A 132,168-nucleotide genomic window follows, 5' to 3' on the forward strand; every position below is an offset into this window, starting at 1 on the left:
CTGATCAATGGCTTTCAGCTCCTCCCTGGGCATGGCATTAAGAGTAGTGGTGGGAAGGCAAGCACCCTCTTGTGCCAGCACCCTGCCATCTAATGGCCAGGCTTCAGGTTCACAGGTGAATGAAGTTTTACCTTTCTGCCTCCACCTTTCTAGATCCTAGAGATAGAAGAGTCTGTTTAAACTACCTTAGGTCACATCTTGCCAGCACAGAAGTATTCCTACTGGTTTACTTTGAAATGTTTTGTCATACATCTTAATAACAGGGTTAATACTTCACCTAAAAGTACCTTTTGTTATAGTTAGTCCATTCTGCCTTACTAAGTCAGCCTAAATAATTCCTTTCTTTGTTTGGCAAATTCACACCATTTAAATACTTGCAGGCTTCAGACTGTCTCTCTCACTCAGCCATGAGTTAGCATCATCTTCCCTTCTGTAAATGAATTCCCATGTTCTCCTCTCTATTTCCTTCTCACAACACCTCTCCAACAAAGATATGTCCAGAGCTGGACACAATGTTGCTGCTCCAGCCACATAAAAAATCACGAAGAGCAGGTCTGCTACCTTGTCGTTTTGTTCCATGATATATTTGCACACATAAAAACTGCACAGAGCTTTGCTTGAGCCACTTGAATACCACAAACTTGTCATACTTGTTGTCCATTTCCATTCCTACATGTCTTTGTTTTTTCTTGCTACTGCCTTCCAAGTACAATATATTAATTTCAGGTTATTAAATGTATTTGTTTTCATTTGGCAGTTTGTTGAAGCTCTGAGCAACTGCTCATGAGATGAAATGGCTTCAAGCTTCAGGCTTTCTTGCATTTCAAACAGCATGCAATTGGAAATACTACAGTCATTAGGCCTTCAAAACATGTTTTTCTGAGTCCTAACTCAGACACAGTGTTGCTTTGCAGCCAAATCTTCAATACAGTGCGTCCAAGCACCTTCTGGTTTTCTTATTCCAAGTAACCCTTTCCCATTCTATAGAATCAAAAAGCCCCTCTGTCATAGTAATTATTGCAGTTCTTCATTTAAAGTTTAAAGTTAACTTCCTTAGCAGCTCTACTACTGGGGAAAAAACCCAATACAGACAATTCAGACTGAGAATAGCTGGAGTTAAATTATAAGGTCATCTCCTAGCTATACTGGAAACTTAGTATATAACGGGTTTAGCTGCACCAGAAACCCTGCCAGTACATAGCTAGATAAAATCTTCATGAATAGTAGCATAGAGCTCGATCTACATCTGTAGCTTGTACCAGATGCTCTTCACCCTTCCACTCTTTTGTGTCCTGATAATCTCAACTAAGGCATTAACTGTAATAGATTTAATTTTGTGTCTTCCTGAACCCCCTGTGCTGATCATGATGTTTAAAAAACACCCCAAAACTTAGATAAATATGAATGTAATATGTACTCCTTTAAGCATGCTTTTTGGGTTTTTGTTTGGGGGTTTTTTGGCCTTTTTTTTTAATTCATCAGAAAAATTCCTTATTACCATCTAACCACTGGGTGGCACCTCTACATAGATGCCAGGTGTGACCCAACAAACCTATATTGCCTGTGATAAACACTCCATTCCTCTCACAGCCAAGTGTTGACATTACATCAGCTTCGTTTATGCAGCCATGTTTGGGAGACAGCTAAAGTTGGTTACTAAAAAATGGCTTTGAAAAATATTCCTGAAATTTTCTACCGTAATTTTTCAACTTCTAATTGTGGGGGAAAATGAAGCAGTATAGAAGAAACCTGTCAGGGGAGACCTGATTCTTTGAATATATTTAAGTATCGTCAACTTTTCAAGCATCTGAAATTGATTTGATAGATGTGCTAGAGAAGATACATAAAAAACTTTGTTGCTTTGTAGTAATATAAAAAAAATCATGTCTAATACTGTAGCAGCATCCAGCAAGCCCAAAGGGTTAAATTCCACTTTTGGTGGGCAATGAATGTACATGCTAGTAACATCCTTGCACCCTAAGGTCAGTTTTAACTGTGTTGCACTGGACTGTCTCATGTGAGTGAAAAGCTCATCTTGATATGTATACTCTGGCCTAGCTTTAAAGCACTGTATAAACAATAATCATCATACTGACTTACCTAATAAAGGTAGTATCTCATTTTATATAGTAAGAAGCTCAAAGAACCAGATGAAGCTGTTTGACTGAGGAGACAGAAAGCCAGCACCAGTCATTTCTTTAAACACATGATGCTTGTCTTCCTTTGTTCATATTGACTCACCATGATTTGAGGAACAGAAACATCATGTTACAGCATAATTTTCCACCTTTCTATAGCTATATGGAGAGATACAGAAGGACGTTTACAAATTCAGGCACATGAAAATACTTCTGAATATACAGAGTCACAGTTGCACCACTCCCCCCACCCACTCTTTTATGTGAGTTTTAGCATTTTGGTTCAAAGTGACAATTGGAAAAAAAATAGCAAAGTTTGTGCTCTTCACTCTAAAAAGTTTGCTGTGAGCATCTAGTAATCTGCCTTAGACTACAGTTCTACTTCAAATAAGCCCAATTCACCTGGACATTTCTAAACACAGTGCAATTCCAGTAACAACCAGGAAAGCCTTTAATTCTTAGAAAAAAGAAGATTCCACCCAGAAGAAGGGATAAAACACGTTTGCATACACCAAAACAAGCCCCTCAAGCTCCCACTGGCCAAATGCAGGAAAGCCTGTGCAGGATGGGTACAGAGGCAGCAGGGAAGGATGCACTGCTACACACACCTGACCTCTAGGTCCGGCGGCAGGGACACAACTTGTTACATGGGAATAAATGACCACAGCGCCAGACTGCGGCTGGGGACTGCAGCTTACAGGAAGATCCCTTTCAGCATAGGATCCCAGAAGATTACATAGCCTTTCAGCAGCCTAACGTGCTCCCCTGCTCCAGCCTCTCCTGCACCCTTTGGGCCGGTGAGGGCTCCCCGTGCAGGCCACACAAGCCCAGCGGCACGCAGAGGCCCCAGCAGCACAGCCTGAGAGAGTGAGGAAAGGGCCAAATGAATGAGATGCAACCAGGACTTGTGAGGTTTGGCTGGTGCTGCATAAACTCATTCATTTATCTATTCATCAAAATCTTCATAAACCCCACCCTGCAATTACAGCAAAGGAATTTGCCTCAAATGAGTTGATTTCATGAGCTAAATTAGCCCACTGCCTAGAACAAAGACAACCAACTAGTGTGGTGCCAGCCATTCTACATTTGCATCAATTACGCTGATCCCAGTTGAAATTCTGACTTTTGGCAACAAGGCACTGGCCCACCTTTTGCTCAGAAAATAACACAGTGGCTTATATTCAAGAGAGATTTGTGATTACAAATTGCATTAATGTAAGTTTTTATTATGTCACTTCTGAATATCAACAGCCTAAACACATAGGCAACCTACAGTTACAAACATGCTGCCGGAAAAAGCAAATATATTTTTTTAAAGGTGGCACTACAGAGATGGAAAATTGAATTAAAATTATATATTCAGTACCATGTATAACATGTAGTTATACTTAGATAAGTCAGCTTATGTAATACAAGATGTTTTGTTGTTTCCAGACTTCATTATGAACTTTTTGATTTCAGGTTTCAAATAATAATTTTTTTTTAGAAAAATGATCACTATGGATTTTCTCATTTGTCTGAAAAATTGCATCTGCAGAGATTTTAATAAACATTTTACTATTTTGGTTTAACAAACCACTAACTACTTTCATTCAAATTCCCTGCATATTTCAATGCGGAGCACCTGCATGAAGTTTGAATGCCTTAAAAGATGACAATACTCAAACACAATTTATGAGAGTGTTTAACGGGCCAGGTCTATGACTGTCATGTCTTAGAGCAAACAATCTTCATCTTACAGGCATATTTACAGTTATATTCATGACAACAATTTACAAATGCTTTAACACAGACATATTTTTAGATGCAACTTTTAAAAATCTACTCTTGTATTTTTTATGGTTTTTCAAGTCCAGCAGTAGTAGTAGTTCAGGGTATTCTTGAATTCTTGAAAATTATTACACCTTCCAACAGGACAACAACAGAGAAGGTGAAATGGCAACTCAAAAACATGTATCAATTTCAGTCAGAGATGCACCATAAAAAGCGATTTTGTCACAAACACTAGCAGAGCACCTACATAAGATACTATTTAACAGTACATACCACAGTCCTACAGATTATCATCAGCACCCTTCACTCCACATTCCTTTAAAAGCAATTAATAAAGCTATTTAAATTGTCAAAAGTTATACATCAAAATAAATACATGGATGTGGATGGGTTTTCTACATACCTCCACAGAGGTCAGGCTTTCTGCCAGCTCAAACAGACATCTTAACGTGGATTTACCCTATGAAGTGCTTCTTTGAAGTCATACTGGCTTTCTCAGAAGGACTAGCTTACCAAGTAAGTAGCAGCAGAACTCAGGATTCCTTCTGGATACAAGCTCACTGAAGGCAGCCTACCTGCATCTCTGCATCTTTACAGAGCCAGAAGATCTCAGGCTTCGCTCTCAGAGTTTGTTTTGCTTCACCTTTTGAGGAATGAGAAGTTGTCTCCTGACAGTGCTTTTGCCTCTTGTCAAACCCATTTATTACTCCCCTCTTTCACCTCCTTCTCTTTTCCACAGCTACCAAAAGTGATCTTGCAGGCAGTGAGAGAAGATAAAAGAAAGGATGTAAAAACAGAAGAGAGGGGGAAATTAAAAATGAAAATGGGAGGCTCCTGGGAAAGGAGGTGCAGACAAACTAGAGAGAATATTTTTTAACTGGGACACTGACAGCCCAGTTAATTTTGTGTAAGGCTTTGTTATTTAAAATGATGAGCATTTTGTTACAATTCAGTACACTTACTTAATGCTGCTTCCACTCTGGTCATTAACAGGTCTCTTCTGGATTACTAATCTACAAGGCCTTCAACTATTGGTTATGAACAGCTCATTTTCCAGCCTCAATGCTTGATCATCCTAGGATGCTCAAATACCTCCTGAGCAGGAAACACCTTCACGTTAATTATATTAAATGTCTGGGATGGAGCCTGACAAGCAGTCCTGAACACAGCAAAGCAGGCAGAGACTCTTCGTGACGAGTTAAAACAATGTGCCCCAATAATGGGATCATTACATGCAAAGAAAAAAAAACTAAGCAAGTTTTTAACTTTGAGGAAGCTGGTTAAAACAAACTACTTCTATCCCTTGCACTGATCAGTGGTCACATCTCTATAAAAGAAATAAGTTTATCTTGTCTCTTAGATTTAACAAACAGCCAGAGCAGATGTGGCTAATCTCAATGCACATGCTCTTCTGAGTGAAAACAAGTTTGATTTGTCCACTGCAAGCGTTAACATTCGGCCACACCTACTCTTCCGATTGGGTTAAGTCTACACGTGACAAGCAAATTTCAATATCAACCTCCTTATCTTCGATTAAATATGCCATATATAAAATTATAAGATTACTGTGGTTGTGTTTGAAGCTGATTTAAGACGAAAAACTTAGGGACTGAACTTGCTCTTACTAGCCTACAGCTATATAGCACTGCATATTCTGATGTCTACCTGACCTGGTCTGTACCCAGCAGGAGTAACCTCCACGGTGTTTGCTGAAGGAAGTAATTTTCATTGTAGTAAATGTCATGCTTCAGCTCTTCGTCATCAAGAAATGAATTATTTCGGTAGAGCACTAAGTGACAAACTATATTGTTCAAGTGTGCGTGCACACTATCTCAGTGATTCTGATGCTTTATGTGCTTTCAGTGCGTAAGCTGCTGAAGGCTTCAAGTCTGAAAATGTTCACGTGACCGTTTAAAAACCAACAAAGAAAGCAGAAGCACCACATACAAAGTTTTCTGGTGTTCCTTCAGAGCCAAAGGCGTTTGTACCATCCCAGTGTCTCAGCAGGTTATGTAGCTCGGTCTGGCTCTGGGCCTTACGCAAGACGTCTAATTGCCAGTTGAGTACAAAGAGTAATTAAGTAAACACCTCGAATCACACAAAATAATTCTACCACCATTTCAATCGCATTTTAATTTTAAAACAGTTCACACATTAAACTTTATCCTAAAGCATCATGTGGCACAAATGTATTATGAGTCTTGGACTTTACACATTAAACGCAAGTCGTTCTGGAGCCTGTTCAAAGACTGACTTAAGTCATCTAGGATGTCCTATTTACTATAGCTGACTACAAAGTCATCTGCCAGCAACTCTGTAGTTACCTCCTAAACCTTCTATTTTCATTTGTGCATTTGCCTACTTTCAACCCTCTAAGGGCTAGAACCAGTTTAACAAGGCATTTATCTCATCATTTGTGACCCAGATGGGGCAACTCGTTCATAAGGGACAAGAAATTAGAATCTCCCACAGATAAATCCTCAGGATCTGGGGGTAAAACATTTTTGGTACTCAGTTTTAGACAGCAGACTATTTTGTCTTGATGATTTTTCAATGTATAATATAAATCCCTTCTTTCTTAAAAACCTTCTCCCAGTTAAAAGAGCCACAGATTCCTTTACAACCTCCAAAAGACAGCACTAGTAAACAACTGAAGTAATCAACACTCTCTTACTAGAATCAGTTATGCAAGGGAAAAGAAAGCAAGCAGTCATGTTTTCGTTGTATTACATACACAGTGAAACAAGTGACAATTTTAAAATCTTTGGACCCAGTCTCCAAACCCAGATCTTCAAGCATTCTAAAAGCCCCCTTGAGGCTGCTGTGTGCAGTAAATGCACATTTGAAGACACAGTTAACCTACAGCAGACCTTCTTCCTGCAAAGATACAGACTATGAAATGTCTGTCAAGAGATATTCATTATCCATAATGCAGAACTGTATTTTTTTATATCTTCTTATGCAATACTACTCACTTCAAAGAACTTAAGGATCAGGAAGAGGTAACTAAGGATGACAAATAATCTCTAAGTTTATTTTTGAGACAGATTCTTCTATTAGTTTAAATGTTTTAAATTGCTAAATGATAGATGTAAAAATAAAATGGCATGATTTCGCTGAAGCATCATAAAGCAACGGCCTTACTGAAAGACTTCAGCTGAACTGCTTCCATCAGAAGGCAGCATTGTAGCCTGGTCTGTAAGTCTGTTCATTAAAAATCTTTCACATAAAAAAAGTAAATGAAACATACCATTTTCTATTAATGGTTCCATTAATTAACAGGAAAAAAAACAGGAGGTACAGAAACAAGAGGACACTGAAGTCTTGGCTTCCATAATGAAAGTTCAGCAAAAATTTAATAACTCAGGTCTCACTAATTAACACACATGCAATAACATTTCTAGGAACTTCAGAACAACGTTGGCTTGACCTGTAAGCAAGACCCTATATCATTCCTAGAGAATGATCTCTGAGGTAAGTCCAGCTGTACAAAATACCTTACACAAGCATCCCATACTCCTCTCCCTTAAAGACGTGTCAGAAGACTGATAAAAATGGAGGAAATTAACACAAATCAGACTTTACAAATTTCAGCATAAAAACCTAGAATTAACAACCTGCATTTTACACACCCATCTCACCATGCATGTAAACCAGCTAGTTCATTAGAAGTTTATTTTCTTACCACAAAAGTCTGCATAATATAAGTGTTACCCCAAATCCCTTTTTATCCTCCCAGTATTGATCAGAAGTCACAAAATAGATTAAAAGGAATTGTCAGTCTCCTAACATAAAAGTTCCAGCCAAAGTATAGCTGGTATAGCCAAACACCTCCCTATGTTAATTAGCGTAATACAAATTAATAAAAGCAGTTAGGGTCAGCAATGCAAAAGAAAATATAGAAACCTTCAACAAATACAGGAAGGGGCAAACAAAACTGATTTTTTTTTGCTGGATTCTATGTCCTTAGTCATTCTTTTTTAATGCTCTACTAGGCAAATATTCAAGGAGTTGGCTCAAAAAGCAGTTTTGCTATAGAAACTTTGGCAGGCGCTTAGAAAACTATTTCTGTTAAAAGGCTTTTCTCATCCCCAGTAAAAAGGCACACAGTTTTCATTAAAGAAAATCTTCAGTTCCCCTTTGGTTTTGTAAGCCATACACAGTGGTATTTCTGCACCTCACTCACTCTGTACCAAGGAGCAAGAAAACAAAGAAGTGTCCTGTAAAGCCTAGCAGACTGAACTGTGGACTGCAATACCAAAAGATGCAAGATGACTGAAGGGTTTTGTTTTACAGCTAACTTTTTGAACTAGAACTGCCTCTGCTTCTCAACTCTCATCTTCATTATTAAATTGTAATTTGGGCTAGATTAAAGGATAGTGGAGCAGCATAAAAGGAAGGGTGCAAAACTAACCAAAATAAACACATTTATAAAGGGACAGATTACTGAGCAGATGAAAATAATGAGACTGTTTCAGGATAGGAGACATAAAGAAATCAGAGTGAAAGAAGTAAAACACTTTTGAAAGTATGACAGAGGAAAGACTGTGAGGGCTTCCTCAAGCCATTTTTTTAAGCATGTATTTCTTCCTCTTGGAGGAAATGGAAACGACTTGTAGGAAAAATGAATTTGCATAAACATTAAAAAATTGTCTATCCTGATTCAAGCTTTTGCAATTTGTTATTTTCTGTTGCGTATGTTACGTGTAGGAGCCATACAAAAACTCAGACCCAAATATTAAGCAATACAATGTAATCAACACATAAACTATATTAAAGGCAAAAAAAAAGGATGTAAGAAGTAAAATCTAGTACTATTTGTACTGCAGTTATGCTGAGAATCCTTTGAGTCTCACTGTGGTATGCCCAGTAAGTGGGAAGGGAGGAGACACAATTATGCTGACACATCTGCAATTATCCTAACAGTTTCAGACCAGCAGCTCCTTCATCAGATTTATCACTATCAAGACCCAACAGCTGACAGGGAAGACTTGTGGCAGGAGACATCAACCCCAAATAACAGCTGGTGTGAACATCAAAGCCAACTGATACAACACGAACAAGCTCCTGGGAGTCATCCAGGATATACACAACATATGTACCTCTATGGTCTTTCAAATCAAGATCATGGAACAACAGTGATAGTCACACAAATTTGAGGGCATTTCTGGTAACCTCCACGATAACAGATGTATCACTTCTTATCATTTATCACATAAATGATATCACTTCATTGCTAGCTGACTACTTATGCAGGACAAAAGGGACACACCACGGTAAGATATGTTCAGTTCTTCGCTTGGACATGGATTTGTGTTCAAATTCATGTATACCTGTTTGTATTTGTTAATCCATGTAAGTTCAACAACAACTATTTAAAAAAAAAAGTCTACAGAGTATACAAGGAAGAGAGAAAAATTGCATAACAAAAACTTAAAAGAGAATGAAATAATGTTAGATATGCAAACCTGTATTTCATTAAAGCTTTAAAAAGACCATATCTAATTTATTTTGTAAATAAAGCAGGGCAATTTTTTCTCTAATTGTGTGATAAAGCACACTAGGCAAAAATCGCCTTTCTTGTCTTCCCTAGGCAACCTTATTAAGTTCCAAAGTCTAGGACTTATTTTTTCTTTCTCTAAGCTTACTAACTACAGATGTTCTAATTTGTAAAAATTATCAAGGACTTTTCTAAAACTAAGCTGCTCATGTGCACCCCAGGCAGTTCATCTCAAGAGCTTTCAAAATACAATGTAACTTTTTTTCTTCCTTTCAAAATTAAAAAATCAGCCTTAAATCTCCTCTAATAACTTCTATATGCATTTTAAACATATATAAAAAATATTGTTTACCACTTCAAGAAGATATTAAATTTTCACCTTTTTTTGGCAACCTGGGTTATTTCACAGTGACTTTTCTGATCTTCCAAGTCACAACTGCTTTTTTTTTGCTCAGTTTTCCAAAGTATTTATGGACATAAAACAACAAACCATGAACTGCGGATAAGCACCTAATAGCATGCACTGGGTCCAGCTGCAATGGAGTTAATTTTCTTCATAGCAACCCATACGATTCTGTATTTTAGATCTGTGACCAAAACTGAAAACGCATCAAAGTTTCAGCCATTACTGAGCAGTACTTGTACAGCCCCGAGGCTTTATCGATTTCTCATACTGCCTCCCCAGCAAGTAGGCTGTGAGGGAACAGCTGACCCAAACTGATCAAAGGGATGGATATTCCACAGCATGTAACATCACGCTCAGCAATATAAACTCTGTTTCTGTGATGGGGGGGTGTCTTTCCGAAGTAGCTGCTGCTCAGACACTGGTTGGACCCATGTCTGCTGGTGTGAGTTGGTGAGTGAGTGACTGTGCATCACTTGGGATTTTTTTTTCTTGCTTATTAATCTATCCTTATCTTGACCCATGAATTTGTTCTCACTTTTGCTCTTATGATTCTCTCCCTCATCCCACTGACTGGGATGAGTGAGCAAGGGGCTGGTGGATGCTTAACTGCTGGCCAGGGTCAACCCATCACAGAGTGAAATCCTTCTCATGGGGCTGGGATTAGGATTCCTTCACAACATGCTGTCCTAGGGAGACTACATATCTTCAGAGGCCTATTTGTGAAATGTGTACCGTTTTTTGGTTATGCACAAAAATGTACAAAAAATGTATTATGTAAAATAATTTTAAAAATAATTGTACAAAAATGTACACTGATCTGTTTTTATTTTACTATGTGATCATGTTGCACTATTTCTTTCAGTTAAAGCAAAAAGATTGTTTTAATTCAATTCTGTGTGAGTGTTCTAAACAGAAAAAAAAAGGAAGCTATGCAGTTAGATCAGTACTGGCCATATGACTTACACATACTTGATAAGCTTCTTGTAGCAGTACTTAGCAGTACATCTGCATCTGATGTTTTTCATACATAGCTTAATGTTCTTCTTCCATTTGTGGTTGTCCACAGGCACACACATGAATAATAACAAAGGAATAATCAGCTAACTCAGAAGTGGAAGGGAGACTTCAAGGTGTTTTGCTGAATATACCATCAAATTTGGATGCCCCCAGAAATTGTGTAGTATTTTATGAATGTGAATCTTTGAAAGTGTCCTCTGGACCTATTAAATAAGACAAATATAGTTTCTGACCATGCTGGAGATGTTACTTCCCCAGCAACCTTGGTCAGTTTAGCAAATCCATCACCCAGAGGACACTTTTTTATAGGCACAGACACTGTTCCCAAGGCTTTTTGCTGAACTACCAACAATACTGGTAGGTTTTCTGATGTGGTTATATGTTGCCAGTCCATCATATCTTAGACCTTGACTCTCTGAAATCTTCTGTAGAGTGCTCATCTACAACCACTTCATCTTGAAAGTATGAGCTGGGAACAAGATCTCCAACCCCTATGAACTCAATTACTGCCTTCCAAACACTTTCTTGCCATGGGGACTGCTCCTGGGTAGATGCGGGGCTGAACAGTCTCTAATTGGGCCACTCTGTCCACCACAAATGCCTTGTATCCCTAGACTGTCTCAGAAACCATCTTTTCTTTCCAGGACCCACTCATATTGTCAAAGACTGAGAATATTTACACACGTCACATCCTCCTAGAGTCCTGCAAATGGTGAGGAGTCATAGAGAAAGGCAACACCCTTCATCCACAGTGCTAACCTTAGTGCCAAATGCCATCAGCAACACCATTTTAAGTCCTGGAGCATTAGTCAGCACTACCTGCTGCTCAGATGCCCTGACATACCCTGGGTGCTCTGTCACATATAATCTGGCGTCCTGGTTTGTGCCAGCAATGGTACTGAACACCACAGGGGTAAGTAACAAGGATCAGATAACAAGATACCATAGGGAAGATCAGCACCCAAATTGTTTCCTTATTGTCATTTGATTGGGATTTGACCCTAGGAGAGATGCAGAAGGCACTGGCAGTAACACCACACCTGTCCCTCACCCAGGCACTTTGGAAGCAGGTCATCAACATCAGAAGCTGCATGAGCACCAGTGGAAAATATTCATGCTCCCAGTTTTGGGAGGTGCTCACTAGTCCTCCAAATGCCCTGATCACTGCCTTGTTTCTTCATATGTCCTTCTTCAGCTCTCTGAACTCTGTGACAAAGGACCTAAAGCAATGAACCCCAGCTTATAAAAAGTATTGGAAAATGAAGTTAAAAGCTCCCCAAGAATAAGAAACTTGCACTCAGGCTAAGGAGTGACTGAAACACATATAGAAGTCTAGTCCTTTGTTCCTCTGACAGGAGGCACAAATGGCAGCAACAAATTTATGGGTATCTGTGCACATTGCTATATTAGAAGTCCTCATGTTTGAGCACAGTAACCACACACACAAGAACACTTGGACATGAATGAGGACCACTGCTCAAAAGCAAAACAGATTATTTAGAATACCTAGGCAGAGAAAAAGTTTCAGCCAAAGCCTTTCTATGATGAGCTGTTTATGGTGATCACTTCTCTATTTTCAACCAATTTCTAACAATTCCTGTAAAAACCTGACCCTGAAGTTTGGAAAATGGCATAATCAAAAAATTCTCAAAATTTTCAGTGTTCACAGGCTAAAATTACAAAGAAAGGAGAGGCAAGCAAGGGCAACCTATAGAAGACATAAAAAATGCTAAATTAAGTACGTCTGTCCACATTTCAGTACTCACTTTTCATTTCAGTATTCACTTAGATAGTATTTATTTTCATGACCTTAACTCTCAATATCCTTTATTTCACATCTGTTTTCCCTGACACTTTTAATGTGATTGGAGAGGGAAATGCAACTGCATTTGTTCTTCCCACAGAGTAAGAGGCAACTTGGAAGAGGATTCAGAACTTCTTTCAAAAGTAGAAACGACTCAACCACTAGATGGAATATTACACACACACAGAAAAAAAAAAAGGCACCAAAAAGCACCAAATAACAACAGCTACCCTTAGAGAAGAACCCTGATTGCTTTTGAAAGTAAAAAGAAGGAAGCACGTGTATCTCATACACACCATGGCCTGCTGCTGCCAACACCTGGCTGGGTCACACCTGCTTCATTAAATGAACACCTAATTTGTCATCAGCAGCAAAATTTATTTATAATCATCTTCATGTCTAATGAACATCCTGCTAGTAAGAAAACTCAAGTCAGTAAACCCAATGGACATGTTAGAATGAAAACAAGTATTATGTCTTGTATATAAAATTAATTTTTTTAAAATTTATATCAAATAAATCTACTCTACACACCTATGCTACAATACAGGCTGTAAATCATTACTCTGGAAGTAAATTAAAATATGTTACAGACTTATGAGAGAAACAGATCAGATGGTAGATAGCCTGGGGAATATTATATCCAGAAAAAGAACTGAAGGAATTGCATGTTTATTAAAAATAAGCACTATTACTGGTGAGAGAGAAATCCACCCATCTTAGTTACAGAGTCAGGACCAGGAAATAATTGTTAAACTTTTATCAACTCCTATGTTATGTGAAACAAAGTCAGAACTGTGGGAAGAAATGAATACATAATAGCACATTGCTTTGGCAGCTGTCCCAGGAACAACTGGAGAGTCCAACTGCAACTGGAAAAGCCTAGCCAGTCCATCACTAGGGGAAAAGGAACTCCACGGACCATAACAAGGAACAGTGAGAACACAGAAATTTCTGGACTTTGATAAACCTTAGCCCCAAAGACACAGATTGTCAAAATGTGGAATCTTCAGAGCATAAAAGATTTGCTTTAAGGAGGATACAGAAGATGCACTACTTCTGCAGAAAACAGCAGGGAGGGGGGAAACACTGCTTAGCAGAATTACACTAAGTAAATATGCCAAAGGTTGGCAAGTAACTCAGACGGAAGAGATTAGACATGTACAAACAAGTATATAGAGCCTTCTTTTCTTTTAAAACCAAACAAAATGAAGCAAAACTGCAGAGTGTGGCAAGTTAGTCACAACTGTGGTGATATTAAGGAATTGCCCTGATCATATTAAGCAAAATCACCAAAAAACCCACAAAGAAACAAACAAAAACCCCAAACCAAAACAAATAAACAAAAAAAACCAAAGAAAAAACACACACGAAAAAAAATTTTCCAAAGAAAACAACTGCTAAATAAACCTTTGTAGACAAGCCAGATAAAGAAAACAGGAATCCAACAGTTAGAAGTGATTCAGATACCTTTCTAACAGTAATAAAACACCTCTCATGAACTTATTTTATTTTGTAGTTTTGGAAGAAACTTGACAGACTATTAGCACTCATCACAAAAATCTCATTACATCAGACAACACTACACTGTCATCAAAAATACCATTGTGCTCAGTATTCAAACTTGCTAGAGCACTTGTAGACATGGAATTTGAGAATTTAAAGGTGCTAAGTTTTTTCAGATTCTTCAGTTCCTCCTCAGCGTCACAGCAAGCACCCCTGTCACATGTAATCCTCACTCAAATACCTCCAGGTAAGCCCTGAACTATTATTACTGCTTCCAATGCTGCCCCACTGGTTTAGCAGCTAGTGGGACATTCCTCCAGCTCCAGCAGCCCACTGGCTCCTGCCAGGCTCATGCACAGCTTCTGAGCACTGCACTCTACAGTGGGGAGAAAAGAGATACAGCCCATTCAAACCAGGCTCATTCAGAATGCAGACAATCCATAAAAATACTCAAGACTGAATTACTACACTTTCACAACATTTATAATTGAGGTCACTCTGTGTTCATGTTTTCCTGTGCAAATCCCACTACCACGCTGCGTTTAGCATTTACAGGGGAAAATGGGGCTTTTCACATAACAGAACAGACTAGTTTATCATCTGACTAGATTTCTGCCAAAAATTTACATTATGAAGTATATGCTGATTTTCTGATTTTTTATGTATTTATAAGATATTCTTAGCTCACTGGCACACGTGTAAAAGTTGTTTGGCATAAGACTCATATTTACTTTTAACTTAAGTTTAGAAAATGGTTTCATTTTTATAAACTTTGATCCAAACACAGTATGTTTTCTCTAACAAATAGTTTTTGGAAGTCAACATGAGAAGTTGGGTCTGTTAACAGAAAAAGCGGCACTTAGGCTTCAGATGATTTTTTTCTTCATTTTCAAATTTTTGTTCATTTTATTAACTGTAGTGAGCCAGCAGACAGAACTGTTGTATCTCTAGTCACTTTTGTCCTTTCATAGTGAACTATAGTGAAAACATGAAATCTCTCATGCACAATTTAGCTTACCCATAAATTTATCTCATACAGAGCACTGAAAATCCTGTGTTAAAATTATTAGCTCTACCTTACCTCAAAGGCTGTATATAGTGAAGTTTTCTATGTCCCAAGTGAGGAAGATATTATCTAGATCTTATTAAAGAACTGGTTAGTTCAATTGCCAGTCGCTCCAAGCCACAGATCCGTGGCCCAAGATAGTGCTAATACGGACTCACGTGAGTAATAGTACAGCTCTGGCTGCCTTTGGATTTCTATTCTATGAACAGAGAGGCCAGAAACCTCCACAATTCAGATTTGTTAGAACTTTAAAGGTGATCATTTTCCTGAAACCACCAGCAGGTTCCAACCCAAATACAGAAGAGCCTCCCCGAAGCCCTGGCTATGCTGAATTTCTGACAAACATGACAGGAATGGGCATTGAGCTGTTCATCAGGAACCAGGCAGCCAACTTCACGTGAATACACTTATCACCTGCAGGACTGTCACCTATATTGTATTTAAAATACATCCCTGTGGAATGTTTGTAGGCCTCTCAGCCTCTTTTTTAATTCTTCACCTCATACACACCCTTTAAATTACACAAGGACTAAAAAGCCTGATGAGTTCCGCTCTGAAATTGCAAATGACATGTACTCATTCAGAGCCTTTGAAAGATGCCAACTTTTTTTTGGTCTTTTGTGCTGTTATTTACTATTTGCATAGTCAAAATCAGACTCCATTATTCTAGACATTTGATAAACACAGGATTCAAGCCACCACAGCCTGGGAGAGATTACTCAGTAAACTAGTAACAAAGACAAAAGGTGTGAGAAAAAAATTTCTTACAGTCTAAACTGAAAACAGACAAGGTTGCCTCCCACGAATAAGTTAAGGAATCCAGACCCAAATCAGAAGAATCCCATGAAGTTAACACAGAATATGTCTACAAAGTGGGGTGAGGCAGACATCTGTGTTCAATGTGTCCAAGCTCAAATGAGACAGGTAAAATGCAGTTCTACTTTGCAAGCCATGTCACTAAGTTAGCTGGGTGCTGTGTCGGCACATTTGTCCTTCCAGGCTGAATATGTGAGCTTATTCTAAGTGCTGTAAAAAAACAATCAAACAGCCCAATCAATCCATCTGCTCTCTACAGAATGTGATAGTGTCAAGCTATTTGTGTCTATGCTAGCTGTATGAGCCCATCTACATTGCTTCCAAACAGCTTGCGACCAAAAAACAGCAGTACCACAGCTGTGGTACCAGTGACAGTTCAAGATACACAGGAGACAATACAGAAGGAGCTTACAAAGATGAAAGTGCAACTATAAAAAGTTGGTTAAAGAATGCACTGGAGCCCCTCTTATCTGCCTGTAGTTCTTAGAGTACTTACGAAGTGACTTTAAACAATACAAGGAGCAATGTAATCAACATAACGTATCCTTAGGAAGGAAAATCAGATTTTTATATTTTCTTTTGTCAAAATGTTACAAAATGTGGAATATGTAAAAATTTTCTTAAGAAAGGATGTTCTTTGATGTTTGATCTTTGCATGCTTCAAAGCCTAATCAACAAGGAGATTTAATCCATGAAACAGACATCAGCTAAGACGGAAGCCCTAAGTGATGTCAGGTGTTAGAAAAACAAATTACTTATTGGTAGAATTGCCTTGTTAATGTTTAGGGCTTGACATATTTCAATGACCTCAGACCTGAGGGGAGTTACCAAAGCTTGGGAACAAGGATGTACCACTGATAGCGAACACAGAGAATGCAGAATTTATGGGCCACAAGGCATTTTGCAGAATCCTCAAGATAAGGAAGAAACTAGTAAATCCAACTCAGCAACTGTGCTGAAATCAGCCCTGAATGGGTAAAAGGTAATTCCGTCAGGGGGAGATCATGACCACCAACTCACAGACCACTGATCCCAGGAACCCAATGACTCAAAAGAAGAGAAAGACTGAGCATGCAGATTAATTTGCAACAGAAGCAAAAGAATCATTAACCAGTAAAATATTTGTATAAATAGTGAAAAGTTTTGGTAGTCAGGCCGGCTTTGTGGATTTTTCACCCAGCATCCCTTTCTGCGCAGAACTGTAAAAAACTCAAATACCTCAACCATGCATGTGGATTGACCTTTTTCACACTGGATGAAAGAACCTATTTTGGGACAACAAAAATAGCAATTGTGCTTCTGGTGTCGGGTTCTGTCTGAAACTCAGGATTTGGGGAATTCATCAAACACGTTTGTTTTAGAAATTTTCATAGTTCAGAACATTCTTTTGAATTTTGGGTTGGTTGATTTACAGATTACATAACTGTAAATTCTAGATGAATAAAAGATAATTTTAATTTCAGAATTTCCAAGTACAGTTCTGGAATAATACAGAAGATTATATCTTTTTTTACTTTAAATACTACATGGTGTGTTTTTTTGGTTTTGGTTGGTTGGTTGGTTGGTTCTTGTTTTTTGGGTGGGGTGTTTTTTTTTTTTCCAGAGGACACTAAAGGAGACCATTATCCTCTTATCTCTTGATCTCTTATCAGTCCTTGCCTATCTTTTCCTTCTTGTCTTGAGGGAGCACCAAATGATGAAATATTTGATGATAGATTGTGTTAGCTCACAGTATGTGGCCACATGAACAAACAGATGTAAGAAGATAAAAGTGTTCATCAGAAAGTTTGCTAGGCTTAAGAAGTGACTAATAAAACAATATATACAAAGATACACTATCAGATACATTAAATACAAGCAAACCACTGATGACTTTTCTGTCTGTTTTGAAAGCTGAAGAAGGGGTTCTTTTTATCTTGTGCAGGAACCTCTGATTACAGAACTGGTCCTCATGGTTTTCATTCTATTTTAAAATGCAAACCGCTTAAGGAAGAACTGTCTAGTGCTAACAGTTCCCCGTCCTTCCTAAGATTTCATTTCTAGCAGCCTTTAACTTCCCTAAATATTACCATTTTGGCTAAACTTCTGCAAATCAGACCCTGTGTCTAGTAACCTCCTCTTTTCTTTCTCCTGCTTCCCCTGTTCTCTCTCTGTAAACACCTGGGAAAAATTTGTTTACCACAAGTTTTCCATGACTTGCCTAGTCTTCCCTAGGAAACACAGAAGTAGAATTCAACCCTACTTCCCTAAAGAAAATTGAAAACCCTTAACCACAACCAGATGAATAACAGAATATACCGAATAACAGCAATCCTGTCGAAAATGAGTCTCTAAAAGTAGGCTGCTCACGAACAAAGAAGGTGCCTTGAAGTTGCACAGGAAAAGCCAGAACAGCTCGTGACTGTTTGATTTTGTACTGTAGCATCTCCTACATGGAAGAATCAGCCTGTGGACTCCCCCATTATCAGGTAACATGGATTGAATTCAGATGCCCAAATTCAGATGTTGGAGGTGTCACCTTCAGGCAGCTTTTAAAGTCAATGAGGAAAAACTGGCACTTCTAAGACACAATTCATTTAGCCTAGTTTAGACACTCACCTTAGGGTGAGATGCATTGCACACCAGACATGCCTATTTGCCCTCCTTGATTATGAAGTGAATAACTATTTCAGATGTAGAGATCTGAAATTAGAGGATATGGGTCCCATCTTGTATACAAAGCAAGTAAAATTAATTATACTGACCATTTTGATAACAGATATTTTTATCTATAAATATTGTCCTGTCTATGCCCTGAGACCACCATAGGTACAATAAGACATCACTCTTCTGTTTGTACCATGCAAGCAGGAACCCACCAGAGTATGAAGGATTAACTGCTTGACATAAATCTTGAGAGGATGTAAAGGGAGGGAAAGATGGGACAGAGTTGTAGGAACAAGGAACATGACAAGGAGCAAAGGAAGAAACAAGAGACAGCACTGTTGAGGAAGAGTAGAGAGTGAAGATTTTCTCTTTCAAATCAGTGGTACTCACTGAATTGGTATACTGAATTGCATTCAGTATTTAATATTGTTTTTAACACTCCATGCATTACTAAGCGCCAATTGTATGTACCTGCATTCAATATGAACCTTTTGTTTGTGCACCTTCCAGGGTGGTTTCTAAAGTGGTGTTTTACAATAGTAAATTCTCAAAACACTGTTCTGTTTTTATCTGTCACTATTTCCAAGTGTGGATCTGACACACTAAAACTAGAGGTGTCAAGACTGGCAGCTAGTTTGAGTAGGCTAGAACCTGTTTCTTACCTACAGTCCTTGTTTCAATAGACATTTAACTATTCAATACAGAACTCCTATCACCTCAATGGTACTCAGAACTACTATGGATCAGATTCAGCTGAATACAGCAGGGTATACCATCTCTCCAAAATAAATATCCAACAAAGGCAGAAGCACACAAAAAAGCAAGGAAAAATTCCTTGACTGTGAATGGCGTGACTCCATTAACTCACTTTATTTTTTAAGATTTTTTTTTTTCTAATTTCTGGGGAAAAAACACAAATAAAGAGAGTCAGCAATTCCTGTGCACCACAGCAACAAGAAATGAGATGCCACTTTCTCTACCAGGATCTACCCTTCCCCTGACATCCAAGCAGGCTTACCAGGAAGGCAACCAGCAGTCTTAGTGGTTTAGATTTTTCAGACTGTCACTTGATTTTTAAAAGGACAAATTGAAAAGGAGAGTGTTCTTCACACTGGTATTTTCACAGCCACCAAATCTGCAGAATCGGCAACTCAGAGACAGCAGCTGATGTTAAACTCTTGCAGGAAAGACAGACTATTACTTTGATGGCACAGATATCATCATGTTTTCACAGGATAGTATTTCTTAACTTCTTCAGAATGCAATCAAATTAAGTGAATGTTTTAGCATGTGATCCCTCTTACCTTAGTATCTTTCTAGAAACATATATTTTTAATAAACACTGATTTCCTCATTACATTACAGTATCCAAAAAATAATGAAAAAACCATTCTGCTTTCAATTATTTGATCATGATAGTTTAAGAGAACTTCTTTCCTATATATAAAAAATAAAATAATGTATCTTTATTCCTAAGGTGTTATGCTTTCATTACAGATTACCAAGAATTATACATCAAACCTATTTTCATTTCCACCTCCTATTACGTAAATGCAACTAGTAACACTTGCAGAAATCCAGTCTTGCACAGAACACTGGTGAATGTTCTCATGTTTTCATTTTTGATGCACAAATGTAAAGTTACAGACACGAAGTACATTGATTCATTGATTTGAGGGTTTGTATTTTATTACACAACAGAGCTGACTACATGACAGTTTTCAACATTTTCTTCTTGTCAATCAATTAAGCTACCAGTGTTCTTTGTTATTATAACCTCTGCTTTTCACAAGGTGAAACATTTGTTCTTCATCTTTTTGCAAAATGCAATGTTATATGTGGGTTCTTCTAACACAGAAGTCAGAGTAACTCAAGAACATGAAAGTAGGGAAGAGACATCAGTCTTGGTCTCACCATCACTTTCTCCACTCACAACATAAGATTTCTTCACATTCAGCATATCTCCTGTTCCTCCACAAGATAAGGTATAATCATTCCCCAATCTGATTTTCCTTGGATGTAGCCTAATGCTGTTATCCTTTCCTTATTCTTATGCTATTACTGAACACTAAATAATTTTTGTTTCCTTGCCAAATGATTGTAGAACAACAGTCACATAGGTTTCTTTGCCTTCACATATTTAGTATGATGAAGGTGAGTTAATTTAATCAGGAGAGAGGAAAGTAATAAAAACAAGGGGTGCTGTTTATGGTAGCATTCCTAACACACTCAATACCAAATTGCAAATGTTTCTTGGAACTAAGGAAGTAATAAGCAGCAAAAATGTCCTCCTTTTTCATGCTGATTACATTGATACATTTGGGAATGAATCTAGCTCCTGTCATTTAAATGTTAGCCAACTCATAACTGGACTGAAGGAACTTGCCTGGTCTTGACCATCAAATACCAAAAGCTCCAGATTCATAGAGCAGCATACATTGAGAGAAACACTGCTAAACAAACACACCCCAAAGATATACAGTTTTCTTTGTCATCCTGCAGTCAACTTCCTACTTCAAGGTTCAAATCCAAGTCATCATCTCAATTTTTTAAGTTGCGCTTGGGTGGAGATCATTCAATGTCCAAGCTGTGACAACTCAGTAAGTCATGACCTGCAAAGGAGGTTATGCTGCAGTTGTCTACATCATGGTGACAACTATAACTCTTTTTCATTCTTTTTCACTGCACCTTCTTCTGTATAGAGGCTCTAGTTTGTAGCTATTATCTATGGGAAAGAGATTCTACAAGGTTTTGCTGGAAAAACAAACCAGGACCTGGCTGCCCTGATTTAACCCCTGTCACCCATGAACAGTGGCAATACTACACAAACTTAATCAAAGCAGGAGACTGCACACTTTTAGTCTTAAGTCTAAAGGAGCTGGGCTGATTGTTTGGGTTTTATGGTAAGATTTTTTTAATGCCAAGATTTTGACATGCCATATTGGGTACTGTTCTTCCAGGTAAGTCACTAACAGCATGGAAAAGTACTGGTTACCTGAAAAAATAACAAAAAAGTAGCAAAACAGCTCATCAGATAATTTTTAAATTGGAGTGTCATATAAATTGGTGTCTTCATACTGACAGCCATCATGCTCGTTATGTGCTAAACCATGTCTCTCTCATAGCAAAACCCATGGCCATTTATTAAGCATCTTATATTTTCAAAATCATCACTGTTAAACATATACTTTACTTGGCCTATATGGGATTTTTGGGACGACATATTACAGCCCACCATTCATGTAATACAAATAAAAGACTTCAAACAATGCGCTTTGAGTAATGTTTCCATAATCTTCAACATAATTTAAAAACGCACTGAGTGGTTTGGGCTGTATACTAAAGGCTTAGTTTATTCAATTTTTTTGAAAAACAAGGGTAACAGAAGGCTACACAAAAAAGAAGTTTGTGCTCTCTGAAGACAACTGAAGGCAGTTAATGATGGTGACATACACATGTACTACCATGTGCTGAAGCACAAACCCAACATGTTATAAACAGTAGAAGGATTGGTTCTCTGTCCAAAATCCCAAAAAACCAGCATTTTGTAACAAGAGTTACAACCCTGTCCTTTCAGAAGCCTTGTAGTTATTAGACTTCTCCTGTAATTTAAGCACAGAACTTGATAACAAATTTATACAGTAAAAATATCCTCTTTTTGTTTTAAGGTATAAGAACTGAATCTCAAATCCCATACAGCATTTCTGGTTTGGTTTGGCAGTGTAGACCCAGCAAGGTATCTGGAACACACCAAGAGTAAAGATTTATGTCACTTATGCCACCATTCATTTGCCCACATCTAGATACTCTCTTCAGTTTTGGGCCCCCTCAATACACTGCAGATGCTGATAAACTGGGATGAGTTGATCACAGGGCCCCATGATGCCAAGGGTGCTCTTGCCCTGAGGAACAGCCGGGGGAGTGGGACTGGTTCAGCCCAGGGAAGAGGTGACCTCAGAGAGAACCCTTCATCTGTTTGCCAACAGCCATGAGAGGGTCACCAAGAGCCATGGGGCTCTTCAGTAATGCATGGCAGGCACAGCAGAGGCTATAAATTGGAAAATGTTCCAGCTTTCTACCGGGAGACACACACAAGGCAGTAACACATCTCACCCAGAGTTGCTGTGCACCCTCTGTTCTCGGAAGATTCTGGAATTACACTGTGATCCCCTTCTGTTTTTATCTGGCTTTTGGAAGGCAGAAGACAGAGCTGTTCCTGGTTGAGGTCACCTGCAGCATTGCCCTGAGCGTGGCCACTAAACAGCATTGTGAAATACATAATTTCCTGGTTTAACAGTTCTGAAAAAGCAGATACCATTTTCTTTCTCCTATAAACATGTAAGCATAAGTACTTTTTTCCTTTTGTAAAAGATGTTAGTATTTATTAAATTTTCAATAATACATTTTGATACCAAATATAAACATCATTAGACAATACTCTTAGTCAAGTTCATACTTCCATGATGTCAATTTTTAGGCAAGTGCTATTTATAGTATTTTTATATACAACCATCTTCTGAAACTTAAGAGTTCTCAATCTGAACCAATCACCCGAGAGACCAACACCTTACAACTCTTCATCCAGATATCCAGGTAGCACTGACATCTCATCATGCAGGTCGTGCTGTTCAAATCTGAGCAGTATTAACCAAACCGATTCCTGACACAGCCCCAAGTTCACCATACGCTACTGTGAATTACCTTCACGTCAGAAGGCTCTATTGCTTGGCAACCCCATTCTCACTGAGGTTCCCCATGCTGCAGCCACAGGCTGTAAACAGCCCCGGGGTAATGCCTGTGTCTTCAAGAACTTACAAGCCAACGTGCACTAGATGGCCATTACTCACGGGAGACCTGGAACCACACCGGAGAGCAACAGCTATGGGAAGTACTGCAGAACAGTGGTGTCAAACCCTTCTCTCTCATCTTCCTCCTTTACTACGTCCAGGGAAAGCGAGCACAGAGCAAGCCCACTGATACAGAAGGAAAAAGCCATTTACGCACACCAGCCGCCTTCAGAAGGCTGGTTTGGGCCAGGAAGCCTCCCTCTGCTTCCCTGTGCTCCGGGCACAAGGGTGACTGTTACTTATTCACACGAGCGCTGCTGTTTGTCAACACGGCTCGGGCGCCGCTCTGACAGCAGGCTGGGGCAGACGCGGGACGGGACGGCGGCTGCGGGACACGCGCTTCCCTCCTCGGGAGACAACCCCCTGCCCCTCCAGCCGTGTCCCCCGCCCCGCCGTACCGCCCTGCGCGGGAAGGGGCCGCGGGTGTCGCGCTTACCGCGGTGCCGAGGGATCGAGGGGCGAGGCGGGCGGCGGGGTCGGGGCAGGCGCGGCATCGCTGCCCCTCCGGGGATGCTGCTCCTTCTTCTTCGGGCGCCAGTGGGGGAACGCGGGGCGCCGCTTGGGCGCGGCGGCAGCGGCGGCGGAGGGGCGGCGGCGGGGAGCGGCGGCCGCCCCTTCGGGCTCCGAGTCCTCCGACTCGCTGCGGCCGAAGAGGCGCTGGAAGCGGCCGCGCCGCGCCATGCCGGGCTGCGCGGGGCTGTGCGCGGCCGCGGGGTCCGCCCGCCGGCAGCCGGGACGGGAGCGGCAGCGGCAGCGGGGGGAGCGCGGCGCTCTCGGGCTCTCCGCGGGCATGGACGGGGCGGCGGTGGCAGCCGCCCTCCCCGGTGTATGCGTTTAATAAGGCGATTCCCTCCCTCCTTCGCTCCCTGCCCACCGCCGGCCGCGTCGGTCCCTCCCCACGGAGCGATCCGCGCCGCGGCAGGCGGGCTCCCCGCCGGTGCACAGGAAGGGAGCGGCCCGCCTGTGATCCGTGCCCAGGGTGCGCATTAGGGGCCATTATCTTGTTGTTGTTTTCTGCTAACCCTTGGGGTGTGCCCCGGACACTTGTGCAAGGCGGGGAGAAAGGCTGCGCGCCCGCCCGCACTGCGCGGGGGCAGCGCCGGCGGCCCCGCATCCCCCCCGGCCCCGCCACCGCTCCCCGGCCCCTCTCAGTTTAAGGGGAAAAACATGAATGAAGAACGTCAGCTGTACAGCCGAGGGGGCTCCTCAGGAGCGAGCGCACCTCAAACCTTGAAGCGCTGCTTTTTGTCTCGGTGCCCGCCACATTAATTAATTAGCTGGTTATCCCTCTCCCTGGGAATAAATTGGCTCCGACTGCCCTGCTGGCTCTTTATCCCGCTGAGGAGGACGAGGAAAGGATTCCGTACGGTGGCAGAGCCGTTTCCGCAGGATAGGTCAGGCTGAAGCACCTTGCAGCGGGACGGTCGTGTCAGGTCGTATCGTGACCAACCCTTGCCAGGACGTGGCGGTCCCATATTCTCCTCAGTGCTTTTAGGAATCGTCTCTTAAATGACCCTGAGGTCTGGCTTTCCTTGGGAGATTTACTGTTGTGATCTGACAGATACTGTTTTAAATTGCATCTAACAAGCACGCATTTGTCTTGTATAAGGAGCTTTTAGGGTGATTGTGGTTTTGGTTCTGATTTTGCTTGCTACTGACAGGACATGGATGTTGTAACTGTCTGCTAAAAATGCTAAGATGAGATAATAAAAATGTTGGAAGTCTGTATTGTGGAAAAACTTCAAATCCACTGGTATGCAATGGTCATAATCAGCCAATAATTGACAAACACTACATAAATTGAAGGAAATAGATTAATGCTGTTTTTTTATGTCAGGGGGACAAGGATGTGAGCAAGGCAGGGGAACACAAAATACAGAAGGGTTGGCTGAGTAGCCAGGTCCTACCTATAATGCTGTTTTACCCAAAACAATATATACACTTGTTTGGGGGGAAAATTCAGTTCTTTTCTGAGTTGTGAGTAATTTACTTGGTTAGTGATTAACTAAGCAGAATAACCTATGAAGAAAGTGATTTTTCCCAAAATTAAATACATGCCATGCCAAAATTGGGCAGAACTGAAAACAAAGACAGTTGTACCCTCAGGAACTGCATAAGTAATTGAGAAAAATGGTCTGTTTCAGTAAAGCAATTTATTTAAGCATGAAAATTGTAGAATCACAGAACCCTTGAGGTGGGAATGGACCTCTCAAGGTTGTCTAGTGCAGCCCCCTGCTCAACCACAGTCAACCAGAGCAAGTTATTAAGGACCATGTCAGTTTGGATTTCAAGTATCTCCAAGGACAGAAACAGCAGAAGTGATGGCAGGTAGCATGCTGTTCTTGATGGGTGGCTAGAAACAAAGCAGGAAGTCCTGTTTCCTGTATATGGATAGGATTTTTGGACACCGGCTAGACACTGTAAAGATTCAAATAGCTGCGTCTCTTCCCTTATTCTAGCCTAAAATTATTCCTTTTTTTTTTTTTTTTTCTTGACCAGAGAACCACAACTGACATAACCATGGCATTTTTCTGACATTCACCATTGCAAAAAGAAGATAAATATATTACTGTGTATGTATGCTGCATTTCCACTTAGCTGTCAGTTATAATCAGTCTTATGTTGTGCTGGAGCAAAGGTGAATTAATTGGTGTTGATGAACCACTTCACCAAAACAGCACTGGGGAGAAGGGAGCCTGCACTACTGCAGTTGTGGTGTCTCTTCTCTCTGCCACTCTACTCCCTAGGTACTCTCAGTTCCTGGCAGATCAGGCAGATGAGGCTATGTTCAACAGACCTGTTCTACTTCATTCCACACCAAAAAAAAAGATATATGTTTGGCCTGAAAACATGCTTTAAATGACAGAAGAGGAAAAAAAAAAAGGAGAACCGCAAGGCATGCATCTTTTCAAATCCTCTTAAATTATCTTGGCAGGGTTTGGGTCAGCATTAGCACCATAGAGTACCTAGAAAACGTGCAGAGTTACATTTCTCTCTGTAGAGACACATGTGAGAAATATGCATTCCACATCAGCCCTGAGGTACCCAGCATTTGTGGTTCAGTGCTAACATATACTACAATATCCTGATACACAAAAGTGAAGGGGTTTGGTTGTTAATATTTGTTTAAACTTTGGCCAAAATTAATGTCTGGTTGTTAACTATGACAGTGTGCGATCTCAATCAAGAGAGATTTGTGGAGGCCCAGTACCTGGCTTATTTAGAAGGTTTGGACCTTTTCTTTCAGGAAAGGCATTTTTAAGGCCATTAGTTAAGGCCATAAGATAGACATTAATTAGAATTAGCCAGTCATTTAGGAAACTTTAAATGATGGTCATGTTTGTGTCAGCAGTCAGTTTATGTCAGTTTAAGCCAGGCACATGCAACAGAACAAGTCAGTCTAGCTTTTATCTGAACCAACACAATTTTGCAACAGTTCGAAGTACTTCATACCATAGAAAGGTATTATGCAACAAATTATCCTTCTCCTGTTTGGTATCATTCCAACATGGTGAAAAAGAAGATGATTGAGTATCTAGATTAGGCTTTATTGTACTCAGTATCCATCTAGCTTGACTACATACTGTGTGTGAGATTTAAAAAAAAAAAAAAAACCCAACCCTGAAACATCCTAATTTTGGGGTTACAAAGAGAATCCAACAAATATGGACTCAAAATCTTTGAAGTTGTTACAGAAATTAACTAACACACAAGCTGAGATATCACAAATAATCGATTCTCCCTTTTTATTATTTCAAAACAGAAACAATTATTGTTCTAAATATAAAACTGTTCCAGTCTATGGCACAATATCTGTGAAAACAAACAAACAAGCAAAATCCCCAATCTTAAGCCCACTAGCAAATGACAGAAAAATAGGAATGGATTATCATCAACTTTGTCACCAAATATTTTGTCTTATTTTCCAATATAATAGAGGTTTGAAATTTCCTCCATAAGCAGTGCATGCATGCATGCAAACATTTGAGATTCAGATAATTCACTGTCAGAATACACGAAGAGTGCTTTGGATTCCCACACTTTGGAGTTGGCGATAAAAGAGCAATAAAGTGCATGGGGGCCAAAATCCTGCCTATGTCCCACATAAAACACATACGTTCCAAACTATGGTCCTGACATCCCACATGCGTCACCTAAGCCTGTGGGCACCTAACAGTAGTATACCTAAGCCTGTGGGCACCTAAATTCCAGGGTTGCCCTGTTTGTCTTGAAAGTGCCCCAGGTACTTAGGGATTCACCTCCCCACACACAGAGTTGCCTCAGTCTTCACAGTACTGAGTGTTGGGTGCCTGCTTCTTGCCTAAGTCTGACAAAGAGCTAAAAACCAGGTATTGCTTGGCCTAAATCTATGCTGGGACTCCCTGTGGTTGCATATTTGGGTCTTGTTTAACTCATGCAGTAATAGCAGGCTCTGTACAAAATGCCATACTAGCTTCCATTTTTTCCAAGAGTTCAAGGTATGGGGCAAAAATGGTGATGGAAATGGTAGCCTGAATTCAGGAATACCTACAAGGTGTTTTCTGTCTTACAGTCATATCACCATTAATATTTTCTTTCTCTCTCAACAAGACCAGAGGTTCCCTGCCTACACCTGAAAAGAGGAGAGAGTCCAATTCCACATCTTGAAAAAAAACCCCTTAAATTAATGTCCTCAGAAAATTGTCAGACATGGCGTGATGTGGGTCTTTAACTCCTGGGGGTTAAAGACAGCCTGGAAAATGCAACTAAATATTATGACCAGGAAAAACCATGGCTAGGAACTCCATTAATTTGGGAATATGCCAACCAGAATTGCATCAACAGCAATATGTGGGAAACCAGGGAAGCGAAGAGACTCTTAAAACAAATAGCAGGGCAAACTCCATAAAGGTAAGCAAGTCCATGTCACGGGGGAGGACTTTGGAAAGATGGCAAGCAGAGATTGAATGAGAATAGGACTAAGGAATCTGGAAGCAAGAGACAGTGATTTCGGCTTCAACCAAGAAGTAAATTTGGAAGTCAAGGATTTCTGGGATTGCCTTATGTACATGGTGGGTGGGGTAAATCTCAAAGGGCAATCTTCGCTTAGTCAACATTATTGGCATGCCAGTTGCCATGACTTACCCTGGTCTGTCAGGTGGCCGTATGGCTGGATTGCCCAGGGAGGCACACAGGTGAGCACACAGGCACTGCAGCTGAAGTAAATGGAGGCACCTCAGGCTCTGAGGGACATTTTGGAGTGGGGATGAATTTACATAAGCTCATGCTCTGAATTTCTTCTTGTGCACACTGCATGATTACTTCAGGCAGTAATTCAGATTTGCACGTTGGATGCTTTTGGTGTCATTTCAAGTTGTCTGGTTCCCATCATGGTCCAATTTAGGATCTTTGGTATTCAGTTTCATCTGTGAGCTGGTAGCTCCATTGAAAGCATGAAGTGCCCATCTCTTAGATGTTAGTTATTGATCAGATCAAGTCATAAATGCACGTGACCCTTATCAGAGTCAAGATTTCGCCCTCATTCTTCTGACAGCCTTAATTTCATTTACAATCCAGTTCTGCCAAACCCATTGATACTCCAAGATTTTTATTCCCTAGACCAAGTATTCCACAGCACATAGGTGTGGGTAGAATTTTTAATTGGAAGTTAGCATATTCAATTAATCAATTCAATATTAGCATGAATTCTTATTTTTGCTGTAGAATGCCAGTGATTTATCTGAGCCTTTGAGTCGCATATGTATTTGCATAGATGAAAAGTGTCATATAGACCTCCCTGCTACCCAGGTACCTCCTGTCATCTACTCAAAGAAGAGTCCTACAACCCATCTTTGGGCCTTTACAGAATATTTTGCATTAGAATCTTATAGCTCAAGGAAAGCAAACAAAATAAGTCGTGTATATAGTTCATGGAGTTGTATAACTTCAGCACTTACCCATTAGAAGTGTCCCACAATGTGGCCAAGGTGCAGCATGTGGTCTTTAACTTTAACATGGAATTTTCTTGTGCTCTCCTCAGCCATTGTAGGTTTTTTTAATGTACAAGTGAACTAGTTCTGCATCAGTTTCTAGCTCCACATAATACTCCCATTGTGACGCTAACAGTGAGAGTGCCCTGTTTCATTTTATTGCCAACGAGGTGCAGCACATAAGTCCAGGCAGATAGCCAAATAGATTTCAGTTATGAAATGTTCAGGAGTTCCCAATGTAGAACATCACTTTTATTCTCACTATTACATAGAATCATAGAATCATAGAATAGATTGGGTTGGAAAAGACCTCCAAGATCATCAAGTCCAACCCCTGATCCAACCCCTGATCCATCTGTGGCAGTAATTTTCATTCCTCCTCCAAACAGTTCACAGGAAAAAAAAGTCCATCTCACAGAAAACATTTCTTTCTAGGGTTTCCTTCTCATTAACTGCCAAGTGCTTTTCTCATTCTGTTAATGACAATCCAATCTTACTTTTCTCTTAATGATAACTAGCTTTCATTCAGCACAAAGCCAAAACAACACCTACAACTCACTTCATTCTTGCTCTGAGCATCCAAGCATTGTGTTCTTCTGCCCCCATAAAAGACGAATGTTCCCTCTGTACATTTTTCAACTTATAGTTTCTTCAAAGCTTTCAATCTTTGTACGTGCCAGTTTGCATAAATAGTTTACATAAAGATTCTGTGCCTAGTCTCAAGCTGAACACTAATATTTGTAAAACACTATATATGTGCTATGTCAACATTGGTTCACTATGGCATTTGTTTGCTGTCTGAGTTTTTTTAAATAAGTAGGTTTTTTTCTCTCCAAAGCTGTAACAGGGGAAGGTAAAATAGCTTTGAGGAAACAGACTATATAACTACTCTGTAACAAATGCTGTGGATGCTACTTAAAGGAAAGGACATTCTGTGTTGTGGCAACTCTCGTTCCCATCCTGGTGGCTGTGTAGACTGATAGAAACTGAGTGTGAAGTGGGATATGCTGCTTCTCATGAGAGTAAGAGGCCATTGATTGGCAGCATTGGGCTACTCTGTGCATCAGGAGCTGTAACCTCCTCTGGAGTTTGATTAAAAGAAAAAAAATAATGTGAATTCTAGCACTCTGTTTTCCTCTAGTGACAATTTAAAGGTATACTGGTAAGACCATAAATCCATTCAATTAAAATCAATTCAATTAAAATCAATTAAATTTATCAATTCAATTAAATTAACAAAATAATGAGGCATTAGAAATATAATACCGATAAATTGTTAATTTACTGCTTAATATCAAGATGTGCTTATGTTTTCCTGAGCAGATATAGCTTTGCCATATTTTATGGCTTTGTTTCTCTTGCTTTCCAGTTTTGCACTAACACTGGTTAGTGTGCATAGCACTGCTACATTTTTATCATTGCCCAAAAGCAAAGCTATAGCTTGTATTCTTCTCTTGCATCATCCTGATCTAAATTTTTGATTATACTCTAGGTTGAAATTACTTTGCAAACCTGTCACCTTAAATTTTTAATTTCTTTGACTAAATCAGCAATGCCATTCTGTTATATTTTCATCATAAATAATGGCCAGTCTTCATGAGTGAAGATCCGGGGAAGGTCTTTACACCTTCCAGCCTGCGCATTGGATTTTTTAGGTGAGACACAGTGTGCGCGGAACTGAGCCCACCCTTTAATCCTAAGGTTCATCTGCCGGGCCAAGCGAGCTTGGCGGTGGCATCGAGGTCTTAGGCGTGGTGGGTTGCCTTTAAGACAACGAAGCCCCACCTGCCCGGGAGTGGCCCTGACCGGGAATCGAACCCGGGTCTCGGAGGTGATAGCGCGGCGCCTTTACCACTAGACCACCAGGGGCTCCAAAAAAAATTCTGGATGTATTACTTAATCAATAGCCCTGAAAATGAAATACATAATTACCAGTTATTTGTTATTATTTATACTGACTAGCAGATGAGCTGGAAAATGGACAACCATGCATGAAGGCAGGTCTCGCTCTACCTTCAGCAATTTACAGTCTAAAGCCAACATGCTAAAGACTGAAACATAGGCACAGCTGATTAAATTGCTATAGGATATGAGCGTCCTGTGTCAAATCCAAGAGCTATCCAGTCTTCTGTAACCTAGTTAGGTTCTAAAGTATCTGCAAGTAAATATTAAGCTGACCAGATGTCATCAAAAGCATAACTGTTCCTATATATCTGCAGATAATAAAGGAGCATTACTAGGAAATTGAAACTGTCTGTTCATAGTTATGTTTACCAGTCACTCCTTCCTCCTGTATGTTACACAGGGTCTACAATATAGATCCTGTGAAAACCATCAGCCTGCACTGCTCTGTGCAGCCATCAGCCCTGTCCGCTTCTCAGGGGAATCTAAACCTTGCTCTGTCCCAGGAAAAGTTATCCAAAGAGGAGGTGTTGAAACAGTCTGATGAAGTAAACCAGTTATTGGGAGTCCCAGGGAGGAGAAGCATGAAGTGGCAGAGCTGTTTGTCAGCATTTGCTTTTCCCAAGATAATCAGCTGCGATCACAGAGAATAAGGATGTAATATTTAAAACAAGCATGGAGAGCGACTGTGAGAATGCGGGTCAGTGAATTTCTACCATCAATAAACAATAATTAGGGAGTTATCTACCAGCTGTTCCACAGAACAGTAGGTGAAGGAGAATGAGTAAGCTGAAATATTATTAAGTCCTTACAAACAAGCGCTTCCCAATAAGTTATCAAGGAAACTATATAATTACAGGTGAAGAGAAAAAGAGACAAGCAGAAAGAGTAAGAATAATGAATATGAAATGAAACAAGGAATGGACTTCCTTAAACTTCTCTAATAATATTGTTCTTATTTAAAATACTTCTTGATGAGCTATAATATGTAGCAAGACAGTGAAATTTATGTGGGATAGAAAGTGTTCATGGGGAGTTCCAGGGTTATCCAATTAAAACCCATAAGTAGCTAGAGCCAACACCATAAGGATGAAGTGGCCAAGGCTGGGTGCCTTAGGGACTAGAGCACCCATCTGCTGGTCATACCTGCTGCCAGGAAGCTAATTGCTTGTCCTGGGCCCTGGTGTGGGACGCCATGGAAGGACCAATGGGGCCTTTGGATTATTATTGTCTATTACTACCTTTTCCCTGTTACTGTGTACTTTTTACCCATCTGGCCACAAGTATTGCTGTCAAAAGAGACAGATAACTGCTGTGCTCTAAGCTGTGGTAAAGGGCCAAGGTGATGTTCCTTTTTCACCCTACCAACTGAGGAAATGGGCTCAATAGGAGAGGATATGTTATGCAGATCAAAGCCTGGTGTCACAGACAGAACCTTTGGATTCTATGCCCATGGATCAGCTTCTAGGAGCAAGGACTGGTAGAAATTAATGGCACCAGAAGAAAGGCAAGAGTATCTTTCTCAACAGTCTTACTTATCTATCGAGAAACGCTTCTGAGCAGGTTCATCAGAGTATAAAGATCAAAGCCTAAAAAGAAGTGGAGAAACAGGCTGAATTTAAGATGCTAAGGGAAGCAAGGAAGGTACACAGCAAAGACCTGGACTTCATGAGAGTAGACTTTAAACTGGCCAAGGAATGGGTAGGCAGGAATGCCTGGGGAGCCAAGAAGGAAAAAAAAAAGAATTAATCTTCAAATAAAACCTCCTTGAAGTACTAGAACAGTCCATTGTGATTGAACAAGAAGATGGGAAGATATAGTGGGAAGCAAGAGTGGCTGAGAAGGGAGGTTCTAGCTGAGCTCAGACATAGAAAAGAAATACGCAGAAAAGTGGAAACAGGGTCAGGCTACCAGGAAATCCAATCACACAAGAGTTGAATTAGGAAAGTCACGCAGCTGTGATCATAACCACCAAGAAACATAGAGAGCAACAAAAAGGGCTTCTACAGATAAACAGCCTTGAAAGAAAGGCGAAGAAAAATGTAAGCTCATGGCCAAATAGTGCAGGCAGGATAGAAAGGATGTAGTGACATATCTGCAGAAAAGTCTGAAGTACTTAATGCCTTCTTTGCCCTGGTTGCTTACTGCAAAAGTCATCTCTGAGCCTAGTAGTAAAATATGGGGACTGAGGCACTCCCCACCATACAGGAGGATAAAGTTAGGAAGAATTTAAGTGTTTGCAGCATAGGACCAGACAAGATGCATCTACAAGAGTTGAGACAGCTGATGTCTTTGTGAGGCTCCTCTTTGTCATCTTTTGAAAGGCTGTGGCAACTGGGGGAACTTCGCAGTTGTTGGTACTACATCAATATTTTAGAAAGCCAGTAAGGGAGATCTACAACATGGTCATCTCCTGGGAAGATGAAGGAACGAGTTCTCCACATTTCAGACACATGAAGGACTGGAATCAGGCAGCAGAGATTTATCAAGGTTAAATCAATCTTGACCAACCTGATTGTTTTCTATGATGAAATGGCTAGCTCTGTGGATGAAAGGAGAGTTATAGATGTAGCTTATCTGAAGCAAGACTTTCAACACAGTCTTTCATAGTGTACTGGTAGCTCAATGAGGAGATGTGGACTGGATGAGTAGAGTGCAAGGTGGATGAAAAACTGGCTGGACTGCTGGGATCAGAGAGTAGTGGTTAATAGTTCAACATGGTATTGGGTTTGTGTGTCAAGTTTTGGTAGGAGGAGTGCTACAGGGTTCTTCTATGGGAAGCTGTTAGAAGCTGCCCTTGTGTCTGACAGAGCCAATGCCAGCTGGCTCCGAGGTGGACTTGCTGCTGGCCAAACCAAGCCCATCGTCAATGTTGGTAGTGCTTCTGGGATAACAGATTTAAGAAGGTGAAACAGCAGTGCAGAGAGGAGTGTGAATATGTGATTTTTTTCCTCCCCACTCAGCACTGGTGAGGCTACTGGCAATTATACTTCCTATGGAATAAGATAGACTTCAGAATTTTTACTTTCTTTCACCCATTCTCCTATTTTATGTGTGTTATGGGCTTACTTTTCTCACTGACAAATCAGAGTGATTTAACAACTAGCTCACATAGCAAATGTTGTACAAATACAACCAAGAGAAAAGAAACCAGAAAAACTCTCATCCAATATTGATTTTAAATTCACTAAAAATTCTTTTTAAATTTAAATCTCCACAGTACACTTCATTGATAGAGGAAAAAAAAGATATATCAGAGGATATATATATATATATTCAGAACTGAGTTATCAACATTTTAGTACTACAAAATAATCAAAGTGAATATGGAATCACTGAGAAATATTCTTTCCTTGGGTAAAAGTACTGAACATTACCCGGTCACACAAAAAAACCAGTTTTGTCTGGAACAGAGAATCCTGTGTTTTATTACAAATCATTACTATTTCTTTCAGAAATCTAAGAATGAAAACTGTGCCCTACATCAGATGTAATAGACACTTAGGTTTACTGAGAATATAAAATTACTTTTCTGAAGCCATGGTCACTTGGATGGGCAGGGAGTCTGTCCTGCTGTCCCTGCCCCAACACTTGCCACTGTGATTATCCATCAACCCCTGTCATATTTGGTATTTTATTGCCATATTGTCAGGTTTCATAATTTAGCCGATTAGACCAGGTTGCAAAGAGTAGCTGTGGATGACTGTGTCTAACTCAGATGCTTGGACTTATGCAATGTAACACAGAAAAAGGAATTAAATCCTTATTTGAAATTATTTTAATATAGAGTTGTACAGTAAGAAATCTTCTTACCAAGGTATAAAAGATTACTTGTCGACAAACAGCAGTTAATTCTGGTTTCAGTTCTGGGAGTTCCCAAGTGCCAGGTGACACACAGGTGCTTAGTGTCTTCTTGTACTGAGGACTGGACTGCTCATGTCTCAGATGCTGACATTTCAATGGTATTAATAGCTCAGATTAATAGTGAAATATCTTCTTGCCGAAAGATAAACAACCTAAGGGCTGTACCAATAGCCAAACAGCACAGGATTGTTGTATTATCTTCCTTCTGCTTTTATTTTACTTTCTGGCTGCGCTGTGATTCAGCACTAAGTTAGTGGTGATCCTTGGTCATAAATGGCTAAATTTGTGTACCAAACATAGATGGAGCCAATACTGAGATAGTACTGACAAAGTCACTAATCTTTCTGTCAGTATTACCAACAGAAAAAACAGAAACATTGGGATTCATCATCCTACTGTCTTTTGAACTCCAGGCACTCTTCTTGGATAATACCTGACAGAATAAGTATTACTTAGTATTAACATGAAGAGGGGTAAAAATGTACCTAAGTGAACAATTGGTTGTTGGCATTGTCAATATATTAAAAAAGAAAGCTTATGATCTGGTTTATGTTCTTAAGAAATCTCCATATGTACATAATGCGAAATTTTTTTAAAAATGGTTATTTCACCTCCTCCTCACTAAGACCAAGATGTCTTAATGGGTCTGTGACAAAGTAGCATAACCAAGAAATTTTGTTCAAGGTAAATAATAAGCAGCAAACCTACAACTAGGATTCCTAATGTCCAGTCACTTGTTATAGCAATACAAATTTTTTTTGATAGTCTGAAATATGACTTAGAAATTTTAAGTTAGAACTAAAATAGGAAATGAGGATTGGGACTAAATGATCTTCAAGGTCCCCTTCCAACCCAAACTGTGAGGGAAAACTAAGGTAGCTGTCAGCACACCTCACTTATTTCGACAAGAAAGAGTTCAAAACCAGTCTAGGATATTTCCAAATATATTTGCTGTTACAGAATACAAATATTAATAGATGAAGAGAGCAAAAAAGGAAAATTATATCCAGGTAAGAGTGATTTTTTTACTTCCACCAACTTATAAATTAGAAATGTATCATGGAAACATTAAGTGCCATCAGACGTGGTACTTAAATCTTGTAATTATTTACAGGAAGTTCTCAGATGAATGAATCAGCTTCTCATGTAATTAATCAAATTAATTCTTCACTGGGAGTATGCAACAATGAACTATTTAGCTAGATATAAATAGCAGCTTTATGAGTTTCATTTGACTCTTACTCACTGTTGCATGTTAAAAGGTGTACAGTAATGATTCTCACAATCCGGTTTTGTTAACACACTCAAAAGACAATAGCTAGGAAATTAAAACAAAATACATTATGCTTTCTATTGAAAACTGTTGGAGAAGCGAAGGGAAAACATCAATAGTGATTGCTATCAGTTTCTAGTTAAAACAACGCTGGAACAAGTTAAGTTTCACATATCTGTGTGTTTTGCCAATGATTTAATGAAGTCAAGGTTTTACACAGAGAGGAGCCAGGGTTCTTTCTTATACATATGTGTATGTATAACTTATGTAAGTAAGTATATACATTATATACTTACAAAGTATCCTTATTTTCTGGTATGTGTAGGTGACACGTGTAGGTGACACATGTAGGTGGCTTTCTATGAAAGCAGCATTAAGTTCTTTCCATGTGATCAAAGCAATGAGTATCAGTTATCCCAGTTCTAGCAAAATACAGAGGAAGATACTTTTTCATGTTTTATGTCAGGTAACTTTTCAGCAACCAAATGTTGGTGTGATTGGCCTTTATCAACATGCTGTAACTTTGTAGCTACTCCTGCTTTGAGAAGGGGTGTTGGCCTAGAGTTCAGGAGAGGACTCCAAGGGTCCCTTCCAACCTAAATTATACACTGATCCTGTTTACAAATCTTCATCTGCACTATCATTACACCAAAACATAACTACCCACAAATATGTAAACCATCTGTTCCATTTCTCTGATTTCTGTTAGAATTAGTGCATCTTTAATTATAATCTTGTTCGTTACAAGCATCTTTAGATTGCATATGTACTCAATAACAGGTGTTTTGATTCAGGTGTCATTAGGCAATGACTAACTGTGTGTTGTCTGATGATGATGGTTAAAATGGGGGAATACTGCTTGAGGATCTTTGGAATTGGAAATATGTTTGTTGAGCTCCCCTTCCAATTTAGAGTGGTCCGTTCCGCCAAGTGATGGTGCAACTTAAAGGATTAGATAACAATGTGGAAAACAACATGCCAAAGGAGGTAATTCCTTTTTTATTGTATCTATTTTTGACATTACATCCTAGCAATTACTTTTAATGTTTGGATTTGGATTCATTATTTGTAGTCATAATAATAGGTAAGTTGTCATTCACCAGGTTTACTTCATTTGTTCAGTAGTCACACTGTATCTTGTGTGTTTACCTACAACCAACTTTGTCTCAGTATCAGAGCCTCATTTGCCTATCAAACTATTGTCTTTATAATCTCAAACAGATTTTTACAATGTATCTTGCTGCATCTGTGTCTGGTAACTACATCAGGAGTTTGCTAGGACATTTAAATACAAAGATACTCTAAATAGCAAGTTATCTCACTGTATAACTTAACTGTGTTTTATTCTCTACTCAGTATCCTGTATCTAGATCCAGCAAAAGACTCGGGCACTCAATGGTGTTTAATTTTCAGCCTATGAAGTGGAATCCATATGCCTGAGTCAGGTGCTCATGTTCCTTATACTATACATGAGAGAATAATGCAAAAATGTGTGTTTAATCTGTTTGGTAGCTGTCATTAGTAATCAAGAGAATGCTGATAGCACAGTCTAGCTGGACAGTGCCACGTTTCAAGAGCTACAGCAGTGGAGGTTAAGACCTTAAGAGGTGAGCACAGGCAGTGTCAAGAAGGGGTCACACACATTCTCAGTACAGTCACACTAACAGTACTATTGGTAATAGCAGTGCTGGCAGAGTCCTTCCTGCCTGTGAGAAAAAATGAGCTGGCATTGTCTCTGTGATGCTGCTACAACAGTCAGCCAAACCCTTCAGCCTACAAACCCCACTAAAACAAGCCTTTTCTATAGAACTCTGAGGAGCTCATAGGAGGAAAGGCAAGGATTAAACCTCTGGTTCTCCTTGGTTTCCTGTAGGGAAATCCATATGTGCAAAGCTTTCTGAAAGTTTATAAATCCTGTAACCAGGAAAACTACTTGTAAAAATCTTGTTGGTTTTTGGTTTGGGTTTTTTGTTTGGGTTTTTTTGTTTTCTTTCAGTGGTGCTGGCATCCCACAGCAGCTCCACATGTGACTGGCTTCAGCGCAGCTGTGACAGCATCAGGGGGTTCCTTGCAGAAACACACAGAGAAGCCTCTAGCAATGTGTAGTGCTTGTGGGCTGGATGCCTCTATAATTGTGGGATCAGTTCTGTGCAGGTTTCCTGCCATTCCAGGTCTGCAAGACAATCGTTTTCACATACTAGTTAAAACTGTGGTGAGCGCACAGGCAATACTTCTGGAGGAACCTCTCCCCTTCCACCATCACGCTCGACATGTGCACCCAAGGTGAGAGCATTGGCTGCTTATATTTAGGAGCATAAGGCCTTCAGAGCCTAAAGCCCTTGCAGTATCACAAGTGCTGTGTGTCTTCTTTCCCTGTGCTTTGGGTAGACCATACCTAATATTACATTTACTCCCTGTTTACAGCAGTTTACCTGCTTCTTTAATTGATGTCACAAAAACCCTTGCAGAAAAGGTAAGGAGAGCTTCACTGTGTATGTCCCCAAGCACAAAACTGCCACAGCTTAACTTTTTGCTTATAGAGCACTAGCCAAAAAGGATCATTTTATGTTAGGGCTCATGTTCAGAATATTATGTTTTATAAAAAATAGGTCATCATGACAAACTTATTTAAATCAGGGAGAAAAAACCCACAAGCTCTTCAGACTTTTCTAATCCTTCAGATGACTGAAAAAAAATACTAGAGTTACACAAGTCATACTGTTGGGTCAGCAACGCACAAATTTAGTAAAATGCGAGTCTTTCACGCCACGAAAAGTCAGTAATAACTGCAGTCAGTTCCCGAATTTCTTAAGACTCCTTCAGCAGCGGTGGCCACTGCGTGACATCTGGTGGCCAGAAGGCGGCATGGCCAGAACGTGGCACTACTGAAACTGCAGCGTGTGCCACCCCCGCCAGGTAAACCCCCAGTGTATCAGCTCTCCTCCAAACGGGCCAAACACCCTCTGTATTAACGTTTGCTGCAGTCGTGCGTTTTGCCAGGAACAGCCCAGCTTCCACTACTGTGAGTGTGTGGCACACTGGGATCCATATCTTCCTTGGACTTAAAGACGTTCCCTCCCACTTGAAAAGTGCTGTCCTTCCCGTGCACTCCTACAGCTGATGGGGATTTGCTGAGTGACAAGATTGCGGGAGATATCCTTTAAAATGCAGAGATGGGATTCACTGTGAACTTGGCCCTACTGTGCCAATAAAACCCACTCCAGAACGATGCTTTGGTATGTAACAGATGTCACTGGTGGCAGAAGGTACTCCTCATCCTCCTGTGATTGTGCCATAAAATCACAGAATCACAGAACGTTAAGGGTTGGAAAGGACCTTAAAGATCATCTAATCCCAACCTCCCTGCCATGGGCAGGGACACCTCCCACTGGACCAGGTTGCTCAAGGCCTTATCCAACCTGGCCTTGAACACCTCCAGGGTTGGGGCACCCACAACCTCCCTGGGCAACCTGTTCCAATGTCTCACTACCCTCACAGTAAAGAATTTCTTTCTAACATCCAACCTAAATTTCTCCTCTTTCAGTTTGTACCCATCACTCCTTGTCCTATCACTACAGCTGTTGCCGAAGAGTCCCTCTCCATCTTCCCTGTAGGGCCCCTTCAGATACTGGAAGCTGCTATGAGGTCTCCACACAACCTTCTCTTCTTCTGGCAGAACAGCCCCAACTTTCTCAGCATGTCTTCATAGGGTAGGTGTGCCTGCCAGCCCTCTTATCAACTTCGTGACCCTCCCCTGGACTTGCTCCATCTATCACGGTGGGTAAGACTACTACACAGAGAGTAACACAATATCCCGAGTTGGAAGGGACCCACAAGGATCGTGGAGTTCGGCTCCTGGCCCTGCACAGGACAGCCCCAAGGATCACACCCTACGCCTGAGAGCCTTGTCCAAACGCTTCAAACGCTTCATGAACTCTGTCAGGCTTGGTGCTGTGGCCACTCCCCTGGAGAAGCAGGAGAAGACAACAATCGGCTAAGAGCGGGCAGAGAGATCAAGTGCTCAGAATCCTCAGACGCGCGGCTCATCGGCTGAGCGGCCCCGCCGCCACCGCCTCGGTAGCGGGACCGGCACAGCTGCAGTTCGGAGACCTCCCGTGTTCGGCGCTGCCGCTGCAGCATCACCAGCGCACTGGGGGTGGCGGGGGACCGGCTCCCGGACCGGCTCCCGGACCCATTCCCGGACCGACTCCCGGCCCGCCCTTCCCGCCGGGCCCGCCCCGTTGCTTCCGGCTTCCGGCGCCAGCGGGGGCGGGGCCTCGAGCCGGGCGGAAGTCGCGCGGCGGGCGGCGCGTGCGCGTGGGGGGCGTGGCCGCGGCGGGGGCGTGGCCGCGGATCGGTTCCTGCCCCGCGCGCGGGCGGCGGGTGTCGCCGGTCGCGACAGAGGTAACGGCCGGGCCCGCCCGCCACCGCCCCCCGGCGCCGCCGCCGCTGAGCGGGGACAGCACGCCCGGCGCCCCCGCCGCGGCGCTCCCCGGTCCGGCCCCGCGCGACGGGAGTGCCGCTGATTCACCTGGGGCGGCCGCCGGCAGGGAGGGAGGGAGGGAGGCGGAGGGACAGACAGACAGGCAGACCGACAGACCCCATGGGGCCCGGCCCGACCGCCCCCCCGAGCTGCTGTCGGGGCGCTCCCGGCACTGGGCGATGCTGGGGCCCGTCTTGCGGCCTCGGTGACCCCGGGCCGGTGCTGGTCCCGGCCCCGCCGGCGGGAGGGCCCGGCTCGTTCGGTGTTCCCGCCCCGTCTGCAGGCACGGGCTCTGCCGCCTGCCCGGGGCACCGGGCCGCGCCGGGTGCGGGGGCTGCGGGGTCACTGCGGGGCGCTAACGGGAAGGGTCCCTTTGGCTCTGCGGCTGGGGTGTGATGCAGCCTTAGGAAATGCTAATTTACTCCTTATCCACCATGTGTTTGCAGCTGGGGACTTAATTCATCCCGTTCTTTGTACCAAGTGATGCGTTTAATGCCCCGGTGACAGCGTTGGTTGCTCCTGCAGGAGCGTAGTTATGGAAGAACCTTTAACAAGATTGGTTTTTATTCACAGTCGTGCTGACTTGTTTTTTTTTTGGGGGGGGGGGATATTGGTTACAGTTTTAGCTGAAGAAACAAACTGGTCTACATGTGCTTCACTGTCCATTGGAAGAATGACAGATGACAAAGATGTGCTTCGAGATGTGTGGTTTGGGCGAATACCGACCTGTTTCACTTTGTATCAGGATGAGATAACTGAGAGGGAAGCTGAACCTTACTATGTGAGTATGACAGAGGTAGTCACAAATAGTCCAGTGCCATGGTAATGTTTGTTTCCTTCATTCTCATCGTGTGTGCCAGTGCATGTTATGAAAAAAACACAATGTTTTTTTCCTATTCCTGGTACCTTCTGGAAGTAAGCATATAACCACGCTGTGTGATTTGTCTCTCTTCACAGCAGATTGGAAACTTCAGTCTTGTTTCACTAGTGAGGGAAACTTACCACAGGTCATTAAGAACCTTTTAAAAAATTACAAAAAAGTCAAGAAGTGATTAGGTAAAAGGAGGAGGCTCTACATGACTTTGTATGTTCTTGGATAGTGACCAGAAGGGAGAGAACTTTTATGTTGCCTTAATACAAAAATACTCAGACAGAGCTTTATGAAATCCTAAACACCAGGATTTGTGTTACCTGCGTAACACAAACTGATGATGACCACTGGCTCCAGTATTTCTGCTCATGAATGACTTCTGCTTGTTTTCTTTAAATGCCAGCAGCCATGAGAGATCTAGCTCAACAGTAAGAAAAGCAAGTGTAATGATTTAATGGAGCAGTGCCTGAACTGGATTGCTAGCTGATGATAAAAATGAGGATGATGGATGTATTTGAGTTGTAAGCTAGAAGTGCCTTCTGTAGTCACATGGTATTTGTCTATAGTGTACTCATCAGTTTTCATTCTTTCAGCACCTAATAGACATTTGATTCATAGAGAATGTTAGCTGATTCAGTGAAACTTAAATTTGAAATGTAACAAGTGCATAGAAGGAAAGTCATGAATTACTAGTTTTTATGTGATTCTGAAATTCTTAAGTCTTGTAATATCCCATTATACACTGAATAGAACTTTTTTTCTGTGTTCAGCAGCATCTTTGTGTCATCAGTTTCTGATTTACTGAATCAGAAATGTGTATTTAGTGGGGTTTTGAAACCTAATAAACCATAATTGCTTTTTGTTCCGTGATAATAGTGCTCATTTTTCTATATTTTAGTTTTACCACTGGTAAAACATAAGCACTTCTGCTTCATAACTAGCTACTTTACTTCTGAGCTACCTAGAAGTCTCACACTTGAAATTATATATATGTGAGTTAAAATGTATGTGCTTATATTGTTTCGGAGCTACTTGAAAGGTATGAGTTTAAATATAGAGATGTGCAGTCTCAATCTGTTTAACATTAGCATGGAAACCCTGAAACCACGTTATCTTCATGGTGTGACCATCTTTCTAGGCCAAGGAGATAGTTTTAAGCTGGTAGGGTTTCTTTTATTTACTCCACTTAAACTGTGTGCAGAAATTCTCAGTGCTTAATTCTTTATTTCTGCAAAATATGATTATTCACACATGGCAATTCTAAAATTTTAGTTTCTTCATTTTTCCGGTCATGTTGGAGTTAATAGTATAGCTTTACTTCTTGAAAGGACAAAGGATTTATAATAATAAAAGGTTTTAAATCGTACTTCAGTTCTTGTGGTTTCAGAGTGTGTCTTGTGTTGTTGTTCAGATCTGAAGTGCATTTTGAAGCAAGTATTCATCCTTTCCACTTACTGTGCTCAGGTTGGCATCACACAGCAGTCTTACAGCCCACAAGCTGAATGATTTTCACGTGAAGCTGAAGCAGCAGATGTACTTCAGCTGCTAATGGACATTTAGTGTATGGGGTCAAACTTGAGCTAAATTGAACTAAAACAACATCAAACCCCTAAAATTATGGGTAAAATAAAAAAGTATATGTAGTTGACATTTCCAGCCCGTGACATCAGCTCTTCAGCTTTATGTACTTCTTACCTCAGAACTTGTATTCCAGACTGCCTTTCATAAATGGGAAGGTTGCATAGGAGGGAAATACAGCCATCATTATGCTAAGTGGGCATAAAGGATTCTGCTCAGAGGAACTTGCTTTATGAAGATGAAGGATGACATAGACTTGGAGGGTGAGGGGTTAGAAAAACAACCCAGAATCTGCATGATGGATTTCGGTTTGTTGTGAGTGGTGTGACAGGAGGCCCTTGTCTGTCAGATGGATTAGCACAACATGGGAGTGATGCATATATGCATCGCCTTATGGCACTGCATGGGGGTTGGAGAAGTAATTTAAAATTAACTTGTCTGTCTTTTGGAAAGAGTAATCACATAAAGACTAAGCAGCTCTGGTAAAACACTGTCCTGTTGCTATAGTCAAATCAGGTAGGTTTCTGCAGAGTTACACTGGAAATGGATATTTCGATTTTCTTTGGAGTGTGTCCTACAGATGCTTGTTTTGAGCGGAAGCATATTTAGGAATAGTTAGGTCGAGCTGCTTTTTCTTACTGATCTGATTTTCCCCTTGTCCAGAAATTGTTACGAATTTTATTTTAAAATTGTATACTGTTTGCCTCTTTGTGCAAACAACAGTTAGAAAGAAAATGTATGCAGGAAGCAGAGCACTCATTGGCTGAGAATTGTCAGGCGTATAAGGAACAAAATTACAGCAGAAGACAGTCTTAAAATGATGTTCTGCCGAAGGGTCTAGTCTTTAACAGGACCACACTTTTAGCTTCCTCGATGTCAAAGGTGTTTGTCTTGTTAAGGTGTCTGTAAGAGTGAGCAATGTGAAGCCATTCCATGTTAGAATGCTTTGTTTCATCTTCCTGGACACTTTGGTAATCAGACCAGTCCAGTTCCTGTTAAATCTGTAATTTTTCTGTTTTACAGTGTTTTGCACGTAAAATACTGTTTTGCTCTGCAACAAAACCTGTGGAGATGTCTGGAGAGGTGCTCTTTTTACACAATGATATGTTGCAAACATTTACTTAGGCATTAGGAGTTCCTTGTATTTCATTTAACCTCCCGGTTCATGAGAAAACATTCCTGGTTTTTGTGACAAAATACTGTAGCAATATACAGTATGCAAAAGGAAGTTGTTGCCATTTGTGTAATGGGATGGCATTTAGGGGTGGCATGTTCTAGCCTAGTAGGATTTATTCTGCCTGCTAATGGATCTGGAGATTTACTTTTGGTTTTTTAATTTAATGAGGAGCACTTCTAATCTTATTTGTTATCTTTCTGCTGGTGGAGAAGGGATATTAAAAGGTAACAAAATGAACATATTTTTAAACTATGCTTTAAAAGGTCTCACTTAACAGGGTTAGTATACTTGTCAATCTCTAAGGTAATTAAAGCTGGAAAAGTGATAGAATTGGATCCTTTTATTTTTCCCATGGAAGGGGAAGACTGTAACAAGGTAAAAGAAGTGGGAAGACCAAAAAAAGAGTTCAGTGGATTCTACAAATGCTCAGCATCTCTAAAAAACAGGTAGTCCCCGTTAATCTGATTAACTGTTGGGTTTTGTACTTCAGAGATGCCTTTTGGGAGTGCTGGCCACATTCTGTTAAATTCAGCTAAATGCTGTTTGGTTATTGTCTGTGATCTCTAATTGTGTTGAAATTGAAACTGCATTGTTCTTTCACACTAAAACTGAAATAAAATATTTAACAGAGAAAGTTACACAGTTTAAAGGGTTATGTCAAACACTGTTGTAATAAATAATGCTTTCATGTATTTATCCATGACTGTGCCACATGCAGCATGCTGAAAATTGGCTTTTGTAACAGCCCAAATAAGTCTCATCAGAATACACCAGCATTAATTTAATTGTAACTATCACACAGAAATAATACAAAATTATTACCAAAAATATGATTGGAATAGCCTGGACTATATTCTCTCAGGAACAATCAGTGGATATGATGACTGTGATAGTGGTGAGACTTGATCTTATGTAGTTATATATAATTGTAAAATTTAGCTGTGTCACAGATGTAACCTAATGTAGCATTATCTAAAAAAAATCAGTTCTCTTCTTATAAGAACTTGATTTACTCTCCATACTTCTTTATGAGTCTGATATTTATAAATTATAGTATCATGGTCAAAATATTATCTAATTTACATATCGATGTGTGGAGAAATTCTGGAAGGATGTTGCAGCAGAGATCAAATTTTCCATCAGGCAGATATATTCTTGCATGGTTAGGGATGTGTGTACCAGAGACATTCACTTAGGTCTCGCATTATTCATATACTATAAAGAAATTGCTTTAGGAAGCAACACTGGTTGTGAGGAATGCTGTAAAACAAATGTTTCTCTAAAAGTGCAAACCAGAATTTATGTGTTCCTTAGGTCTATCTATTTTTATTAATAATTATGAAGCAAAACTTTACAGGATGAATACTATTATTTTAAAATGTCTGTTCTAAAGCTAACGGCTATTTTACAGGGAGGGTAATTTTTTCTCATTGGGACACTGAAAGGCATCTTTTTCTAATGCTTATGTACTGATTTATCTGAAGTAAATGTGCCCCACAGTCATCAGTTAGTGCACTGATTGATGCAGTCTGCTTAACCACTCTTATTAGGCATGAGATTTTTAAAAAACAGGGAGGGAAGGAGGTTGCAAATGAAAATAGTACAGCATTCTGATTTGAATAGTGTATTATGGTACACTTGAGGAAAAAAGATAGTATATGAGAATGCTGTAAGGAGGTGTCTTGTTTCAACCGATAAAATATTTACCGTTTTCTTTTTGATTTTAGTTGCAGGGCAAAGATTAAATAGAGGAAGAATCATAGTAGCCTTGACTAATATGTTGAATTGGCAAACCCAGTGCAAAGAAAATTGAAATTACCAGCTGTTGGAAGTATAAAACACTTGGAAATCAAACCCTTAAGCAGATAGTTTTCAATCTTTTTTTTCTTTCTTGTGTACAAGTTTCCGTTTTGAAATAATAGCTGATAAACAGTTGCTTATTCTATTCAGTAAGAAGTTAGAATCTCTTCTTTTATGTTCATATGAAAAAGGTTTAAGACTTCATTATTTAGCCTGCTTAAATATAGAAAAGCAGAAATTGAATTCCACTGTTTTCTCTCCCACCTCATTGAAAGAATCAAGAACTTAATTTTATACTATTTTTTGCTATTAATTTTTTACAATTTTTTGTATTAGTTTGTTGGATACTGATGCTCTTCATCCTTTGAGTACATAATTTTATAGCCTTTCGTTGACCATTAATTAGTAAACTAAAGGTGTTTAAATGTCTAAAAGACATTTTACCTTGAAAAAGGGAAAAAGAGAATGCTGACTGAATTTTTATTATGAAAATGCATACTTGTTACAGATTTTTATTAATGTATTGTATTTTGTATATACTCAAAGCTTCTATAATTTTCTTTCAGTTGCTTTTGCCAAGGATAAGCTACTTGACACTGGTAACAGACAAAGTGAAGAAACACTTTCAGAAAGTTATGAGACAAGAGGAAGTTAGTGAAATATGGTTTGAATATGAAGGTACACCACTGAAATGGTGAGTTTATTTAACTTTGTGCCTTTACGCAGTTTGTCATGTAATGAGTTCCCAGGTTCAGCACAGTGTCAGTACCTCTCCTGAAGTAACACTCCCTTGGGTTTCAAAGATGGCAAAAGGGGAGGAGAGTAAGAAAAGCATGTTGTTTGGGAAAAACAACAGAAGGTTTAGTTTTATACATATAGTAAAAATACAAGCAGAATTCAAAAACAAAAATGTTCAAGGCAGAGGTTGTTCTGTGCTTACTGTTTTTGTTTGAGCTGTTAGTGTAACATGAAATGCCTGTGATTTTGGCCATGCCGTTTCTTGCAGGAGAATCACCAAATAAATCTTGCTTTAACTTATTCCACCTTCTTGAAATATGTCTAATGGCACAGGTAGGAAGTAGTTTATTTCTGGAATCTGAGTGCAAATAGGTTACATGCTTAAAGATGATAAAACATGTAACAGTTTTCACTGGTGTGATACGTGTTTGCACTGCAAAACAATCTAATACTGATCTGCAAGCTTCTGTTGAATTCAATTCGTTCAACTTTATTTTTGTTCTGTCCTATAATCTATTAAAACTATCTTCTTTTGGGGTTTGGGGATCTTGGGTTTTTTTGTAAGAGGTTAGGGAATCAGACTAACATTGTTTCATTTAATTAATTTTAATAAACACTGTTCATCAGGTGTTGTTTCTTCTTCTGCTATTAAAGAGTTTTAAAGAAAATACTTTGAGAGCTGCAGTGTTTGCTATCTCTGTATAGATAGCATCAGCTCTCCAGGAGGTATTTAGTATTTTGAGTGCTGAAGAGATTTTTTTCTCTTTTTATTTCCTGTATCATAACAGGAAAGAAAACTACCAATGACTTTTTTTTCTTCTTGAACCTGGATTGTCTTATGACAAGCATTACATCGTGGAGTCCCCGTAGACTTGGTGATACAGTAGATCTCTTATAGTCTTTTGTTTCTTTGAGACCAACCTTAGTAAGCCTTGAAAATATGTAACTAGAAAAAAGTATGAAATCTACCTCTTTAAACTTTTTCATAACTGTCTGGCAAAACCAGCTTTAGAGATCTATTTAAATTATCTGGGATTTAACAAGAATTTCTTGTGTGCCATAGTGACTTTGAGTCTTGGATACTGTCTACATAAATAACAAGGTACCAAGCTTTTCCCGGTTTGTTCATAATCTCAGGTTGATAATGGGAGGAAACTGTAAGTTTTCAGTTAAACTGTAACAAGAAAGGAAGGAGAGGCTTTTTATATCAAACAAAAATACAACTGTATTTTCTATAAGTTTTCAAATACCATGATAGTTAAACTAGAATTAAAAAAAAATAATTCTAGAATATAGGTATACAGTAAAATATAAATTAAAATTCTAAAATTAAGTGAAGAGTTAGTAAACTCATTGCACAGTGAAATGGAAATGAATAGTGTAATGATGATCTCCTAATTAAGGCTCTGATCTTTGAGAAAAGCTCAGTGTATTCTTCCAGGAACAGCGTTGATTTCAGTGGAATTGCATTTCTACGGAAAATGCTATTAGCAAACCATTATTTTAGGAGAATGGTAATTCCATATATAGCTGAAGCTTCTTCCAGGGAAGACCCAAATACCAGAACTGAGAATCACATTGAGCTAGTAGTTTGTAGAGAAAGAATAATGAGTATTAATGTTTAATATTTTTAGCTATGATTCTGCATTCAGAATCAAATAGAACTTGTTAATAATCTTGCTTATTCTAATTATTTACTTTTTACTGTGAGGTCATATTGCTTACAGTCAGTGCAGTTTCATATCTGGTTGGGATAAAGTGTATCTCTGTTTAGCTGCAGCTCTTCTATTTTCCTGTGAGATTTTTAGAGGAAGTCTGAAACATAGTTTCAACTTCACAGGCTGCAGCACATGGGCCAAGTTCCTGAAGGAGGATGAAGCTCTCCAGGTCTGGAGTTATAGGGGCCTGAGGCTTCCCACTGAGATTGTTGGGACAGGGGAAGATGGTCTCTTTGCCTGAAGGAGGTGGGGGAGGGTCTGTGTCACCAGGGTAAGGAGCTGCAGGAAGAGGTTACCGGACTATGCAGCATTAGTGACTACAAAGGGAAATGGATCAAATCTCAGAGATCCTGCAGCTACAGGAGCCTAAACCTACAACTACACTGAAGGAAATGCAGGCAAGGTCTGTGATTATTGGATTAAAAGCAGTCTCATAAGACATGGAAGAGCAGGAAGCTTATGAGTTCTGGCAGCAGGAGGAAGGTTCCTTCTATACCTGCATTTATGTAAGTACAGCGTAGATTTAGTTCTGGCTGCAGGTGAAGGACTTAAATTTTTGTCCAGTGATGCATCTGATGTTTCTGAGCCTGAACTGTGCAGGGACACCAGGAGGAAATGACAAAAATAAGTCCAAAGCCTGTATTCTGCTTATTGTCATTTCTCTAGGATTTTTAACTCTGCCATTTTACAGTCACTACAGCTAAAACTACCACTGATTATCACATCCAGAACTCTTTTGTCTTGTTAATAAGTAACAGATTCAGCTGTGGGTCATGTCTGGTCCATCCGATGTCTGTGTCAAGAAATCTTGACTACTTGTGTCCCTCTGTCTAGATGTCAGAGATTAACATGAAACAGGGTCTGTGATGCAGAACTTCTTGAGTTTTTTGAAGAAGACTTCTGTCTATTTCCTTACCTGGATTGCATGATCTGTTGCATGATCTGTTACTAGTACCTCCTCTGATCCTGAACCACAAGAACTCAACCAACCTGTTGTCTGTCCCATTAAGTTTCACAGATCTAAGCTGCTCCCTCACATGGAAGACAACCCTCTGTCCTCATGTGCCCTACATGTCTTTACTAAGCAGTTTACGTCTGTCCTTCCACAACAGTATTCCAGTTGTGCAAGCTGTCTCACTGTATCTCAGGCAGACCAGCTCTATCACAGTTGTGTTGCTGCATGTGGAACTCTAGTTTCTCCTGCTTGTTTCCCAAGCTGTGTGCACTTACGCAGGCACAATTGTGGTAGGCTCTCTTCTACCTTCTTTTATCACTTTGACATCTCCCTTGTATCTGTCACCTTTCATCACTTGCTTTCAACCCATGTCCATTAATTTCTGTTTATCTGTGGGTTTTTATTCACACTCCTGTTGGTTATGATCTAAAGCTCTCCTCACCAGGCTGGCCAACCTGAAGGCAAAGAAACTTTTGTCCCACTTAGGTGGATTCGATCTCTCTTCAGCAGTCCTTTATCCCCAAAGAATGTCCTGTGTATGTAAAAACCAAGTTCGGTTACTCACCCTGGTCACTCACACAGTCACTGAACCGGTGTCCTTTCGTGGCAGAATTGTGGAGCTGCCACCCAGCCCCTAGAGCTGTATAATCACTTTGATACACTCAGGAGTTCCCTTGCAGCACTTAACATTTGTGCCCATGTGGGTGAACAGCAAGGACTGATAATACAAGCACAGGACAAACTTTGCTAGTCTGCAACTTCCTAACAAGCAGTATACCTCTGCTGGTTAACAAAGGAGGTTGGCAGATGGGGGAGAGCTCTCTCCTGCTGTGTAGGATAGTCTTGTCGTACTGTCACTGCTTCCTCTTGCTGTGGATGTGCTGTTCAGACAGCTCTGATGCTTCCTCAGAATTTCCAGCTGCTTATCTGCCACTGAGGCACTGATAGCAGGTGGAGAAGGAGCCTACCCTCTTGCCAGAGGTTAAGGAAACGACTGTCTGACCATCCAGGATGATGTGGCAGTCACCTGAGCTGGGACCGAGGCCCCTTTGCAGCTGGCAGCTCCAGGGACTGATGGGTGTCCTGTGTGACATGCACACAGTCAGACAAGGTTTCCTTACTAGCTTGACCCTTGGTTTCCCAGAGCAGTCCGAGATGATAGTTTAATCATGGTGCCAACAACAGAATAACAGCTTGAACTGGGTGCCTCTGAAGAGGGACCTCAAACAAAGGAAATCCTGGTCTTTTATACCCTCATGGTCTATGTGTGATACTCTGGGGTTTTCCTGCTCAGTCATTGACTCCTGCTGTGTCTCCAAGTGTCTGGTCCCCTGGCTGCAGCCACAGGTCCCCATGCCCTTTGTCATGCCAAGGGTTGGTGCCAGTTCCCAGCCTTTTGCTTTGGGCTCCCTGCACCTAGAGCTCAACCTGCAGCTGGCACTGCAGCTGGCACTGAGCTAGCTGAACCGAATGTATTCCTCAATACCAGAGGTCACAAGATTCTGGTATTCCCCATGTTTTGAGTCTCCGTTGACCACTCCAGTGACTACCATCTCTCTTCCTCACCAGGTTCTCATCTCTGTAAGGTCTCAGTGAAGATGCCATCTATTTCTTTATTTTTCCTGATGGTGTGCATCCCACTGACCTCCTGCAGTTCTGTGATTTGGTAACATAGCTCCTTCATTAACAAGCACCTCCTCTAGGCAAAGACATTTCCTTTGCTTGCCTCAGCCCTCAGAAAAGGTCCCAACCTCTTGTGGCAGCTTGAGACCTGGAGAGCTGCATCCTTTTTAAGGAGCCGTGTCTGAGCCAGATGCCACTCTGGATGTGCTGGAATGGTTTCTTCAGCAGATGCTAGAGGTTGACACCCTTTGTTTCCATCCTATTTGAGCACTTGGATATGCCCTCAGTGGAGTTTCTGTCCCCTTTCTATGGACTGTGTTCTAGCCCTGGATCCATAGGTGTCTCTCTTGTACCAACTGGGTAGATGACTGACCCTTCCTATTCATGAATCAATGGAAGACAGAAGGTCAAAGCCCCATTTGATCAGGCATCTATCAACTGTGCAAAGCGCAGGGATTTTACTGAAAACATCTTGATTACAAGAACTTCATTATGTAATCTATACTGGGTAGAAAATACAGAGGTAGGCCAAGACCTGATGCAGGGATTTTTGTGTGAGTGTGGGGTTTTGTTTTGTTTTTGTAGTTATATGTTCTATTGCATAGATTGAAAGTAAGTGGAAGTCATTATTCTTGTTTGTGAAAGTTTGTGTTCATCTTATTATAAGAAGAAATCTGATTTTTGTTAGTTAATTTGTCTGAAAAAACACCCTTTCATGGAACTCTTACTGAATCCCTATTAAGGGACATGATTGGCAGTTAGTAGTAAGACGTCTTTGTGGTAAGAACTTGAGCATTAGCAGTGAACTAGGAGAAATCTGGATATGTGTTCTCTTTATTCTTTGCTCTCATGTAAGTTCAGGAATTGTAGTAGTTTTTTGGTTTTTATTTTGCTGTTGTGGTGAATTTGTCTTAGCTTTGGGGTGGCTCACCCACAGAGGGTGCTAAAGCACTTCTGTGTAAGAGTTTAACAGGTCAGGAAACTGGCTTGGCACAGGTGCTTTTAGAGCAACACTCTCGGTTATTACTCTCCAGAGTTTAAAACTTTCGTATGTGCTTGGCTCTGCAACTTGTGACCAGTCCCATTCAATTCAGTGAACCTACTGAGTTTACTCTTAAGTGTGTGCTTGTCTCTTTGTGGGATGAAAAGCTAAGTAAGGCTCTTTTACTTATGATTTTTGAAAGATAACAGAATGGAGCTTGATATGCTAAAGGCAAAAAAAAAAAAATTATCAAAATCTTGCCCTTGTCTGCATGTGAGAAAACTGAAGGAAGAGCTTTTTTCACTTTGCTATTTATTCTCTACAATGACATCAGGCATGTGAGAGGGGGAGAGGATGTTAAGGGACAGTGTGGTACAAACCCAGGGCATTGAAATATCTGAAAGCATGTAGGGTTTTCTGTCAGACCAACTATTCCTGCCACTGTTACACTTTTTAACTACAAGTTCTGTTTTGAAGGGTTCCACAGAGCAGCTGTAGAGCCACATAATGCTGTTGCAAAAGTAGCAGTGTTTTGTGGGCACAGCTTGGAGACCACTGGTTTAGATATTGAACATATAAATTCCAGGCTCGATTCTGCCAGAAACTGTTAGTCACTTATACTTGCCTGTATAATTTTTCTGAAGAAGCGATAAATAATGCTAAGTGCGGGATTCAAACAGCTTATTTTTTATTTTTTTGTGTAAATGCAAGTATGTTAACTGTTATATGTAGAATTAAATTCACAGCTTCTATATTAAACTAATATCTCGTCATTTTTAGGCATTACCCAATTGGTTTGCTGTTTGACCTCCATGCATCAAATACAGCCCTTCCTTGGAGCATCACAGTGCATTTCAAGGTAAAACTGAAATACACTCTTAGTTAAGAACAAGTGAGCATAAGATTGCATGAAGTTTGGAAGCTAGGAAAAAGTTTCATAATTATTTTATAAAATTAGTGAATCTTCATTCTTCAGGAAGTGTATAAAGCTTTCTGTAAGTCTGCAGTTGTTTTCCATGAGATCATGTGTGCTTTGCCATGACTTTCCTTAGAAAATTATCCTGTTATTTGAAAATCCATAATTGTTTTTCGCGATACATTATGAGACACCGTCAGTGCAATTAAGTAGATAAAAGAGAACTTTCTATAATGTTTTTTGTTCTATCATCTGGAGTTGACTGAAGATTGGGAAGATTGAGAAGTGGTCATCCTTTTAGGCATATATGAGCATGGATTTGAGATAGTGTAGAAATCCTTAAAGTCAGGGAATGCTGCTATACTGCATGTTGGTCCCTTTTAGAGAACGGAGTGAAATGACTTTGTTCTTGTGGCAGCTTAGTCACAGGAGACACAGTATTTTGATTGTACATTGTAAAACCATTGGGTATGACTTAATAGCACTACTGATCTTTGTTCTGAAAGGTACCTGAGCAGGGTGAGCTTTGGTGCAGGATCCTTGCATACCCTGAAATGCATTGAGACAGTAATCCCAGATATGTTTTGAAGTCAAAAGCACAACTAGAAATCATGGGTATTTAATTTTGAAATGTTAATTTCTCCATTGTAAAATAAACAATATGGTAGGAAAACTGATCTGAAGGAAAGTGCTAGGTTAATAGGCTTGACTTCAGTGTGAGAGATTTGAGTGAAATGAAAAATGTACTGGGAAGTAGTTGTGCTGGACATTTTCATTCAAACAGTTATTCAAGGTGTGTTAGAAAAGGGTTTTTTAGCCGTAGTCTGATTGTTTTTGGAAGTGTACACTGAAATCATATATTCTTATTGTATGTATTTCTACATGTTGAAACTTTTGAACTGACTTGACTAAATGAATCTGAAGTTAGGGATGTTTTTGAAGCAATTGTAATTGCTACACTTCTATCTGATAAATGTCAGAGACCTGGGATGAAGAAACTTCCAGAGTGTTCTGAGGAAAATGTAGGGCATCTAGTTTCATAAATCATGATTTAATTGTTACATTCTGAAAGCTCTGGGGTATTAACAGTGGCAGCGTGTGGATGTTGCCATTGCAAAGTAGAGGCATCTAGAGAATTAAGTTGCAGCACCACAGCTTTCAATTTCATGCAGTAATGTAAATTGATTTTAATGTCCTTACATTACTGCTTGCCAAAAGATCAGCTACTTTTAAGTTTTTCTCAAAGGTGTACATGAAAGATCAGCAGAAATAATTTACTGCTAAGGCAGTATTATTTTAAAAGCTGATGTATTTTAGTAATATAATACCTTGGAGTTAGCACCTGCATAATCTCTCTTCCCATTTTGATGTAATCTGAAAGTTTATTTAAATAACCTCTCTTAATCCCTAAAGTCAAAACGTAACTGAAATATATCAAAGCACGTCAAAATATTGACAAGGTTTACATGTGTTACAGTTTCTAACAGCTGAATAGTTTAGCTGTGGGATTTCTGCCTAGATTATTCTTTTAATTTCTGTGTAGTTGTTCTTCAAAGAGTCATAATTTTCATTTGGCTTAATTGCACAGTGTTAAAATTTTCTGAGTTTTAACTTCTGCTGTCATGGTTGTCTCCTTTCTTCTACCAAAGCATGCAGTCAACAACAGATAACTCAGGCATCTGTAAAGAGTGTTTTTCAGCTTAAAAAAAACCCCAAATCTATCAAGTTTCTTTGTTTAAAGTTCAAAACATGAAAAAGGCTTATTTCCCTTTAGCAGAAGTTTGGAAATTGACAGATGCTTGTAATTGTCCTCCTGTGTTATGTATGCAGACCAAATAATACAACACTTAGTCTTGGCACTTGAAGAAATGGTTTATTATTTTGTTCTTCAAGTATGCAATAAAATAACGTGCATTTATATCTTGTAAAGTTGAAAAACAGTTGCATTAAATAGTTGCAGAAGGATGAGCTTGAACAGCATACTAAGGTCTGAGAATCAGGAGAGTCTATAGACTGGAAAGTTGCCTTTTTTACCCAGGTGTGGCTTTAGGGAAGGTGGGAAACTCTATCCCTTCCTGTTAAAATCATGTCTTGTTGCTCTGCAGCATGCTGAGCACTATCCATGTTCTCAGTGTGGCAACCAACTCTCCAGATTTTGGGCAGTAGATAAGAAGTGGTGAACTGTTCTGGAAATAGCAGTACTACTGGAGAAGAGGAAGCTGGGTGTGCCAGGGGAAAGGCTGATGTTCTCCCTCTGCTGAAGCTCTTATCTGCTGGTGCCTGTCTCTCCACCCATGACCTGATGTAGGGGAGGAGAGACTGCATCTGTCCTTATATAACAGCCATTGTCTTGGGTTTTTTAGGTGAAAATTGGGTCAGGCGGAGTGAAGAGGAAGTACTTTTCCATGTAGCATATGGATAAATTGTGGAACTGCTAGGAGATATTGCAGAAGGTTGAAGCATGAATGTATAAATTTTGAAAGAAAAGACAGTTTAGTTACCACATATGGTAACTGAATACAGATACATGGATGCTCCCCCTGCCACTGGATACATTCCTTGTGGTTTTTAATGCCCTGTTTTCTGTAAATGTAGTCTAATGCAACTAGACTGTCACAATATAAACAGATGTTTTGTTAACTAGAACTGATAGATAAATATGGGTGGAATGGGGTTTATGAAACCAGACTGTTGAAATTGCCTGTGGCGTTTTTGAACTGTTTTATGTGAGAGGTCATTTAGTGCTCCTGTCTGTACAAATGATACCTATTTCTTTATGACCAGTTCATGGTGCAAGTGTCTGCTGGTATGTGAAAATAAAAAACCTGTACTCTTCCAGCTTTTGAAGAAAATTAAAGTCAACCCTTGGTAACTTTTCTTTCAAAGATACAGAACATGGAGGAAGTAAGACATCACCAGTAAGAGTACTTGAATTAAAGCTGCATATGGCATCTCTTAAAACTTTTTTGCAAATCCTAGTTGTAGAGCCAGGGGTGGCTATCAGCTTATTTACAATTGACCCTTTCTTCAGGGAACTGAATGAAGTTGTTTACAATTGATCACTATTTCCTCAAGTAGAAAGAAGGCAAGTAGAATTTAGAAAAAAATAAAATCACAAGCACACATGATCTGTATATAAGTATAAAACTTATTATTCCGTGCCTTGATTTATAAATCAGTGGGGATGCTGTATCTTCTGTTCATAGTCTCATGTAGATGAAGCTGTTTCATGTGCTTCTTGTAGATGCAACAGGTTTGGGTTTTTTTTAAGTTATCACTTTCATATTTAGGTTTTTCAGCTTCTACTTACAGTACTGCATAGAAATGTGTCACTGCTTTCCTACTAAAGAAAAGAATAGACAGCACTGAGATTCTTTCTAGGAGCGTTTTTGAGCCTTTCACAGTGTTACTTCTTAGACACTGGGAAAATTGATCATTCCACACCTAATTCTACTCCTGTGGCTAGATTCTTTACACTAGCTTAGCTAGCTTTGATCAGTTTTAAATATATCCTTGTTGTTCTGCGGACTACACTGTGTATGATTTCTGGAACCCAACCCCAGGGAATCAGATTTCCTGCAATTTGAAATTCATTGGAAGAAAGTCACCAGGAAGATGTCTACCTGTAGAGAGAGAGACGTGTCCAAAAAAAGACTCTGCAGTTCAATATTTAGGCATCTGTGTAGCAAAACAGTCCTTGTAACAAAAATGTTGTTTTCATAAACTTAGCTAAACCATCAGCTTATAACTATAAAAGTAATTTTCTAGGTTTCTATATTACTTGGCATTAGGTATATTAGGTTTCTTCCATTTTTTTGAAAGATGCCAGTGTCTCATTTTGAAGTCTTGCATGTAAAGAACTTTTTTGATCTTTTAAGTATGCTGTTTCTGTCTGTTCGTTTCTTCTGGATTGGTTACCAGACATTACATTTTTTTATTTGAGCAAGTAAATTGAACTTCTGAAAGTATTTTACAGGCCTGTGCAGATGTCAATTGGCAAATAGCAATCTCAGTAATTTTTTCTAGTAATCTTGGGCCCAATTATGCTGAGACATTCAGCTTTATAGGGTAAAATGGGAGTGAGGTCTGCCCCAGAACTTTCCTTATTGTTCTGTCCTCTTTAATGTCTTTATACTTGGCCATTCTCATATGAGAAACTAAATTTACCTCTGTCCTTAGATTTCTAATCAGCTTAACATACATGAGGCCTAAGTAAAAACAGCACTCCCTTTGCTAATTTAACACCAAACCATGTAAACTTTAGCGGAAAAGAGACTGTCTTCTCTTTGCTTTATGACCCTGTTTTTGGAAAATATCCTTTTGATCCACAGTTTCCAGAGTTTGGGTTCATAAGGAGAAATCCCAATGTAAAATTCAATTATTTAATTTCCAACTCTTTTCAATAACCTAATAATCTGTTGTCCTCAGAATTTTCTTCAGGTAAGGCAATCCCCAGCTCCCTTTCACATTGCCTAGTGGTAGTAGACTTTTGATACTTTGAGTTCCTCTATTTGGAAGCACTTTGCACTATTTTTTCCTGGGTTTATGTGGAGGAGTGAAGGTATGGGGGGTTTTGAAATGTTATATTGCTCCTACTGCGACGTGTTAACTATGTTGTAAAGGCTTTTGAAAAAATATCCTATTATATGTACTTATATTTCCAAAATGGTTTTGACAGTTCCTCACAAAAGCTTTTTAAAGTGCCAATTTGTAATGGGTTAAGAGGAAAGGGCCTCTGGTGGAATACCATGAGAATTAAAGTATAAAAATGTGGCAAGCCCTTGTTATGAAGGGGAGTACTAATGATGCCACCACTCTGGTTTGGCTCTGAGGTTTGCTCAGTTCGGGATGGTCATAAGCAACTGTGAAAATAAGTTGAATAAGGCAAGAATTAAATAGACTGGGTTTTAAAACTTCTAAAAACTAAAGGTAATGGAGTTGTGGTAATAAGTATTTATGTTATTGTAACATGCGAAGTGATAGTAGGGGATGATAAAAGAAAAATTAGAGGAAGAACAACCACAACTGTATAACTCTACAGTGCAGGACTTCTGAGCAGTTAATTTCCAAAGAAATATTTTTAGTACCTGAACAAGATTTACTACTATAATTCCCTAATACATTAATTAGGAGAGGTAGTTGTCATTTACTGAGGGGATAAGAGTTACCTGAGGAATGGTGGCCGAATGCAGTGTACCAGCCCTCACTAAATAAAATGGGTATAGAATCAAGTCACAAGGACTAGCAATAGTCACATGGATTAGGTAAAGTTGGAGCTGACAAGTATTTCCAGTATCTCTAAGGAAAAATGTTAATAAGTGACAGATATGCTGTAGTTCATATATGTGGATGATACTACTTAGAGGAAACATTTTTCAAGGGCCTGCATAGAAATGGATGATAAGCTACCATTGGGAGTCAGTATGAATTAGATGCTTGTCATTTATTTCCCCCTATTTTCTCCTGTTTATTGCCTGAGAGTTGAACATCTGCCTGAAAACACGTTAAAATTCTGGTTCAGCTTTGTTTTTCCCAAACATTTTCACTGCAAACTGTTTCTTTTCAGCAGAGTGAATGGTTGTTACATTCTTCCATAAAATAGAAGATTCCAGTATGCTTCTTTTGGATAAATATATGCCTGTTTTAAATTATCAGTTATTTTCATCATTCAAGGTATGTGATGCAGTTATTTCTCTTGATCTATCCTTTATCTTTGTAGAATTTTCCAGAAAAGGATCTTCTGCACTGCCATTCTAAGGATGTGATTGAAGCTCATTTTATGGCTTGTATAAAAGAAGCAGATGCTTTAAAGCACAAAAGTCAAGTCATCAATGAGATGCAAAAAAAGGATCATAAGCAACTGTGGATGGGGTTACAGAATGGTAAATACACCACATCAAGTATTAATTATATTTAGGTCTAGCAAGCTTATAAATAATTTTTTCAAATTTAAGTTGTGCTAGGGGATATAAAATGTCGTTCTGCAGAATTTTTGTCTAATGTCATGGGGAGCATTGGTGGTTTTGGTGGGTTTTTGTTTTTGGGGTTTTTTAACTAAGGTCATAATTTTGGTGATAATTCAAATGTGGCTTGAGTTATTCAACAAACTAGATTGGTTTGTGACTCTGTTTTAATGAACCAGAATTAGGAAAAAGTCAAAACAGATGAATACTGTTTAACATACTTTTGTGTGACTGATTATTTGGGAGACAGCCGGTGTGTTAAGTGCTCAGTATTAGCAATCTTGGATCATAAAGAAAAGAGATTGTCTCCTAGAGGATTTTATAAAATAGTGTTCTTATTTTGCACAGATGGCATGAATCTGTATTGCAGTGCAAAATAAAACTTCTTTTTTTTATCTTCCCTTATCATGATTCCACGAGTCCTTTAAACTGAAAAGCTTTTGTAAGTATTTCAGAAAGTGCTCTGTAGAATGGGTGCTCATGCCACTTTCATTGCGTTTTTCTCATCTGCTGAAGCTGTCATTTGTTATCACTAGTAGATTTATTTCATGGGAGCATTTTACTATAAACGTGAAGCTGTTTATTCTGTGTTGCGATACAAAATACTAAATGCTTATAATTAACATATTCCCATATGTGTATACGAAAGATTAAATGAAACAGGAGAACCTTTGAATGCAAGAAGACTTGAACCATGCATTTGCTTTAGACAAGGAAATTTGGGTTTAATGTGTGTATTTAGTGAGCGTGTGGGGTTTTTTTCACTGTTGTTTAGTGGCATGGCCTTTCATATTAAAGGTAGTTCTGTGATAATTTTGGAGATGAGTGCTTATTAGAAACTCTAGTTTCTGTTTTTTTGTTTAATTGGGTGGAATTAGAAGTTGCAGGATTATCTTAATTTGCCATTTGAGTGGTAAGATCTTGAGGGAGGCCATAGATACCTACAAAACTTAGCAAGTAAGAAATTACACTTTATCTGGTTCAATTCCAAGTACTCCTTGAGAGATTCTGTATTGTATAAATACTAGTCAGCAACTGACTGATAATATGTTCACTTTTGTGAATCAGCAGTAAATAAGAGTTCTGGTCCAGTGAAAGCCAGAATCAGTGTAAAAATAGATATTTGCCTAAAGGTCATATAATTTCAAGTCAATTTAAAATGCGATTTTAATAATGCTGTAGAAAAGAAGTATTTTGTTGTAATGGTATTTGTCTTGCAAGCAGTTTAGTTCAAGGTGTAAATTGCTGTGCCAGCATAATTTTGTTTGCTATTTTAAAAATTATTAGCTTTATCGCAAAAAGAAATTCTGTCACTTTGTCCCAGTACTCAGTTGTTCCAGGCAGTGCATTTTATGTGCTCTTTTTATTAATACTTTTTAAAATTAAAACTAGAAGACCTCCAACGTGAGTTACGCTGTGAGTATAATGAGTTACAATATGAGTATAATAATGACTGAAGAGTTGACTACGTGATGAAACAGTATGAGTTAAGATTCTTTTCTTAACCAGAAGTTACAGAACCTTGATACTCTCAATATGTAAGGTAAAAGGACAGATACACAGCATGGTTTTTTCCATGCTCATTTTAGGCTTTGTCTTTTCGTTGATTATTTGTCTAAGAATATCTTCAGTTGTAGGGAAACCAGAATTTTTCTGTTTTGCTCTATCATGTTAAGAACAGAGGTTGCCTAGCAAGGTTAATTTCAAGAAGGTTTCACTGTACGTAATAAGAAATTGCACCTGTGGAATCTGACACCTAAATGAGAAGTTTAAGCAATGTTTTGAATACTTTCAAATGCTAATTTTAATTTCTCAACTCTTCATAAAAGAGAAACAAGAAAAGCTTGTGAAACCAAGAAAACTCTTTTTAAGTATGTTGTATCTTTCAATATGTTTTTATAGGCTTTTGTTTGAGATGTAACAATTTTAAACTCCTTTGTGAAACAGAATGAATGACCACAAAAAAGAAAAGAAAGTAGCATTTGTGATAACTGCTGTGTAAGTAAAGATACATCTGCAGGTTTTTTCTGTGAAACTTCAAACAATTTTCTTCAGCTCTTAAATATAGGAAGTGTTATTTGTTTAATGGGTGATAGCAATACTTACAGAATATGTGTTAAACTTACATTTTTGGAAAAAATACCCAACTTATTTGGAGAAATGTAACTATCAATGTGTACTTTGGTATAAATATTTCTGCTGAGAAGCAAGTACTTGAACAGGTAGCATGTGAAACTGAACAGTTGCCTCTAGATGGCTTTTAAGGGAAGAGCTGTAATAGTGAATTTGTGGGAAAATCTTATGCTGGTAACAGCTGGTAGTTATTCATAACAACCTTTACATCCCTCCTCCCACCATTTCTGGTTTTCTGTTTATCTGCTACCAAATCAGGAAAGTAAACATACTCTTCTATCTTGTGCTGTGGTTTTTCTTGTTCTTCAGACCTCAGTTAGCCTATTTTTGTCCATAAACCCGATATGTCTTAGCTGCAACAGTTCTTTGGGATAGATACGCTTTGACCATGTCATGGATGTCTGACTGTGGTAGGGAAGTGATAAAAGCAGACCATATAGCTATACTGACCTTTGTTCCTGTGTAAGAATTGTTAAAATTCTTTGGTCAGAATTCATGGAGAATGTTTCTACTGTTTTTTCTTCAGTAAGAGTTATGACCATTTTTATCATGGATAAAGAGGATTTTCAAGTGAGTGTTCTCTTTTCTTCTTGCCTTTTGTGTGGAAAAATAAAGGCTTTCAGCTTTGAAACAGTAAGACTCTGTGGGCCTACTGATGACTCAGGATCAAACAACTGAAATCTCCACTGTTTTTAGGGGGAGAACTGTATTATTTTGCATAGTTCAAAGAATTAGTATCTATAACTTCAGTATATAATGGCTCTGATAAATGAGGGGATTTAGATTGGACACATCTGCTTTTTATCAGTTGTGGAGCAACATAAGCAACCATAGTCTGAAATTTTCACAGGCATCTTCTATAACCAGTGAAGACTAGACTTGGTATTTCTGATACGTGAGTGGGGGAAATAGTAAAAATTCACAACAACTTCAAGTCTTCTTTTATATATTATAAAATATAATGGAGTCATTACTGAAAATATTATGGAAAAAGAATGTAATGCTCATTCATGCTGTAGGGCTTTCCAAAAGTTAAGTGGCCATATTGAATTGCTCTTGCTAAAGGAGAAAAATCCTGCAAGCATTCAGAATGGAGAGTATTTTATCTTGTAATGCATGAGATCTCTTTCTTGTCTTACTGGCAGAATCAGTCCTGTGTTGTCTTGATTTTAGTTCCAAATTTTATCTAAACTATTCTCGGGTTTTTGAGAGGCAGAAGTCCTGTTTCTTCTGGATTATCGTGTTCCTGTTCAGAAATGTTTGAACTGTGAAAAAGGAAGTGTCTTACAATATCAGCATCTCTTGTGCTGTGTACACGTGGCTCACTCAGGTTTGGTAGGTGTTTCTCCTCTTTAGAGAGAACTGGTGGAAGGAATGCTGTGCTTTACCTCATGATAAGCAAGCTTTGGTAGCTGAACAAATCCCAACTGTTCATTTTAAAATTAATTTAAGTACTATATGCTTAGAAAATCTTCAGAAGTTTATCAGGAGAATGAATGAACAAGCCATTAGTTTTTAAATCACAAGGCCATCTTTTTTTCTTCTTCCCTGTATTGCTACCAAAATGGGACTTTCTTTCTGTGTTCCATCTGTGGAGGTTTAGTTAACTGTGACGAAAGATAAAACAATTCTTTTGAGCTTTGAAAATGGTTGTATTAGTTAAAAGAGGTTTTTAAAAAAATCATTGCCTTCCTGGGCTGGTAGTTAAAACTTTCTCAAAATGCATCAAATCACTTTATAATTAGCCTCGGTGCCTGCTTTTTCCGGAGTTAAAATATTATGGTATACACCCGGCATCGGTTTGCTGATGCTATGGAACTGAGGAGGTGTGATGTACACACAAGCAGATACCTCTGCACAAAGTCATCCCAGTGCTGGTTTGGTTCTGAAGAGGGGCTGGTTCAGGCAGGCTGGACCTGCAGAGTGAACAGCTATGTCAGAACAGGCCTTCACGTGGATTTTTTTTTTTTTTTTCCATGGCAGTGGGTTTTGTTTAGGGTTTGGTTGGTTGTGGTGGTTTTTCTGGTAATAGATTGTGACTTCGACTTCACTATTAGTTCTTCAGTGTTTACTGGCTTGTTATCCTTTCTGCACAAATGACTAAGCCAGTGCTCCACCGCTACGGGTGCAGTATCATGAGTCTAAACTACCATCTCCCCGAAACTGATTTTTGTCTTGTTACCCTGCTGTGCTGGCCTGGTGCCTACTTGCATAGCTGCCCTTTGTTGCAGTGCAAAGGTGGGGAATTGATGTCAGCCTGCATTCCCTCCAGCTTTCTCTTCTCTGCTCTCAAATGAGGGCAGAGCAGGGCTGCTCTCTCCGAGGCCATAGAGAAGCAGTGGGTGTCAAAAGAGGACATGAGGTGCGTGAAGGCAGATAAGGGAGGAAAGCAGAAGATAACACAGCATTCATAATCCTCCTTTATGCTGAAGTCTCTGACATGGGCAGGTTGCTTAGAGATAGATAGACCCAGAGCTAGATACTTTCTAGTGTTTTTACCATCTTATGTGAGATGTCCATGTGTCTAATGAAAACCATTACATTTGGAGGGAGGAAACTTGGAGGTCTCTTTTTATTGCCCTCTGCTTTCCTTTCTCCCCTTAGCCTCAAAATATGTAATTTCCTGAAAGATGTGTAAAAAACAGACTTCACTTTTAAAATTGACATTCTTTAGTTGTTGAGGGGCTTTGGTTTTGCAATTTGAAATGCTGCTAAGTTACTTTCTGCTAGTACACTCCTGAATTTGACAGATATATTAACATGAAGGTTCCTTTCAAGAAAAGCTTTATTTTAGAAAAAGCACAATATAGGGCAAGTAAAGTAGTTCAGCAAGTCATATGGTGTTATGCTGCTCTGTTTTCTTGTATATGAAGAGCATAATTAGAGATGAAGAAATCAAAATATTAAGGCTATCTAGACTTGAAGCAGAGAGCTGGAGGATGGGTAAAATTGTCAGGAGCCCTTTTCCCTTTGACTTACTCAGGGAAGTCTGTAACAAGGCCTGCTGCTTTATTCCTACATGACTGTGGGTTATTTGTTTCAAAAATGGATTACACTTGTTTGTCATCAGAGCTTTCTTTTTAAAGTGACAATACTTACTGAGATCACCTGCTTTTCGAGTACACAGAAAGCTTAGATTTTTTAGGATGTATGCATTTTCATATTTGAGTAAAGGAAGTAGTTCATCTTCATGATTTTTTTTCCCCCTCCTAAACCTTTTTCAGGTAAACTGGTGACCTAGAAATGAAGGGAGGCGGTGTTAAGGAAACAATGTATTTAAAGTAAAACTTCTGGTTTGTAAGCACCTATAATAATTGAAAAGAATGTTGTTGGTAAGGTATAGGTCCCTTGTGTATATTAAAAGAAAGCAGGGAGAAAAGACGTTTTTGGATCTGATAAATAATCTGAAGAGTGAAATGCAGCTATCTCATACAATTTTCAAAATACCCTCTTAACCTGCAATCTTAAGCAATGTGCTCCTATTTCTTTATCTTCAGAACACTACTTTGCTATAAAAACTACTGGATAAATTGCAGCATAAATGTATTAAATATACTCATCTCAGACCTGGTCATATAGTATTAGGAGAGGGATGTGCCCTTTTTTCCTCAGGTTGCATCTGTAACTCAATTTGTAGTGCAGCTTGTAAATTACTAGTACTTGAGTTAGTTATCATGAAGTTTACTTTTGCAGGGAATCCATGTCTGATTTAACATGGACGGGTCAAAGAAAGCCTATTTGTTTTTTACATTCAGTTTTTTTCAATTGCTGCTGCTTTCCTGCCAGCTGAACATGAATTTGGAGGGTATGTGAGATTAAGGGGCACGTCGTGTGGTGCAGATATTTCAGATAATGACTGTTACATAATTGCAAGGCAAGATTATGACTACCTCAGATATGTACATTCGTGTTGAATTTTGTTACTTTGCTGTCTGCAATGTGAAGAATGTTTTTAAATATTTCTGTATCTTCTGCCACATAAAGTCAAAACAGTTCTAAGGTCCTGTCTCTCCATATCTGATAGTTACTTATTCATGAAGATAGTCTGAAAAGTTTAGTAAACTTGCATTTCCTCTTCAGTGGTGGATTTGTATTACATACCATGATCTTTCAAAAAACCCAAGTAACCTAAGTGTTTAATAGCAAGAATGTTTTAATTATGCCAATATGTAAAATGGAAAATAAAAATACCTTAAATGATGCTATATCAGTATTTCAAATTGTCTTCTTATAAGGGCTGTCACTGAACTGTAGCAGTCAGCAAGAGTCAAATACGTATGTGAGTCTTCATGAAGTCCTTGGTAGTTCTAATTACCTGTGTTTTTATTGTACAAGAAGAAGGATGGTGAGTTCAGGTGGACTAAGTAATTTAGAGATAGGTCTTTAAATAGCTAAAAAATTATAGCAATCAGCTGTAAATAATGTTTCTGAATAACATGGCAATTTCTTTAAGATATTTATAATATTTATCTTTCATCAACAAAGCTTCTTCAATGCTTGAGGCATACCACACAAAATTTACTTTTTATAATATTTGTTACAAATACCAGTGAGTACAATTATGTGTGCATGCAGAGTCTTAGTCTTCTTGGAAACAATGTGGAAGTAGAATTTATACTGAATTTTGAGAAGATTCTCTTTTGCCTGTAGCAGTTAAAAGCAATGCTTGTTAGAGCATGAGTCAGTAGAAAATATGCTTGCTTTAATGTTAAGGAAATACACTTTGTGTCCTTGACTTTCAGCTGTAGCTCTCTGTACTCTACAGTTTATTCAATGTGTGTGATGGGTTAAACCATTAGTGAGTTTGTCTGTGACTGAAAGAGAATGTTGGTGGGAACACTCAGTAGACTGGGGGGCAGATCTGCCGTTTAGAGGGACTGTGATGAGCTGGAGCAGTAGGCCAGCAGGAGCCTCCTGGAGCTGACAGGCAAGTCCTGCTCCAGAGACAGGAAAAATCGCCTTAGTCAGGGCAGGCTAGGGACTGACTGGGAAGCAGCTTTGTGGAAGTGGGTAATGGTGAACAGCAAGCTGAATGGAAAGTCTGTCGTGTGGTGTTGCATAAATGAAGATTAACTAGGGAGCTGCTCTAGTGCTTGTGCCCTGCCCTTGGGTCAGGAATTGTAAAGCTGTTTTGGGACCCCAGGACAAAAGAAATGTGGGCAAACAGAAAAGAATCCAGCAGAGTGCTGGTAGGATTTTTATGGGCTGGAGCATATGCTCTGTTAGAGAGTTGGGGGGAGCTGCCTTGTTCATACTGAAGATGAGGAGGCTGAAGGCGGATCTAATAGCTGCTTTCCACTACATGAAAGAAAGGCTTGTAGAGCAGATGGAGTCGGACACATCTCAGACATGTCTCTCTTGGTAGCAGGAGGCAGTCTGATGAGACATTGGGAAAGGGGGCGAGGGGTGAGCCAGGCAGGGGAATTAAAGTGCTTGAGTGGAAACCCTCAGGAACGGTCAAAACTTGACTGGGCAAGGCCTTGAGCAAACTCATTTAACTTTGTGGAGGCAGCTCTTTTGGGGTGGGGGAGGAGCTATTATTCCAAAGTTTGACCTCCAAAGGCACTTCCAAACTCAAGTTTTTCTATGGTTCTTATACGTCAGTTAGAGAGTCTTTGATCTCTTAGTTGATGCTATGGTTGGTTCTTCCCAAGTGCTTCAGTGGTTCTTATGGTTGTTAGATAGTGGTGAACCACTGAAAACAGACAAGTGTTGTGATTTTTAAAGTTAAGGATAGGACACATTTTTATGCAAGCTCCAGATTGGTATTGCTTGCATAGAGATACAATTTAATTCCAAACTTTTTTTTTTTTTAATTTATATCACTAATTTGTTTTAAGAAGAAACCTTGAATAGTCCAGACAAAATTGTGCATATGTGCTACCCTGAGGGCAACACCATTTTGTTCACTTTTCTGACTTTCTAAAAAGATACTGGAATATAAAAGCTATGAATTACAACTTCCTTTCTAAATTTAAGCAATCTTTACTTTGTTTTTACATTAATTCTTTCTGTTATTTAAACCCTCTCAACAGTCTTCTTGAAGTATATCCAATTCTGGAGTCAGTACTCTGATAGCAGTTGCATCTCTGTCAAATATAGAAACAAAATAATTAAGGTATTTTTGTTGATAAGTTTAAAGTTTGGGGGGGGGATTTCTTTTGCTCAGTATAGTGCAGTAGGATCTCAATTTTAACTATCTGTATGCTGTTACCAGTGTGTCTCATTGCAAGTTGTTTGTAGGTGTAATTTTGCATTCCATAATTGTGTATGCAGTTTTTAAGCTATGCTGCACTGCAGTGCATATGTTGGTGGCAAGCACTTGAGCGGTGCCCTTTGCCCTCTTAGTGATCTGTCCTGTTGTGGAGTCAGGTGGGTGAAGATGTGTCTAGCATCAAGATCCATGTGAAATTTCAAGTTGTTTGAAGCATGACAGCACTCAAGTTTCAGAAAATGACTGTAAGAGGCTAGCACGAGTGAAACTAATTTTTCTGGTTTTCTGAAGAGTGTTTCAGGCTCAGACCGAGGGGCAAAAGAGACCCAGCTTTCAGCCTATACTAATCCTTTGTTAACACTGCCCAATAGTAAAAGGTTCAGCAGTTACTGCCTATTAACACTAAACTATGATGGAACTACCAAGAACTTTTTAATGTAACAGGTATAAATATGGATTACTTTCAATAATTGCTAAAGGATCTCCAGTCTTGCTTAATGGAGGAAACAACAATTCTCAAAATGTTTCCCTGTAACAGTAACTTTTTTAGCTATTTTACTGGGCACTTTGAAGACATGAATAATTTCACTGATAGCTCTCTGGACCCTACATGTAAGATGTGGCATACCCTATTTGTAAATTTATATTTGAGGTTTAATTTGTTGCTTATAGAATTTGTGTACCAACACTATTTTCATGGATTAGACATTGTAGTTTTGCCAACTCATACTTTTTCTAAATATGTAAATAGATTATTTTCAAAGCTCTCAGATTCTGTGCATCTCTGTAGTACTGAAGGCTAATGTCTGTCTGGCATTTGGGCATTCGGTGACTGCATTTCTAATAAATGAATATTATATATATAAATTACTTGGTTGATATATTTTTCAGCTGGATCTCTCTCAGTTATTCGATTATTAATTTTCTGATCTTTGACATAAAATACAGAGAGAAAATTTTTATATTTCATTTTAGGCAAAGTTATGTAGCAACCATCATCTCTTGGTTAAGAAATATTAGTGGAGTCATATGAAACTTTTATACTGTCAGTAATCTCACTTTTGTTTGCTTAAATCTTATTGTTTTACTTTAAATATTGTTATTCATATATGAACATCTTCTTTTGCAAGTACTGTTTTTTGCTAATACAGAAACTCTCTAACCCTTCGATCAAGCACTTTCTTAAAAACAGATGGTTTGTGGAAAACAAAAAGTAAACCGTTTTGACTACTATGGTAGTTCAGATATCATGCAGACTGCATAAGCTTTTCACAAGGGAGGAGGAGGGAGGGAGACAAGTGTGTAAAGTGCATTTGCCGAGAGGTTGAGAACTCTTCCTTGTTTACTGGCTTGATGAAAACTCAGTTTTGTTTTGATTGTCAGAGTTCCGGCCAGCACCTTCTGTCTTTGCCCATCTAGCCAATGAACTGATTAGTTCTTACAGCTCATCATAGCATTAATAGCTTCCTGAAGTCTGTTTTGCATAAACAGGGGGTCCTGATACACAAAGTGGGAGAATGATGAGTCCTTGCACTTATATTTTCAAGGGGACTGGGGGGATTTTATGTGTTTGTGTTAGGGCATTTGTGCGTTTATTTTAGGCTTTGAGTCTTAAGGATTCTGTGAAAAGCAGTTATTTTTGGAGTTTTAGGATTCTGACATTCAGAATTCTGCTGATTAAAGCTCTTACCAGGTCATATATATCAGTATGTAGACTGCATAGCCTTTTCTGCTTCTGGCTTTGAAGATTTGTCTTAGTTTTCTTACATCCAACTTGGTTTCCTGTGGTAAAAGTGCCGTATCCTTGGAGAGATGTTTGGAGGACAGCAATATGAGGTTATGAGGATGAATTAATTTATAGGTCTTCAGATAGTGCTTTACACACAGTGGAGATCTGTCTTAAGATGTCTGACTCCACTATGTTTAGCTAATTTACTAGAAAGTTTTTGATTCTTGGGGTATCGGGTGGGTTGACAGAACACACTTGATTACAAAATGCAGCAAGTTCATAATTCAACTCTTGCAGATTTATTGCTGTTATATTTGGAAACTACAGAAACTATTAGAAATTTAAACAATACATTGTCTTAAACATTGTCTGAGTGTTCAGAGAATAATCTGAGAAATACAAATTTGTAAATTTACCTGCCTTAAATAAAATTACCTGCATACTTTCTATGAAGTAAGGAAGCTGGATTGAGGAATGGAAGTGAGTTAACTGCACATTACCCTTGTTTAACTATTTTTGTCCTTCAGAGGCTCATTTGTTACCTGGGTTTTTTAAATTTGTTTTATTTTTTTAAAGTAGGATATATCCAAATATGTAGATTCCTTATTTAGATCTGCTAAAGCTCACTAGCTTAAGTAGGTCTCAGTTGCTTTTTTTTTGTGTATCACGGTAACAGTTTTATCAACTGAGTATAGTCAGAAGTATAAATCGATCAATGCCTACTGTAGGATCCTGTCTGCACATTTCTAGTGTAAGCTGTTCTCAGTGCTGTCTCCAAGGATGAAGGAATTATGCTAAATCTTCACTTCACACTGACAGAGTTCCTGAGGAGGAGGCAGTCATTGTTTGTGCCAGACATTGTAAGGCTAAACCTCTGACTGTGTAGGCTGGGGTTCCCAAATGCAGGATTGCTTGAGTACATTCTGCTCCAGGGTTGTCACTGTCACTGCCACTTCCTAAACTTCCCAGCCCAGGGAAGCTATGGGGTAACACCCTGTGACCAGGCAGCTCGTCATCTAGGGCAGGTGCCTGCATGGTGGTGCTGACTGCAGCTCAGGTAAGTGCCTGTCAAGAGGCACTTGCTGCTAATCAGGAAACAAGGGTGTGGAAGTACTTTCTGAGATAAGTATCAGGAAATGCTCCTACAGAATACCTGGCAGTAGTTTGTTTACAGTTTCTTGGAAATTCTTACCTTGTGTTACATTCGGTCAGGAAAATCAGTGTGTTATAAACCCTGCAATATATATTAAACTGTGCCTTTTAGTGCACTGACAGATATATATGCTGTATGCTGGAGTGAAGCAAATCTCAAATTCCTTTTGTTTTGTCCAGTTGCTTCAATTTTTACCAACAGTTTCAGAAGCAGGCAGAACTTTTGTCCAGTGAATAGGTTTCTGAATTTCACCTTGCTTCAGGGGGGCTAAATTCTTTCATGGGTATATGGCCCAGCTTCTTGAGACTTGGCTGAACATTGTGCCAAAGAGGGAAAATTGGAGACTGTGTGTTCCATCTGAAGAAACAACCACTTTGGTGTCTTGGAGAGTTAGGGCCTATAAGGAAATTGATCTTTTGCTTCTCCCCTTGCATAAAGCTGCCTTCTCCAGGAACACTAGCAACAGCTCTGTTCATCTTAGCTCTTTGTGTTCCTTTCTGTCACTACTGATATTAGTTGTTTGTTTGATTTGAGCAGTTGATTTGCATGTATAAAAACCTTTGTTACTCTTAGACCTATGCTGTTCTCAATACATTTGAAACACAATAAACTGTTCAGTTCTTTTAATATCTGAACAGGATGAAATGGTGTGCTGCTTCAGGCTATTTTATTAAACTAGTGACTTGGGTAATAACAAAATTGTGTTTAAGCATAAACTTTTACTTTTGGGTTGTGTTCATGAATCTGGCAGTATATTTTCTGATTTCATCATACATTGCAAATTTTTTTAAGATTTACATATTCAAATGTAAACGCCTTAAAAAGTTTTTCTCCGCTTTAGTTTCTCTATATTTTATACTTGTTATTTATCTGTAGTTAAGAACAATTAGATGTTTTTAACAAATTGTGAGACAGTGTGGACCAGTAGCAGCAGGGAGTGGAGAAACAGGCACTGCTGATTGGGGTAATGAAATCCATAATTTATGGCCCAATATTTCCTTAACAGTGGGAGATAAGATATGAATTCAAGTTGCTTTCTCTTTCAGTTTGATAAGTCACCACATCACTGTTTTCATAGGACAATGCAGATGATCTACCGTTAGCTTCAGGCAAAACAGGGAAGAGAAATGTGGGGAAAATAAATTTAAAGATAGGTCAAAATTCTGTAAGAAAAGTTTGCATGTTGTTCCAATCATGTCTCATTTACCTGAAAAAGAACATATTTTACTAATATTAACAAAGTCTAATTTTACTTTCACAGATAAATTTGAGCAGTTTTGGGCAATAAATCGAAAACTCATGGAGTATCCTCCAGAAGATAATGGATTTCGATACATCCCATTTAGAATTTATCAGGTAGGAGACAATGAAATAAAGACACTTTTATAAAAGGCTTCCACTGAGGTGTCATATATCATAATTTGTTTGTAGAATTACATGTTCCCTTTTCTAGCATTATGGTGAAACTTTGTACACTCATCTTTGCTGGACCCTTATGTTGCATGAATTAACAAACAAAATAGCCTATGTTTATTCTAATAGGTAATAACCATTCATCATGTTGTCAGTGTGTAACATTTGAGAATGTGTTAAGGCTGGCATAGATGATGTTTGTCTGCTTTAAAAAAAAATAAAACAACCCAAAAATCTAATTATGTTATTAAAAATAACTGCTAACTATGAAGAGTGCTTTGGATGCAAAATGACGTCTGAATGATCACAGTCAAACACTTTGGGAGCAACACTTTTCCTTCAACCACTGTATAGGCTTCCTTTTTGTTATCATTTTAAGGTGAAAGTAATGGCGTAGGTCTTGCATGTAGTTCTTACCTTTGTCTTCTAATTGTATACCTTACAATCCAATCCATAGCTTTGAATGTTGTTTTTTTTCCTGTTTTAATACACCAGCACTCAATTTTTCTCAGCAGTTTATTTGGAGACATTTCTTGGCTTCTTTCCAATTTTTTACATCCCTTTAGTTTTTATAACATTAAGGTCACAATGAAGTTCAGAATTATGTGTGGTTAAGGCTTGTACAAAACTCATGTAGCCTCTCTCCAAATTAAACAGTTGTGCTCTGTTGGAATGTTTTAATCTATTTCTACTTAGGTTTTACACCTGTAACTATTAGAAGAAGGTCCTTTATTCATGGTACTAAATAGTCTAATACTACTTCATAACAGGTTATAATGACCATAGAAACCTACACAGTCTTGCAGTGGGACAGAAGTAACTTCTAACGTTACATGTAAGACATTTACTGTCATAATGAAACTTTAGATTGAGAACGGAAGTCAGTTATTTTGTCAGAGATCATAGCAGATGGCAAGGTTTGTATAAGTATCAGAAAGCATGTATCAGGAAAAGTAGTACTCACGGCATTTTGTTTGGCTTATGACTAAGTTGTTTGCTTGTTCTCTGATAGGTGTGGGTTTTTTCTACGTCTTTTCATAGAAATCGCATAAATGGGTTTGCAAAATGGAGGTTTTGCTGCCTGAATGGGTTGCAGACCTTTAAGGCCTGAGGGAGGCTTTCATTGATATCAAATGATTTCATGATAGTAAAGCTTTAAAAAAAAAAAAAAAGAAAAAAATCTAATTTGGTAAAATCTTTCCTTTAGCCAGTAATACTTGTCTTGATTCTCATTATCTTTTCAATTGGAAACCCTTACTTGCTGTAGTTCAAACCCAAAATATCTAAGAATAGAAGACCAAAGACAAATAAAAATGATGCTGAGACAGCATTTGGGAAGGTTGGTTTATATACTTTTCAGTAATGCTGCTCTTAGTATTCGTAAATATTTTTAGGTTTTTTTTTAAAAAGTGGATGCAGGTGTTTCTAGCTTTTTTTGGTTTGTTTGTTGGTTTGTGGGCTGATTACAGCTCTATGTATTTAAAAGAATTTTCAGAAAGTCTTAGGAAGGGTGAGATTATAATTTCATTCCAAACAAGGAGTTAATTCCTGTGGTTTTAATGGAATTTTACAGTACTTAGTGACAGACTTTCATACGTAGAAGTAACTGATTCTAAAATGTTCTTAAGATATATTTAACTCCTACCCTGAATGCATTTAATTTCCAATAGTGCTGGTAGAAGTCAGCTTTGCATTCTAATCAGTTGCTTTTATTTCCCTACGTAAATACCTGATTTAACCTAGGTTTGTATTGCAGTGGATGTTTATTCCCTGTGTGTTGTCACATGGTATTCTTGTAGATACTTAAGGATATACAGGTGGATGGTAGGAAATGACTAGGCATTGCCTTCAGTGGGTAGACTTCCTCCTCTTAGTCTCCATACCTTCCATTACTCCAAATTAGTAGAAGAAAATTCTGTGAAGGGAACTGTCTAGATTGTTTTTTGTCAACATGAGGTGGATGAATTTGTTTTCCTACAAGGAAATGTATTAAATTATGACATCAACTAAGAAAATTAGTCTTAGTAGCAGTTGCTGCAGAAAAAAATGCATTTAATAAAGTGATCTGATGTGTTTTTCAGTGAAGGATTGATTATTTTAAAAACTCAAAAGCTCTTTCAATTGTAAAGCTTGTCTATTAAAATACATTTCTAAAGAGTAATATGAATCATACCTCCTGTGGTGACCAAATCTGATGGAGTGTGTGGGAGAAAGAGATGGCAAAAATACGAGCATTGTACTTGGGTAAGTCAAAACTGAACTAACCACAGGTAATTTTAAAAACCCTTGTCCAGCACCTCTTCTAAGTATAGCAACTAAGATTGGACCAGAATCCTGGTATCTGTTGTAGATGATGAAGAAAAAGGCGGAGTGTCACTAAGGATCAAATAGTTTGTAATTTTAAGTTAGCTAAGATGTCTTGGAGATTTTATTGCCAGCTGTCAAATTCTGTTAACTGTGTCATATGGAACTTGCACCAGAAGAAACTTTGACTTAAGTGGAAACTTTTTCTACCAGAGACAGTTTAAAAATAGTGATTATATTTTTGTGACACTTACTTTAATGTGTAAAAAAAAAAAAGTTCCTCACTTCATCCCTTCAGAGGTATAAGCTGCTTTGTTTTCACTTGACAGGTGCACAAAACCTTTTTTGCCTTTTTGTCTAATAATACTGTTGAATAGACTGCTTTTTGCACTTGTTCTTTAACAGCAAGGGAGAAAATAATAGTAATGTTTTGAGTATATTCTGAATTTTCATGTCCAGTACTAGAGCTAGTTTGACTTGTGGAATTTTCCTGTATGTTTTTAAGACCAGCTGATGTTGCACAGTCTAATTGATCAACCTATATGACTGACAGATGGCAGGAAGTTTTCATCAGTCTTTGTCTCCGGGCACTGTGACAGGGCACATTAGTCAGGCACTGGAGAGGAGTCTCTACGTGCTGATAGTGACTACTCTGATGAACCTCTGCCTGCCGTCCTACGCTGCAGATACGAGCACTCTGAGTCTCAGTGATTATACACTTAGTTTGTACTCAGCCCTCAGTTTTGGTGTCTTGCACTCTACCCATGTCATGCTCACCCACTTGCTCACTCTTCCCTGTCAATCTCCCTCCTTTCCTCTGGAGTCTGCCCTATGAGTATATCGGATTTCAAGTTGTATATAGCATTTCGTTCTTGGGAATAAAATGCCAAAAGTATGTGAAAGAAAGTGCAGGAAAACTCTCCATGGCAAGTTTTGAGTTTAGATTTCTAGAGTTGCAATTGGCCTGAGGCAGGTTGGTTGTTGTGTGTTTGCCAGCCCAAAGCGGGAGGATCTGGGATTGTTTGTTTGCTTGTTCCTTTATTTTGGGTACTGGAAAATGCCATGGTATTGGAACGAGCATTTCCTTTGCTTCTATTTTCAGAGGGTTTTGAGTACTTTCTTAATTTTATTGCCTAATTACATAGTAGGCCTTAACTTTCAACAGTTTTTCATATCCTAAGTCCCTTAAGATGTTATGATTAAGTCGTACAGTCACAAATTGTTATGACGTTTATCTTCCTGAGTAACATGAGTGAAATTCTCCATACTTATATGTCAGTTGAATGCAACATTTTGCTCTTTCTGTCAAAGTTGCAGTATGGAGATGTCTAAATAGATTTTATGTTTACTGTTACCTGTCCTCTAAAAATAGCAAAGTGGGAGTGGGAAATGAAATATTTTAAGACATTATTAATATCTGTCTCAATAAATGAATCAGAAGCTCCAGCATGGCCACTTCCAAGCAATTGAAGGTTGTTTTATTCATATTCCCACACTAGTTGGCAGAGCTCGGGTAATCAATTGCAAACCCCATTAAAAGTATGCAAATCAGCAGCACAATTTGGCCCATGTTATGACAACTATTCAAAAACTGATCAAAACAGATTGTTTGGAAAGATACTGGGTCCACCTATAAAGTTTTCAAATTTTGTGTTAGTAGGTTATTAAATTTTTCTTTTGTTATAAGTCTCCATTGCATTTCAAGTCTGAATTTGTCTCCCTTGAGTTTCTAGATTCTGTTTTGCCTTATACCACTTTAAAGTCATGTGACTTTCTGACCTCCCAAGTTCACTTACAGAATGATTTCAGGAGCTTCAGATTTCTTTGGTAAGCAGAATCAACTGAGTTCTTTAAGCCTCTTGCCTACCACTGCTGAAGTTGGATTTTTAGTCATCTTTTCAAACTCTAGCTGATGTTTTGATACCACCTCAAGATTAGTGTTGAAGTTAGGGAGACATAGAGGCAAAATGTGTAGTTGATAGGATATTAGACCAAAAGTACTTGAAACTTCAAATCTGAAAACTTTTATGAAAGAAGTTGAAATGTAATGACTCTTCAAGCAAAAGAACTAGAAAATCTAGTTGACCTGTCAACCTGAAGAGGGCAACACAACACAGCAAGTTTCAGCTTTTGTTGTCTAGTGTAAAATGCTCTTGAACAGACCTGTGTGCAGTACCTTATTTAACTTTTTTCTTATTTATTCAAAATTATTTTTTTATGAAGGACCTGCTGAAAACAGAACAATTTCTTTATTGAAAACTTCCTTTTACAAGGAGGAAGTTTGAGTAAATAGGAAAATTGTGTGAAATGGTGATTGATTTTGTGTAACAGCTGGGCTCAGATGAATTTCTGTGCTGAAGAGAAACAAATGGGCTCTGGTTCATCATCAGTTGAATACACATAATGATTTATTCTAATAACTGATGGTTCAGCACTAAAGAAACAGAAGCACACTTTCACCAGTTAAATTACTTCAAAGCTCTATGAATGAGAAAGTTTAAAAGCCTGGTTAGGTAAATCTGTTTTCTTAGTGCCTCATAACTGAGGGGTGGGGGGGAGGGTGGGGGGGAAAGAAACCTGTTTATCAGATATTGCACGTGGGCAGCATGATCTGTAAATTCTTGTTTTCTGAACTGGATTGTTTTGTTCTGTGCTGAAAGTAATAGCAATCTGACTAGGTGTCACCTTCAGTTGAAGGTCACTGTGACCACAGTTGAGGTTCCAGAATTGCATAAGCTTTTCTTATCCATATAAGTGCACAGTGAAATGGCTGGCTCAAACCAGCCCTGTTAAAGATGACTTTTTTTACATATTCTATGTTAAGGAATGCCCATGCAGATCTCTTAAGAGACTTAAGGAACCTGTGTGGAAGATCACCCTTGTGCCTTTAAGAATCTTGGTACAGGATGGGAGCTGGAGCTGTCAGAGTTTAAAAGAAAAATTTCGAGGTTATAAACTGTATTTGTTGTCAGAAGTGTGACTAAAATTTCCATAAATATGCCCAAGTTGTCTGTAAAACTGTCAATCTGCCTAGTTCAAAGCTATAGTACAAGTTGCACAGTGCTCAGGGAAGGAGATGCAGAAGAGATGGGGCTGTAAAACCTCGATTTGGGTCACTTCTCTGAGCCATGGTTGAGCTGTTACCAAGCAGAATACTTTTAAGGTAGCTCAGGCTTGTCAATAGAAGCTGCAGCGAGCCTTCTGAGTCTAACGTAGGTGGAGCTTGTATACAATGAATAAAGTAGTTCTGCTTGTATGAAAAATAGTTTGTTGAGGTCCTGAATTACATTATAACTGGTTTAAAGCAGTTTAAGGATATACTGTATTCTGCATATTGGGAAAAGCTGGGTAATATTTTCTTTTTAAGTCCTTTTTTATCTTACCATACATAGGATACTCTTAAATCTCAGAAGAACGTAGGTGTATAAAAAAACCAGTAGTATCCTAGTAGTTACTAAATTAATTTGTGTAAACGCTTTTATAGATTTTTTTTTTTTTTTTTTTTAAGTCAAAGTACATTTTGAGTTGCAATGAAATAATGAACACTTATGGTAAAAAAAATTGTCTATTCCTAATTTGCAAATGCCTTAATCTTACCAAATGTCATATGCACTCCCTAATTGCAGATTGGTAGTTACTTTTTTAGCAAATTAGTTTTGTATAAAACTTTTCATTAGTTGTCTTGTCTTTGAATTGTCTTATGATAATAAAGTTTGGTATAAATAAGTTTATGTAAATGTTCATGCTACAAGTTTGAATTTAAAATGTGGGGTTTGAATTCTTGTGGCTCTATTTCCCTAACCTGTTTTATTTATCTACAAGATAGTACTTTTGTAGATTTGTATATCATCCTAAATTTGTTAGGAAAAAAAATTGATTTTTTTTTTTTACCTCAGCTTTGAACGTTAATTTTTGAGAATATGAATACACTGAGAGGCTGTGATGAAGAAAATGAATGAAGCAATAATTCAGTTGAGTTAGGTCTGTGTATAACTACTATTAGATCTTATAATTTAAATGCAGTGCTCTTTATGCTCTTTATGCAGTGCTCTTTGCTACCTTTCTTCTGATCATTTGACTTCTCCATTTCACTTGGTTTAGTCAACACAAACTGATTTGCCACTTTCACCACCTACTTTGAAATGTGGTCAGGTTCTTATTTGGTAGCAAAAGGACTTTGCCTACCTGACAATTACAACCTGGAATTGTATTTCTCTGATATTGGCTCTCTGTTGTAATAGCAAAATCAAAAAAAAAAAACCAAAACACCTAACCACCCCAGTTGGTGAACTGCTTTGCTTTCAGAAAAACGGGACAAGCAGGTACAGAATTTTTTTCTTCAGAGAGATGAGGAATGTCATCTCTGAGGATTATTTCTGTGGCTGTGCAGCATAAACAGTGCCTATTGCTTAGGAATAAAAGTAGAACAAAGCCTGACCTATAATGATGATGCAAATCTCTGCATAGATGAAAGTCACAGAAGTATCTGTTTTGATTTGTCAGTATCAATATGCTATCTTATTTATCCTTTGCTTATTTTTAAGTAAAATAGGTGTAAAATGGAGGGTTAGAAAATACAGGAAGTGTTCAGGATTTGTGAAAGTGCCGAGACTTCTATTTACATTTTTTAGAAGACTGAAAGTGAATTCTATACAGGTAAATGTGGAATGGAACAAACCTATAAGGAATTGGGATATGACACCATTTTCTAGGAATACAATACAAATTAACAAAGAAATACTGGAAATTTAGCTGTCCTTGAATATAGGAATTCCTTCTAGTTAATCATTATTGTAGAAAACTAAGGATACTTATTGAATTTAATAATTTGAAGTAGATTGAAAGTGGTGTATGAAGTATTGTACTCTTTACTGCTCCTTCTGCTTCTAGGAGCTGTACAATTCACCTGAGATTAAATAATGCAAATTCAGTTGTTCAGAGAATGTAGTGCTACTTCACCTGCACAAGAAAATTTAATGGATGTAATGTCACCAGGTGACAGCCAGAATGGGATTCAGCCATGCTTGTTAGGTATTTTGAATGGTATTTCTGCAACTTTTTGTATGGAGGTGGTAACAGAACTTTTAACAATACATACTCTTACTAAAAATGACCCACTAGGTATAAGAAGACATACACAGTGAGACCTATGACAAGGAAAGCTAAGTGGTATCCTGAGCTGCTCTAGGATGAGAGTTGCTGGCATGTTGAGGGAAATGATCCTTCCAGTCTACTCAGCACTGGTGAGGCCCCACCTGGAGTCCAGTTTTGGGCTCCCCAGTGCAAGAGAGACATGGAGCTATAGGAAGAGAGTCCAGTAAAGGGCCACTAGGGTGATTAAGGGACTGGCAGATCTAATATGAGAAGAAAAAAAGTCTGAGAGACTTGGGACTGTTCAGTTTAGAGATGAAAAGGTTCAGGGGAATTTCATCAATGTGTATAAATATCTATCTGAACATAAGGATATACTTTAAACACAAAATCAGTGTGGACAGCATGATGCATCTTTAGAAACAGTTACAGAAATTGAAGCAACATCTTCTATTCTGAACTGTTGCAATGTACTCATCCCATTAAATTTTAAATCACAAATTTGTTAATGGTTGCTTTTTAACTAGGCATTTTTTTCAGGTTAGTAGAACATGTGGGGCTTTAACTTTCAGAGCTTTAACATGGTTCTGGTTACTCATTGCTATTACAGAAAGCTTTTTCTAAAAGATTGTAAGAAAACATTCTCTACCAGTTTACATAATGTGGAAAAGGGTGATAATTTGAATGGATCTTTAATATTTTTAAAGATGAGCAAGTAATGGCCCCCAGCAATGTATGGGAGAATTAACTGAAATAGTTGCTGTACTTCTCTGTAGATTTATAGTAACTCTAAACTATTGTTAGTTGTGTAGAAATTTAAGATAGAACTGCAGTTACTTCATAGAGTGTGCTCTGTTCAAAGAAAGGCTTCAAGGAAGACATGAGTTGTTGCCCACGCATGATTAGGAGGATAATCCTTAACCATTCATGATCAAAAATGGTTCAGTATTATTGTCTAGACTGAACTGTAATAAGCCCTACAATGTAAAATTTTAACCTTATTCCAGATGTGTTTATAATTGTAGTTGTGGCTTTCATTTGACTGCAGTCTTGACTAAGATACTAGATAATTTTGGCATTATTACTTGCATCAATTCTTGACATAATACTTGCCACATGTTATGGTGGCTGTTGTTATGGACTGTTAAAGCTTCCATCGAGAGAGCGCATAAGTGTCCTTGCTTTTAGAACAGTGATCATTGATGTTCAAAACCCAAAGAATTATCCTTTTGTGTAATGCTGTTAGGAGTGCTTTCAAGAATAACAGAATTTTCACTTGATATTGTGATTCCTTGATATCTGGGATTGATAGGATGATTGCTTCCTCATCTAAGAACTTTTATACTTTAATGTCACCAGGTGACAGCTAGAATGTGATTAGTAAAGTTTTTGTACTTTACTAAAAAGTACACATTTTTCATGACCATTAATATGCATATGTGTGTGTATGCATAGAATTATCTTAAACTTCCATATACTTCTGCACTACTAATTTAGGTGACTGCTGTGAATGTAATTAAATGTATAAAGTGTAGCCTGTTTGGTTAATCTTCTTTTGCTGTTGTTGTTTCAAGCCTCTTAAAAATACTACAGAGGATAAAATTCCTGTCCATCACCATAAACACTTCTCATTTCATAAGGAAACCAAAGCTTCCTTCTTATAACATAAATGAAGAAATTCTAATACTAATTTTAGTACCAACTCAAGAAAAAGTTAAAGGATTCATTTTTTTCCATAGGTTACAATCAGGTATCTATTGTAATTTTTACAACCACTGAACTAGATAATTTATTAGAGCAATTTAAAATGGAATATGGGAAACCCAAGTAATTTGATTTATTATATATGTTGATTTTACAACTTGTTCTGCAACCCAGAGCACATGCTGTCAGTGATTTGATTTTGTGGTAATCCTAGATAGATGTGTTGGGCATGTTTATACTCCTTTTTGTCTTACAGTTTTTAGTTACATGTTGGACATATAAAGCATCACTTAGTTCTTTTATTAAAAAAAAAGTTAATTGTTTCTATTTTATAATTAGATGTACCTTATTCTCTGAACAGTGATGTTGCAGATAAGCAGTTGAAAATTTTGAATGATGACAAAAGCAGTGCTTATTCAAAGCGCACAAAATCATACCTAGAGCATCTCCTTGGAGTTTGCAGAGGCTAATTAAAGAAATACTAGAAACAGTCTTTTTTTGGAATGTTGTTCCAGTCCTAACATCTTGAAGAGTCAAGTGAAATAGAAAATTTATCAAAGGTATAGAAAAAAGCAGTGGGGTGTCTGGGAGAAGCTCTCTATTGCTTGGAAGATTTGAAGAAGAGAAGAGGAGCAATGATTACAGGAAAAAGAAATATCACATTGTCACGTTTTATGTCTCTTGTAATAGAAGCTCGAAAAATACTGATAAAATTTGAAAGGTGACATTTCAAATAGGTAAAACGAGATCATTTTTGTGTGTGTACTTTAGCTCATTCAGCTAAAAATTACCCTTATGAAAGAGACAGAGTTTACTAAAACAAAAACCAACCAAACAAAACAATAACAAACCCCGAAAAACTCCCACCCAGAAATATTGCTTGTGCCTTCTTCACAGTTAAGTACTTGGTGATTCTGGTCCAATATTAAGCAAAAAGAAGTCAAAGGTACCCACCCAGAAACGCCAGCAGAAAAACAGCATTTCAGCACCAGTGGAAGAGCAGTATTTCAGATGCGGATTTGCAGTATCTTGTTTTTGGACAGGCATGGTATTCTGATGGTTCCATGACTACAGCAATTCATCATCTTTTCAGCTAGTCACTTTTACATTGTGCATTGAGATTTTTAATTGAAAACATTTCTACAAAGTAGAATGCATCTTCTAAAAATATGAAAAAAAATTTTGAACAAATATTTTAAAAAATTTTATTTTCAAGGAGTAGTTAATTGTCCTGTTTTTTTTTTTTTAATGAAATAACTTACATCATTATGTAAACCCTTATTATTACTTTTAAAGCTTGGTTGAGTTGAAATTGGTTTAAACAAAATGGTCCTATGAAGTTAGGAGGACTTTTTTCAGTGTAAAGTGGTTCATTATAAAACGGCACAGACTATGAACTTGACAAGTTACTGAAAATATAAAGGAGTATGTAGGGAACTCTCAAGTTTTACAGTTTTAGACTGCCAGCTTAGGCACATGTGGGAATCGTAAGAAATTATTTTTTTACTTTGTGGGTTCAATATGTATAGTGACTTTTATTTACTTGAATACTGAATAGCAGCTGACTGTTTAGGCAGAAAATCCAAATCACTTCTTCTAGATGAAAATACTGGTAACTGTGATTTTTCCAGATTAAAACCTAGCAGTTCCTGAGTTATGTTTTTCATTTTAAGATGCATCCTGTATAAAATATCTGACTAATTAAATTGTGGATTTCATGCAGTGTTTGATCTTCTGTTGATTCTGAAAAGGACCAGGCAGGCTGACAGCTTTTTTTTTTTTTTCCCCCTTCTCTTGTCAGGATGATAGGGGAAAAAAGTTAAAATTGTTAGCACAGTATGTAACTGTATAGCTTGTCTCTAATCCTGGGAGGCTTTACACTGCCTTAAAGGGCATCTTAAAATTTACCCTCACCTATATCTTGTCAATGCCACTATACCTGAATAGGTAATTTTAGCCTGTTTTTTTTCTCACTGTGGTGTAATTTGTTTTCACTGTCACTTTCCTATCACTGTTATGGTTTAAACTTGCTTAAAAAAAGAATAAAGTTTTCATTTGTTCTGCAAAGAATGTGATTTGTGGTGCTATTTAATAATGTAGAAAAATGGGAAGTTGCAGCTAAGTCCAACTTTCTAGAAAATTTAGAGATTAATATTTGCTTTCATATAAGTTTAATAATTTGATACTAAATTGTGGATAAGATCAGTGAAAAATGCACTGCAATTTTTAGGTCAAGTGATTGTCTTCATATGCTCATTTACTTGAAGCCATTTCCTTTGTAGATGTCAGCAGTTACTGATTGACTTTCACCTGTTGTGTCCTGCAAATGCATCCATAATGTTCTGAACAACTCAGTTACATGGAGGTTAGACTGTAAAATAAAATCATTTAAAAAGTGCCACATTCTATTGAAGCTGTGATAATTTTAGTAGGAAAAACTATGGATACTGTTTGAATACATGCTTAAGGTCTGATGTAGATTATTTAAAATCATTATTAGTTATGCAGCGATGTCTTTGTGGGTTAGATTACAGGTAGTACTATTTTGCATTATTGGTCAAGCAAATATTGTACAAAACACCACATTATGTAAGCAGTTATTCATGGTGGCTATTCCTTCTTGTGTTGTAGTAAATGGAATCATAGAACAGTTTGAGTGGGAAGGAGCCTTTCAAAAGTCATCTAGTTCATTCCCCCTGCCATGGACCAGAACATCTTCCACTAAACCGGGTTGCTCAAAACCCTATCCAGGCTGGCCAGGAACACTTCCAGGGATAGGAATATTAGAGTAGAAAGCTGTAGTCAAGTTGAGCTTATATTCTTACACTTGAAAAATGGTGATGGTAAGATTTTTCTAAAATTATTTATGCTCCTGTATGACTAAGCTACTTTGGAAAGTTATCCTACAAATATTGTGGATTGTAGGATGGGACTTTTCTTTTGACTGTTTTAATGCAGAAGGCATCTGCTGCATGTGAGGGAAGAAGTGTAAGCATGTTGGGGTAATACTGTGCCTGTAGGATTAGATTTGTGAACCAGAGTCTTTGTATAAACAACGTCCAGTTACTTTTATCATTTTAACATTGATGAAGACCAGTGATTTTTATTTACATTACCACATCTGTGTTGCTTAACACTTAAAATACAAAATTGAATACATTTTCTGTAATGTTTCATGATAGCAGCTAAGGATATTGTTTTGCAGCAGTCAGCAACTATGTGGGAGACCTGAGAAAATACATCTTTGGCTTTTTTTTTGGCTTTTCCCTCCCTATTATAACTAGGGAAAAAACTGATCATAATTTATTAATAAGAAATGAGAAACTGCAGTATTTTGGGAAATTTTTATCTTAAAAGTCTGATAATGATGACAACCATTGCCTGCATACTTCTAGTGTTTATTTCCACTTCTGCTACTTCAAATGGTAAGCACTTTGGAGCTATGACTAGACTGCTGTGAATACCTCACTATTTTTTAAACTTAAACTTGATACCAAATTGTTTTGGCTATAACAATGTGTTAAGGGAGTTGCCTTTTTTGTATGTTTCTTTTGGGTGGTTTTTTGTTTGTTTGTTTGTTTTTGGTTGTTGGTGGTGTGGTTTTTGGTTTTGGGGTTGTTTTTTTTACTGTTTTGGAAGTACATTTCTTCAGTATAACGTGCCAGAGTTCACTTCTCAAGTGTGGATCTATCTGAGGTGGATCCTGCTTGGCTGTGTGCTTGCCATCATTTTTCAAATGCTCAAACATTTCATTAGCACTGTTTGTATCCAGATTTTGCTACCCTGAGGACATAGAGAAACGTCACCCCAATTTTAAAAAGGTAAATAAGGAAGACCCAGGGAACTACTGTCCACTCAGTCTTACCTCAGTGCCCAGCAAGGTCATGGAGCAGATCCTTCTGGAAACTATGCTAAGGCATATGGGGAATAAAGGGTTCGGCTTGTTTAGCCTGGAGAAGAGAAGGCTCTGGAGAGACCTCCCAGCAGCCTTACAGTACCTAAAGGGGCCTACAAGAGAGCTGGAGAGGGACTTTTACAACGACTGTGGTGATAGAACAAGGGGGAGTGGTTTTAAACCGAAGAATCCATAGTTGAAATCATTCTGAATTCCTTTGTATATCTACAGCAGAAGTGGGGCATATATGTTCTATATATATGACTCATTTTTTAAGTAGGCAGGTTGTCTGTCAAAGCACAATACTTTCTTTTTTATTTTTTTTTAATTGTACTGTTTCTTGCAGCTGAAATAGTTTGAAATTTTTTACATGAAATCTACTGGAAAAAAATTCGCCTGTCTTGACCTCAAAGTGTACTTGTTTGCTACTGGAAGTGCCTAATGTTCTTCTAGAAGGAGGAAGATAGACTATTGCAAAAACTATTGGATATTTGTTACAGTATTGCTTTGACTTGGCAAAACATAGGTGTATGTTGAACTCCCAAGTTTGTGCTTACTGCTTATTTTACTTAAATAAAGAATTTATTAAAATGTTTTGTTTAAGGAGATCATATTCCCATAACAGAAGGTTTGGTGGTTTTCTAATGTAAAAAAAAAAAAATTAACACTTTTATATCCGTGACACTGTCTATAAATTATCTTCACACTTTTTTCTGGGGTGACAGCTTACTTGCAATTATTAATAAACAAAAACTCCCATGCATTTCATGATATAAATGAAATGCAAGACAGGGAAGGGAATGCGTAAATTCCAGATGTTTCTTTTCCTGCAGTCTTTCATTCTGTCCTATATCTTCTACCTGTCTTAAATGGTAATACTACATATTTGCACAGTCCTTAAATTGTTGTTTTTGTTAACTTTGTTATTAAAACAGGCAACAACAGAGAGACCTTTTATACAGAAGCTGTTTCGACCAATTGCTTCAGGAGGGCAGTTGCATACTTTGGGAGACCTGCTAAAAGATGTGTGTCCTAGTGCTATCGCCCCTGAAGGTACTGCAGAAATAACTTTTGTCCAATAAGAATTTTTTTTCCTGTTGATTTATTGTTTCTTCTGGTGTGGTTTTATTTTTTAATATGGGTATTTTGGAGGTAGAACTAATCCTCAGTACCAGAGTTTCAGATTTCACCCCTTCCTGGCTCTTTATTGTGCCCTGCATTATCTGCACTGTTTTGAGAGGATAAGACTGAGTCTCTAGCTGCTTCTGAAAAATTAATCTCTGGAAGTTTCATTTTAAAATTTGTCTACTTCTTTCCCATCATGCTGTTTTTAATAAAAACACTCACATGTTATTTTCCACACTGTAAAAAAAAATTTTATTAAAGCATCAGCAGAAATTTTGTTACCTTTAATTTTATATTGCAAAAACTTTTCATATGTAAAACTCCAAAACTTATAGAAATTGAATATGTTTTCAGAATGCCTTTTTCCCTGTTAAAGTCCAGCATTTTAAAATGTACCAGAAAGAGATTGTTACAAGTATATAATACTATATGTGTGATTACTAAGTAGTATTGTGTGACAAGATAACAATTAGTTCATGTGACATTATATCATTTCATACAATAGTATTTGTTGATGAGCACATTCAGAAAAAAAGCATTTCTGAATGTTATTTTAGACTGAAAGATTACAACTACTGGAACTCTAATACACTTTTTAGATAGGATAAATGTAAAAGTAATGTACTCTGCAAATTAAGATCAAAGTTTTTTAATGCGAAAGGTTTTTCTTCTGATTCTTACTATTTTCTTAGAAGTACCTGTAAATTAGTAACTTCTTTTTTCCTTCAGTCAATAAATCACAGTTTCTTTTGAGAAATGTATGATATTCTAGAGAAGACCTTGGCACAGAATTTACTGGTGTAGAATCAGTGTCTTTTGACAGTGAAGCACTAAATATGAAACCAGAGTAAAAATCTGCAAGATTTTATTGCACACAGAAATCGTGTAATTCAAAATCAAACAGTTGTCATGGATTTCTCTAAGTATCACGATCTTAGAAAGTGACTGAAATCTCAAAGTATGTTGTTAAATCTCCTGTTTAATACTTATTAACATGGGAACAATTTTCAAAAATAACAGAAGTTAAGAAAAATATGAAATGCTGCTAACCATGTGTCCAATTTTCATAAAGCTACTATAAGTTTTGGAGCATTGTTTTAGGTAATGCTTTTAGCTAACTGTCCAAAAGGTAAAGGAAGATACAATAGATACTTGAATGTTAGCACAATCAAGGTTAGCCATCTTCAAGTACTTAACTGTCAGTATCCTACAGACAGTAATGAAAAGGTACAGAGTGAGTTTAAAAAAAATTAATGAGAAGGATGGATGCATTTTATTTTGGAAAGCAGTCAAAAGTGCAAATTAAATGAAAGAAACTAAAAAAGCATTTATGCCAAAGTTATTCCAGTATATAGTAGATGATAATTTTTACAAAGTGGGTTTACCAAAGCTGCGGGTGGCAAATGTGCTAGGTACTGCCTTTATTAAAAGTCTGAATGTAATGCAATTCTATCTGACTAACAGTGATTGTGCTTCCCATCAGCAGGCCCTCTTTTCAGAAGTTGACAAAACTGCCAGCTTTTAATTTCAGAACAGAAATATACTGTGCTAATTACTTGTCTCATCTTTGTTAAAGGCTAGAAAAACTTAGAAGGAGCGATTTGAAATTTGGTGGGTTTCTTTGTATGGGAATATGCTTGTCTGTTCCTGTATGCACCTGCCCAGTTTCTACTGAGAAACTTACGAACTGAAGAGTTTAATCAATTTGATCCCTTACATGGGTGTGAGTTATCTAGAATTCCACAGATTTTCTTCTGTAATCCAGCTTTGTATTGTAGTGTTGTTCAGTTGTTTCTCTTGTATTCTGAGTGTTCTCATTGTATGTAACAGAAGGAAAGCTGTCTGAGCTAAATACAGAAAATAACATGGACCCTTCAGGAGTTACGGGGGTAGACTGATACACAGAGGCAGTGAACAAGTAATTTGGAAGAAAATGACATATCTGGGAATCATTAAATGTGACGGGAAGAGTGACTATAAACAATGTGACAGGATGAAAGAGACTGGGGCAAAAGCCAAAACCTGACATAATAAATGCGAACACCTGGACAGAGTAAGTGGGATAGGAGATGATAACAGGATGAGGGAGAAAACGAAACAATGCTTGTGGAACATACATAGAGATCGTGCAAGGCATCTGTGAAAGGATGGGGAGTAGAAATCCTGCTGGACAAGTGATTTGGAGAAGGGATTTGGAGGAACAAGTTGAAGCAGAAGTTAAAAAGACAGTTTGCGCTGGCAGAATGAGAAACTGCAAGGTGGTCAGGTGGAGCTGCAGATGGTAAGATAAAGGACTGAGGAAAACCTTTTCAGGGTTCACTGTACCCCAAACAGGAATAGAGAGTAGAAAATTAGGAATAGCAACATGGAAAGAAAAAAAAAAAAAAACACATGGAAAGCAAAAAGAGAAGCAGAACTAGGACAAAATGATAGGGATGATGTGGAAAGATTTAGACTTAGTGAAAAGTGACCTGAAAAGATGGATGTCCGTGACAGCAGTGATTTTTACTGCTGAGCACATGCCACACAAAGACAGTACAAAGAGGTGTGAAGGGCAGTGCTGGTTTAGACTTGACTGGCTGAGTTCATCATGCTCTGTTCACTAATTATTGAGCTTAGCCAATAAGTGAATTTGATTATTGTCTGGCTTGACTTAATCCACTCATTCATTATTCAGATGTAATGTGCACCATATTAAGTGTTCAGCTCTAATATAGCTTTGAGCTATTAAGAAACCAAGTAACCTACCAGACTACATAGTGCCACTTTTGAGTTTGGCCTGTAGAAACATTAGCAGCCATAATTAGGACATTCTTCTCCCTTTTCCAGCAAATGGACTAAACTCTTGGGACTACTGAACCACAGCACATCTGTGCTACTTAAATGTCCATTCAGTCAGCTCATTTTCTCTCTGACACTGGATCACAGAGTTTAACAACCTTCATCTGTCAATACATGTTCCATCAGTTCAAAATACAGAGGAGATATAGCTGTAGGAGAGTTTAATTTGCAAACACTTTTTCAAACCTGAGAGATACTATGTGTAGATGTTTTCTTTCTAAAGTAGTTGTCTCCATTTGAAGTTGAGTACTTGAAATTTAGAAGGTGTCAGAGCTATAAACTTCCTGGACAATATTAATCTCTTTACACATGGACACTGATCATTTTTCAGCTTATAATCACTCTCTACCTCTCATCTCCCTTTGTCTTCTGCAAAACTTTTGTCTTCCTGTCCAGACTGGGCATATTTTAGTGTCAGGTCTGTGTAGTGAAAAATCACAGTCCTGATTCTTGAAAGGATGAATGGAGAATAAATGTGCTTCAGGAAGTATTGTAATTTTGGCAGCTGAATGCTGCACCTTTGGGAATTGAATTCAGTTCCTTTTGCCCCGGGGAATTCATTCATATGTGATAGTAGGCAAGCTGAGTGTTACAAAATCACTCATTTTATAGAGCAGTGTCAGAAAAATCCAGTGATCAACATGAGTGTTCTGTCCCACCCTCTAAAAAATAAATACTTCTCACCATAATGTCTCTTTGACTCAAGTGTATGATTTCTGATAATACAGTCTTTCTACAGAAAACTTGTTAAAATGGTTCCTGAAGGAAAAACAGTTTGTGTTCAGACATTAAAATTAGTCCTCTTTGGACTTTTTTTGCTGTCTTCTGATTTTTGTTCTTGTAAACGTAAATGTTTTATCTTAATCTGCACTTTATTGGGACCAATGCATTAGAACACTGTAACAAAACAGAATACATTATGAAAGGTAGATTAGAAAATGATGGAAAACCTTTTCACATCTGGATTTTCAGACTTCATTCAGTGTTATCAAAGCTTAGATCTCAAATTTTCTGAATAAAGGGGAAAAAATGTAGTCTCTTATCAAAGATATGCTTAAAGACATAATAAGTACTGGAGAAGCAAGTTGTTTTCTGACTTTCTACTCTTCTCTACAAAGTCATTTAGATCTTTTTTCAAACTGTTTTAACCTCCCTCTTTAGTGAGGTAAATAATTGATGACATCAGCTGCATCTTTTTGTCAGTGCAACGCAATCAGTATGAGCTTCTTTCTTTCTGCTTTTCTCCATCTCCTGAAGTTTTTTTTTCTTTTCCCTCTATGGTTTTCTCTTTCCCTATGACTTTTCATTCAACTGGAAGCTTCATGGTAATTGTGGTGGTCGCTTTTCTATGGCGACATCCGTAACTGAGCTTTGTGCCGTGGGAACAGAGAGGATATATGGTTTTCAGACTCAGCATTTGTAGCCATATATGCAAGCTGTTCCTGCTGCCAGATTCTTAAGGACCACCACAAGAAGAGGCAGGGAAGGATTTCAAGAACCACCCACAGTGTCTATATGCCTTTGCTTTAGGAAACATGGATATAATTAAGTCTCCCTTTTAACTGTGCTGAGAAAAATATTTCAATGAAAAATGTATTTATATATATGTGGATTGAATATATGCATTGATTACCAACGGTTGAAAACATGGTGTGAAGAACATTTTCAGAAGGAGAACAGGTGGAATAGTAACATTAAAAGATTGATAGTGAAAAAGGTATTTATAAAATACTGTGTCAATGTTATTTTGGACTGTTACAGACTGTGGGTAACTGTTTAGAATACTGTGTTTTATTTTAAATTAGCTTATGAAACTATTTATTCAAGGCTTTTATTGTTTGTTGAAGTGCTATAAAAAATAAAACCTTGAGCTGTTATCCCAACCCCTGCTTTCCTGTCTCTCCTCAAACTGATCATTTATTCAATTATATATATTTTTTCTGCTTAATGAATGCTGTACAGTGTTCACCTTTCTGGGTTGCTAAATAGTTTCATCTTCTTAAGCTGTTGATCAGAGCAAAATTGATGGATAGAAGTTTAAGGCTTTTTGTCATGGGCATTGTTATACCAAAGGAAGGAGTGGCTTCTACTTTGAGTAGGAGTGTTAGCTTTATCTTCTCTTGTCCTTAATCACCACAGTGGAGTTGGAGCAGAGAATACAGCACTTTGGAACCCATTTGTCAAAATATGTATCAAGCATTTTATATATTAGTAGTAATGGTCAGAAAGTGTGAAGAAAAGCAGTACTTGGAATAGAACAAGCACTGAGAAGCCAGTATAGTTCTTAAAACTTTTGGCAATTACATTAATTAACTGTAAAGGATACCCTGTTTTTCTAAAGCAGCAAGGGAATGTGTCTGTCTTTGTTAGTAGCTAACACAGAATCAGAGAATGGCTTGGATTAGAAGGAACCTTAAAGATCATCTAGTTCAACATCCCTGCGAGGTTGAGTTCAACTCCCCGTTGCAATGGGCAATGACACCTTCCATTAGACCAGGTTGTTCAAGGCCCCATTCAACCTGACTTTGAACACTTCCAAGGATGGGGCATCACAGCTTCTCTGGGCAACCTGTGCCAGTGTCTCACCACCTACTGAGTAAAGAATTTACTCCTAATATTGCATCTATACCTGCCCTCTTTCAGTTTAAAATGATTCCCCTTTGTCCTGTCACTTGACATGCCCTTGTATAAAGTCTCTCTTCAGCTCTCCTGTAGGCCTGCTTTAGGTACTGGAAACATCTTTAAGAATAATACAACCTTCAGAGAACCTTCAAAGAAGATACTCTTTTTTTCACCTTACAGTACTACTACTGCAGTACCGTACAGTACTTCCATCTGGAAGACTAGTTTAGAGCTGATCTAATATAACACTCTCTGATTTTTTTGTCTAAGTGAGTATTTAGACAGCAAATGTGTTAAATCAGATGTTTTCTCATTAGCTGAGTAGTTTTTCTTTTTACATGGTACCTATTTAGCTGCTTCACAGGTGACACTTCTGATTATGTGCCAACAGAAATAGAAAGACCAGGCCATCACAGCAAGGACATCACCTTGCATTTAATATTGATACATTGCTTCAGTTTTTTTCTTTATTCTTATCCTCCTGTGTTGACGTGAAGTTTGGGAAGCACTGAAGTCCTTCTTACCATGTTTAATAAATACTAAAATAATTTTTAAACACATACTGATCTAGTAATCACTTCCTCTATATTGCAGCCTTCTGTGATCAATCTTTAAGGCATGTTATTTTTTGATTTTAGTTACTGCATTAAAAATTAATTGTATTTTATCAGTTACACAGCAGTTCATAAATTAAAGATCCCTCAGCCCAAAATATTACTATGGGTAAACCTATGTTGCATATTAGTACGTTTTTTATTTGCTGTATTTCCATAATTATTGTTTACTTCAGTTCATCTAAAGGCTGCGTACAGTTGAAATCCAATTTGGGAGTTCTGTGGTTGTATACATATACGTAGCTTGCTGTTCATGGACTATTATTCCTGACCTCCCAGAGTTGCAGGAAATCCTTACTGGAAGATGTGGAGTTTCATTTCAGTTTTCAGACTTATAAGGTAAAACCTTGCAAGTTCTGTACTTTGAACGTAGTAAACTGTGTTTAGTTCTCAGTTGTGATCATATTCTGTTGAGGGAGCGGGAGAGTGCTGTGTGCTTGTTTTTTATGCTTGCTTTTCCCTAGTTGTTCATACGTAAACCCGTGGCAAGGTAGTCATTTAGATTCTGGGCAGTGTTTCATTATTTCTGATCCTGATTGCAGCATTAGGTAAGAGGGGCACTTATTTTTTAGTTCTCTTTTCAACTTGTGTTGACTCATTTTAATTTTCTTTCGTGTCAATGTCTCTTTTCCTGCTCATGTTCCTTCAACATGTATTCTAGCAATAGATAACTCTTGCTGTCCTTTGTTACTCTTTTATTATCTGCTTTTACATCCTTTAAAATTGGCTATTCTCCTTCTTTGACTGAGCTCGCTGTAATTTATATAACTAATTTTGTAGTTTTTCAGACCTTAGCTGATTTTCTAACAGGAATAGACCTAGTTCTTTGGGGAAGTAGTTAGTCATTGTCACTTCTCCTTTAATTTTTTTTCTTCTTGTTTTCCACCTTTTTGTCCTGTGATGGTCTATTATCTATACTTCTACTTCAGTTTCCTTGTGTTTTCCAACATTTTTTTTTACCACTGGATATGGAAATCTAAACTATTTCGACACCTAGGGACTGTGCCTCTCTATCAGTATTTTCCATTTCTCAGTTTCTCTTGGAATTCAGTTGTCCTTCAAGATGCCCAGTGTCCTGGTTACTCAGTGAAGTCCAGAATAAAATTGTCCATTGTCCCCCTTTTCATTCACCATTTTTCACTCTTGAAATTGTACAAAGATCCTTTCTGGCCAACAGTCCAAAGTCCTATAGTTTTACTTCTCCTAGACTGTGCATCATGTAGTTTTTGAATCTAAGTTCATGACAGGTTTTTTTTATTTTAATATGAAACACCCATTCATAAGGACTCCAGGGTTAGAATCACATTATTCTGATTATTCATGCTACAGCTTGTCAACTCATTGTCTGATCTTTTTTCCTGTGCTTGTGGATGCCACTTGCACAGACAAAAGTTGGTTCTTTAATTGGACAGTTCTTGTGTGGTAAAGTGGAATTGTCTGCAGTAGTTCCCAGTTCCAGAAAATTAGGCAGTCATTTAAATAACTTCAGAGCTATTGCTGTTTGTGGGAAGATTTAGTGAATGATGCAGGAACAGACTAAGATGAAGCTTGATCCTATCCATGGTCTCTTAGACTGCATAGTTATAGTTTCTATGCAGGTAAGGAAGAAAAGATGCTAAGACTCTGTTGTTGCATGTAAATATAGCATAAGGCTACAAATCTGATATTGTAGAACATGTTACTTATGGGTATTTTTCCCCAAACTGTCAAATAATAAAATTATCAGTGCCTGAAGGAGATAGCACCTATTTTCCCCTAATGTCTCTGATCTTCTGTCTTACTGAGATTAGGTAGATTAGGCCACCTTCTTACAACAAGAGTGTCATTTATGACAGATAATTAAATCAAGTGTTATCTATCTGTTGCTTCGGGGAAGTCATGCTGTATTTCCCCATGGTTTTCTGCATCTGGTGGTAGCGTTCCTGTTGCCAATTAAGAGACCTTTGCTTCCAGAAGTAACACCAGTTTCGAAGCTCACCGTTTATCAAATTGGAAAAAAAATGTGAATAATTCACAACAATTAGGAAAAAAAATGTTTAGTAGACATTTATGAAGTTCCTGTAAGAGAACATCCTAATACTGTAAACAGTTAATTTAGAAATAGTGACTCATCTTAGTAGGAGAAGGGGAGAAATACAATGTGATCTTATATAACTACAGAGTAACAACTACAAGAGGAAACAGTGTTGAGTTCAACAGAGTGCTTTTAAGATACAAAGGGTTAAAATGATAGAAAACAGAATTGTTCTGGGGGAGGGAACGACTTCTTTCCTCTTCCACACCAGAAACGTAAGAAAGACATCGACCATAATGCAAAGATAAAAACTGTATAATGCAGAAGGAAGCAGTTTTCTTCCACTGCTATCATGTCTAAACAATTCTGGATACAATTTTAATTTGCCAGTGTTGTTGAAGTCTTCACAAAACTTGTTTTGATTTTTGTCTCATGCTTCCTTGAAGACTCAAATGGTAAACATTTGGACATAATGACGCAAACAGTAGGCTATCAATCAATCCCAGTTTTCACAGCATTGTTGTTCATTCAGAAAAGCTGTGTGAACTGACCTCTTTCTACAGCAGTGTCATTAGTTCTTTCAGAAATAAAACAAGGATCAAAAAGACTTCCAGGATTTTTCTCTTAAGACTTGCTGTACTGAATGATTTTGTAAAATTAGGATCAACTGTTTTCAATTAGCTCTCAGCTTTTTTTAATGTATATTGTAAGAGAGACTACATATTAATTGTGTTTGTTCTTCCTCAGTTTTCGAAGCACTGACTTCCAGTAAATTAGTCAAACAAAAAATTGAATTTAGATTAGATTTGCCATGTAGGCTCCTCATTTTGATGCAAATGACAAATAGGAGGTAAATGTATGCAGCGTGAATGTCTTTGGATAGAGATGAAATATGATAGGGCTTGCTCTGCCTGAGGTTAGCATTAACTTGATGTGGAGCTTACTGTGGGAGCTGAAGCAGCACCAGACCATCCCAGTCCTTGCTGCTCCCATGGTGAGCAAACTTAGGAAACCTTTGCTCCCCATGTCTATCTAGTAAGTCTGACTGCTTGTGCTCTCTGCTTTTTGGTGCTGTGGAGGTACAGTGCTGAAATACTTTCCCAAGCCACCTAAATTTAGAAATATAACAAGCCTTGGTCAGTTTAAGACAGTTTATTAGCCCCACTTTCATCCTACATGGGTATGAGAGTATTGTGAAGGGTTGAAGGTCTTGTAGAGTGTAGGTGTACTAAAAGATGATTAAAAGCTCACCAGTGATATGAATTCTAGTCTACTGTCTCCTCTACTGTAAGAGTCATCTTGCAGGCCACAACTGAACTTCAGACCACTACTTAAGCTATTCCGCCCTCCTTGTGTCCTTGACTCAGTGGTGCTTTCCGCGTTGGAGGAGGTCATCATGTACGTGTCCTTTCTGGTGTGAGTCATTATTTGTGCCTGTTATCCTTTCCTAACTAGGCCATCTGCTTGGGTTATCCTTCTGCATCTGACTTTCATCTGACTGAATGCTGGCTTTGATTTCTTTTTTTTTTTTTTTTTTTAAATCCCACAAACACCTGCTTGCCTCAGTTGCCTTTTTTTTAAAAGTTGGAGTAGAAAGGGGTTTTTTTCTATGTTAAAATTGCATACCTTTTGATTTAGTAGTCCTTTTTGATCAAAAGGGGTGGAAGTCCAGAGGTTGTCTTGAGATTTTGGAATTAATAGTCATTACTACAGAACTAATTAATATGGAATTCATTTGTCATGACCACATGGGAAGGTGCAAATAATCTGAGAGTTAATGACAGTTAACAGCTGTGCTGTTTATATGTTGTCTTGTTAGCCATCTTGATTTTTAAACAGGTTCTTTGCAAAGTCAGAGAGGGCTTCTGTGTGTGCAGAATGTTCTGGCTTTCTTGCTCTCAAAAGAAAAGAGGAAACATAATGGGTATCCAGGGCTAGTTGTGATCTTTCTGCTTAGAACTTCTCAGGAAACAGCAAGCATAGCTTGGTTTTAAGGATTTCTCCATCATCTCTACAATCCATTTGTTTGCCCCTTTCCTAGTGGCAAATGGGGTGAAATTTAGTAAGTCCAAATGCCAGACTCTTCACCTAGGACAGAGTAATGCAGAGCACAGGTATAAACTGGGAGAGAAGCAGCTGGAGAGCAGCCCTGCAGAAAGGTGCCTGGGGGTGCTGACTGGCAGCAGGCCTTGCAGTGTGTCCTGGCAGCCACATCCTGGGGTGCATCAAACACAGATGGTCAGAAGAGGTGATTATCCCAGTGTATTCAGTATTGGTGCAGCCTCACCTGAAGTGCTCTGTGCAGTTCTGGGCCCTGCAGTTTAAGGATGCCGAGGTACTTGAGTGCATCCAGAGGAGAGCAACAAAGCTGGTGACAGGGCTGGAAGGTGTGTTCTGTGAAGAGCAGATGAGGACTGTGGATTTGGAGAAAAGGAGGCTGGGGAGTGACCTTATTGCTCTCTACAGCTTTATGAAGAGGGAAATACAAAGGGAGGTACTGAACTCTTCCCCCTGGTATCCAGTGATAGGACATCTGGGAGTGGCTCAAAGCTGTCCCACAGAGGTTTAGACTGAATCTTTGGAAGCATTTCTTTACTGAGAAGATGGTTGAACACTGGAACAGGTTTTCTAGAGAGCTGGTCAATTCCCAAGCCTGTCAGTGTTTGAGGCATTTGTACAATACCCTTAATAACATGCTTTAACTTTTGGTCAGCCCTGGATTGCCCAGGCAGCTGGACAAGATTATTATTATAGGTCCCTTCCAACTGCAGTAGTCTATTCTAGTCTAGTCTTTCCTCTTGTGTCCAACAACTTTCCTAACATCATAAGAGTAATGTGCTTTTTCTTTGGGACTTAGAAGTGGTTTCTGGGAGTGCACAAGCATGCACATTCAGAAGGATAGACTGTAGGAAGAGGTACAGCAAATAGGGAAATAATCCTGTTCCTTGAACAAGCCTTTGGAAATGTGTTCAGCTTCAGCTACATTTGTTCTGCTGGCCACCCAATAAGTTTTATTAGTATCAGACTCCAGACTATTCTCTTTAAATTTGTCAAAAGGCCAATGAATTCATTCGGGCACAACAAAGTTTTTTAAGTCTATCATTAACTGTAGTAGTAAGAAATAGAGAAAGTAAAACCCTTCACAGAGCAAAATAGAAATTCTTTTTGAAATTTAGCTTATTCTGTTGGAAAATTGCAAGCTAGCTCTTCTAAAATTCTCTGGAGAAGGGAGGTGGGTTTTTCATCCTAGAGTAGTCTTCTCTTCCTGGGAACATCAGCGTCCCACCACCAGTTTCCTAATGGAATCTATAGATCTGAAAATCTAGGCAGTCAAGAAAAGATTGTAGAAAATTACTGACAGAAACCCTTTTCTAGTAATTTGTCTCATACTTTTCTAGTACTAGATTTCTAGTAATCTACCATGTATATGAGTTCTAGGACAACTGTTGGAATCGAAGCATCTTGACAAAATGTTTTGCTTGTGTTGAATTTTCAGTTTTAAAATGAGTATTTTTATTTTTAGCAGGAGACCTCAGGTTCTTTATGCACTGCACACGTGTTGCGATGTGTTTCCACGGAATTTATCACTTAGACAAAAGATGAGTAAAGAGAGACAAAGAGGAAGGAGAAATTGAGAGGCACGGGGGGTGATGTGGCTTGTACCTGGTCACACTGAGGTCAGTAGCAGAGTTAAGAGATTTTTTTTGAATCATGATCTAAATCAGTCCATCTTACTACAAAGGGAACACAGAGGTCACTCAGTGTGACTGACCCATCAAAAACTTCACAGAAAAGAAATGCAAAACAAACCTCTCTTCCAATTTCTCATATATACTTGTTGACAGCAACAAGCATGTCAGCAACAACTAAAGTACACAAAATAGACTTACATGATCTGTTTTTATGGTTAGTGTCATAGAAAATGTGGCAATGCCTTTAGTGTTGTAATTGGTGGAGAGGAACTGGAGAGTTGGGTCTACCAAAGCTTTCAGGAGACAGTAATAACCTTCTGAAGACCCACAACGTGAAGTTCTCAACGAGGGCACTGCAGCACACAATGAGATTTGGATGTTGTGGTCTTAGTGGTTTTATTTACACTTGTAAACAGAAGAGGGCTAGAACATATGTGGTTTGCACTGTATGACTATCAGCAGTTCTCTGGCATAATTTTGTTCAAGTGCAATTAATACTCTCCCAGAAAATTTGAGCGGTGTTCATGGATTAACAGTCTGGGGATTATTCTCAATATGCAATAATGGAGAGGGAGATAGTTTAGCTGAATAGGCATGAGCTGTTTTCTGGCACTTGCCCTGAGGTTCAGAGAGTGGATTCTGATCCATTTTATGAGTTGCATCTATACCTTTAAATCAGGTATATGTACTGTGTCTTTGGTGGAAATCATTCCCATCTTCCTTTCACCTCTCTTGCAGTCTGGTTCTATTCTGCCTTGATGCATATAGGTATAATCTGATTTTTCCAGGAGATAAAACTCTTACAGGGCTGGAAGTAACAGAACCTGCAAAACTAAAGGACCTACAAAAAATAATTAGGAGAAAAATAGCAGTCTTACCAATAATGTATAGCAGAGTAATCCACTAATAATACTAGGTACTGTGTCCTACTCTTTTCTCTAAGGGTTCAGCAGCACTTACTTATAGTAGTTGTGCCCTGTTTGAATACCTCGTTTTAGTCAGATATTTTGTTAACTTCACATTCAGTGGATAAACACTGGATAACTTTACATCTTATTTTGCACCTGTAGCCATTTGGAGACTATTTGTAAGAAAACCATGGTTAAACTTATGTCAAAGCCAAAGCCTTACGCAGCGGCTTGGCATGTGCACAGAGGTGCTACAGTCAGTGAAGATTTGAGGGTTCTTGTGCTCATTATCCTTTTTTCTGATGGTACCATCACCACATTTACAATGACAAAATGCAGTGGGTGTCTACACTTTGGGAAACCTCCGTAAGTCTAGTATCTTTGTGCAAGCTGCTGATGAACAATTTAAGCCAAGAAGGCAGATGTATGGACCAGATACACAAACAGATGCCATTCTGCCACTGGTGATGTTGGGCATCAGTATCCTCAGATGGAAGGGTAGTTGCAAAGCCAGTTCTCTTTAATGAACTAATGCAGCAAAATTAGGTGTAACTCATTTCAGAGCTATGTACCCACAGTGTTTTGTCCACATGGCTAATGATTTGTAGTAACATTGCTAACTAATTAATGATACTAACTTAGCAAACTTTGTTTGCAAATGCTGTATGTCTGTGTTCTAAGATTTATGGATCTGTTTTTCTACTATAAAATGGAAAAATACTTTCTGAACTCTAAGATAAAAATACTTAGGTTATGAGTCAAGCTCTCATTAAAAATAGAGATTATGTGATTATGAGTTTTGTAACTAACTCTCTTGATATTTTGGAATGGAAAAACTAAAATGAACTTTGATGAAAATTCATTTCCAGTTTTAACTCTGGCCAGGTAGCTGTTTTGGGGAGGGTTGGTTAGTTTGTTTTTTTTAAACTTAAGTGTTCAGTGTAAAGAGCCCTGCAGGTATTCCTTTACTCCTTTAGCCACCCTTTCCTGATTTTTTTCAATACTAAATTGTTTAATTTTACTGTGATAGAGATCTCTAAATACTTTAGTCTGATAGCTGTTCAAAAGAACTTACAGTACATGTACAGAAAAAAAAAGATATTTCATGTGTGCAAACTCTACTGCCTGCTCATTACAGAATTTATTTTTCAATGAGCAAGGGCCCGGAAGAAGCTAATGTAAGTATTTTAGCAAGGGTTTGTATTTCTCTGATAAACAGCACTCCCCTTCTGTTTGTGATCACAGGATGAAAGCTCTCTAAGCTTGTATATGTACATTTTTACTGCAACATCATGTAGTGTGCTCTTAAGATTGAGATCTCATTCCCCAGGAAGCATTTCTGTCTAAGATTAATTGCCCTTTTAAAATCAGTGTTTGATGTATTCCTTTGGCTATATCCTGACTTGCTTTAACCCTCTTTGACCTGACCCCACTCACTATTACTGCCATGGCTGAAGCAGAAATCCTTCAGCTTGATGTATGCAGTACAGACTTCAGCCTGTGGTTTTTCACATCGATGGATTCAATTAGCTGAGTTTTTACTGATCAGCTTAGCAGAGGTCGAAGAATTTGTCAGACATGGAACAAAACTGTCCATAGTTTGGACATAATTGACCAGCTCATCTCCATTTTCACGTATCGTTTGCTTGTGAAGTTGTTTACTTTGTTAAACAACATAATAATATTCCTGGAAGTAGCATTTTTTAAAAGGAAAAAACCAGTTTGTTTTTCTCTAATTAAGTGGGGGAAGGCACAAAACATGAAATAACAGCAGTTAAGCTTTCAATCTGTATGTGTTGCTTATCACTCTTCGACCAAGTGTTTTTAAACTGTAATTATGTCCAAATGTCCACGTTTGAATTTCATTTATTAAACTGAGCAGATAAACTAACAATTAGCAGTATGGCTTGAAAACAAGCATATGTGCTGCTCTCTTCTGTATTGACAGTGATTTTTCAGAAACATTAATCCTTCTTTGCCTTGCTGGGAGTAGGTCATCATTTGGTCAGCTGGAAAGTTCTTTATAAAAGATGGACAGCTATTAGAACCACAGAATATTTGCAGGCATGATGTGAATTATAGTAACTTGAAAATGAAGTAAACTAGAGGTTGAAAGTTCAAGAATGCCATTAAAACCTTCAAAAGTGTATGAATGTGCAAATGTTTAGGGAATATATAGTATGATTGCATAGAGAATTTGTTATTTAATTGTTTGGCATAATAGTATTTTGAAAACAATGACATTATAAAAGTTCTCACAAGCTATTAGCAGCAAGGTCTTTTACAGAAAATTGATTTGCTTTAGGCCAAACTTCATAGACAAAAATATTTATCAAATGGGGTTTGTTTTTATTTTGTGGGGTTTTTCTCTAGAACCACATTGACCTCATTTAGCTCCCTAGCTGTATACAGAGATAGCCCTAATTTCTGAAGGTCAGCTCTACACAGTTTAGAGGGAAGGGCAACCTCACATCTAATTAAGGGCATGGTGCATGAAAGGGTTAACTTATTTTAAGTCAAGATGCCTGTTGTTCAGAAAACCTACAAAACCCCTAAAAGTGATTTATCTCTCCCTCAGCAATGGAAAACATATCATGGATGAGTTGGCCTCAGTTTGTCACACATTCAAGTGTTTATCTTTTAATGCACACCCTGCCCGTTCCTTGTATATATAAATGTATTGTGTGCTCGCTGGTTACACGGAGCAGCAGGATGATTTGATGATTTGTGTTGAACTTTGTCACTTCGTCCACATGTGCGTGGCCAAACTTAACACGGTGCAGAGAATTGTTTTATAAACCTCAGTCGCTTACCCCACTCTTTTCTAAACTAGCACAGGTTTATTACCAGTTCAAGGCTGAGGCTAAGGCATTGATTCTAAGGAAGAAGGGTAATAAGAATGCTTCCTGGGAGTTTAATCTTATATTTTTTTTTATTCTCCTTGAAACTAGATGTTTGATGGGAAGCATCTTGAGCTCAGTCTTGTAAGGTCTTCTGAAACCTTTTAAATACTAAAATGTCAGATGTTTAAGAAAAATATTTTAGTATTCTGTCATCAAGCCTATTAAAAAACTTCTATGAAATATACAAGAATCAAAATAATAATTAAAAAAACCCTGCAATGTTTAGTTAAGTAAAGCTTTCATTTCCATCCTCTATCTGCTTTTTCATTGAGCTGCATGAATGAACTCTTTTACAGAAGGAAAAATTCCCTTGGTTGTCTTAGACAGCATTACTGTCAGTAACTGTTTTGGGGAATTGTTAAAAATAGTCTGCTTGAGTTTAGTCTGCTTAAGAGTGTTTGAGGCCAAATTCTCTTTCTCTAAAAACTTTTTCAATGGACTTTTTCAGTAGAAAAAAGTTTTCTAGTTAATTTACATGCTTTCTGGCTCCTATGAGATTAGAAGTGTAAGCCAAGTTCTTGTGAGCTGCTCCAAAGTGTAATAAACTTGGTAATAAACTTGCTTGTGGTGACTATTTTAATCCACTTTTTTTGGTTGTGTTTCAGAAATGTGACTATCTAACCTGAGGATAGACTTGAGGTAGAAGATGACAGGAAATAACAAGAGAGGAAAAATTGGATGGAGAAGAAAATTATGAATCAAATATTTGATTTCATCTCAGTATTTAGTGATATTTTATGTCAATGATAATATTGCATATTCATCTTACTTCCATTTTGGGAATAGAGAATGCTAGGCATGTGTTGGAATATAATCCAGGGGATCAAATCATATTAAGAACTGTGACAAAGAAGCTTTTTTCCTCTCTGTTAAGTCACAGGTTGAGATGTTTATGCCACAAGAAGATCATGTAGAGATCAGCCAACTGGCCTGCATCAAAACCGTGCAAAAAACAGAGCAGTAATTAAAGCTAAATCAGTGAATATGGACTTAATGACAGTCCATATTCATATCTTGACTGGAGTTGGGCTTTTGTAGTCCAGTACTCTGCAAGAACAGAGTTCACTGAGGTTGCTACAGGTCTAGTTCTATCACAGCATTTTGGACAAGAAGCAGGAGCTCTGGTAAAATGGCATCAAGGTGCTGTAAGGGTTATATTGAGATATGTAATATGAGTGACAAAACACTCCAAGATGGAGAGACTGATGTGTCTGTTTATTTTGAAGAAGAATTTAAAAGATCAAATTAATGATTTAGAAAAGATAGGTCAAGCACTCTTGCTCTGTTTTCTGTGAGCTGTTCAGTAAAGGTATTAAAAATTTACATTCCTTTTAAAAGAAAATTTTAAACAAAATACAAAGTTGTAGATTTTATTTGTCATTAGTTATCTTTCAGGGCAGGAACTTGCCATAGTTGACAGCTCTCTGGGATATCTGAGCAGATACCAAGAATATCCCAAGCTGAAAACATACATTTAGGAAAATGGTGACCTTCAGCTTGAGCAATTGAACTCATGTTGCTACCAATGATTAACATAAGTGATATTGTCTTGTTGCTGATAGTTAACCAGATCTTTGTGGTTGTTTATTTGTATTCATGTTGGGCAGTTAGATTACATCCAGAAACTGAAATTCTTATTCTCCAAACTTTGTCTTGTGTTTGGAGCAATGTTTATTCCTGATACAGAGTCATTTTAAGAAAGAGACTTGTTCTAACTTATTCTGAATGGCGTGTTGACCATGTATTTCTGTGTATGAGTTCTTCACCTGAAATCAGCTTCAGTGGCTTTCACCAGGGCTGTTGAGATACATAGGCAGGAAGGAAAAGTCAGTCCTGTGCTTTCATGTCACATATCAGCTTCTAAAATGTTTGAGGTCAGAGGAACCTTTTGTTGTGGCTAGGCTATTTTAGAGTTGGCTTTGCAGAATTTTTTGTGTGTTTATGCTCTTGGTCAGAGGATACTGAACAGTGTATCTGCTGATTCGATCCAGTGTGTGTCATCTGCGTGTCTCTTTAAACTGATAGTTACTCAAAATTAGGGGAGAGGAAGGGAATGAGGGTTTTGGTCGTTTATGTGTGGTCAAAGTGAGGTTAAAAGTATGTTAAGATTGCTAAGGAAAATGAGTCACTTCTAGCAATAAAGCCTACTACTGTGACAAACAGGGTCACTTTTGCATAGGATGGAATTCACAAAAAAGTAAGGAAGGCCTGGGGGCTACTGTGAAGCTTCTGAAAACTCCTACTAAGATTTTATTCCCATTTAAAGAATTTTAACTGAAAAAAGCCCTGCTCAGTAGAATGCGTGGTAAACTTAGACCTTGAAGCTATCACTTCTTAAATGTGAAATGTTTTATATCAGTAAAGAGAATGTAAGTGTTCTCTGTCTAAAGTACTTGTGCTGAGTTCATTAAAGAGCAACTGATCATTTTGCTATGAGATTTGACCAAAATCCACTCTTCTATGCAGTTCCCATATGTAGGTATTGAGCTCCTGTTAGTATTCAGCTAAGTAGGTAAGATTTGTTCAGAATACAAGTTTGTTTTTCTATTTAAGACCTTTATATTGAGGTTGTCATTACTGTGGAGTCAGAACATCTCACTGTGTTTCTGTACTTTGGTCACTTTTACACCTACACATGCCAGAAACAGATTGGAGATATTCCAGTTAAGTTGGAGTTTATGAATGAATAAGACTGAAATAATGTTTTAACTTCTAATATTTTTTAAAGATACTGAAGAAATGCAAAGCTTTAGTACTTGATTTATAGATAGTTTAATTCATTCTGTAGCTAAGCTTGCTTACTAAATAAAGAAATATTTTTCCATAAATTAAAAAATATGTGGTATCTGGCTATAGTAAATATTACAAAAGTAATGTGGAAATGTTCACAAATACCTCTTAGCCTAGTTTCTTTTTGTATTTTATGAGCACATGAGATTTTTTTTTCTGTAGCACACACAATCAAAATAATCATGAAGCTTGTTTTGTTGTAAATGGTACCCAGTCATTGTCAATTTTAATATTGGACATTGGAGCTGTTTTCAGTAATAAACAGTTTTAGGGCTAGCAGTTGAAAGATTCCTGTATCAAATGGAACCATTGATGACAATATTGAGGTTTGAGGGTTTTTAGAGATGCTACCTACTTAAAATTGCAAAAAATGAAGTATGTTTATTAAATGCTTGTTTGTTTCTATTCTACTACCAGTGCAGAAGTCACTGGAGGAGTACTTCTTTAGACTAGGAGGCTTGTTTGGGACTGTCTCCTCTCTGTGTGTCCTAGAATATCCAAGCTGAGGTACCTACAGAGGGGAAAGATAACTCCAGCTGCTGTTCAGTGCTTTCTTACCACCTGTGGTTACAGGTTAGAACACAGTCTTTGAATTTGCTTGCTAATATAGAATAGTCTTCTGTAAAGAATTGCACATGTGTATGTATGTGTCACATATGTGATCCTCTGTGCTAGATCAGAAGCCTTACTTCCAAGAAGAAAATGTTCACTTTTGCTTGCCGGAGACTTAGCCCTGCCCAGCTTTGGCTTTAGGCTTTTAAAATTGGGTCAGCCATATCTGTCAGTAACAAACTCAGTGGTTGCACATTACGTTACTCACACGAAGCACATTACTGAAAGCCATGTGTCTGTAAGTAATTTCCTAAGAGATCCTAAAGAGCTGGATTAAAATCTTCCCAGTGGAGATGTTGGTGTGTGTCTTCAGATTCAGAGATGTCCCAGGCACCAGGTGCTGAACACATGCTGTCAAGGAGTGCTCTGGCGTTTCAAGATACTTATGCCTAAGGGCCTGTTCTGCCTGGTAATCTGAGGAGCAGGAGAAGTGGGAAGGACAGCAACCACACCTCAAGCACAAAAGGAGAACTCTGCTTCTTATAATGCTGACCCAAGAGGAGTTTTCCTACAGTAGCATATAGCTATTGCCAGGAATACCTTTAGGATCATCTAATCCAGAAAGTACAATGTATTCTGAAGATGAGCAAGCAAATATCTATGGCTCACTTCACAACTGAAAAAGCTGGAATCTAGTTATGATACGTTATTAAAATGCTGCTACTGCACGACACCTGGTTGTTTTTACTCGTTACACATTTAAGTATCCTTGTCCAGTATAGTTCCTTGGCCTTGTATCATGCAAGAAGTGCATTTTTTGCTTGTAGTTTGAAGCACTACTTCCCTATTTAGGGCTGTAAAGCCAATTTTATAAGTGGTGCTACTCCTGACTACGGGTGGATTCTGGGACTTGCCATGCAGAGCACTTGCATGCAGAGGATTCCAACAGAGTACTCCAGGAACACTTTTGCTAAATCCTGAGTATCTTGTATTGTCTATCAGTGAAGGGCTTTAAGCCTGCTAGATTGTCCTGACAGGTGATTGCCTGAGGCCACAAATCGGAAGGGAGGTATTTCATCCCACTAAAGAATTTTAAGTGGTACATCACGGATTAGTCTGGCTAGAGGAGCTGATCTTGTGTAGGTGAAAGGGAGTATGTCTGTCGCTGCAGCATCAGTGAGCATTGAGGTGCTAATCTGTGTGAAAAACTGCTGAAATAAGTGCCTCTAGCAGAAGTAGTGCCTTCTCACTATGCTGCTCTTAGGCACTTGAGTCTCAAAACTAAACCAACCTTTTCTTTTCCCTCCATCTTCAATTCTTTCTTTTTAAATAATAAGTTAATTAATAGTAAGGTATAAAAAATGTATTTAGAATGCAACAGTCTGAACTGATGCTGAATAAGCTCATTTTCCTAATACTGAGTGGTTTACTTTGCAAACCATAACTTACATAGCTAAAGGAAATGGAAAAACTTACTGTGTGATACCATGACATTGCACATCTTTCCACCTTCTCTGAAGACTAGAAGACTACAGATTTTCGTTTTTGTTCTCTTCCTGTATCTCACTGATCCCTGAACACTGAGGGCTTTTTAAGGAAGCTGTGTATTCGAAACAGCAAATATTGTAGTCCTTAGGGCATTCCCCTTAAAGAAGGAAGAGTGGACTCAGACTGCCTCAGGCTGAGGAGGACTTTGAGCCACTGCCTCAAGGACTCTGTTGAGATGCAACAGGCCACTCTCTCTTGCTTCTTTCCAGTAGATGCCTATCTGCAAAAGAGACTCCTTTGCCAATACTTCGACTGGATCACGGTGGTTTTCTGATCAGGAACACTGAGACACGTTTTAGATGATAGAGAAGCAGATCTCTTCTTAAGCCCTTTGCTTTAGAGGTGCCTTTTTCTCTCCATTTTCTGTACAGAGCTGGAAACTCTTCTGACTTTACATGGTATGATTCGTTAGCCTGGCTCAGGTACCTGCTTAAAGTGTTACTGCCTTGACTTAGTGTCTAAATTTAAGTGGTCTGAAATGTCTTAGTACGTATTGTGTAAGCATAATTATCTGCCTTCTGGACATGGAATATTTTTAAGTTTTACCAAAAAGCTTTGCCATCTGTGCTTATCACTTGCCAGTAGTGACTTTTGGGGGCTATACTACCTTCTTTATTGATGGAGTTCCACAAGGAAAAAAAAGAAAAATCATTTAATCCTGGGACAACCACTCTGATATATGACTTAATTGGTTTTCAGCCTTTTTTTTTCCTTTTTTTTTAAATGCCAAAACAGTGGTTTTTATTTGTCCATCACTTCAGTAATATAAAAATATTCTGATTTTAAGTAAATAGTTATTATATACACACACAGTCTGCCTACAAAACATTATTGCTATGCTTTTATTTTTCTTGTATTTCCACTTCATCTTATTTCTGATGTTAATTTGCAACAAAGTAAAAGAAACCATCTTAGGTCATGCAATAGGTAACGTAACTCAATTCTGACACGATTCTAACAGGAAGTAAAAACTCGGTGAGGTTACTGGAAAATTTGAACATATTAGTTTTGAGGAAATCATGGGGGTTTTAAATACATTATTGAATATTGTAAAATGGGTGTTGACAGTAATGATATCATCAGGTCTGGACCCTGTGCACTACAGATGAGCAGAATTATTTGCCCTAATTTTTGTAGGTCTGGTCCAATGACATAGAGTGGCATTAAGCTTTGTAATCAGGTCATTTAAATTTTGCACCACTCCTTTAAATATATATTGTGTTTAGCAACTCGTACACTCGGTGGATGCATTTTGTCAGTTGAAGTTTTAGTTTTTGTTATCAAAAAGAACAGAATATGGGGCAGGGAAGAATAGGACCGCAGTTGGTGTGTATTTTGTAATTCTGTCTGTAAAACTGGTGGATGAAGCTTTTATGATAGCTAGCAAATCATCCAGAACCCAGATGACAGTGGAAATGGATAAGAATTAGACAACTGTTGAGAAAACAAGCATACTTATCAGTAATGTTACTAGTGTATTTGCTGTTGTCAACTTTTTGCTACAGAAAGTCAAGCAGATATCTGTAGAGGAGAGGCTCTCTGTATGTGATTTCAAATTGGGTGTGTGATTGGAAACATGAAAGTTGAGGAAAGTTTGAGGAAATGTGACTTAAGTGAGAGTTTATGGCTCCTAGTAACAAAAGGAGGCAAGAATGTTAAAGTAAAAACAATGGATTTTTTGAAAGAAGGCTATAGTAAATACAGAATTGGTAGATAAGATCTTTTTAGTCAAGCCTCAAGGGTAAAAGGAATTAAGAAGTTATGCTTTGTCAGAGATAATACTACAGCACAAACAATGCTAATGCAGAGATTTAGACTTTAATTAAACTGTAAATTCTTCATTCACCTCTGAGACTTTCTCAGTTTGCTGAGGAACAGAATAAAAGACTTGTATGAGAAAGGGACAAAGCTGGATAAGGAGCAGGGAATGGGACACCCCATTAACTGCATGTCATTTTTAAGCAAGAGGCATGGAGTACATGAACACACATCAAAAAACATTGTTGCACAGTAAAAGAAGAGCCAAAGAAAATGGTTATCACGTATAAGCCTTTCCTCCAATGACAAGAAAGTGATACTGAGGTTCTAAAGCATTTAATCTATTTTTTACAAGTTCTTGCTAAGAAGAGTCAGATATTCATAGGAGGCTAACACAGTGCTAATGCCAAAACAGCATTTTGTCATCTGTATTAATGCAAATTAGTTTTTTCTGAAAATTAAATAACACTATAAAATGTAAAAAAAAAGTCACTAACTCTGACCGATTTAAGGAATACCATAGGTAGGTTTTCATTTGGAAGTGTTAAGTACGTATATTTGGAGGCTACTTAGATATTAGGAATATTTAGGTGTTCCCTAACTTCTGAATGGGAAAACTGGGTTTCCAAGATCTTTTCTTTTGGAGTTATACTCTTGAAAATCTGACTGGTAATGTTTCAGCCCAGTAAGTACCTGTTTTGGCTGGAAATACCAGAAGTTTGCTTTTAAATTACGTGCTTCATTCTTCAGATTTGTCTGCAATAAAACCAGAAACCAGCAGTTGTTTATGCTTAATTTAGTGTGGTAATGCATATATTATGCCATTTGGGGAATCAAGAATTTGTACAGAATATACTGTATGTAAGTAACAAGTAACAGAAGTATAATGCCTTATTTTAAGCAAACATAATTGTCTGCTCTCACAGGAAGAATTATTGCTAGCATGAAGTCAGCTGCATATTTAAGGATGATTCTTCCCAGTGTAACTTAATGCACTGGCATAGGTACCTGGTTATACTACAAACTTCTTCAGACAGCTGTCAAATCATTTTGGTTACCAAACAAATAGGATTTTATCTATTTATAAGATACAAATTATGCTACAACTGGGGTGGTTGAATGAAAGAGTAGTAATGATACATTCACTTCTACATTCTGCTCTTTTCCATGCAGCTCTGGGAGGGGATGGTGGTTTGTTCTGTAATACAGGCAGTGAAGGGGGCATAGAATGCCATTTACAAAAGGCAGTGATATTTTTGACCACTGAATGTAGATTTCACTGTGGTAGGTCCGTGTGAGAATGCCATAGTATAGTATAAAATCAGTAAAAGGTTGTTGCCTACTTTCCCCCACCCAGCCATTATTTGAAGCATATTTCGTATGCTCTTCTCAAGACTCTGAAATAAATTTTCATTTTTTGTTGTTTTAGTTCATGTCATGACAGTTATGTCAGTTGCTTTAGCTGGTTCCCATAATTTGAATCAAAGGATCAAAGTACTTGCATCCTCTGGGACAAGTATAAATAAAAAGAATTGAAATATTCTTAGAAAATATTCTTGTCATACTGGGAATCATTTGCTAATTTAGCTTTTCCAAGAGATGAAACTAAGTGAGAAAGAGCTGGTGCCAGCTCAGCCTTTGGAGTAACTGAAATTTTGCTAATGATCTACATAAATTATTCTTAGCAAAACAAAATTACTTCTGGAATATTACAGGTATTGTATGTGTGACATATTACACATAGTCCAGCTCTTTCAGGAGATCACGGTATTAAGGATACAATTCCTCAGTATGTTTTAGAAAGCTCAGCATCTTTAATGTGATCTGTGTAAAATTCATATGCCTTGCAGCTGGGTGAGGTGGATATGCCTTAGCTGGGTTGACATCAAGCTGTGATCACTGCAGGGAAAGAAAAAAAACCTTGCAACTAGTAAGGAAGAATGGCATTTTCATTAAGTTTCATTTTAACCCAGTTTTTTCTTGGAATTAATTTTAACTCAAAGTTTCTGGTTTAGGTGATAGAAATCTCAGCTTTTTCCACACCAGTAGTTCCTACTTTTTGTTCTGTTAAATGTTAAATTCTGTAACACCAATTAAATTTACTGTAAATGAAGTCTGAGTAAATGTTTTAATCTTTCTGTGAACTTTGAATGGTATACTGTAGTTTCTCTTTTTTTTTTTTTTTTTTTTTTAAATTAGATGGTGAGCAGAAGACTCAAGTGATGATTCATGGAATTGAGCCAATGCTGGAAACACCCATTCAGTGGCTAAGCGAACATATGAGCTATCCAGATAATTTTCTCCACATTAGTATCATTCCCCGACCTACTGATTGAAACTCAACTATATTCATATGAGGATCCTTCTCAAGCTGGAATTATAAGGGCACGTCAACTTCTTGCTTCTGTCAGTCTTGACAGAGGCAGCCTGACCAGAAAAAAAGAAACCAACAAAAAGCCGAAACAAAACAAGAAGCCCTCACTGCTGTAAGCCAAACAGGAAGAGAGATCCTATCATCAGATAAGGGCAATTGGGCTGATCTTATTTTGCATCACTGCTGCGTTTGTTCACCGCTATAATTAAATCAGTTGCGATATGAAAGAATTTACAGGACTTCTGCAAGTCTGCTGTTTTCTTGTAAAATATAGTGAAGCTGAAAACTGTCAGCCGAAGAGCAAATGGAAATATGTCACTTGATTGTATTTCTGATTAACAAATAAACAGGGCTGTTTCCTAAAGTGGTAGTGTTTCAGCTTTGAGGGTGGAAACACTGGTTTAATTTTCTAGAAAGTTAGACACTGAGAGATTCGGTTACCAGTAGCTTTTTGTAAAAGATCAAATTACTGTAAATCCATCTTTCCTTAATGAGAAGTTCATGTTTACAGTATGTGTATTGGTATGCAAATGATCTTTTAACTTTGATAACAAGCAGTGAGAGATTTTAAAGTAAGCCCATGAGCATGTTTTGTCAGTTAAAAACATGCACAACTTAATAATTTACAAATACTTTTGATTTGTATGCTGTCACTGAATACTCCAGTGTGTTTATTATTCAAACCAGTTTTCATAAACTAGCTATGATGTAGGATAATTTGTCTCAGGATTCGTCGTGGCATTTCTTTGTGCTCATATATTTTTTTTTTCTCAGAGAATATTTTCTTAATTTACTTTAAAAAGTTTTGGGGTTTTTTTTTTTTTGGTTGGTTTTTTTGTTTGTTTTTTTTTTTAAGAAAACTTAATGGATGTTGCAAACAGGATTGTATCCTGCTGTTTATTCCCATAGACTAGGAAACAGTTAAATCATAGAATGATGAACAGATTGCTTTTTAATGATTTTGAATTTTGGAAAGCTAAGGCTTTTCCAAGATAATACTTCCTCACATCTGTGGTCCCTGAGCAATCAGTCCGAAATGTGGAAGCTTCTAATCTCATTGCACAGATTTTTCCTTAGTTTAGCAGATGTATTTTTAGGTTATTGGATCATTTTGGTTTCTAAATGTTTGTTACCATTGCAGATGCTACTAGACCTCTACCAATTTTTTTGTTACACTGAATTCATCAAACTGTGCTCTATTGCTTTGTCTGCAGTTTCTGGCTGTTTGTGGCACAAAACAATGTTTATAGTAGACATATTATTAAATATGTCAAATATTATCAAATATAAAGAAAAGCATGACATTTTTCTTTCAAAAATAGTGGCTGTTGAAGTTCCTACTCACAGTCTTGGCTTGTAAATGTCCTGGTAACTGCCAATGCTGTTCCCATTCGTTTCCATGCTCCCTTTATGGTAGGATACTTACCTGTATCTGAAGAAGAAGAAAACGAAAAATCAATCAAATGAACAAAAACCTCTTTATGAAGCAAGAGGGGAAGGATCTCCATGGGTGAGAATAGAGTTGAAGATAAGAAGAGCCCTAAGGGCAGAAAAAGTCAGTAGACAGGTTAGATAGTGTTTTAAATGTAAACAAGGAAATAGCATAGAGGGATTGGAAGGGAAAAGGTACTAATGAAACAAACCCATGCTCTATTCTGCAGGACATGAAGAATTTTTAAAACAGAACAAACCATGGTGATCTCTGTTTATGGAGAATTGAAATGTAATATTCTTATAGAGGGATGATTTGGTTGAGTTATTCTAATTTTCAGTTCTGTTTGAAATTTTTGTTTCATTGTCGGATTGGCATTTATAAACTCTCTTAGGCAGGCATGTCTAAATATTTTGGGCAATTTCAAAGTCCTGCCAATGGATAAGGCAAATATTTTGTAGAGTCTTCATATTTAACAAAAGTGTCTTTTGTAGGGATTATTTTTCCTTTAATCAGGAGAAGAGGCAATACATTCAAAAAAACTGTAGAGATTGTGTTTCCTTTGTTTTAAGATAAACTGGAGGGAGTCACTGGCTATTTTAATATGTTCTACACCAGCATTTTAAGTATACAGCTCTTCTCATGGTCTGTATTTGCCGGTAAATCCAACTTTAAGGCCTAGCATGGAACAAAAAACATATTGGCTTTAAAACATATTCTTTCCTCTTACTTTAACTATTTAAACTTTATTAAAAAATAAAACAAAGTTTGAGTCTGTCTTTATTTCCAACTAAATAAAGATCTTTGTCATGGAGTGACAAAAATATTTAAATAATACTTAATAAGTAGGAACTTCTTAAAGAGCTGGTTGGGTGAGGTATCTAAACAAAAGCACATCATCATGAAAATGAAGTGGCATCTTTGCTTTACCTGAATTAAATCACATTTTTGTATTTTCTTTTACTTAATGTGCCAATAACAATAGAAGGTGTGTTGTGGCATAATTAAATACTTCCCTTTGAAATGCTGTGCCTTCTGGAAAAAGATCTGGTCTGAATTGGTCAGAATCTAAAATAGTGCTCACTAAATTAATTCTGGTAATAAGGAAAAGTTCCAAATACATCCGTGCACACTCCTCAATATTTAGAATTTAAGTGTAACCGGTAAGCAAGTTAAATCATACTGTAAAATGCACCAAAATACAGAGCTTGCTGTGGTCTTCACTGTATTTCATGTTTGGCAATGACTACTTTTGATTTTTGAATGTTCAGTGAAGAAAGAGTGAATTTTCTAATTATTTTTTGATACCACTGGCTGTCAGTCAGCATACATGGTGATGCCTTTTCCTTAAGTACTTACTTTAGTTTTAAATCAATTTCCATTAACTCTTGGATGGGACAGAGGGAGAAGAGCGGAATGAAGTGAAGGAGCATCCTAAATAAAACACAGTTGTACTGGTAAAAAGTCAGATAACATTGCCACTATTAGGAAGAACATGAACTTGACATCTGATGGCCTGGTAACCCTGAAAAATGGAGAATAGGAAAAATGTTGAAGTGGATTTAAGGAGGAGCTTAGAAAGATTTCTGCAGGGAAGTGAGTAGAGCCTGTACAGTGGAGCATTATTCTGCTAAAAGACTTGTCATCCTGGGTTCCCATTAGGTACAGAAAATTCAGAAAAGGTGTGGGAGAGGGGTTGTTTGTCTGCAGGGACAGTAGTTCTCATGTGGAATTTTGAGGGAGAGGGCTCTGAACATCCAGGGAAAAAAGAGATTCGGGCTCGTGTAGGGACTGTGCTGCTTTAGTGGCAGAAATGCTGGATATGTGTATTGCTATGAACAGGAAATCTTGCAGGAATGTGAAGAAATATTAAATCTCAGATCAAGCACAGGAACATGCAGTATGAATTACTGTTAATAAACTGTTGAGCTATTTCAAACCTGGTTACTTCTCCACGAAGAGTTTTGGGAGATGTGGAGCACGTCAAGACAATAAGTTATAAAAAGGGCAAGAGCTGTTTGCCTAAAATTGCAGTCCTTGGAATCAGTGGCTGGGAAAGTAATTTCAGTTCTGTATTCCTTTATGTTTTGCTCTGACAGCCACATACCTATCAGCTGATGAAGACTTGATCATCACTTCCAGTATTATCTATTAAATATCCTGCATAATAATTATGACTTTTTTTTTAATTACCTTATATGGTGAATGAAGTCTGAGTGACAGCTCTGTGTTTGTGGTACTGACAATAGCTGCAGTTTTTTCAGTTTTGGTATTTAGAAGAGTCTGCATCCTGGCTGTACAAGTGTACTGGCACACTCTTAGAAGGTTACTAGGGCTGAAAAAATGACTACTGACTTGAGAGAATGCTTTAAGCAACTTTCATAGCTTACCACTGATAATTTATCAAACTGAGGGACTGGACAAGAAGAGGATAGGTTAATCTCTTTCACAGACACTTTCCAAAATTAACATTTTTACGTGTAATGATTTTCAACTCTCTGAAGAACCTAGATGTTAGTTTGCTTGCAAGTTAAGCAGTAGTTCACAGAATTTATTCATATGCTACCATATGCAGATGTTAAAACTGACTATGTAGTTTATTAGTCTAATATTAATGATTATCAAATTGTGTCAGGAAGAGAACCATGTTAGTAATCATGAGGGCTCCTGTGGGTGGCATGGTTGTGGTGCTGCAAGTTGATGAAAGGTGAAGATTGAGTGCATCTCTGGCAAGTACTATCACTTTTTCCAACTTCAGCCTTCCAGCAAAACCAAATGTCTTTACTGATAAAATAATGTTGTTTTCTTGACATAGTGAAAGTGTATTTCAGCAGGAAAAGTACTTTCCATTCAACATTTGTGGCTGTATCAGAATAATAAGGTTTTTTGAAAGTGATTTCAGCCATTGGTTTTAGCAGTTGCTGTTTATTTGGACAGGAAAGAGGTTCCTGAAGTGATTTTTTTTTTCTTTCCTTAGAATGAGAAAGTTATGCACAGAGGTTCCTAGAATGTCACCACATATAGAATGGGTTCTGAATTAAAGCAGGTAGGTATCTATTCTGTATTAAAACTTCTGGTTTTGAGACAAGGCTTGGTGACATTTCAAAATGTCACACTAAACCTGAGTAATATCTCTTGAGATGTTAAGTTTCAAATGCTCAGAAACTAGATTTCAGATTTCTTTACTTCAAGTTACACTATCAAATTAGCTGGAGGAAGATGAGTTTAAAGTGAGAGACATGTTTTCTTCCCTTCCCTTGCCTTTCATGTCTCTACGATTCAAATAATTAAGTTTTTTTAACTGTGAAATGAAACACCAGTTTTTCTAAACAATAGATTGAAGAACGCAAAGGAATACAAAACAGCTATGCAAACAGCTACATGAAGAAGAGTTTGGTGTATGTCAGGTTTTTATATATATAAAATAACTAGTATTATATGGAGTTTAAAGGTTTGGGTTTCATAGTGTTTATATGTATAAAAACCACTTAAGGTAGAAAGAGAGGCAGTCAAACACCGTGTTAGGATTGGAGGATCTCGACTGCACTTGAAACTGCCAAAATCTGTCTGATTTTAAAATAGCACTTTCCACAGAAGATGTTTAAAGCCTTAATACTTGCATCATTTCACTAATCTAGGTCAACAGATACAATAAAATGAATATGTTGTGGAAACAAATCTGTGGTCTAGTTACTAATACACATTACATTCTCAGCAGTCGCAGTAACTGTGAGTATAACATGGTGAAAAGGATAAAGCCAGTGTGTGTTTTGCAAGTTCACATGCACATCTAGAAGTTAGGTTCCCTTTCAAAGAAAATTGGGCTTTAGTGGGGCGGGGGCCCCTGGAAATCAAAAGCGTTGTTCATTAAACCTGTCCCTTCAGTGACTGCCTTACAGTGAAAGGCATGTGGAAAGAGTCACGAGTGAAAGTTGGTGATGTCTTATTTTGCACAGGTATGTGTATAATTCCCCCTTGTCTATATTGTTGCTTAGTGTCCCAACTGACATAAAAACCAGGCACTTTGTAATTCTTTCAGCTAGACAGAGGCACTCAGGTATTTTTATTACTACAGAATTAAAGATCAGAATGGAAACTATCTAGCTGAAACTTGCACCTTACACGGTTTTATGGCTATAATTAAAATAATCTGCACTTCAGAGGTTTGATTTCCATCAGTCATATGTATGCACGCCCTCACTGTGTTTTTTCCACACTTCAAAATTAGCAAAATAGGCTGGTCTTCCTTCATTTTAAAGATTATCCAAGTCTGTACAAGGCAAACAGGAGCAGGAGATCAGGCTGTAGGGGTGACCCTATAGTCCTGGAGTGCTGGCATGACCTGGGAAATCGTACACCTTCTTCACTATTTCCCTGGCAACCATTTTATCATGGGAATCCTGGCCCCTATTAACAGGTTCTTCTTTAATTTGCAGCTTCTCTTAAGCTCATTCTTGACCTCAGCTGACTAGCACTGAGGCTGTGCCTGCCCCTTGCTTCGCAGCTCCCTTGCAGGATTACTGCCGGTCACTGTGCCCTGCGCGGGACTAAAACTGGAGCCCTCCCTGGCACTGCTCGAACTGCTCCTCCCTCACCATGGGAGGTGTGAGTTCATTTCTCCTGGTTGTTACCACGAACTGGGTGGCCCTGTAAGAAAACAGTGAGAGAAGGGTGCAGAGGAGGAGAGAGGGAAACGAGAGGAATTAAAAAACAGTGAAGGTGGGGCTTGAGAGAAAATACTTTGTGGGGAGTGAAATGACAGAGCTGGATTCTTGATCTCACCCACGTTTCTCATTCACTCATCATCTTACAGCTCCCACTGCGTGCTTTCCTCTCCATCCTTTCCATGAATACAGTGCAATGGCTTTCACCTGCAGAGCAAAGTGTCTGACACCCTTGGTGTCACCACCTGCTAAATCTGCTTCTCCTTGGAGCAAGCAGTGCACTGTGAGGGTGTCTTTGATGTTTTAGCACATTGCTGAAGGAGGCCTTTATTTACAAGAATTGTTTCAGAGCTTCCTCCTCTGCAGCAGGTCCTGGGCCTCCTTCAGCTGCGAAGAGTCAGAACTGGGAGGTTCCAGTGCACAAAATGGCAGCCCAACTTTCGCTGCACTGTGGGTTACTCTTCTAATACGCTGTGTTCTGGAAAACTGAATCATTAGCATTACTATTTTATTCAGGGGCTGGCAGGCTGGCTAGCTGGTGGAGTTGCTCAAGGACCTTTGTATACGAAAATTAGTTTCATGGCTCTGAAGTTTTACTTTATGCAGTCCTGAATGTTTCATACAGAACAGCAGAATACATTTTCAACGTGTGTAATAAATACTGAAAACCCATTTTGGTCACAAGCCTTTTCTGTTTCATTTTCCAGTCAGAATAAAATTCTGTCACATCGGGTTCAGTAGTACAACAAGATGTCAATATCCATAACAAGGCTATATAGGCAGAAGAAAGAGGACGTGTCATTTTTAATCATTAGCATTTCTGCTGTACATCTCAACACCTTTCAATGTGAAGACACACAAGGACTTCTGCCTTTCTGCTGAGGCATGGTTTTGCTGAACCACACGGGCAATTTCTCTGCCAATTTGGGAGGTCTGCTCCCCTATGGAAGCCATCCAGTTTTGGTTTATTGTATATAAATTTATACTTGATGTCTGTTGAGGAAATAACTGGAAGAATAGCCATAATGGCAATTAAAAAATAATAAAAAAAAAAGTTAAATTTATTGCTCGAGTGTCCTTCACTGAGAAATCATGATGCGAGTTTTCAGTGCAATTAGTGATGTCCTACTTCTGGTTGTGCATTCAATTATTTCGATGGTAAGAGGGCACAATCCTCATGGGTCAGCTTCCAATTGCCTTGAAATACATTGTATGTTATTAGTTAATATGTCAATAACAGGAACTACTTGGTCTTTATTTTACTCTTACTGAAATTTGAATGCATTCAAGGGTTCTGCTGCGATTGGCTTCCACAATTTTCCATAATGTAGCCCTTCATTTTGTTTTTGTTCCATGCTTTGAACAACAAAGCAGGTAAACTATAGCTACTGAGCATAACAATTAATTCTCCGGCAGTCATTTTTGAAGACTCTGAAATTTAGTTCTTTCAAGTTTCTGAGCCACACCTCTAGCAGAGACTTGTTCTTGGGTAACCACACAAGCTTCCAACAAGATAACACAAGGTATAAATTAAATTCTGTTTAAATACTGGCACTCAAGTAAATGGAAGTATCCACAACCTTCATTCACGCTCGTTTTCTGTCTCTATGTAATCAGTTTTCTGTGTACTTTCAAAAAGCAAACCTAACTGAGATGGTGTGATGGCGAATGGAAGATGATGCCTATTGCACAGCCCCCTCCCCCTGCCTGCACCCAGGTCAGCCCTTGTTTATGTCACTGCAGGCAATTAACAGTGCTAAAAACCACATGTGGCTCCTATTCCAAAATGCCATTTGATGCTATCGGGAGGCTTGAGTGTTCAAGAAAAAAATACGTTTGTTTTTTAAAGGGAGTTTATTCTTCAGGATTAGAAAATGCTGAAGTAATAAAAGTCATTGAGTGTCCAGCAGCAACAAGTAGATCTTTGCTGCAAGTTATGATCTGGATGGGATAAAAATGCTTCATCTTTAGTATAATGTGTGCTTGAAATGAACTGCGGTATATTTATGTGTTCTACTTTGATCCTAATGTGTTGTGAGGCACTGTGCTGAAATGAATGTGGATACCATCAGAGGAGAAGATCCTTAACACCTTAATGTATGGGCATGTGCCGCCATTGCCACATAATAAACAAGGGCGTAAGCTTTACAGAGCTGCCCCAAGATAGGGAACTTTTACCTCCTGTTGTTCCAGGGTAAGTGTCTCTGAGAGCAGCGGACTGCTTTCTCTGGCATTGGCCAGGGAGGGAGAACATGAGGATGAATAATTATGGTGGATTTGCCAGATGCGCCGTAACCACACGTGTGCATCTTGGCCTGATAGTAATGAATATGGGTGTTCATCTTTACCTGCAGGATTTCTTCCGAGTGATTTAGTTACTTATATCAAAAAGAGTTTCAGAGATTTGAAGTGACCTTAGGACAGGGATAATTTCATTGACACACCTTGGTGCTATTTATTTGAGGCAAATCAGTCACTGAGATTTTTATTAAATTTCACTGTGGAGTGGGGTGAGATAAGATTAAATGTGAATGGTTTGACTGGACATTTCTTGAGAAATATTTGAGTTTATTTTGCAGTGGCAAAGAGGATCACGGGAACAAGAGAACACTCCTGCTAGTACTGTCTTTGTGCTGAATGTTTTGGTGGACCACTGCCTGGAGTGCTGAAGTATCCCTCTGCCATTCAGATCATGTAGTAAGGGTGTTTTCTGGTGGAAAAACCTCCCTCTCCTGGATAAGGGCTGACCTAAACCTGATTCTGGTTCTTCTGAATTCTGACACCAGTACACTCACTGTGCACAAACTGCATCATTGCCTGCTCAGCACAGTCTGCAGCTTTTTCTGGATTTATTGCCTTGCAGAGATAAAGTGTGCTATTTAGTCTTAAAAATTCTACCTTAACAAATAAAGAACATCTTAAAAGTTTTTGAAACTAGAGGGAGAAACCAAAAGCTAGGAGGAGCTAGCAGCAACTCCATTGATATACCAGAAAGAGAGAAAACTCGAATCTGGCACTTTTCATCTTTTCACAAGCTTCTTGATGCAGCCCGAGAGAAAGGTTCCTAAAGAAGTTGTCTGGTGTTCAGATAGGGAAGATAACTGGGATGCTACTGCTGATTATGTTGATGTCAGTACCTTCTACTTTCCAAGCAGAGCTTATCAGCTTGTGCCATGAATTCGTTGTCCTTTCCCTTCACAGACGGGGAAGTTCATCTTCCAGGAGAACTGTCATTTTAATTTTTACTGGGGGAATGAATTGGTAGAAGCTTGGTAATAAAAGATGATGCTGAAAAGGTTACTTATGACAGAAGATCCTTCTCAAAGCCATGTTTAATCCTGCTGTGGAGTAGGCACTGGTCACAGCTGGGGTTGTGTTGAAGCATCTGCAAATATGTCAAGCAAGCCTGTCAGTAATATCTGGGTGATGGTTTGAAACTCAGAAGGGAAGCAGTGCAAAGGTTAAGGAGTATGTGATACTGAATTCACAAGATGGTACAGGTTAGTAGATGATGTACAGTCTGTATGGTTTCATTATGGAATGGCTTTTTCATGGCATGGCACTCTATTAATATGAGAAGCATTGTTTTAATTATCTCAGATGTTGTTCCTCTGAAACTGCTTTTTGGGTAGTTTTAACGGATGCATGTCATGGTTTAGGAGTGATATTCTCCAATTTAATGTTCCCACTGAAACCACTCCAAACCACACTCTGCTCACTCACTTCTCCCTCTCACTCCCCCTCTTCTTGCAGTGGGATGGAGAGGAGAATTGAAGACACAAAGGGTGAAGATCATGGGTTGAGGAAAGAATAATTTACTGGAAACAGCAATGAGATAAGAAATCAAACAGTAACAGCAACAATACTACAGACAGAGGGTGCAAGAGAGAGGCGAATGATTCACACAGACACTCTCGACAATACCCGACTGCTCTCTTTGCCACGCTACACTGACCTGGAAGGGAGTCCTTTCCCCCTCCCTGGAAAATTATATGAGGTGGCACAGAATAACCTCTGGGTCCTGGCCGTGCTCCCTCCCGGCTACTGCAAAAATTAACCCTGTCTTGGTCAGAACGAGGGCAAAGGGGAATGGAAATCGCTGCACTGGCAGGTACGATAGCCGGTCATCTTATTTGCTTACAAATGTTCCAAGCAATCATGTATGACACCTTCCTGCAAATGAGGCAAATCCTGCTTGGCGCTCAAGCCTCTGAGGAAGAAAACTTTTATATTGTAACATTAAAGGCAGACACTTTGTTTTAATCACTTGCCAAAACAGCTGAAAACAATTATTAATTAATAGGAAACATTGACTTTTAACTTTGTAAGCTCTCCAAAGAAGTGACTGTGACAAGTTGCATCTGGATTTATGGATAATTTGGATACAGTGAAAATGGGCATTGTACTGCAAAGGTTGACTGCTTTAAATTCATTTTAAGTGTACACATAGTGCTCTTAAAATTAATATGTTTATAAACCTAAATTGGTTCAGTTGGATGCCTTTTGTTCTCTTTGTGGCTTCATTTGAAGCAACAACAAAAAGCTGTACTTGTTTGTGTGTTTAACCAAAATGTTAAATGCAATTAATCCACCAAAAGCATACAAATATTTTTTGAATAATAGAGGCACCCCTTTCACAGTGTCTGTGGTATTTAGCACTATGGTTTGGAGAGTCGAAGGCAACTTTTTCACATCTCATAAATAAAATTTAAAAAATCCTTTGCTTGGCTTGTTTAATTTGAACCAACGCAGTGCAGCAGCCTCAGTTTTTCTTGTCTGCTTTGATAAGGCTGAGGTTAGTGTGTATGGTTAGAGGGAGGTGGCATTCCTAGTATTTTAGATTCTGGATCTTACTTTCCCTTCTGAAAAAATACTGCATCTGACAAATACAACTCCCAGTAAATAAGGGAGGGATGAATATTGCAGTCTGAGACAGAGCTGTTCAATCTGACTAGGAGGATGATTATTGGGGGTTTTATCACGCAGATCTATTGTTTTTGCCTCTTTTGTCCAAAAAAAGGAAAAAAATTCCTTGGATTTGGTCGGAAACAGAGAATATCTAAAATATTTCAACAAGATCAGACCACAAGAGTTTGTTATCTTAACCGAGAATCTTGAGACATCCCAATTATTTTAACAATGGGAGAGTGGCTCCTCAGCCTGTCTGCTTCCAGCCAGTCCACTTCTCAGTTATTGAGAAATTCATGGGGAATCCTGTGACAACTTTAGTAACTGCAGACTCAGTTAAAAATCTCTTTTCAAGCAAATATGAGAACTTTCCTTTATGCATTTGCTCCTAAGACTCTTCTTAGGTGTGTGTTCTCATCTTTTATTTAAAATTCTGCTAGTCCTCCTAAACCAGCAACTTGCTCTTTGCCAGGTAACTCAATCTGAGCTCATCTTGTGTGTGTGGGACTGAATCTTAACTGTTGAGGGTTACCTGGACATTCTGTGTACTTGGGTGACTGACAATTTGTGTGTGTCCAGGGTCTAAACCTGGGTATAGAGAGCCAGGTACCAGAATTCATCCATGTCATTTGAAGAAGTGTCATCTGTTTCCCTCTTTAGCATGCTTACTTCTCAATATTTATAATGACTGGGAATATGCTTGGTTGTCCTTGTCCTTTTGATCACGGCATAGCACACGTAGCTATTCACCAGTCTGTGGAAGGCAGATAGGTCTGGTCTATGGAGTCCTATATTTATGATTAAGAAGAAAATTGTTATGCTGTTCAAAAGTTGTGTCTTCAGATAATAATGCTTTGCTTCTCCTGGAATCTTTTGCACAAGTCTCATAAAGAAATTGAACTTGTCCTTGTTTTATCAAATAATTTAGACTTAAATGGCTACTGAAATGATGTCTTCAGTAGTTTCCCTTTCCCTCCTCCTCCCCACCCACCACTCACCACAGTGCTCTTGTTGGAAAGGGAGATTTGGAATGATGCAGACACATGGATGCAGCAGCTTCAAAGTCAGATATAAAGGAATGAAGGGCAGTGCTGGTGCATTCATGGAGTGACATCTCTGCTCTCATTGATAGGGGTCAATAATTGCAATAACAGTGATCATATAAATATCTGGGGATTTTATGGGCTGAGCTATGTTAACTGCTCTACTTCAATTTTTATTTGTCACTACTGGAGTCTTACACATTTATCCTGAAATTGGTTTTTATTACAAATGGTGGCTCTTTGCACAAAGAACTTCATAATCTCAAAGCAGTTACCTTTCTGCAAGTCGATAATTGGGTCATTACCAGCTTTTTCTCAAAAGAAGAGGAAAAATTGACTAGTCTAATACTTTTAAAATGCAGACTCAAAGTTAAAAAAAAATGTAATTTCTGCCGTGGGTTGGGCATTTTCTGCACTTTTGTCCTTAACCTTTTTGTTGCTTGATGATCAGTCGGGAGACCTGCACTAGACATTCTTCCTACCAGGCATAGCCAAACAGAGAACTGCACTTATGGCATCTCCAGAGCATTGTGACCCATCACAAAAGAAAGCAGTAGGTTGCTTCTGGTTACTCACTGATATATTAGATTTCTACTAGCAGAACCATTTTCAGGTTTCTAGATTGTATATGGCAGATGGAAATAATTACTTTTGGTATGCTCTGGGGTATTGCTACCTGAACACGAAAGACAGCGTGGCTTCCCTCTCCCACCACCCAGGGTTTAGGATATGCCTAGCTGGAGTGCAAAGAGGATCTGGATTGACTCCTGAGTTTCGTTTTGGTGTTCTTTATTATTTCCCTAGAAACAGCTGAGGGATAAATGAAAATTCCAAATGTCAACCTCTGGGGAAGGTGCGAATCTGATCTGTGACAACACTTGATGAGAATTAATTCAGCATAGTCTTCCTTTTAATGCTTGGTTTTTTGCATGGGTTGTGATGATTTGGGGTTTGTCAAGACCAGTGAGGCTCCTTTATGCATTTGTGCCTTTTCAGCAGTGTCTTCCTGAAGGCATCAGTGCCTAATCTCGGGCACAACTCCCATGCAACAGAAACCTTCTCTGTGTCTTGAGTTTCCTAAACACAGTCTGGGATTGCAGCATCCTCTGATGCTTCTGCATACAAAAGGTTTTTCGGATTTGGTCTGTTCCTCTCCAGCTCCTTGGATGTGCCAGCTGTGTGAAAATAATGGATGTTAAAATTTTAAAGTCAAAAACTAAAGCATGATTCCATATGCCAGCTTCAGAGGACAGCTGCTGATTACAGTACATTTTCTGTGCTGTCCTCTTTTTGACTGCTGTTTTCTGTTACTGTAGTAGGAAGAAATTTGTGTTATCCTCAGTGTTATCCTGTGCTTACACAGGGACATAGGAACCAGCAGATACCTAGGTATAGAAATCCAACATTAAACAAATGATTTGTCAATTTTCAGCAGTTGTCCAGAAAGTAAAATGCATTGTGCTACCACAGAGCAGTCCTCAGAGTGCTCCTTTAAATAACAAGCTATTTCTTTTGACTTGGCCATCTTGCTTAAGATACAAAGTGCCCTCCAAGTCTCTCTCATGGCTTTCATCTCTACTTGTGGGGCATTTTGTAAATGAAAGTTGGGAGGTTTGCCATCCTTGTGAACAATATTGCTAACTCCAATTCCAGAACTGGGAAACGCCTCCCTGTCTAAACAGGCAAAATTCAACAGATGCTGAATTTCGCAGTTGTTTTATGTCTCACAGCATAAAAAGCCATAGTATGAACATTTAGGAAAGGCCTTTTTCCCACCAAAACTCTCAAGCAATCTTACCAGTGAAGCAAAGCTCCTTCCCCTGTCCTGAAGAGAACATCAGTTAGGGGCAGGGATGTGAAGCAATGAATGAGAAGGTTTAGTCTAATTGGTCTTTTTCCTCACATAAGATCAGCAGAGTACTATTTGTTGCAGTGTGTTGTTGAAGTACCAATATTTGGGATTTTTTTTAAAGATAAAAAGGTTGATTTGATGAAAATCAACAGAAAAGTTCAGGAAGCTGATGATGTGGAAAATTTTCACATCATGCCAAAACAAAATTTTTTATCAAGCTTTTTTCTTCAAGGTGTCACTTTGCAAGGTTGCATGCTGATGATAAAGTTTTGCTGCTAAAGCCAAAGGAAATGAGACTGAGGAAAATTTTCTGTATGAAAACTTGTAGAAGTTGTCTTCAAACAGCGAAATGTTCGTAAAACAGGAATGCGGCAGAGATGTTCCACCGGAATGTTTCAGCTATCAGGAATATGAACTGTTGTGAGCACTTCCCCTCTCAGATTTGCATAGATGGAGATACATTGATTCAAAACAGAAGGATTTTGATGAACAGATATTAGCTTCAGTCATAGCTGAGTAAAGAGGAAAAAAGGTAGGTCACATTCAAAACAGTGGAAACTCAACAGCTTAATTATAGACTATGAATGGTCCTACCTCTTCAGTCAGCAGAGATGGAAAAGTCCTTTGTTAAATATTGTTGGTACACGTGAAACTACGGTCTTTAAGCCTATGCCAGCTGCTTCTGAAATCACAACATTGTATACTGCAAGCTGCAATTTATTTTCCCGAAATCATGTGGTTTAGCCTACAACTGAAACTTAATTGGGTTAAATGAAAAGGTTTGGATTTGATAAATGAGTCGATGTATGTTTTGTGAACTTCTGTTGCTGTTTTGCCTTTTCAGTTGAGAAACACTAAAAACTTTGGACGAGATGAGTTAGTGAAAGTAATGCAACAGCTTAGATAGTGTAACTTTCATGATGGCTAGAGGATGGCTCAACATCAATTATACATGATCAGTAATAAGAGTAAGCTAAAATTATAGCCTGACAGTGCTTAGGAGGGGACTTGGAGGATGTGTGTAATACGTTTACCTCCTTCCAAAACTTGTTGGACTAGCAACCTGACTACAGGAAAATCATTGTAATTTGGCTTTGCTGGCAGTATCAGCACTGGAATCTAGGGCATATATACATTGCTTTGTATATATCTTAGCCCAGATCTAACACAGGAGCAAGCAAATATGGGAAAGTTTGCCCTGTTGTTGCTTCTCCTACTTTTAAACAGGAACAGGAACAGCTCAGGTTTGGTCATGCTGGAAAGCAGACATGCACTTAAAAACATTACCTTTATTTCATCCCAAATATCTTATTGAATGGAGATACAAGCCCTCATTTTATCTGGTCTAACACAATGACGCTTAGGCAGGCACTGGGGCTGCTCTCAGGTCACCACAGAAGAGGCAGATGTGGAAGCTCATGGTTCAAGTCTTCAGGCTTGGCATGGAAAAGCAACTCCCATTGCACCCAGTCCCTGTCTGGGATAAAAGCAGTAATTGCTGCAGATCTGGACTGTCCCCTGTTTCACATGTGAGGGAAACATTCATATTTCCTTTAGTCCAGTTGCTTGGATGCATTTGACACAGCTCACAAGCCTGGACTTGTGGTGTGTTTGGGGCGAAATTTGTTTGTTATGACAGGTGGAGACTACAAACAAGGAGAACTGTGGATCTTGGTTTTAAACTTCGGAGGAGTATGGTAGCCAATCTTTATACTGGATGCATTCAGTTCCTGTTCCTGTGAGCTAAGGAACCACTAGCGGTGACGTGTTTCGCCAAATAAATTAGCATAAGCAGAATCAGCCAGCCCTGAATGTGTCACTGGCTGCTTTGATGTCTCCTTTTGCCACACTTGTAAGAAACCAAGAAATTGCTGCAATCTGGAGAGACAAACTTTTGGGTTTGTGCCAGCATGCACCTGTTAACAGGGCTTCATTGAGGTCTCTGACCTCCAAACACAGATAAGCTGCTCTTGCGGGTTAGGAGATTTGAAGCTGCTGGGCTGAAATCCAGCACGTTACAACGCAAGCTCTTTACCTTTTCCATGGTTAATAGGTGCTTGAACTATTTGGCAGGGAGCCAGTGAGGTCTACTAGGTCTGCAATGGGGCAAGGAGTTATGTTAAAAGACCCAGTTTCTGATTAATCCGGTGCCTTTATAACTCTCTGAGTGGCTTGTTCAAAGTAACATTAGTGCAGGGTCACCCTTGTCTTCTGAGTGTGGGACAGGGGAGATGAGGCCTCCAGTTCTGCTGAGCACTGAACTACAGTATAGATCATTAACATTTTGAAATTATCCTTAGAAAAGTACTAGAAAATTGTCTGTGTGATTATATCTTGAGGGGCAGAAGACAGAACAGAGTTAACTGACTGATGTTTCTCTCTTGGGATGGAGTTCAGCATTGCCCCATGCTCTCTGCTGAGTCTGTTTTTCGAATAAAATAGAACTTTGCATTTAGCTGCTCTTGGTGTGGCTTCTGTTTAGCGAAGATGAGAATGAGGGAGAACTCATAACCAAAGGTCAGCCTAATTTTTTTCTTCTTTCTGTATTTCTGATGGTAGGTACTGGCTGTGGGGAAATTGCTTTGCTGCACCAGTCTGGAAGCACCACTGTAGCTTTGACCGAGGTTGCAGGAGATGGTCCTTGCTGCAGATGTGCCTTGGCTTTACTAACCCACGATTGTTTTTGATATGCTCTTAGTTCATGGCAAGTATCTCTCAAAGGTAATCTGTACTCTCTGTCGCTGAAGTACATCACGTGTGAAAATATGATGATGTGGTAACCCTATGACAGAGCTTCTTGGCGTAGAAGTGTCATGTTGAATACCCGTTTTCAGTAACTGAGGTGGGGTTTGCTAGCAAAAGGCCTGATTAACATTGATACTTCTAAGATCAACTGATCAAAGCTATGATTAGCAGCACAGTGCTGGCAGTGCCGATTCCTCTGTCGCTGCTTGCAACTGAAACTGAGATCTTCTGCAACAAATAGCGATTCAGTCCAGACCCTGGATATACCTGCCCATTGCTTTAACAATTCGCCCTCACAGGGGATTTCAGATCCCTCAAATTTTACTCACTCAAAGAGAATTCAATTTAAAAATCAGGCCAATAACAAGGCTCAAACAGGAAGTTTCTGTTCTGTTCATTAATATAATCTCTGTAAATATAGTGTGTTTGTTAATATGGTATAAATTGAGTTGAGATAAAAGATCTAAGAAACAGATCTTGGGTTGCTTGAGTTGTGTGTGGTGTGTAGTTAATGAATTTTCACTTAATCATCCATTAATATGTATCAGTAAAATAAACATGGCAATTGAACAAACCAGTACTAAATACTGTTCTGAAAGAAAAACACATTGAATAAACTAAAACAACTGCATTTCTCACTAATCTACACAATGCATTTCATTTAAAAGGAGAATTTATAGTATTTGAAATCTCCTACCACATACTGAAACTTTTAGTGTAAACTGCCACTTTCTGACTATCACATATTGAAATACTTGTGGCGCATAGTGAAATTTATGTTACATTGTGTAAAATATATAGTGAAACTGAACTGATGTATAATGAGACACACATGTGCCTGCAATGACTTATCAGTTCCATTATTTTCTAACTAACATTATTTTCATGATCAAGTTTTTCTAGGTCAGAGGAAGATGATGGTGAAGACCAGGAGTAGTACTACAAATGGAAAGTATAGACCCAAACTTGCACAAAACCCCAATCAAGCTGAGTTATCCTTTGTCCTTTTCTGAGATAAATTCGGAATGTGAAGTCTGCTGATGGTTACAACATGTCTCTCTTTCTCTGCCAAAGCTTCATTATGAACATCAACATCACCCCAGCCAGGGAAATACCACCAGCCGCAAGTGGAGAGGCCGAGTGCCCAATTCTCAGCAATTTTCACCAGAACAGGGCTACTGCATGAGAGACTCTGGTGAGGTATGTGGGACCTTGCAGGAGCACCCAAGCACAGGTTGGGTCATTGAGATCCATTCAAGTCTCATGGGAGATGGACATCTCAGACTTGACCTCCTTCGCCCACCAATGCTCTGGGCCTCCTGTGAAGACCCAGGGTGGGTAAGACAGAACTGGTGTTGGCTGTGACCTGCAAAACATCCTTCTCTGCTGCTTAGATTTGTTTTTTTTTCTTACTTAAGTTAGGTCCTGACTATGCATCCAAGCATTCCTGCTGGGCAGGGCAGGCAGGCTGGCCACTGGGTGTGCCCTGCTGGTGGCAAAGGAGGACTGTGGTAGCTGGTCCAGCAGTTCCTGGCCTCCTGGTGACCTGGGGTGCTCCTCTGCAGGGCTGTTGTTTGCAATTCACATTTGTTTTCCATCCTCAGCAGTGGTTTGGGCTAAGGATGTCAGCTCCTGGGCTGGCTGACATGGGAGGTGGTTTCATCCCTGTCCTGGTTGACTCTGATCCTTGCAGGTCCCACCTGGCAGAAGGCTGCAAGGTTTCTCCAGTTCTGCCCATTCCTGCCCAGATCTTGCTGCTTGGATCACAAACAGAGCGCTGTCTATGAGAACTGGCCAAAAAAGAAACTGAGGTCCCAAAGCTGCTCAACCAAAAGAGTGGGAAATAAAACCATAAATCTCACACCTCCTTGATCAGTCCTATTCCAAGTTCCATCAGAGGGGTTTCTTTTATGGGTTATCTCGTACCTGGTTTTGCACCTGTGCCAGTATGACCAAAGCATTTAAGACTCAGAAAGTGATAACTGCAATGAAGTTCCCTCCTTCTGATCTGCCTCAATAACACTCTAATCAAAGTGTGTTTATCCCATCCTTGCATTGGACTGTTGGCCTTTTGCTAAACCAAAACAATCTAGGCCATACTGAAATTGAAAGACCTTCCTACTTCGTGTCTGTTGTGCAATCAAGGCTCATCAAGAATGGTTTTAACACACCCTGCATTTGAGGGTAAGGTATATTAACCTTTCCACTTGGAATGCCTAATTGCTCAAATATTGCCAACATTGTTCAAACTGCCAGATATGTTAGAGAACAGGCAGAACTGGAGGGACAACTCTATATAAGGGGTATGACAAAATTATTGAGTAAATTGTATGTGAGTGCTTAACCCTTCTCTCTGTTCTGTTTTTTTGTAAGGGCAGCTGCCAGGTAGAGTTGATCATGACTAATTCATGTGAGGAAACAGCACAGAGAAGTTAAACAGCAACAACCAGTTTAATTTCACTTGACACAAATAAGGCCTAACTTAAGTTTTAAAAGGAGATGAAAGGTAAATTTGCCATTTGCTCTCTATGTTTAAAAAGCTGCAAGAGAGCTTGAAGAGCAATATGCTCTGCATTATTAATGCTACCTCTGTCCTTAGAGCAGGAGGAGGACACAGACACAACCATACCAGGACAAAAAATTCTCCAAAGCACCAAGTTTGTGTTGTACCCTATGACTTTTAAAAATCATTCTAGAGGTACATTAGTTAACCCTGAAGCAGGGCAGAGCATACATGGGCTCCTACATGTGTCAATGCCAAAACTGACCAAGATGATATAGAAACGTTAAAGAAGAAATTGTCATGAGGGAGAAGAAGCAAGCAGGAAACATATCCAAAATATCTGAACGTCAGCTCTAGCAAACAACACATCAGGCATGAATATTTCACAGGTGGTACAACCAGTCACCCACTACCTCTTTTTTGACCTGTCTTCTTATCTGCCCTGAATCAAAGGGTGCAACAATGGTAATAGTGATGTATTTAGACAACATTGTAGAAGATGATTTGTCAACAGGGAAACAGAAACATTTCATAATGCTTGGAGGGAAATTCATAGAGTAATCCCAGAATAATAGATTTTTAATCCTCGATTGTTTCCTTGTATGATATAAGCTAGAGTGTCACCCACTCCTTTGAACCTTTCTGCAACTTCATGGAGGTAGACCATTTCCTTTTGAAAGATATTCTGTCCAGACCAAAACAGTTACCAGTTCTTCATCTCTGTGTCTAGAGAAGAACACAGAATAGAACAAAACAAGAATCTTTTCAAAGGCAGTGTATAGAACTATTATCCCTTTGGGCTAATTTCAGGAGGCAAACACACAATTGAGCTTTTGTGAGATCAGGCTTAGACTCGATTCTCATCATCTAAAATGCTTCTGCAGAAGCCAGTTTTGATTTAAATGTCCACTACATGAACTGTAGATGAAGACCATTCAAAATCAGACTACCAAGCTGGATCTGCCCTCTGCTGAGCTGAGTGAATCTCTGTGAAGAGGCTGAAGGCAAATGGCTTTTGCATACATTAGCAGCTTAGCAATTTTCTCAGCATCCACAGAAAAGCTGGAGGTGATCACTTGCCAGTAAAGGGGGCACTTTGCTAATGTGGGCCCAATTATTTTCTTCCTTGGCTGCCCATATCCAATCACGGATATGTCAGTGTGCTAAGAGCAGCAGCTTCCTGTCTCTGGATTTTCAGCTCCAGGGAAAAGTATTAGCAAAATAATATGTGTCAAAATAAGGAAAACCCTAAAGAATTGAGTAATTTGGTAATACCAACCCAGCAAAATACTGAAGGTGAGCTTTGGCAGGGGTGGCAGCAGGCTTCTGGGGAGCCACAAAGCACTGTGGATGTTATAGTTTGTCAAGTCATGGGTGAAATTTCATGTCTCAGAATAAAGTCAGAGATGAGAAACTCTGGGCCTTTCACTTTGCATCTGCAGACTATGAAAATATGTTCTTCCTTTTTTTTTTTTTTCCTTTTTCTCTCTCTTAGTATTTCATCTCACTCTTGCACTTAGTTATGTGGGTCCCCTCACTTAGGAGGCACCAGATTTTCCAAAGAAAGGGGGTGTTTCACCGCTTCCCTCCACCAGAAATTCTCCTTCTGGGGAGACTGAAGAAGCTGGTGGCCACGTCCCCCTGTGGCTGGTGTGCTTGCAGGTCCAGCAGCACCAGCAGGGATCCAGGAACCCCAGGAATGCTCACACAGGAGGCAAAAGGACAGGGCTGGGCGCAGGGAAGGGGAAGATGAGAAAAGTAACCGGGATGGAGAAAAAGAGTGCAAGGTCCACCATCCTCCCATGCTGGTCTGCATAATGGGTGACAGGCTTCTCCCAGCAGCAGTACCATTGCTTGATTCATGGAAAACAACAATCCTGCTGTGTTGTGCTGACATACCATAGGACAGCCACAGAGTGGGACAACTCCTGCTGGTGTGTGTGCTTTCCAGACTCTGAGAGCTTGCCCAGCCAGCCAGTGAGAACAGCACCAAAGCAACAAGCTTGAGCACTGAGAGGTGGAGAAAAGCCAGAATAAAAGCTCAGTCAAGCCCATATAGATGTGGGTAATGTCATGGTCTTTACAGGATGCATGCTACCTTTCCCCTTGGCTTGTGGAGTCAGGAACCAATACAAGGCTCTAATATGTAAACCTGTCACCTTGGAGGCGGTCTCTGTTGAAAGGGGAAGGGTAGATGGAGGGGCTGTCTTGGCCAGAGAGTGGAGTGCTGCCTAGGGCAAATGCTTTCCACGGGCTTTTACCCAAAGGGTTGTGCATGGAGCAAGTCACTAAACCTGAGTTTTCACAGGCTGT

At 38.6% G+C, this 132,168-nt stretch overlaps 1 protein-coding gene across 1 annotated transcript; it reads left to right on the forward strand.

Moving 5' to 3' along the window:
* The first annotated feature begins 40,856 nt into the window (after positions 1-40,856).
* Positions 40,857-111,072, forward strand: ATG5 (autophagy related 5). Its single transcript, XM_050315927.1, has 8 exons — positions 40,857-40,931; positions 41,631-41,791; positions 47,003-47,130; positions 53,233-53,311; positions 59,088-59,250; positions 71,822-71,916; positions 85,903-86,020; positions 110,534-111,072. Exons 2-8 carry the CDS (start codon positions 41,684-41,686, stop codon positions 110,668-110,670), a joined length of 828 nt encoding a protein of 275 aa, XP_050171884.1. The 5' UTR covers positions 40,857-40,931; positions 41,631-41,683; the 3' UTR covers positions 110,671-111,072.
* Positions 111,073-132,168: the final 21,096 nt, after the last annotated feature.

The sequence above is a fragment of the Myiozetetes cayanensis genome, unplaced genomic scaffold (assembly GCF_022539395.1).
Source record: "Myiozetetes cayanensis isolate MyiCay16 unplaced genomic scaffold, myiCay2020 scf2-11, whole genome shotgun sequence".
NCBI classification, from domain to species: Eukaryota; Metazoa; Chordata; class Aves; order Passeriformes; family Tyrannidae; genus Myiozetetes; species Myiozetetes cayanensis.

What these genes read in the sequence shown, in the direction of transcription:
- ATG5 (XM_050315927.1), top strand. Translation starts at nt 41,684, where the DNA reads ATGACAGATGACAAAGATGTGCTTCGAGATGTGTGGTTTGGGCGAATA. An exon ending in GAAGGTACACCACTGAAATG is followed by an intron (nt 47,131 to 53,232) that starts GTGAGTTTATTT and finishes CGTCATTTTTAG; the next exon opens with GCATTACCCAATTGGTTTGC. An exon ending in GCATCACAGTGCATTTCAAG is followed by an intron (nt 53,312 to 59,087) that starts GTAAAACTGAAA and finishes TTATCTTTGTAG; the next exon opens with AATTTTCCAGAAAAGGATCT.